Below are 144,179 nucleotides of genomic sequence, written 5' to 3' on the forward strand. Positions count from 1 at the left end.
GCCATTATACTAGCAAACACTCAGTGTACCTAGTGGCATCCTATACGTGGCTATTGGACTTTGCTATAGTCCCACTAGTGCCAAGACATTTGCAGAGCGCATCTGCCTGCGTTGCACACTCCAACTAATTATAACGAAGCCATTATACTAGCACACACTCAGTGTACCTAGTGGCATCCTATACGTGGCTATTGGACTTTGCTATAGTCCCACTAGTGCTAAGACATTTGCAGAGCACATCTGCCTGCATTGCACACTCCAAGTTTTTTAAACTCAGCCATTATACTAGCAAACAGTCAGTGTACCTAGTGGCATCCTAAACGTGGCTATTGTACTTTTGTCAATTCACAGTATTGGAACGTTATTTGCAGCACGTCTGCCTGCATTGCACACTCTAACTTTTTTAAACTCAGCCATTATACTAGCAAACACTCACTGTACCTAGTGGCATCCTAAACGTGGCTATTGTACTTTTGTCAATTCACAGTATTGGAATGTTATTTGCAGCACGTCTGCCTGCATTGCACACTCTAACTTTTTTAAACTCAGCCATTATACTAGCAAACACTCACTGTACCTAGTTGTATCCTAAACGTGGCTATTGTACTTTTGTCAATTCACAGTATTGGAACGTTATTTGCAGCACGTCTGCCTGCATTGCACACTCTAACTTTTTTAAACTCAGCCATTATACTAGCAAACACTCACTGTACCTAGTGGCATCCTAAACGTGGCTATTGTACTTTTGTCAATTCACAGTATTGGAACGTTATTTGCAGCACGTCTGCCTGCATTGCACACTCTAACTTTTTTAAACTCAGCCATTATACTAGCAAACACTCACTGTACCTAGTTGTATCCTAAACGTGGCTATTGTACTTTTGTCAATTCACAGTATTGGAACGTTATTTGCAGCACGTCTGCCTGCATTGCACACTCTAACTTTTTTAAACTCAGCCATTATACTAGCAAACACTCACTGTACCTAGTTGTATCCTAAACGTGGCTATTGTACTTTTGTCAATTCACAGTATTGGAACGTTATTTGCAGCACGTCTGCCTGCATTGCACACTCTAACTTTTTTAAACTCAGCCATTATACTAGCAAACACTCACTGTACCTAGTTGTATCCTAAACGTGGCTATTGTACTTTTGTCAATTCACAGTATTGGAACGTTATTTGCAGCACGTCTGCCTGCATTGCACACTCTAACTTTTTTAAACTCAGCCATTATACTACCAAAAAGTCAGTGTACCTAGTGGCATCCTAAACGTGGCTATTGTACTTTTGTCAATTCACAGTATTGGAACGTTATTTGCAGCACGTCTGCCTGCATTGCACACTCTAACTTTTTTAAACTCAGCCATTATACTACCAAACAGTCAGTGTACCTAGTGGCATCCTAAACGTGGCTATTGTACTTTTGTCAATTCACAGTATTGGAACGTTATTTGCAGCACGTCTGCCTGCATTGCACACTCTAACTTTTTTAAACTCAGCCATTATACTAGCAAACAGTCAGTGTACCTAGTGGCATCCTAAACGTGGCTATTGTACTTTTGTCAATTCACAGTATTGGAACGTTATTTGCAGCACGTCTGCCTGCATTGCACACTCTAACTTTTTTAAACTCAGCCATTATACTAGCAAACAGTCAGTGTACCTAGTGGCATCCTATACGTGGCTATTGTACTTTTGTCAATTCACAGTATTGGAACGTTATTTGCAGCACGTCTGCCTGCATTGCACACTCTAACTTTTTTAAACTCAGCCATTATACTAGCAAACAGTCAGTGTACCTAGTGGCATCCTATACGTGGCTATTGTACTTTTGTCAATTCACAGTATTGGAACGTTATTTGCAGCACGTCTGCCTGCATTGCACACTCTAACTTTTTTAAACTCAGCCATTATACTAGCAAACAGTCAGTGTACCTAGTGGCATCCTATACGTGGCTATTGGACTTTGCTATAGTCCCACTAGTGCCAAGACATTTGCAGAGCGCATCTGCCTGCGTTGCACACTCCAACAAATTATAACGAAGCCATTATACTAGCACACACTCAGTGTACCTAGTGGCATCCTATACGTGGCTATTGGACTTTGCTATAGTCCCACTAGTGCAAAGACATTTGCATAGCACGTCTGCCTGCATTGCACACTACAACTTTTTTAAACTAAGCAATTTTACTAGCAAACACTCACTGTACCTAGTTGTATCCTAAACGTGGCTATTGTACTTTTGTCAATTCACACTACTGCAAATCTATGTGCAGCACCTCTGCATGACAACCTCGTGCTCTGTTTTTAATAAGCTATAATGATAGCACAAAATACTGCCATTTTGTGGCATCATAGAACTGGCTGTTGTATTCCATTAGTGCCCCACTGGTGACAAGCTATTTCTAGCACCTCTACATCACACCCTCATGCACATTTTGCTACGCTAATGTTATAGCAAACTCATGGAATTCATTGCTGCATTTCATAATTCGGAGGGATAGAAAGTCAGGCTTCCTTTAGCTTTTCCTTCTGTTCATAGACAGCATCTCCAAGACAAATTTCCCCTCCACGTCTAAGTGTGGAGAGGCAGCTAGTGCGCATGCGTGTGCCGATGTACCCCAGCTGCAGCATAATTACAGTGTTTCGCCTAGTGAGTATGCTCAGCCTGACTGTGCCATTCCTGACGCTAAGTTTTCATTTCGGGATACAGCGCATGCTCCCACACTAAGTGTGAAAAGCCTCTTTGCACAGGTGCTTGCATTCCGTGCCGGGTCTAAGTCCTGTTTTGGGCATAGACACCATGCTAAAGCTGATAGTCTTTTTTCAGAGACTGTATTTCATGCTACTGAGCATGCTCAGGCACTTCCTGCATCAGAGACTAGGTCCGGTAATGAACTCTTTGGCCCTGGCCCTGATGTGGGGGTCCCATATAGACCACAGGGCATCAGGTGTCCTCCCAAATGGCTTGCAGAGGCCCACACCTATGACTTGTCACCGCATTATTGATGCTCAGACGATGACTGGTGAGGTGTTTGGGTCATGGCAGCCATGAGGTCATCATTGAAGTTGCGTTTCCAAATAGGACGCTAGTTATGCCACTCATGACGTGTCACTCTACTTTTGTCTCCAGGAGGTGCATTGTGGTTCACCCTGGTTTGGGGCGGACCCAGGTTATAAAAGGGGCTGGAGCCAACAAGGAGGTGCGCAGTCTTCTATTATGCTCCGAAAGAGCACACCTCCATGTGTTGAACCCATTGCGGCTTTAGGCCAGAGGTAGGCAGGGATCGGGTGGTGGATGCAGGCCACCACCACAGTTGGTAACGCAGAACGGTTAAGACCAGCTCCTGTCCTAACAGTCCTGCTTGTGCAGCCCAGTGGCATTAACAGGCCTGCTGCTGCTGATGCGCCTGCTGTCCACAGGTGTGGCCCCTACGCACACGGTCAGCGTACTCAATGGCCCCTGTGTTGTTAACAGGGAGTTCCTGGGCTGGGTGGGCATGTGGACCCTGTGACGCTAACAGGGCTCACAGTCTCCAGATCCGAATGGCGTCTAACTCGGTTCAGGCTACTATTAGTTTCATAGCCACACAGCTCTGTATCCTCCACCAAACCTTCAAGTTGCCAACCTCTCCTTTTCCAACTGGGAGCACGGTGGACACTGACTGCTGATGGGGATATATACCTTTCTCTTTCTTTTCTTATTAATTTTCGTTATATAGCGGTCACAGATTATATACCACTTTATCCAAATCTGCCAGTCCCACTGTAACAGATGTTGTTTCTTCAGCAAATGTTACAGTTGCTTAACCACCAAATCCACGGACCAAAACTTTTTTCCCCTTTCCAACACACCTGTTCCCCTTTCCAACAGCATCTGTCCTTTTTCAACTCATTTTGGGATATGACCAAAAGTGCAACTGTGCAGGGACACCGTACTCAACGCCATCTCAGCACAGCAGCCATCCCTCGGTCCCTCCGATGTGGACAAGTAAAAGACCATTTCCTCCTATCCATGACAAAGCGTTGAGATTCACTCTGTGCAGCACTGGTGTTTAGTGGACAAGTAGATCTAAGATTGCGTACCACATTCTGCAGATACTCCTGTATACGTGCGTCTATTTCTATGGCAGGAATTAGTTCGCCAAATTTTGTCTTGTACCGGGGATCTAACAGTGTGGCAACCCAGTATTCAGGATTAGTTCAAATTCATACAATCCGAGGGTCATGTAGGTAGTGCAGCAAGAAGGCGCTCATGTGTCTTGTGCATCCAGGAGGACCAAGTCCTTGGTGTGTTGGTGGCAGAGAGGTGAGAATCGTGCATCCTTCCTCTGCCCTCTACCCACAACCTCGCACAACCGAAATGTGAGCAAGCTCTCACTCATCTGCTGAGTCTTCCATGCCCATCGCCAGTTCGTCCTCCATTTCTTCATGGGCTCCTGCACTTTCATCAACACTTTTTGCTGATACTATGCGCCCTTGTTAATCCCTCTCCCTCACCATGAATGCCGCATAGGTGCCGCTGACCATCTGGACCTCGTAGATCTTGTTATCCCTTCCGCATATGACTCCTCCTGTACTTCCTCCCCTTCCTCTTGTCCCAACACCTGACTCAGAATAATAATTACAGTGTGCTCCATCATGTAGATGACCAAAATTGTCACGCTGAGAATGACATTGCCAGTGCTAAACATCTTCGTCGACATTTCAAAACTGTGTAGCAGGGTGCATAGGTCCTTGATCTGACACCACTCCAGCAGCGTGATCTGCACCACCTCTGGATCAAGTTATCCCAGGCTATATGTCTTACCGTATTTCAGCAGGGCTCTGCGGTGCTGCCACACACGCTGCAACATGTGCAGATTCCAATTCCTGCGTGTCGAAACATCGCATTTACGGCGTTTAACTGCCAGACCCTAAGACTTCCGGAGTGATGAAAGTTGTTGAGCTGCTGTGTGCGCACGATGGAAGTGAGCACATAGCGAGCGTGCCCACTGCACAAGGCCATGTAGGCTGTGATGGTGTTTTAAAAATTGCTGGCGAATTCGGTTCAACACGTGAGCCCTAAAAGGCACGTGTGTCACATTGCCCTGAGGATGGCCCGCAGCCAGGTTTGCATCATTGCCGCACACGGCTGTTAAGTCACCAACGTAGTCCGCTCCGTCAATTTGTACTCCGGTTGCCAGGTGACAACGTGTTCCTTTCATGAATAGTGCTGATGATGTGAGAGTAGTCGATGCCAGCGGCGCAGGTGGACGCAGGTTATGCTCACCCACTGGGCTGCATTACCTTGACAGATGCAGAATCTCTGGCTGAATGTAGCTGGTGGGTATCTCACAGATGAAATACCATCATTCAGCTACAACCAATGGGAAGACACCACACCCTTTTTTATGCCCATCCTGTCTGCAGACCACTGCCAGACATAGCTATGAACCTCTGGTTAATTTTACCCCCAGTTCAGTTTTATGATTTTGTGTGCTTGTTACCTGACTACTTTTCCTGCTTGCTGTTTATGTACCTTGTTGGCCGATACGCATTTCAACTCTGCTTGTTTTCTGATTCTTTCCTGGCCGTCCCATTCTGTTCCTGTTCCTCAATTAATGTTTTGACCCTGCCTGACTACTATTCTCTGTAATAGCGGTGTGACTCACATTTCCCATACATTTCAAAGTAAAGCTTTGACCGCCTGATGGCATTGAGCTCTGCTGCCAGCATAGTAAGGAGGTGTGTGGTAGTCCTTGTGCGCAGTTGCAAGGAAGGGTGGCCTGACCACACAGGGTTTGCGCCAAGGTAGAGGACCCACACGAGGTTGAAGAGGCAGAAGCAGTGTATTAACTTCTACATACAGAACAAGGATTGAAACAACTCGTGGGGACGGCAAGACTTGTACAGCAGACCCTTCTCCATCTCTCACCATAGTTTGCCAGTGCCCAGTCAGTGACATGTAATGACCCTGTCTATGCTTACTGGTCCAAGTATCTGTGTTGAAATGCACCCTGTCGCACACAGATTTTCTCAAGGAAGTGGTGATGTTGTGTGCGACATGCTGGTGTAGCGCGGGCATGCTTTTCTTGGAGAAGCAGTGGTGATTGGGCATGTGGTACTGGGGCACAGCGACAGACATAAGGTCTGTAAAATCCTGTGTGTCCACTACGCGTAAAGGCAGCATTTCGGTAGCCAACAGCTTACAGAGGGATAGAGTCAACCACTTAGCTTTGTCATGGGTCGCAGTAAGTGGCCTTTTATTTGACCACATCTGAGGGAAAGAGATCTGGCTGCTGTCTGTAGACGGTGTTGAGTAGGGTGTCCCTGGAAAAATGCAGGTTTGTGAGAAAAGTGCAGGCGGAGACATGATGTTGCCTTCATCTTGCCTTCAGATCTGTTCATCTTGTATCATTTTTAAAAAACACATCAAGCAAGGGTTACTCCAAGCGGAGTCTACCTTTTTTCCCAACATTGGGCACACAGACACCCCATCAGTGGCAGCACTTGTGCCCTAGTTGCAAACAGGATGTTTTGATTTGCATCAAGCACATTCCAAATCCACAAGCATTTACTCTCCCCAGGCTGACACAGGGGTAGTAAATTCCTTCTGGATCCATGACTTGTTCATTTTGATGAACGTCAGTGTGTCCACATTGTCACTGGACAGACGCGTGCGCTTATCTGTCAGCACACACCCAGCAGCACTGAAGAAGACACGTTCAGAGACAACGCTGGCAGCTGCACACGACAAAATCTCCAAGGCGTAACTGGAGAGCTCTGTCAATTTTTCTAGATTTGAAGCCCAAAAGGAGCAAGGCTCCATTTGCAAAGTCATTGCATCGATGTTCATTTGGAGATACTCCTGTATCATCCTCTCCATCCGTTGACTATGTGTCAGACTTGTTGTCTCTGGTGGCCTTGCAAAGGAGGGTCTAAAAAAATTATGAAAATATTCCATAAAATTGCTGTTACCAGCACCAGATACGGTCCTACTGGTACGGGTAGACTGTTGAAGATGACGATGCCGTCCCATGTTTGTCAAGTTACAACTGGGAGAATCACTCCCTTCACCTGCACGGTTGTTTGGTGTAAAAGCCGAGGTAAGATCGAGTAACAGCTTATGCTGATACTCCAGCATACGTGCGTCCCTTTCTATGGGTGGAATTATGTCACAAAATTTGGACTTGTCCCGGGGATCTAATAGTGTGGCAAGCCAGTAGTCATCATCACTTCTAATTTTGACAATCCGAGGGTCATGTTGGAGGTAGTGCAACAAGAAGGCACTCATGTGTCTTGCGCAGCCATGCGGACCAAGTCCACGCTGTGTTTGTGGCATAGAGGTGCTAACCGTTCTTTCTTCCTCTGACATCTCCCCCCAACCTCTTTCAACTGAATTTTGACCAAGGTCTCCCTCATCCGCTGAGTCTTCCATGTCCATGGACAGTTCGTCCTCCATATCTTCATGTCCTCCTGCACCTTCCTCAACATCTCGCCTGCTACCATGCGCCCTTGTTGATCCCTGTCCCCCATGGTCCCATGCCTGCCGCGTTGGTGATGATGAACGTCTGGACCTTGGTGATGTTGTTGTGTCTTGCGCATATGAATCCTCCTGTAGTTCCTCCCCTTCCTGTTGTCCCACCCCCTGACTCCGAATAGTGTTTAGCGTGTGCTCCAGCATGTAAATGACTGTAATCGTCATGCTGATAATGGCATTGTCAGCGCTAAACATATTCGTCGCCATGTCGAAACTGTGCAAAACGGTGCATAGGTCCTTGATCTGAGATCACTCCATCAGGGTGATCTGCCCCACTTCTGCATCTCGTTGGCCCAGGCTATACATCATGACGTATTGCACCAGGGCTCGCCGGTGCTGCCACAGTCGCTGTAACATGTGGAGAGTTGAATTCCAGCGTGTCGCCACATCGCATTTCAGGCGATGAACCGGCAGGCCGAAAGACTTCTGGAGCGATGCAAGTCGCTCAGCTGCGGCGGTTGAACGGCGGAAGTGAGCACTGCAGACAGTTTACGTGCCCTGGTCAGAAGGCCATCTAGGCCGGGATAGTGTGTTAAAAATTGCTGGACAACAAGGTTCAACACGTGAGCCATACAAGGCACGTGTGTCACCTTGCCCAGGCGAAGGGCCGCACCCAGGTTTGCAGCATTGTCGCACACGGCCTTACCAGGCTGCAGGTTGAGTGGAGACAACCATTTATTAAACTCGGACCGCAGAGCTGACCACAACTCCTCAGCTGTGTGACTCTTATTCCCAAGACATGTCAAGCTAAAGACCGCCTGATGCCGTTGCGCTCTGCTGCCAGCATAGTAATGAGGGGTGCGTGATTCCTTCTGCGCAGTGAGAACGCTGGTGGCCTGACCAGGCAGGCTTGGGGCGGAGGTGGAGGACCCAGATGAGGTGGAGGATGCAGAAGCAGTGGCGGAACTTGGACAGACAGAGGATTGACACACAAGTCGTGGGGACGGCAAGACTTGTGCAGCAGACCCTTCACCATCTATCAACATAGTTACCCAGTGCCCAGTCAGCGACATGTAACGTCCCTGTCCATGCTTACTGGTCCAAGTATCGGTGGTGAAATGCACCCGTTCACACACAGAGTTTCTCAAGGAAGCGGTGATGTTGTGTGCGACATGCTGGTGTAGCGCGGGCACACCTTTCTTAGAGAAGTAGTGGCGACTAGGCATCTGGTACTGGGGCACAGCGACAGACATAAGGTCTCTAAAATCCTGTGTGTCCACTAGGCGGAAAGGCAGCATTTCGGTAGCCAACAGCTTACAGAGGGATAGAGTCAACCTCTTAGCTTTGTCATGGGTCGGAGGAAGTGGCCTTTTATTTGACCACATCTGAGGGACAGAGATCTGGCTGCTGTGTGTAGACGGTGTTGAGTAGGGTGTCCCTGGAAAAATGCAGGTTTGTGAGGAAAGTGCAGGCGGAGACATGATGTTGCCTTCATCCAACGTAGGTGCTATCGATGTCTGAGAGAGCTGTACACACTCACTTGTTTCCCCTTCCAAACCAACTGACGACCTACCAAGCAAACTGCCTGTTGCGGTTACAGTGGTGGAAGTTTTGCGTGGAAAAACAGGTGTGACAGCTGTCCCCACAGTCCTAGAAGATGAAGAGCGCGCGGATGCACTGGAAGGGGCGGGCGGTGGATGGTTCGCTCCGCTAGGCCGCATTGCAGCACAGTGAGCTTCCCACCGGGACCTATGATATTTATTCATGTGACGATTCATGGAAGAAGTTGTCAAACTGCTGAGGTTTTGACCTCTACTAAGAGAATCATGACAAATTTTACATATCACATGATTTGGGCGATCTTTTTCTATGTCAAAAAAGGAACAGGCTAGGCAAGGCTTAGAGGCCATGCGACCTGTTGATGCACCCCGAATAATGCTCATAGGCAGAGTGGTGGCTGAGGATGCAGTTGTAGACGTGCTACCAGTGCTCCGACTCTGTCCAGGAAGGCGCAAGGTAATTTCGTCGTCGGTTGCATCCTCCTCCACCGCCTCTGTTGACCTCCTCGAGTGCCTGACTGGGGGTTGACAGTAGGTGGGATCTAGAACTTCATCATCAATTGTTGTGTTTGCACTCCCCTCCCCCTCAGACCGAGCCTCTTCTTGCCCTGACCGAATATCTAAGTTGTCATCCCAATCGGGTATCTGCGTCTCATCTTCATCAGTATGTTCCTCATTGCCTATAACCACAGTTGTTGGAAAGGCAGCATTTTGGTAGCCAACAGTTTGCATTTTATGAAAGTCAACCTCCAAGCCATGTCATGCCCTTCTAAAAGCATGTATAACACAGCGAGGGGACTCCAACCACAGTCTCCCTCGTTTCCACTCACTGGGCCACACACACCCCACTTGACTGGCATCGGTTGAGCTCCCTTTTGAAAAAGAAAAAGATGCTTTGCATGAAGCACTCTCAAAAATACGCGTGCCTTTCCCGTCCCCTGGCTGACCCAGGGGAAGAAAAGTCCTCTGAGAGCCATGACTTGTTCATCTTGGTTCTTTTAGAGACACAGCGAGGGGACTCCAACCACAGTCTCCCTGGTTGCCACTCACTGGGCCACACACACCCCACTTGACTGGCATCGGTTGAGCTCCCTTTTGAAAAAGAAAAAGATGCTTTGCATGAAGCACTCTCAAAAATACGCGTGCCTTTCCCGTCCCCTGGCTGACCCAGGGGAAGAAAAGTCCTCTGAGAGCCATGACTTGTTCATCTTGGTTCTTTTAGAGACACAGCGAGGGGACTCCAACCACAGTCTCCCTGGTTGCCACTCACTGGGCCACACACACCCCACTTGACTGGCATCGGTTGAGCTCCCTTTTGAAAAAGAAAAAGATGCTTTGCATGAAGCACTCTCAAAAATACGCGTGCCTTTCCCGTCCCCTGGCTGACCCAGGGGAAGAAAAGTCCTCTGAGAGCCATGACTTGTTCATCTTGGTTCTTTTAGAGACACAGCGAGGGGACTCCAACCACAGTCTCCCTGGTTGCCACTCACTGGGCCACACACACCCCACTTGACTGGCATCGGTTGAGCTCCCTTTTGAAAAAGAAAAAGATGCTTTGCATGAAGCACTCTCAAAAATACGCGTGCCTTTCCCGTCCCCTGGCTGACCCAGGGGAAGAAAAGTCCTCTGAGAGCCATGACTTGTTCATCTTGGTTCTTTTAGAGACACAGCGAGGGGACTCCAACCACAGTCTCCCTCGTTTCCACTCACTGGGCCACACACACCCCACTTGACTGGCATCGGTTGAGCTCCCTTTTGAAAAAGAAAAAGATGCTTTGCATGAAGCACTCTCAAAAATACGCGTGCCTTTCCCGTCCCCTGGCTGACCCAGGGGAAGAAAAGTCCTCTGAGAGCCATGACTTGTTCATCTTGGTTCTTTTAGAGACACAGCGAGGGGACTCCAACCACAGTCTCCCTCGTTTCCACTAACTGGGCCACACACACCCCACTTGACTGGCATCGGTTGAGCCCCCTTTTGAAAAAGAAAAAGATGCTTTGCATGAAGCACTCTCAAAAATACGCGTGCCTTTCCCGTCCCCTGGCTGACCCAGGGGAAGAAAAGTCCTCTGAGAGCCATGACTTGTTCATCTTGGTTCTTTTAGAGACACAGCGAGGGGACTCCAACCACAGTCTCCCTGGTTGCCACTCACTGGGCCACACACACCCCACTTGACTGGCATCGGTTGAGCTCCCTTTTGAAAAAGAAAAAGATGCTTTGCATGAAGCACTCTCAAAAATACGCGTGCCTTTCCCGTCCCCTGGCTGACCCAGGGGAAGAAAAGTCCTCTGAGAGCCATGTCCACATTGTCAGTGGACAGACACGTGTGCTTATCTGCCAGCAGACCCACAGCAGCACTGAAGACAGGTTCCGAGAGAACGCTGGCTGCAGGACACGACAAGATCCCCAAGACGTACGTGGCGAGCTCAGGCAATTTATCAAGATTGGAAGCCAAGAATGAGCAGGGCTCAAGTTGCACATTAATGGAATCGATGTTTCCTTGCATATACTCATATATCTGTGTGTCCTCCTCTTTTTCCTTGTCCAGCTCTTTTGTTTTCGCATGAGTATATGTCCTTGTCACTTTCCCATGTGTTGTGAGTTGTTTGTGACCTTTTGGACACCTTTGAGGGTGTTTTCTAGGTGTTTTTCTGTGTTTGTGATTGCCTGCCATTGTTTCCTATGCAGTTCGAGTTCGGTTCGTCGAACGTTCGACGAACCGAACTCGAACGGGAGGTCCGTTCGGCGAACCAACCTCGAGCCGAACCGCGACCGGTTCGCTCATCTCTATACATTACCCCCTCTTTTTTTTTTTTCTTTTTTTACATATATAAACCACTTCCAAACCGCCAGACCACCTGTACCTAGACCAAAGTTACCATAATGCTACAACAGCTGCGGCCTCACGTACCGCCGAAAACAAGAAGATTCCCATCTACCAATACGCTTTACCACCTCATCTCCAAGCCCCCAACCAGCGGCCTCCGTAGCTGCCCCTAAACACTGAGTGAAAGTCCGGCTCACTGATTGAGGTGCTCAGGGGAAACGACACGTATAAAAATATATAGAAAACCCCGGCACACAAATGAAACTTGGAATGAACTTTTATTCAGTTTTTATTTAGTTTTTTTGTTGACGTTTCGGCAAAAAATTGCCTTTTTCAAAACTAAAGAAATAAACATATATACATATATATTAGTACCATAAATACATAGAATATTATTAATCATATCCATATAAATCATGATAACATCATATATACCTAATGAAATCCTGGAAACATGTATATCTTGTGAAGAATATCATTAGACTTGATAGGAATATTGATCTAAAATAAAGGCCCATATATTAGAAACAAAAAAATTTTTTTCATATATATATATACACATATCAATATCATATACATCTCAAGATCTCCCCATTATGGGACAACAGTAAGACAAGAAACATCAAAAAAACAGATCCATATATAGCAATAAAGCATATAGATTACCTTAATTGGCATAAATGAAAAATCCTAGTGAGGATATAGGAAGCGAATGCCACAATAAAGGTAAACTGAAAAGTAGAGGCATAGTGGTCAGACAAGTAAAACAGAAAGCAATTCACATAGAGAGACAATTCCCATAGAAAGACCAAGCGCCAAACCATTACCTGTACCCTGGGAGATCAGTGGTGGAGTGGAAAGAAACAGAGCCGCAGTGAGGTTTAAATACCTAGTGAGGGCGGGCCTACCTAATTGATTGATCCAAGGAGGAACGCATGATGACACGCAAGCCAGCGCATGCGCGGTAAATGCGGAAGTACGCGCATGCGCAGTAGCAAAAGAACCAGTGAAATGTAGCGCACAATGAGACACAAGCAACACGGAAGTGCGCGCATGCGTGAAACAGAAAAAGGAGCGGTGAAACGGGGTGACCCGGATAGAAGCTCCATGTTAACTGAAGAAACCTCATCGTGTCTAAAAAGAAACAAAGAAAAGAAATATGAATAACAGTAACAATATAATTACTGGTTGGAAGACTTCTAATAACATTGGCAAGATTACTCCAAACATTAGAGCGAACATAAGTTATGAATAATTAATATCTAAACAATTTAATTTAAATAAACCAAAAAATAGGACGGACCCCATATCTCCTGCTCAATAATCATACTCCCTATTCAAACCATTAGGGGAAAGAGTATTAAGCATATGAATCCAATAGGATTCTCTGTTCTTCAATTTACGGACCCTGTCACCTCCTCGTCTCAATGGAGAAACATGCTCCAATACTTGAAAACGAAGTTGGGACACTGTGTGTCCACATTGTTGAAAATGATGAGGAATTGGTAACATAGTCATTCCACATCGAATGGTGGATTTATGTTTCCCTATGCGGTCTCGGACATGCTGGGTGGTCTCCCCAACATATCCGAGACCGCACGGACACTTTATTAAATAAATAACAAATGATGTGTCACAAGTGAAAAAATCTTTTATGTGAAAAACCTTCCCAGTTCGGGGATGTGTAAATTGACTACCCTTAGTCATATTTGAGCAATGGGGACAATGAAGACACGGATAATTACCCTTCTTGGGTGTCGAAAGAAAGGTCTGTCGAGACCGAAGAATCGAAGATCCGATGTCCGCTTTGACCAAAAGGTCACGGAGATTAGGGGAACGTTTATAACTAAATAATGGGGGAGTTGAAAACTCAGTAATTTTCGGATAAGATCTCTGCAATACTTGCCAATGTCTAAGTATAATATTCTTAATAAGAGGATGGTATGGGTGAAATGTATTAACAAAGGAAATTAGAGGACCTAATCTCCTAGGTTTACGAGTAGAATGTAAACTCTCCTGAAATGCGGACTCAACTATTGACGCGGGATAACCGCGCTGAAGAAATTTCAATGACATCTCTTCATGCCTCCGTGAACGCTGATTCGCCATAGTAACATTACGTGATACCCTTTTATGCTGTGAAATTGGCAGGGAATTTTTCAAATGCCGTGGATGATTACTCGTGTAATGTAACAAACTATTACGATCTGTGGGTTTCACATACATGTCAGAAAGAATTCTGCCTCCTTGGTCCAAATGAATCAATGTATCAAGAAAATTGATACAAGATGCATTCACATGTTGAGTAAAAGAAAGACCAGTTACCCTGGTATTTAAGTACTGAAAGAATTCATCAAAAAGCAACTGAGATCCAGTAAAGACAATGAAAATGTCATCTATGTATCGTTTATAAAACGCTACATGATTGCGAAACAACTGATGGGTATACACAAACAAAGACTCAAAATGAGTCATATATATGTTTGCGTACGGTGGGGCGACATTCGAGCCCATCGCTGTGCCTTTAATCTGAAAATAAAATTGATCCTGAAAAAGAAAATAATTTTTATGAAGAACGATGGACAAAAGATCAAGGCAAAAATCTTTCTGAACTGAGGAAAAATCACTATATTGATTCAAAAACCAAGAAACCGCTGAGATACCTAAAGAGTGATCAATACTTGTATACAGGGAATTGACATCCAAAGTGATAAGGAGTGAGCCAGGTGGGAATGGACTAAGAGTCTGTAGCTGATGTAAAAAATCCCCCGTATCACGTAAATACGAAGGAGTTTTGGAAACTAAAGGTGATAAGATACGATCCAACGTTATTGCTAAAGGTGATAGCAAAGAGTCAACAGCAGCCACTATAGGTCGTCCAGGGGGATGCCACAAATCTTTGTGTATTTTTGGCAAAGTATACAAGACTGGAGTGACAGGATTGACTTTGTTCAAATAAGTTGCCAATTTGGAATCAATAATTCCTAGACTAGAATAACGCTGGATCATATCTGAAATATCTTTCTTAATGTTTCCAGATGGATCATGTGATAATGGTAAATATGTAGATTCATCAGCTAATTGAGTTTTAATCTCAGATACATAATAGCTCTTGTCCATCACCACCAAAGATCCACCCTTATCTGCTGGTTTTATTATGATTGTGGAGTTATTCTGAAGAGACCGTAATGCTTGGGTTTCCCCAGGAGTAAGATTTTTCTTAATCCGCAACTCCCCATTTCTTACAGTATTCACAAGTTGATCCACATCCGATTTAACAAGAGAAATAAAGGTCTCAGCGGGATGGTAGGTTCTCGGAGGCATGAAGCTGCTGGGCATTGTTAAGTTAAGTTTGCTAAAGGAGAATTGAGTATCAAGCTGAGTATCTGGCACTACAGGATTCTGATCTAAGGGTCCTTGATTGAAATGAACCTTAAGTCTTACCGATCTATAAAATTTATTTAATTCCTGTTCAAGTAGAAAAGAATCAAAATGAGGAGTTGGACAAAAGGATAAACCTTTTTGTAAAACCTGGGACTCTAGGGGGGACAGGGTATAGGAGGAGATATTAAAAATGAGGTCCGTCCTACCTGTGATCTCGTTGTCATACGATCCCCCAACAGTGGATCTCCTCTGCCCCCTCCTCGTCTTCTTTGTGGAATGGCGCGACGTGGTCCTAAAAAAGGTACCTGATGTGATTCCATATCACTACCAGAACTTGCAGAGGAAGAGAAACCAGTCCTGGGCTGGAAACGTCTGCGCAGAGGAGGCTCACCGCACCGCCACCTGTATACTTGACCACGTTTATAATCCTCCTCATCACGTATAAACTTATTCCGCTTACGTTCTTGAAGAATTTTCTTGTAATCCGAAATGGTTGAGTCCATTTTGGACTTCATACTTGATAGATCGGTAGGAGAAAATGTATTTGATAACTGTCCTTCAATAGATGATATTTGATTTGAAATTGTGGCCAATTCTTTATGCAAATAATCAATTGTAAGAGTCATTAAATCATATGAACATTTGTTCAAAATATGCTCAAATGTTGTACAGAAATCCTGGTTGTCAGAAAACAATGTGGGTCGCAATGATACACGCAAACCACGTGGTATCCTTCTAACTTTATAATATTCAGCTAATGTGACAAGATGGAGCTCCAGGGCTACCTGGCGTCTCAACTCACGCTCATATTCTTTAGTCCTGGATTCTTCACTTGGAATAGACAAAAATTGACCAGAAGTAGTAACTCTTGAATGAATAGCAGATAGTTCTTCTTCATTATAAGAAAAAATATTTGAAGCCATAGTAGATATGGTACGTCAGGAGCTCAGGCTAAAAAATATACAATAACACTGAGTGAAAGTCCGGCTCACTGATTGAGGTGCTCAGGGGAAACGACACGTATAAAAATATATAGAAAACCCCGGCACACAAATGAAACTTGGAATGAACTTTTATTCAGTTTTTATTTAGTTTTTTTGTTGACGTTTCGGCAAAAAATTGCCTTTTTCAAAACTAAAGAAATAAACATATATACATATATATTAGTACCATAAATACATAGAATATTATTAATCATATCCATATAAATCATGATAACATCATATATACCTAATGAAATCCTGGAAACATGTATATCTTGTGAAGAATATCATTAGACTTGATAGGAATATTGATCTAAAATAAAGGCCCATATATTAGAAACAAAAAAAAAAAAAATTTTTTTCATATATATATATACACATATCAATATCATATACATCTCAAGATCTCCCCATTATGGGACAACAGTAAGACAAGAAACATCAAAAAAACAGATCCATATATAGCAATAAAGCATATAGATTACCTTAATTGGCATAAATGAAAAATCCTAGTGAGGATATAGGAAGCGAATGCCACAATAAAGGTAAACTGAAAAGTGGTGATGGACAAGAGCTATTATGTATCTGAGATTAAAACTCAATTAGCTGATGAATCTACATATTTACCATTATCACATGATCCATCTGGAAACATTAAGAAAGATATTTCAGATATGATCCAGCGTTATTCTAGTCTAGGAATTATTGATTCCAAATTGGCAACTTATTTGAACGAAGTCAATCCTGTCACTCCAGTCTTGTATACTTTGCCAAAAATACACAAAGATTTGTGGCATCCCCCTGGACGACCTATAGTGGCTGCTGTTGACTCTTTGCTATCACCTTTAGCAATAACGTTGGATCGTATCTTATCACCTTTAGTTTCCAAAACTCCTTCGTATTTACGTGATACGGGGGATTTTTTACATCAGCTACAGACTCTTAGTCCATTCCCACCTGGCTCACTCCTTATCACTTTGGATGTCAATTCCCTGTATACAAGTATTGATCACTCTTTAGGTATCTCAGCGGTTTCTTGGTTTTTGAATCAATATAGTGATTTTTCCTCAGTTCAGAAAGATTTTTGCCTTGATCTTTTGTCCATCGTTCTTCATAAAAATTATTTTCTTTTTCAGGATCAATTTTATTTTCAGATTAAAGGCACAGCGATGGGCTCGAATGTCGCCCCACCGTACGCAAACATATATATGACTCATTTTGAGTCTTTGTTTGTGTATACCCATCAGTTGTTTCGCAATCATGTAGCGTTTTATAAACGATACATAGATGACATTTTCATTGTCTTTACTGGATCTCAGTTGCTTTTTGATGAATTCTTTCAGTACTTAAATACCAGGGTAACTGGTCTTTCTTTTACTCAACATGTGAATGCATCTTGTATCAATTTTCTTGATACATTGATTCATTTGGACCAAGGAGGCAGAATTCTTTCTGACATGTATGTGAAACCCACAGATCGTAATAGTTTGTTACATTACACGAGTAATCATCCACGGCATTTGAAAAATTCCCTGCCAATTTCACAGCATAAAAGGGTATCACGTAATGTTACTATGGCGAATCAGCGTTCACGGAGGCATGAAGAGATGTCATTGAAATTTCTTCAGCGCGGTTATCCCGCGTCAATAGTTGAGTCCGCATTTCAGGAGAGTTTACATTCTACTCGTAAACCTAGGAGATTAGGTCCTCTAATTTCCTTTGTTAATACATTTCACCCATACCATCCTCTTATTAAGAATATTATACTTAGACATTGGCAAGTATTGCAGAGATCTTATCCGAAAATTACTGAGTTTTCAACTCCCCCATTATTTAGTTATAAACGTTCCCCTAATCTCCGTGACCTTTTGGTCAAAGCGGACATCGGATCTTCGATTCTTCGGTCTCGACAGACCTTTCTTTCGACACCCAAGAAGGGTAATTATCCGTGTCTTCATTGTCCCCATTGCTCAAATATGACTAAGGGTAGTCAATTTACACATCCCCGAACTGGGAAGGTTTTTCACATAAAAGATTTTTTCACTTGTGACACATCATTTGTTATTTATTTAATAAAGTGTCCGTGCGGTCTCGGATATGTTGGGGAGACCACCCAGCATGTCCGAGACCGCATAGGGAAACATAAATCCACCATTCGATGTGGAATGACTATGTTACCAATTCCTCATCATTTTCAACAATGTGGACACACAGTGTCCCAACTTCGTTTTCAAGTATTGGAGCATGTTTCTCCATTGAGACGAGGAGGTGACAGGGTCCGTAAATTGAAGAACAGAGAATCCTATTGGATTCATATGCTTAATACTCTTTCCCCTAATGGTTTGAATAGGGAGTATGATTATTGAGCAGGAGATATGGGGTCCGTCCTATTTTTTGGTTTATTTAAATTAAATTGTTTAGATATTAATTATTCATAACTTATGTTCGCTCTAATGTTTGGAGTAATCTTGCCAATGTTATTAGAAGTCTTCCAACCAGTAATTATATTGTTACTGTTATTCATATTTCTTTTCTTTGTTTCTTTTTAGACACGATGAGGTTTCTTCAGTTAACATGGAGCTTCTATCCGGGTCACCCCGTTTCACCGCTCCTTTTTCTGTTTCACGCATGCGCGCACTTCCGTGTTGCTTGTGTCTCATTGTGCGCTACATTTCACTGGTTCTTTTGCTACTGCGCATGCGCGTACTTCCGCATTTACCGCGCATGCGCTGGCTTGCGTGTCATCATGCGTTCCTCCTTGGATCAATCAATTAGGTAGGCCCGCCCTCACTAGGTATTTAAACCTCACTGCGGCTCTGTTTCTTTCCACTCCACCACTGATCTCCCAGGGTACAGGTAATGGTTTGGCGCTTGGTCTTTCTATGGGAATTGTCTCTCTATGTGAATTGCTTTCTGTTTTACTTGTCTGACCACTATGCCTCTACTTTTCAGTTTACCTTTATTGTGGCATTCGCTTCCTATATCCTCACTAGGATTTTTCATTTATGCCAATTAAGGTAATCTATATGCTTTATTGCTATATATGGATCTGTTTTTTTGATGTTTCTTGTCTTACTGTTGTCCCATAATGGGGAGATCTTGAGATGTATATGATATTGATATGTGTATATATATATATGAAAAAAATTTTTTTGTTTCTAATATATGGGCCTTTATTTTAGATCAATATTCCTATCAAGTCTAATGATATTCTTCACAAGATATACATGTTTCCAGGATTTCATTAGGTATATATGATGTTATCATGATTTATATGGATATGATTAATAATATTCTATGTATTTATGGTACTAATATATATGTATATATGTTTATTTCTTTAGTTTTGAAAAAGGCAATTTTTTGCCGAAACGTCAACAAAAAAACTAAATAAAAACTGAATAAAAGTTCATTCCGTAGCTGCCCCTATCCGAAAGGAATGCGACCCGAAATCCTCCGGGCGCTCCCCCACATTCCGCAAACTTTGCCGCAGAACCGCTACAAACTGGAACCTTGATAAAAAGGACCCATCCACGTGCCGCAAAAATGGGCCCGGTAAACCCCCCCTCACGGCCATGAATTGCTCCACCAAACGTACTGGGCACAACTCCTCCCCCGGGACCGCGTATAACACCACCAACCTACCCCAGCCCAGCTGATCCGTTTTCGACCGACTAATCCGGCACTCCACCTGATCACCGCCCACTCGCACATCCTCAAGCAGCAACCCGCCGCCTGTCACCCTGGACGGGCTTACCAACTCACCGATCCGGAAAGCCCCATAAAAAGCAAGACCGAAAGCTGTTGTAAACAAAACAGTCTCGTAAACCGACTCACAAATGCCGCTCAGGCCCCCCACCAACCGCCTCAACAAACCAAACGATACGGGACGCCTCTTGTCCCTCTCCCGCACACCGCGGCGGAACCCCCGCAAGGCCCGTCGAACCCGAAAATCCTGCGAAACATCTTGTTCCCCTCTCATTTTTAACCAAAACGCCACCGCCGCCACCCGATGCGCCACGGTCGACGCCGATCGCCCGGCCGAGAAATCCACACTCACCAACGCCAGTAATGCCACCAAGTAATCCACGCTTACCCCATCAAACATCCGACCCAGCAACTCCTCCCATTCAGCCCACACCTTAGCATATCGGCACCAAGTCACCTCAGTCACCGAATTCCGAATCAATTCTGAAATCACCGCCTCACCAGATTCCATAAATCCACAGGACACTCCACTCCGACTTCGTCCGCCCAAGGCAGTAGCGCCCGAAACCTGCTGAACTGAAAACGAGACAAAGCGTCAGCCACCCCATTGTCAACTCCCGGAACGTGCTTTGCCACCACCTGTACATTCAGCTGCAGACATTCCAACACTAAATGCCGCAAAAACACCACCACTGGCTCCGACTTAGCCGACAAGTTGTTAATAGCAAACACCACCGCCTGGTTATCACAATGGAAGCAAACCTTCCTCCCGGCAAAACGCGACCCCCACAGCTCCACTGCTACCACGATAGGAAATAGCTCCAACAGAGCCAAATTCCTGACCAAACCGCTCTCCCGCCACGCCGGTGGCCACCGACCCACACACCAGTGACCTCGAAACACGGCCCCAAACCCTGCCGACCCAGCCGCATCGGTGAACAGCTGTAACGCCCCGTTAGACGCCACCTTCTCCATCACCAGGGCCCGGCCATTGAAACACTGCAAAAATTGATCCCATACCAAAAGATCGTCCTTGATCGCCTTCGTGATTCGCACGAAATGTGTCGGCGACCGCACACCTGCCGTCGCCGTTGCCAAACGTCTCGCAAAAACTCTCCCCATCGGCATAATCCTGCAAGCGAAATTCAATTTCCCAAGCAAGGACTGCACCACCTTAAGCCGCACCTTCTTTGCCGCCTTCACCCCTGCCACCGCGGCCCTCAAATCACGAACCTTCTCCTCCGGCAACCTACATTCCATGGCAATAGAATCAATCTCAATCCCCAAAAAACGCATCACAGGCGCCGGGCCTTCCGTCTTATCGGAGCCAAGGGAATTCCGAAGCTGTCTGCGACTTTCTGCAACGCAAATAACAACCCCGCACAAACCATTGAACCCGCCGGCCCAACACAAAGAAAATCGTCCAAATAGTGAATAATGGACGTAAGCCCAGACACATCCTGAACCACCCACTCTACAAAGGAACTAAACGCCTCAAAATACGAACACGAAATTGAACAACCCATTGGCAAACAGCGATCAACATAATAACTGTCATCCCACCAGCAACCTAACAAATGCTGACTATCTGGATGAACCGGTAACAACCGAAACGCCGCTTCCACATCAGCCTTTGCCATCAACGCCCCCCGACCCGCAGCCCTGACCAGGTCCAACGCCTTGTCGAACGACACATAATATACCGCCGCTAACTCCGGTGCAATGCCATCATTCACCGATAACCCCTCTGGGTAAGACAAATGATGGATAAGCCGAAATTTGTTCAGCTCTTTCTTCGGCACAACCCCCAACGGCGAAACCACCAACTTCGAACACGGCGGGGCGTCATAAGGACCGCCCATTCTGCCCAAAACCACCTCCTTTCTCAGCTTCTCATCCACCACATCCGCATGATCCCGAGCAGAACGTAAATTACGGTACGGCGGGGGCGATGGACTAACAGCCGACGGGATACAGAAACCGTCAGAAAAACCAAACCATAACAACGCCGCTGCCTCGCCGTCCGGATACCTATTTAAAAAGGGGGCCATCGCTTCTACCTTCACCGGCGTCATCCCTTTTTCCAACCCTGTCACCCGCTTTTCCTTTCCCCTTTTTAAAGCACTTGGACAGGCTATGTCCTCCCCAAACAACCTGAGCATTCATGCTTAAAGCGGCATGCCGCTCCAAACCTGCACTGCCCCTCATTATATTGCCAACAGAAACCTTTTTTCTGACTTGCCGGGGACCCGGCCCCCGATCCCCCGGCACCCCCCCGAAAGGGCTGAGTCGGTGCCGACATCAGTCGCATCCATAAGGAAATATCCTTATGGTCCCATCGCATATCCGGCCGCAACGCCTTCCGCTGCCGGAATTGCTCGTCGTAACGCAGCCACGCCAGCCCGCCATAAACCCGATAAGCCTCCCCTATCGCATCCATGTAACCAAACAAGGCCGAACAATGCTCCGACTCCTTTTCCCCGACCACGCTCGCCAAAATCGCAAACGCTTGCAACCAGTTTGCAAAAGTCCGAGGAATAAGCCTATAACGGCGCTTTTCCTCCTCGTCCTTCTCCTTTTTGGAGTCGCTCGGCTTAACCCTATCCAAATTAAATTTCTCCAGGGGAAGCAGAGAAAAAATCTCCACATATTCCCCTTTCCAAATTTTTTCCCGCACCTCCTTCTTTAAATGAGCCCCCAGCGGGCCCTCAAAACAAACATAAACTTCGCTTTTAGCCCTATCATCTAGGCGCACCACCTCATCCTCCTTCTCCTTTTCTTTTTCCTTTGCCGCCTCCGCCGCACTCCCCCCTGCGCCCCCCCTTCCGCCGCGCCCGCTCCGTCCCCCCTCCCACCGCCGCTGCCCCCCGACCTGTCGTCCCCACCCACGCCGCCGCCGGCGCCTGCGCTGCCCCCCCCCCAGCCCCGGCAACCGCCGCCAACCCCTGCAACAGCCCCAACAACTGGCTCCACACTGCTACTCCGCCGGGCGCTGCCGTGTCCACAGCCGCCCTCCCGCCCCCGTCACTCCCCGCCAGCGCAGCCCCTGCCGCCCCCGCTGCCGTCTCACCCAACCGCGGCTCAGCGTCCCCCGATACCGCTGCCTCGCTGTCCTCCGTCTGCCGACCATCCGACTCTTCCGACATTACGACCTCCTCATCCTCGCCGCTGACATCTTCTTCCATCCGACATCCGGGGGGCGCCGCCGCGGCACCCCCCCACCACGGCCGCCAAACCGGGCCGCCGCGTGGGCAGTGCCGTCCCCGCTCCGTCTCTTGCCCTGGGGCGACAGCCCAGGAGACCGTCCTGTCCCCCGCGCCGGCACCCCAGGCCTTGACCTCTTGCGCCCGCGCCCACCCCCTCGCCGACTGCCAGGGGACTCAGCACGCGGACTGATGGACGCCCGGCTCTGGATCCCAGCCGTCGCCGCCTCTGGCCCTCCTGGGCCGCTGCAGGCCTCCTGCCGCTGGGTCCTCCCGCTCCCACGGGATACCGCCACATCCGGGGGCTGCACAGCGGTCCTGAGTTACCGGGCGGTCGCCGTATGGCTCACGCCGTCATCCCTGCTCACTGCCGCGCCAGGGTCAGGCACCACAGACCTCCCCCTGGCGCTGGACCTACCGCCGCCTGCAGCCCCTCGGTCCCCCCGCCGACTGCAGGCCTCCATCCCTCGCCGAGCGCGCTCCCGACCTGGAGCCGCTGCTGTCACTGGAAATCCAGCCCGGAGGCCGGGAACGGAAGTAGGCCCCGCGCTGGCCACTCCCACCTCCCGACCACCGCGGCTGGAACGCAGATTCCTCCCGCTGCTGCTGGGAGCAGCAGCCGGACTGTGCTGCTGCTCGGCCCGCTGCGGAGGGTCCCTGGAGGGGCTCTGGCATCTCCTCCTCGCCCCCCCCCGCACCCGGGGAATACCTGCGGGGGGGCCGCGACTGGCGCACACCACGGCTGGGGGAGCGAGGGGCAAGCGCCGATGGGTTAACCCCGGCAGCCCTGATGTGGGTCTGCACTGCCAGGGGCCCGTGCGCTGCAATGGCTGCCGCAATCAGGCGCTGAAGTTCCTGAAGATCAGCCATGGTGGTCCTCGTGCTGCTGATCTCTTGGCGTCCGGAAGAAGAAGAGGAGGTAACCCCCTCCTCTCCCAGACTAACCCTTTCCCTACTCCTCCTCTTCCTCCCAAGCTAAAACCACCCCTTAATGCCATATTAGGCCTGCCTACCAAACTGTCCCAATTAACCCCATCACTCCCTAACTCCCCCTTGGTCATGTCGCCCCTCCTCCCCAAGGGGGGATCCATGGCTGTCTTGGTTGTTTACAGTGTTTGTTCCCTATACATTCGTTGTTATATCATGGATCTTACATCATATTAATTGTTCAAGGTTATCTGTCTGACATTTTCCTTTAAATTGATTTAAGCAAGAATAAACATTATCTGTATGATTTCTGTGCAAGTTAAATATCACAACTAGCGACAGGTAATAATAAATAAACATAAAGCACATAAGTAGCAACAAATATATAGTATAAAAAATATTTCTGCAGATCTAAATAGATTGCATAACTGGCCCCTTAATTAGATCCGGATGATTAGTCAAAATCTGAAAGACTAGACAATTCCCTAATACTCTAATGGAAAATCTAGAAATATTCTCATATCCTGAACAATGAGAAGAAGTTTAGAGGTGTGAAACTATATGAAAAGCAACCACAAACAAGTCCAGTGGGCATAATAGGATGTAACCACATCAAAGTGTTATACAGTGGAAGGTAAAGCCGCTGATAAAGTTACACAGAAAGGACTGTAAGAGAATTTATCTTATAAGGAGCATTGTTCATGGGCTATCACTTTTTGTGGTACATCTATATGTTAATTTTTATGCTAAAATATAAAGATCCCATTAACACAGAACTTGAAAAACAAACTGTAGTATGTAAGGCTTCAGTCAGATGGCATTAGATTTTGTCATGCGAGAGAATCAGGCTGATTATGCTAGTGACTAGTGATGGGCACACCTGAATTGAAAAGCTCAGAATCTGTACCAAACACCTATTCTCCGTGCACGGACCCAAAACACATACTTCTCAGGGAAGTCTGTGTTGCTGTTTGGGTTCGGCCACTCAGAGTTTAAAAAAAACAAAAAAAACAATGGCAAAATAATGGGGATTAAAGCAGGATAGTTATACTTACCAAGTCTCCACGAAGCTGTCACACTGCTTCCTGGTCAGCTCATTAAAGCTTGTGAATATTCACTGCTTCCCCCGACCACTCTTGGTGACAACTACTGTGATTGGTTGCAGTCAGACTGCCAGCGTGCTAGCATCTGTGATTGGTTGCGTCAAAGAACCTGTCTAGGTCTCGGAAGTGGAGTGTAAAAATAACTAAATAATTGGAAAAAAATAGCATTGTACATTTGTACATGATCTTGGCTGTGTATAGAATATGAGGGACCCTTTACTGTTTTTTTAAAATTATTTAAATAAATAATTTAAAACAAATGGTATAGGTCCATCTCAATTTTGATACCCAGCCAAGTTCAAGCAGACAGCTGGGGTCTGGTATTCTCAGGCTGGGGAGGCCCATGGTTATTGTGGCATACCAAGTCTAAAAATAGTAACCTGCAGTTACCCCAAAATTGGTGCATCCATTAGATACTTTGATCCTGGCGTTTGCCCGGCTCATCCCGATTGCCCTGGTACAGTGGTAATTGGGGTAAAATAAAGGGTTAATGACAGCTGTGATTTGTCAAAATTCACAGCTGACATTAATCCCGAGGTTAGTAATGGGAAGGGGTCTATACATTACTAATTGTGTACGTAAAAAAAATACCCTAGAAACAGGGAAAGATAAAAAGAGAAAAACGCGGCACTAATCTGAGTGTAGTGAGTTTTTTACATATAAAAGTGTTGAAATAGTGGAACTCTCACCTGGTTCAGAGGTTGCAAAGCCTGGAATAATCCAAAAGGAACTGATCTACTTTCCAATAGGTTTATGGTGCAGTATGCAGCAATCGCACTGGATACTATAGAGGAGCCCTCCAGCAGGTCCACTTAGTGAAAGAAGTTCCAAAGGCAATTACCAGTCTTGCGGCGCTCCTGCTACCAATGGTGGAACATATTGGATGATTTTCGGTCATATGAGTAGACCAATATACAAATAAGTAAAGAGATATTTTATTTTATTTTATTTGTACATTAAAATATGGTTAAATATACAACGCGTTTTGTCTCGGATGTTTTATCTTTCAGCCTTCTTCAGGTATGATTGAGAGAAAAAAGATGTACATCTAGTCATATGACCGAAAATCATCCAATATGTTCCAGCATTGGTAGCAGGAGCACCGCAAGACTGGTAATTGCCTCTGGAACTTATTGTGTAAGTAAAAATAATTAAACAAAAAACAGAGAAAAATCCTTTATTTATTAAAAAAAAACACCCACTTTCTCCAATTTAGTAACTCCCAAAACACTTGTGCAGGTCCAACATAAGCCACCGATACGACAATCCCATAACGATCCCAGCTCTGCTACATCCTAAGGTCGTAGTGAAAGGACACATTAGAAAACATGACTGAGCACTGCAGCGTCAGGAACACACTGATGGAACCGCACCTGTGAGCAGTGAAGTCAATGAGTTCATCTGTGGTCACAGCTGGTGGTTCTCCTTGTACCCCAGCTGTGACCTTAGTTGAAGCCTTTGAACTTAATGCCAGATTACCGGATTAGGCTATTTGCACACATTGATTATTTGGTTGCAGACATTTCTGCACTAAATCTACATCTCCTGGCACAAAAATGCACCGAAATGGCATTAAAAACGCATGCAGTTTTGGTGCGTTTTATTGCCATGAGATGCAGTTTGGTGCAGAAATGTTTGCAACCGAATAGACAACGTGTGCACATAGCCTAATCCTGTAATCTGGCATTGCGTTCAATGACTTCACCTGACACTGAGTTCGATGTCACTGAGTTCGATGAGTTCACCTCCGGTCACTTCACCTGAGGTCACAGTACCATGGAAACCCTAGCTGTGACCTCAGGTGAAGTAATTGAACTCAATGCCGAATTACGAGATTAGGTTATATGCGCAATATTTGAAACACACACACAATCCGCATAAAAAACCTGTGCAGTTTTGGTGCATTTTTTTGCCAGGAGATGCAGATTTGGTGCAGAAATATCTGCAACCAAATACTCAATGTGTGCACATCGCCTAATTTGGTAATCCGCATTGAGTTCAATTAATTCACCTGAGGTGAGGTCACTGAGAGTTCATCACAGGTCAGTTCACCCATGGGAACCACCAGCTGTGTCCTCAGGGGATCCCACTGACGTCACTGCTCTCACAGCTGTGGCTCCATCAATGAGTCGCTGATGGAGCAGTGATTAGTTGCATTTTCTAATGTAACCACACACTGCAACCTCAGGATATAGCAGAGCCGGTATTGTCGTGGGGCCTCGTGTGGATTATGTCGGATCTACAGGGGTGTTTTGGTGGTTAATAAATTAGAGAAAAAGGGAGTTTGTTTGTTTTAAACAAGGGATTTTTCTCTGTGTTTTGTGTTTATTTGTTTTTACTTACACAATTAGTGATGGGGGGGTCTCATAGACCCCTCCCCACTACTATTCTTGGTTTGATAACAGCTGTTATATTACCACAATTGCTAACACTCCAATGCAATCAGGATTAGAGTTGAGCGCGGTTCGCGGTTCGTGGTTCTCCAGTTCGCGGCTCGAGTGATTTTGGGGGCTGTTCTAGATCGAACTAGAACTCGAGCTTTTTTGCAAAAGCTCGATAGTTCTAGATACGTTCGAGAACGGTTCTAGCAGCAAAAAACCCAGCTAATTCCTAGCTGGCTTTCCGCTGTAATAGTGTAAGTCACTCTGTGACTCACACTATTATGACATTTCAGTGTATAGTGTGCGGGAACAGCGCGTTCAGATCACTGCTGTATGGATAATGGCGATCGCCATTTTTTTTTTCCTTGTCTTCCTTCCCTAAGCGCACGCATGTACTGGGGAGGGCCAGCATGTCAGCCAATCCCAGACACACACACAGCTAAGTGGACTTTTAGCCAGAGAAGCAACGGCATGTGTGATAGGATGTCCATGTCACATGTCCCTGCATTATAAAAACGGACATTTTCCTCCAGCACGCCATTATCTGCCTTCTGAGTCCTTGGTGTCAGACATCACTGGCGCAGCTCCTATCGCCGATACAGCTGTATACGCTCCATACACAGCGCTGGACAGCTTAGGGAGAGCACTTTCTATCAGTCCTTTTAAGGGCTCATACCGGCAGGGTCAGAGCCATAGGTGACAGGTCCTGAAAACAGAGTTTAACAGCTACACAAGATGACAGCGTCTGTGTAGCTAAGGTCAGGGATTTCCTCGCTGCATTTCCCCATTAGGAGGGATAGAAAGGCAGGCTTCCTTTCCTCTACCCAGAGACCCACAACCCTGCCACTGTACCCTCCTGCCCTTTGCACACTCCAACTCATTGTTACTAAGCCATTATACTAGCAAACACTGAGTGAACCTAGTGGCATCCTAAACGTGGCTATTGGACTTCTGTATAGTCCCACTAGTGCAAAGATATTTGCAGCACGTCTGCCTGCATTGCACACTCAAACTCATTGTTACTAAGCCATTATACTAGCAAACACTGAGTGAACTTAGTGGCATCCTAAACGTGGCTATTGGACTTCTGTATAGTCCCACTAGTGCAAAGATATTTGCAGCACGTCTGCCTGCATTGCACACTCAAACTCATTGTAGCTAAGCCATTATACTAGCAAACACTGAGGAAACTTAGTGGCATCCTAAATGTGGCTATTGGACTTCTGTATAGTCCCACTAGTGCAAAGATATTTGCAGCACGTCTGCCTGCATTGCATACTCAAACTCATTGTTACTAAGCCATTATACTAGCAAACACCGAGTGAACTTAGTGGCATCCTAAACGTGGCTATTGGACTTCTGTATAGTCCCAGTAGTGCACAGATATTTGCAGCACGTCTGCCTGCATTGCACACTCAAACTCATTGTTACTTAATAAGTTGTTCATGGCAGTAATGCAGATTCCATTTTTCACATTTTCACTCTTGCATATAGCTATTGGATTTTTCAAGTCAGTATTCACACAGCAGTTTCTGCTATTTCATGTATTCCCCTTACATAGTCACTGGTGTGCATACCTTATCTCCCCATAGTGATGTTTTTTTAGGTTTTTGCACCCAGTTCAGACTTAGAATGGTGTTCCAAACGTTATTCGTTATTGTTAGTAGTTTTTGGTTTGTGAACCCTCCCCAACCACACCTATTGCCAATCCATATCATACGCATAAATAGCCTGGGTTTCAGCTTCCCATACACGGTAAGTTTTTTTAACTGCATGAGGACACACACAAGCTAGGGACCCCAACGTAGAGAAATACTTTGGCGTAGTGTTGGGGCTCTATTGCATTGATCAATTCAGTAGCTAAATTTCTCTTGATTCATATGTTCATGGCAGTAATGCAGATTCCATTTTTCACATTTTCACTCTTACATATAGCTATTGGATTTTTCAAGTCAGTATTCACACAGCAGTTTCTGCTATTTCATGTATTCCCCTTACATTATACTAGCAAACACTGAGTGAACCTAGTGGCATCCTAAACGTGGCTATTGGACTGCTGTATAGTCCCACTAGTGCAAAGATATTTGCAGCACGTCTGCCTGCATTGCACACTCAAACTCATTGTTACTAAGCCATTATACTAGCAAACACTGAGTGTACTTAGTGGCATCCTAAACGTGGCTATTGGACTTCTGTATAGTCCCACTAGTGCAAAGATATTTGCAGCACGTCTGCCTGCATTGCACACTCAAACTCATTGTTACTAAGCCATTATACTAGCAAACACTGAGTGAACTTAGTGGCATCCTAAACGTGGCTATTGGACTTCTGTATAGTCCCACTAGTGCAAAGATTTTTTCAGCACGTCTGCCTGCATTGCACACTCAAACTCATTGTTACTAAGCCATTATACTAGCAAACACTGAGTGTACTTAGTGGCATCCTAAACGTGGCTATTGGACTTCTGTATAGTCCCACTAGTGCAAAGATATTTGCAGCACGTCTGCCTGCATTGCACACTCAAACTCATTGTTACTAAGCCATTATACTAGCAAACACTGAGTGAACTTAGTGGCATCCTAAACGTGGCTATTGGACTTCTGTATAGTCCCAGTAGTGCACAGATATTTGCAGCACCTCTGCCTGCATTGCACACTCAAACTCATTGTTACTTACTAAGACATTATAATACCAAAAATTGAGTAAACTTAGTGGCATACAAGAAGTGGCTGTTGTACTCCATTATTGTCCCACTGGTGCCAAGCTATTTCTAGCACCTGTGCAGGACACCCTCCTGCTCTGTTTTTAATAAGCCATAATGATAGCAAAAAATACTGCCATTTAGTGGCATCATAGAACTGGATGTTGTATTCCATTATTGTCCCACTGGTGCCAAGCTATTTCTAGCACCTGTGCAGGACACCCTCATGCACATTTTGCTACGCTAATGTTATAGCAAACTCAGGGAATTCATTGCTGCATTTGATAATTCGGAGGGATAGAAAGTGAGGCTTCCTTTAGCTTTTCCTTCTGTTCATAGACAGCATCTCCAAGTCCACACCCGAAGAGCAATTTCTCCTCCACGTGTAAGTGTGGAGAGGCAGCTAGTGCGCATGCGTGTGCCGATTTACCCCAGCTGCAGCCTAACTACAGTGTTTCGCCTAGTGAGTATGCTCAGCCTGACTGTGCCATTGCTGACGCTAAGTCTTCATTTCGGGATACAGCGCATGCTCCCACACTTAGTGCGAAAAGCCTCTTTGCACAGGTGCTTGCATTCCGTGCCGGGTCTAAGTCCTGTTTTGTGCTGAGACACCATGCTAAAGCTGATAGTCTTTTTTCAGAGACTCTATTTCATGCAACTGACCATGCTCAGGCACTTACTGCATCAGAAACTAGGTCCGGTAATGAACTCTTTGGCCCTGCCCCTGATGTGGGGGGGCCATATAGACCACAGGGCATCAGGTGTCCTGACGATGTGGCCAGGCCACTCCCAAATGGCTTGCATAGGCCCGCCCCTATGACTTGTCACCTCATTATTGATGGTCAGACGATGACTGGTGAGGTGTTTGTGTCATGGCAGCCATGAGGTCATTATTGAAGTTGCGGTTCCAAATAGGATGCTAGTTATGCCACTCATGACGTGTCACTCTGCTTTTGTCTCCAGGAGGTGTATTGTGGTCCACCCTGGTTTGGGGCGGACCCAGGTTATAAAACGGGCTGGAGCCAACAAGGAGGTGCGCAGTCTTCTATTATGCTCCGAAACAGCACACCTCCATGTGTTGAACCCATTGCGGCTTTAGGCCAGAGGTAGGCAGGGATAGGGTGTCGATGCAGGCCGCCACCACAGTTGGTAACGCAGAACGGTTAAGACCAGCTCCTGTCCTACAAGTCCTGCTTGTGCAGCCCAGTGGCATTAACAGGCCTGCTGCTGCTGATGCGCCTGCTGTCCACAGGTGTGGCCCCAATGCACACGGTCAGCGTACTGAATGGCCCCTGTGATGTTAACAGGGAGTTCCTGGGCTGGGTGGGCATGTGGATCCTGTGACGCTAACAGGGCTCCCAGTCTCCAGATCCGAATGGCGTTTAACTCGGTTCAGGCTACTATTAGTTTCATAGCCACACAGCTCTGTATCCTCCACCAAACCTTCCAGTTGCCAACCTCTCCTTTTCCATCTGGGAGCACGGTGGACACTGACTGCTGATGGGGATATATACCTTTCTCTTTCTTTTCTTATTAATTTTCGTTATATAGCGGTAACATAGTATATACCACCTTATCCAAATCTGCCAGTCCCACCGTAACAGATGGTGTTTCTTCATCAAATGTTACTTTTGCTTAACCATCAAACCCACGGACAAAAACTTTTTTCCCCTTTCCAACACACCTGTTCCCCTTTCCACCAGCATTTGTCCTTTTTCAACTCATTTGGTATATGACCAAAAGTGCAACTCTGCAGGGACACCGTACTCAATGCTATCTCAGCCCAGCAGCCAGCCCTCGGTCCCTCAGATGTGGACAAGTAAAAGCCCATTTCCTCCTATCCATGACAAAGCATTGAGATTCACTCTGTGCAGCACTGGTGTTTACTGGAAAAGCAGATCTAAGAATCCGTACCACCTTCTGCAGATACTCCTGTATACGTGCGTCCCTTTCTATGGCTGGAATTATTTCGCCAAATTTTGTCTTGTACCGGGGATCTAACAGTGTGGCAACCCAGTAGTTAGCATTACTTCGAATTCGTACAATCCGAGGGTCATGTTGTAGGTAGTGCAGCAAGAAGGCGCTCATGTGTCTTGTGCATCCAGGAGGACCAAGTCCTTGGTTTGTTGGTGGCAGAGAGGTGAGAATCGTGCCTCCTTCCTCTGCCCTCTCCCTCCAAACTCGCACAACCGAAATGTGAGCAAGCTCTCACTCATCTGCTGAGTCTTCCATGCCCATCGCAAGTTCGTCCTCCATTTCTTCATGGGCTCCTGCACCTTCCTGCGTGTCGGAACATCGCATTTCCAGCGTTTAACCGCCAGACCCTAAGACTTCAGGAGCGATGAAAGTTGTTGAGCTGCTGGGTGCGAAGGATGAAAGTGAGCACATAGCAGCATGCCCGCTGCACAAGGCCATGTAGGCCGGGATGGTATTTTAAAAATTGCTGGAGAATCAGATTCAACACGTGAGCCATACAAGGCACGTGTGTCACATTGCCCTGACGAAGGGCCGCAGACAGGTTTGCATCATTGCCGCACACGGCTGTTAAGTCACCAACGTAGTCCACTCAATCAATTTGTACTCCGGTCGCCAGGTGACAACGTGTTCCTTTCGTGCATAGTGCTGATGATGGGAAAGGAGTCGATGCCTGCGGCGCAGGTGGACGCAGGTTATGGTCACCCACTGGGTTGTGTTACCTTGACAGATACAGAACCACAGGCTGAATGTAGGTGGTGGGTGTCTCACAGATGAAGTACCATCATTCAGCTACAACCAATGGGAAGACACCACACCCTTTTTTAGGCCCCTCCTGTCTGCAGACCACTGCCAGACAAAGCTATGAACCTTTTGTTACTGTTACCCCCAGTTCAGTTTTATGAGTTTGTGTGCTTGTTACCTGACTACTTTTCCTGCTTGCTGTTTATGTACCTCGTTGGCCGATCCGCATTTCACCTCTGCTTGTTTTCTGATTACGTCCTGGCCATCCCATTCTGTTCCTCTTCCTCAATTAATGTTTTTGACCCTGCATAACTACTATTCTCTGGAACTGCAGCCTTCCACAGGTATTGATCAACTTGGGCCCTGTGTAATTCCAAATCACTGTATAGGGGTTAAAGGGTTTCAGGGTTCTGGGTGTCCAGCTTGGTGAGTGGCTTGCCTCTAGCCTATCCTTTACAGCCCATCTGAGTGTGTCGATCCAGGCAGGCGTTACACCGTGCCCTCTGCAGAAGGCCATGTAGGCCGGGATAGTGTTTTAAAAATTGCTGGACAACCAGGTTCAACACGTGAGCCATACAAGGCACGTGTGTCACAATGCCCTGAAGAAGGGTCGCAGACTGGTTTGCATCATTGTCGCACCCGACCTTCACTGACTGCTGGTTGAGTGTAGACAACCATTGATGAAACTCGGTCTCACTCTCCAGAGCTAACCGTCCACAATTCCTCAGTGGTGTCTCACATTTCCCCTACATTTCAAAGTAAACATTTGACCGCCTGATGGCCTTGAGCTCTGTTGCCAGCATAGTAAGGAGGTGTGTGGGATTCCTTGGGCACAGTTACAACGCGGGTGGCCTGACCACACAGGGTTTGGGCCGAGGTGGAGGACCCACACGAGGTTGAGGAGGCAGAAGCAGTGGAGGAACTTGTACATACAGATGAAGGATTGACACACAAGTCGTGTGGACGGCAAGACTTGTACAGCAAACCCTTCTCCATCTCTCACCATAGTTACCCAGTGCCCAGTCAGCAACATGTAACTCTCCTGTCCATGCTTACTGGTCCAAGTATCTGTGGTGAAATGCACCAGGTCACACACAGAGCTTCTCAAGGAATCGGTGAGGTTGTGTGCGACCTGCTGTGGTAGCGCGGGCACGCCTTTCTTGGAGAAGGAGTGACGACTGGCCATCGGCTCTTGGGGCACTGCAATGGGCATAAGGTCTCTAAAATCCTCGATCTCAAAAGGGTGTAAAGGCAGCCTTTCTCTTGCCAACAAGTTGCAGATGATGAAACTCAACCTTTTAGGCATGTCATGCCCTTCAAAAATCATGTAAAACACAGCGAGGGGACTCCAACCACAGTCTCCCTCGTTGCCACTAATTGGGCCACACACACCCCACTTGACTGGCATCACTTGACCCCCCTATTCAAAATGAAAAAGATGCTTTGCATGAAGCACTCTCAAAAAAACGTGTGCCTTTCGCCTCCCCTGGCTGACCCAGGGGAAGAAAAGTCCTCTGAGAGCCATGACTTGTTCATCTTGGTTCTTTTAGAAACACAGCGAGGGGACTCCAACCACAGTCTCCCTTGTTGCCACTAATTGGGCCACACACACCCCACTTGACTGGCATCACTTGACCCCCCTATTCAAAATGAAAAAGATGCTTTGCATGAAGCACTCTCAAAAATACGCGTGCCTTTCCCGTCCCCTGGATTACCCAGGGGAAGAAAAGTCCTCTGAGAGCCATGACTTGTTCATCTTGGTTCTTTTAGAAACACAGCGAGGGGACTCCAACCACAGTCTCCCTCATTGCCACTAATTGGGCCACACACACCCCACTTGACTGGCATCACTTGACCCCCCTTTTCAAAATGAAAAAGATGCTTTGAATGAAGCACTCTCAAAAATACGCGTGCCTTTCCCGTCCCCTGGCTGACCCAGGGGAACAAAAGTCCTCTGAGAGCCATGTCCACATTGTCAGTGGACAGACACGTGTGCTTATCTGCCAGCAGACCCCCAGCAGCACTGAAGACAGGTTCTGAGAGAACGCTGGCTGCAGGACACGACAAGATCCCCAAGGCGTGCGTGGCAAGCTCAGGCAATTTATCCAGATTGGAAGCCTAAAATGAGCAGGGCTCAAGTTGCACAGTAATGGCATCGATGTTTCCTTGCATATACTCATATATTTGTGTCTCCTCCTCTTTTTCCTTGTCCAGCTCTTTTGTTTTCGCATGAGTATATGTCCTTGTCACTTTCCCATGTGTTTGTGTTGTGTTGTGAGTTGTTTATCACCTTTTGGACACCTTTGAGGGTGTTTTTTTAGGTGTTTTTATGTGTTTGTGATTGCCTGCCATTGTTTCCTATGCAGTTCGAGTTCGGTTCGTCGAACGTTCGACGAACCGAACTCGAACGGGAGCTCCGTTCGGCGAACCGACCTCAAGCCGAACCGCGACCGGTTTGCTCATCTCTAATCAGGATGAACCGAGTAATAGTCAGTATCACTGCATCTAGTGTGTGTGTCAATTCTGGGGCGGCTGCGGGCTGCTATTTTTAGACTGGGGAGGGCCCAAAAACCATGAGCCTCCCAAGCCTGAGATTACCAGCCCCCAGTTGTCTGCTTTATCTTGGCTGAGTATGAAAATTGGGTGGTGGGGGGGCCTCATGCCATTTTTCAAAATTATTTATTTCAATAATTAAAAAAACGACATGGGGTCCCTCATATATTGATACACAACCATAGCTGGGGGATGCAGTGAATACTCATGAGATCTAATGAGCGGACCCGGAAGCAATGTGACAGCTGGGTTGAGATTCGGTAAGTTTAATTGTCCTGCTCTAATCCCCATTTTGCGTACTTTTACAGCCCGCTAGCCCTTACTACCACCATTTTATAACATTTAAGTTCAGGTCCCTTAGACTTATATGGGCTTTGGCATCCGGAGTCCATTTTTTTTTTAAGTCTGACCAGACCCATCGAACCTGAACATACGAGGGTTTGCCTATCTCTACTAGTGACAGATCAAACTGTAATCAAACACTTTCAGAAGTAGAATAAAAGTTCTCCATCTTCTCTAGTATTTGAGTGCTTGGATATCGAACTGCACTTCGATGATATCTGAGTGCATTCCAATGATTTCCATACACCCATAGAATTTTATGGGTGCACGTCATCCGAGTTGTGCTGCCACTAGCAGCATACTGCATTTTTTTTCTGATGCTGAATTGGCAGAACTAGTATAACATTGGAGTGAGTGCTACCTGACAAAATATCAGAGAGCACTTGGCTGAGTTATAAGGAGCCTAAGACTTACAAATTTCAGGGCTTTACACTTTCTAAAATGTGCAGTTCATGATTCCTGCGCAGACTGTGTGGGATACACAGTAGAGGGCCTCCATGCAGAAATAGTATATGCACCCCTTGCTGTTTTATAAAGAATGATGGGCTCATTTATGAAGCTTGGTCATAGAAAGAAATGGGGGCTCAGCTGAGTGCTCCTGTGTATGGGGGACTTGGGACAGATATCTGTCATCTGTATGATCTGACAGCTATTTAGTGAGTATGAGAGGTATATCACACCAATAATTCACTTACTAATGGTAATGATCAAACTCATGGCGCTAGGGTAATTCAAGTTCTATGAAATTAGGCCGAGGCTGTTTATGGTATGTGCCTAAGATTTGAGACCTAGACTGATGTGAGTGAAGAAAATCTTAAGAATGCGGTGGAATATGTGTGTTCTATAAGGCACAGAAAAAAATTATGAGTTTTTTTACATTTCTGGTCGCAATCACATATATAGAGAGAAACTGGGACATTTCTGAGAGGTATGACACTGCAATAGTGCTGATTTACTAGTGATTTACTATTGATCACTGTTCTCTGTTCACATCAATATAAGCTTACGTTGCAGTAATCTGACTACACTTTAGGCCTCCTTCACACATCTGTGTCTCCAGTACATGTGATGTTCGTTTTCACACATACCAGAGACACGGAAACACCTAGATCCATTAAAATCAATGTGCTTGTGTAACACCCCGGGGTCGAGGGGTTTTCACCCGACACATCGTTGGGCCGGAGGTGCAGGTCCTCTGCGCCATCATGGGCTGGCCTGACCCGGTTTCGTGACCTCGACATGTACAGGAAGGAGGGATGGCGGTGTATGAGAGGAAGGATGGAGAATAGGGGTGGTAGTGACGGTGAGGAAAGTCTTTTTAGATCATGACGCTACTTTTGGTTAGCGGCGTTAAGCACTTGGGGATCCCGGTGTCAGTAAAGTGTCCCATTATGTATGCTGATAGCACGGTTCCAATGTGGGGCTGGTCGAGAACCGCAGCACCAGATCCTATATGTTGTTTGGCTGCAGACTCGGTGAGACAAGTCTGGTGACTTTTCTAGCCGTTCCCGCGACCCTTGCAGAGTTGGTAGACAACGTAAAGTATATCTGCCCTAGGGTTCTGCACCATGACAGCGCCGGTCCTGTGGAAGTAGCCGATTCTCCAAAGCGACCGTGTGGAACGCCTTGGCCCACAGAGCTGCCCACGGAACGTCCACTCTGCTCTGTGTCTGTAGCTGTTCTCCCTTTGTTGTAGTTGTGTTGTGTGTTCCAAGCTGTTGCCCTCAGCTGCTGCCACCTGCCGATTCACTACTCTCACTAGGTCAACCTGCTCTTCCCACGGCGTGCTCCTGACTCCCCCTGGTGGTTGCTTCTCCCTGACCCTGAGTCCCTGGTTCCAGTGGATCGGAGAGCTCCTGGTGCAGTAGCGTCCTGTAAACCCAACCGCTGTAGTGACCCCCTACTGTGATCCAACCCTGGCCCGGTCCCCATTGGGGAGGGCAACCTACTGTGACTGTGTGTGTATGTTGGTGGAACCGGCATCGACCTTCCCTGGACCCAGGATAAGTACTACACCCTAATGGAGGTGCAGTCCCCTGTGGTGCCTGAAGCCTCAGGGGCGCCACACTTGCGCACACGTCCATGTTTTGATACGGACCGTGTGTTTGTGTGGACCACATGCATATCAATATGCTCCATACGGCAACATATCTGTGTTCTGGTGGCAGCACGGATGTCACATGAACTGCACACTGATGTGATCTGTGTGACATCAGTGTGATACATACCGGAGGAAACAAGTCAATGAGAAATAAATTTATATTTATACTTACCTCTCTCCGGCACTGCTGTTGCTTCCGGGTTCTCTCATTATGCTCATGAATATTCACTACACTGACTGCGGAAGTGTGACAGCAGTGCCAGAGACCGAAGCACCAGAGTGCTGACTCAAAGAATCTGACTCAATTTTTGAATGAAATGAAAATATGGGGGAAAAAACAATGAAATAACCTAAAATATATAAAAAAAAGTATTGTGTTATATACTGTATGTAGTTACAAGTTTCTAGTGATAAACCCATACCTCCCAACCGTCCCGGATAGAGCGGGACAGTCCCTCTTTTGAGCCTTTGCTCCTGAGTCCCGGCCATGAGCTATCTATCCCGTGGCTCCACCCACCCACTGTAGCCCCGCCTCGCTGTTTCTCCCTTCAATCCAGTGACCAGAGCTTGCGCGCACTACATGAAACTCCTGTACTGCTGATAAGGTATGAATCACCCCCGCCACCAGAGCTGACATCCCCAGCCCCGGAGCCTGTGCACTTCTCTGCAGCTGTTTTCTCTGACTCCCCGTGTGTTTGCTTCTCACTGCTGCAGACACACAGGAAATCAGGAAGCTGAGGAGAAGACCGTGCAATCAGCACTTGTTTCCTCTCCTGCAGCAATGACCAGTAATATGCAGAGTTAGCATCTGCCGAGGCTTCTATTAGCTTACCGATCACATGGTCTCCTGCCTGAAGAGCTGCTGGGTCCTAGCTGCCCAACAGGTTCAACTCTGCTTTATGCTGGCTGCCCTACCAGTTAAAGGGAACCTGTCAGGTGCAATATGCACTCAGAGCCAGGAGCAGTTCTGGGTGGATATTTCTAATCCTTGCCTAACCGTCCCTGTATACACTAGCATAGATAAAGATCTTTAGAAAAAGTATTTTTAAATATCTTATATCTTATGCTAATGAGCGAGGGGACTAGTCCCAAGGGCGTTACTTTGCTTCGCTAGTCAGCTCACATAGCATGTTAGCATGTTATTACACCCCTGTATGAGTACTAACATGCTATGTGAGCCGCATAGCCAAAGCAAAGTAACGCCCTTGGGACTAGTCCCCACACTCATTAGCATAAGATATAAGATCTTTAAAAATACTTTTTCTAAAGACCTCTTTATCTATGCGAGTGTATATAGGGACGGTTAGGCAGGGATCAGCAATATGCACCCAGAACTGCTCCTGGCTCTGAGTGAATATTGCACCTGTCAGGTTCCCTTTAAAAGGAAGATTTGGTGACTATAAGCTCCAGCCACCACCAGTGGGCTCTTATATACAGCATTCTAACATGCTGTATATAAGAGCCCAGGCTGTTGTGTACAAAGTAAAAAATCACTTTGTAATACTCACCTAAGGGACAGTGCAGTGCAGACTGGTCGGATGGGTGACAGGTTCCCTTTAATCTCTGTTGGACGGGCTGCCCAACTGGTTTGACTCTGCTGGATCTTGCCTGCCCAATCGGTTCTTCTCTGCTGGATTCTGGCTGGCCAACCGCTTCGGCTCTGTTGCGTCCTGGCTGCCCAACCGCTTCGGCTCTGATGCGTCCTGCCTGCCTAACCTCTTTGGCTCTGCTGTGTCCTGACTGCCCAACTGCTTCAGGTCTGTTGCATCCTGGCTGCCCAACTGCTTTGACTCTGTTGCATACTGGCTGCCTAACCGCTTCGGCTCTGCTGCGTCCTGGCTGCCCAACCGCTTTGGCTCTGCTGCGTCCTGGCTGCCCAACTGGTTTAGCTCTGCTGCGTCCTGGCTGTCCAACTGGTTAAGCTCTGCTGCGTCCAGGCTGCCCAACCGGTTTAGCTCTGCTGCGTCCAGGCTGCCCAATGTGTTTAGTTCTGCTGCGTCCAGGCTGCCCAACCGTTTAGCTCTGCTGGATCCTGGCTGCCCAACCAGTTCTGCTCTGCTGGATCCTGGCTGCCCAACCAGTTCTGCTCTACTCCATACTGGCTGCCCAACCACTTCCTCTCTGCTCCTTACTGGCTGCCCAACCAGTTCAGTTCTGCTTAGTCCTGGCTCCCCAACCAGTTCAGCTCTGCTCTCTCCTGGGTGCCCAACCAGTTCAGCTCTGCTGGGTCTGCCTTATTAAAGTCAATAGTCACTTCACAGGTTGTGCTAAAATCCTATTTTTTTAGGGCTTCACACAGAAGGCCCTGACGGAGCAATTGATGTTTGGCGAAAACACAACGTGAACATAGCCTTAAAGTGACAGGTATTATCTCCCCAATAATAGCACAAATAATAATGTGACGTTGGTTAATTGGGGTTATCAGCCCATGACTTTTGGATTTTTTTTCTTAAGGGGCTAAGAATTCACAGACAAGTAGTTGTCATCTACCTGCCTGTTCTGCGCAGCGCTGATGTGTGCCGACTCAGAGTGATCACAGACCATTCCTGGTGGTGATTCTGCAGCTTCATTTGACCTCACTGTGGAGAGGTGATGGTAACGCTTCCCATGATTACAGCAGAAAAATAAACAATAAGTCTTCTCTAATTGCTTCTATTAACCCCTTCACCCCGGGAGATTTTTCATTTTTTCCTCTCCTTCTTCCAAGAGCCGTACTTTTCTATTTTTCCATCAATTTTGCCATATGGGGGCTTGTTTTTTGCGAGACGAGTTGTTCTTTTGCATGAAACCATTAGTTTTACCATATAGTCTACTGGAAAACGGCAAAAAAAAATCCAAATGCGGTGAAATCGCAAAAAAAAGTGTTGTTTTTGGGATATCTTATTCACCGTGTTAAATATATGGTGAGGCTGACAAGTCAGTAGGACGCCTCAGGTCAGTATGAGTTCATAGATAACAAACTTATACTTTTACTTTTATCTAAGGGGTTAAAAAAAAATAAGAAGTTTGTCCCTCAAAAAATTGGTCTTTTTGCGCTATTTTCCAAGACCCATAGCGTTCTCATTTTTCAGGATCTGGGGCTCAGTGATGGCTTATTTTTTGCATCTTAAGCTAGCGTTTTTAGGGATACAATTTTTGCGCACATGCTAAGTTTTGATCGCCTGTTATTGCATTTTAAATAATTTTTGCGGCAACCAAAAACCATAATTTTGGAGTATGGAATTTTTTTCTCACCACACCACGTACCGATCAGATTATTTGATTTTATATTTTGATCGGCCATTTCTGAACACGGCGATACCAAATATGTGTATATTTTTTAAACAGTTTTATTTTCAGTGGGGCGAATGGGTCTGATTTGAACATTTAGGTTTTTTATTCTTTCATATGTTTAAAAACTTTTTTTTTACTTTTTTTATTTATTTTATTAGTCCCACTAGGGAACTATAAGGATCAGAAGTCTAATCATGCTTCTTTCCTGTCAGTGCCAGCGCTCTGTCAGGTCTCACAGGAAATACGTCATGGTAGCAACAGGAGTCATCACACGACTCCGAGCTACCATGGCAACCATCATGTCCCAGTGATTGCGTCACAGGGCTCCGATGGCTTTGGGGAATGGCGTGGCCATTTAAATCACGTTGTCACATTTTGACAGCATGATCTAAGTGAAAAGCAGGCACGGGTGGATCGCAGATCCACCTGCGCCTGTTAGCCCCATATTTCTGTTGTTCAAATCAGAAGATGTGTGGGGGGTCACAACCGATTCACCGCAGCAGCCGGTGGTAATTACCTCGACATTACCAAGGACAAACTGGGGTCGTAAAGGGATTAACCAAAAGCACAATGTTATTAAAGATAATTTATCTAATAGAGTAGACCTTACAGTATATGTAATGTGCAGCTTTTACATAGTGTAGATTAAGGTGTCAGATCTGCTTTAAAATAAAATTTTGTAGTTTTAAAATATTCTAATTTAAAATAAATACTACCAAGTTTACATTAAGAATTTTTTTTATATTTTTTCTGTTTATAATTATTGTTTATAAAACAATGTGATCGGCAGTGCTGAATGGGTGTGGATGGGGAGTGGTTATGGGTGTGACTAGTTGTGAAATGGGTGTGGTTAGGGGCATGGACTAAAATCTCTGCGGCGCACGTTGCGCGCCGCACAGTTTGTCCCTCTTTCCTTTCTTTGAAAGTTGGGAGGTATGGTAAACCTGCACATGAATTGTGCACATTAATGAACAATGGCGAAGTCCCATCCACTTTTTGGCACACTGCATGATTTCCATATGTTTTTTGTATTTACTCCAGAAAACTGGTACCAATATATTAATAAATTGTCCTTCTAAGAAGCAGTAATTTATTCTTTTCTTCAGTATACAATCTACCTCTGGACTTGGCTTTAAGGCATGTAAAAACTGTTAAGGCCACAGATTGCATTTGTGATACAATTTTGGTTGCTGAATTCAGAATGTACAAAAAAAGTCACAGTCAGAGTAAAAAACTGTTACAGATTTGTGTTTTTTTTTAATGCTTGTTTTGCATTTAGAAACAATAAGACCAAAGAAAATGAGGATTTTATAACTGTTTTTCTCATTCGGTTCTTTTATGGATCATAGCAGAAATCAATATATTATTTCTGTTTTGCTCCAAATGATAAATTTCCTATTGATTGGTGGAACTGATCTCAATAGTACACACTCTTTACTGGCAGCAGGCAGACAGCTATGATGTTACATTATCTATAGCACTAATTTTAGTCTTGTCATATTATTTGCAAATCTGACATTATTCCTAGAATTTTTGTCTGATTCCTCCAATACATTGCTGAAGACAGAGCTCATACAATAACAATACTGCCCAAATTAGTTCCACATACATAAAGGCCCAAAAGTTGTGCTAACCATGGAGTGTAATAACGCAGTGTCCCCCTATAACAGTGCCAGCCAAAGAGCAAAGTAATATTGACAATATTAGGATGAGTTCACGTCCTGTAATCATATTAGAATGGATCCGTTGGCAAAATTATGTCGGATGTTTTTTTTAACATGGGAGTCTATGGAGAACAGATCTATTAATGGATTGCTATTTATCTTCCATTGAAAACAGATACTGTAAGAAAAAAACGTATCCGCTACAAATGCAAGAAAAATGGATGGCTAAATAGCAATCCATTAACAGATCCATTTTCCATGGGCTCCAATGTTAAAAAAAACCTCATCCAACAGACATCAGTTATTCAACAACGGACAAAAAAGTTGTGTTTGCAGAAGTGTTTTCCCAACGGATCTGGGCAGGATTTTTTCTAACGGATGATTACCGAACATAGAATCATAGAATGGTAGAGTTGGAAGGGACCTCAAGGGCCATCGGGCCCAACCCTCTGCGAGTGCCGGGTTTCCTAATTCACCCCAGCTATATGTTTATCCAGCTTCCGCTTGACGATTTCCATTGATGGAGAGCTCACCACGTCCTGTGGTCAACTGGTCCACTCTCTGACTGCCCTTACTGTCAAAGTTTTTGCTAATGTCTAATCTGAATCTCCTTCATTTTAGTTTCATCCCATTGTTTCTTGTACGTCCTTTTAATAATGAGAATAGGGTGGTTTCCTCTGTACTGTGACTTCCTTTCAGATATTTGTAGACCACTATGAAGCTATGTGCGCACGTTGCGTACAGTCACTGCAGAAATTTCTGCATCGATCTGAAGAGCACATGTTCGCTTTAAATCGCTGCAGAAATGTCCGTAGTGAAAAAAAAAAAAGCCGATTCCATGCGCTCTGCCTGCAGCTCCTGCCATAGACAGAGCAGGAGCTGCCGGCAAAGCGCACGGAAGAAGTGACATTTCACTTCTTAGAACACAGCGCTTCGGCAGTAGCCGAAGCGCTGCGCTCTAAAACGCCACGTGCGCACGGCCCCTGCACAATCTCCATAGATTATGCAGGGGACGCAGGACGCATGCAGTTACGCTGCGCTACAAAGCGCAGCGTAACTGCATGAATTATGCACACGTGCGCACATAGCCTTAAGGCTACTTTACACACTGCGATATCGGTCCCGATATCGCTAGTGTGCGTACCCGCCCCCATCTGTTGCGCAACACGGGCATATCGCTGCCCGTGCCGCACAACATCGCCCAGAGCCGTCACACATACTTACCTGTCCGGCGACGTCGCTGTGACCGGCGAACCGCCTCCTTTCTAAGGGGGCGGTCCGTGCGGCGTCACAGCGACGTCACTGAACCGCCGCCCAATCGCAGCGGAGGGGTGGAGATGAGCGGGACGTAACATCCCGCCCACCTCCTTCCTTCCGCATAGCGGCCGGGAGGCAGGTAGGGAGACGTTCCTCGCTCCTGCGGCGTCACACGCAGCGATGTGTGATGCCGCAGGAACGAGGAACAACCTCGTTACTGCTGAAGTAACGATAATTGGGAATGGACCCCCGTGTCGCCGATTAGCGATTTTTCACTGTTTTGCAACGATGCAAAATCGCTAATCGATGTCACACGCAACGGCATCGCTAATGCGGCCGGATGTGCGTCACGAATTCCGTGACCCCAACGACTCCGCATTAGCGATGTCGTAGCGTGTAAAGCCCGCTTTAGTCTCTTCTCAGTCTTCTCTTTTGCAAACTAAATATCCCTAGTTCATTTAACCGTTCTTCATATGACATGGTTTGCCGACCTCCTACCATATTGGTTGCTCTTCTATGGACTTGCTCCAATATATCAATGTCTTTCTTCAATTGGGGCGCCCAGGATTGTACACAGTATTCCAGGTGGGGTCTGACCAGGGCAGAGTATAGGGGAATAATTACCTCTCTTGATCTAGATTCAATGCTTATCTTGATAAATTCCAGAATTTTGTTGGCCTTTTTAGCTGCAGCTCTGCACTATTGGCTCATGTTTAATCTGAGATCCACTATTATGCCCAAGTCCTTTTCCCCGGTGCTATTACCTAGTTCTATTCCTCCCATGCTATATATGTTTTTTACATTGCTTTTACCCAGATGTAGGACTTTGCATTTGTCCCTGTTAAACACCGTTCTGTTCTCCTCGGCCCATTGTTCGAGTGTGTCTAGATCCTTTTGAATACGCTCTCTTTCCTCTCTAGTGTTGGCTACTCCTCCTATCTTAGTATCATCTGCGAATTTTATGAGTTCTCCAGTAAGTCTGTGGTGCCCTGGACAAGCCAGGACGTCACAGGTACTGCAACAACACACCCCACACCCCGGTTAGGCACATCAGTCACACACACAAATCCTTGTTGCCTCCCTCCAGGGGCTGATGGCCACACCAGGTGGGGTGGAGCCAGGCGGTTGTCCCCACCCACTGAGGAGTTCACAGTCCTGGAGGCAGGAAAAGGGAAGTGAGAACGGTGAGGGAAAGTGAAAGGAGAGGAGTGAAGTGGTAGTGGAGCAGACTGACCGTGTCCGGGTACGTGGCCCGGGTACCCAAGAGCAAGGTTGGCAGACAGTGGTGACCGTCTGCAGGCGAGGCCGATTGACGGTGGCCCGCCGGTACCGAACCGGGGAGCGAAGAGAAGCCAGCACCATTCGGCAGGGCCTACGGACCCCGACCAGGCTTGGAGTCGCCGTTAAACCAGTCAAATCTATCAGCGACGGGAACCTCCGGGGTTTCCCAGCACCAAAGACCCGACTGAAGGCAACCGCTCAACCATGAAGGGAAATACAGCTACCGCCACAGCTAGAGTTCCCAGGGCCAGAGCCTGCGGGCAAAAAGGGGCTCCTCTGGCAAATACACCGCTGGGGAGCGGGTTACCGGTGGGAAGCCATCGGAGCCGACAACACATCACAGGTGCAGGGAGAGACAGTCACCGCCAACCTACCAGGAGTGACCATCGCAGCCGGCTGCGGGACTCATCCATCCAGCCGTTTGTTTTACCAGAGACTCTGTCTACGTCATTGGCTGAGTGAGTACCACCGTGCCGCCTGGCACTGCGCTGCCGCCCCCGCGACCCTGCACCTCGCCAAACCCCGCCATCCACCTTACAGTCACCATCACCAGGCCCCGGGACCACCAAAACCCCCTACCCACGGAGGGGAGAGAAACATCTCGGCTGCTCCCTGTCATCGCTCCCGGGATCCCCGTCCAGAGCAGCGGTGGTGCCCCCAACCTCACCACAAACCATGGGTGGCGTCACGGACTAAATCCCCAAACCAAGTCACCCCTTTCACTCACGGGCGAGGAGCGGCGCTCGAGGCCCCAGATCCGGCCCACCGCCACCGAGCAGCAGCAGCAGCGCTGGACCCGAGCGTTAGCGAGCGCAGCACCCTGCCGCCCGCGACAAGTCCATTATCCAGATCATTTATAAAGATATTACACAGCATCGAGCCCAGGACAGAGCCTTGCCAGGACATGTGAACTCAGCCTGGACCCAGGACATGTGAACTCAGTCTTATTCTGACCTATCAGTCATCCATGTATTGCAAAGATTAAAATCTGCAGTGAAAATATTCAGTATAAATTGACATTCTGCAGATAAACATCAGCACCACAGGTGGATTTCAGGGTGGATTCTATGCAGATATGATGTATGTGTGACGCCCTGGCCTATCAGGTCGTCACAAGGGTGCCATGCAATCTGCCCTTCTGCATGGTACCCGCTGCTCCTTGGTTACGGGTCCTGTCAGTTTGGTGTTGCTACCAACAGGTGTACATAAATCCTGAGGAACACTCTGCACCACACCCACCAACCACCCATTGGGCAGCCTGAGGGGAATAGGGCCACCCAGATGGAGGGATGGAAGAGGGAGGGCAGAGATGTCAGTAGTTGAATAGAGTTGAGCAGTGAGACAGCGGTGACAGGACAGGTTACGCTGTGGAACTGGGCTCCTGTACCGGTCCCAGGTGCCAGACGTTGGCCTGGCCAGAAGGAGCTGGAACCCCGGTCGCAGGGGGTAGTAACAGGGGGTATGGTGCTGCTACAGAGAACAGGCCGGCTGCCTTGTGCTACAATCGGGCAGGGGCCAGGGCATGATGGGGTACGCGGACCCTAGGCTGGGAAGTAGCTTCACGCAGCCCAGTAATTCACCAGACGGGAACGGAGTCTTCAGGAACCGTTCCCCACCCGCTCCAGAATCAGGGTGCTAGCGCAACGAGGGGGATAGGACTTCCCAAAATCGTCCAGAAAATCCCAAGCGTGAACCCTGAGAGCAGGCTCACTTTGCTAGCCATGCAGGTGATCGGGACCCGAGTAGTCTTAGGCGAAAGGGATCCACCAAGTTACACGCAGTGCCAAGGGACAAGGCTTCAGACCAACCAGCAACACCAAAGGGGCACGGACCCAGCATGCTCAACTAAGAGAAGCAGAGCATTCAAGAGTTTGGTTTACCTGGTGTCAGCGTCAGTGACTTTGGACTGTGTGAGTACCCGATATCCCTTCACCCCCGACGGGTTCCCCACTCCATCCCATTACCGGGCCCCGGGACATCAAACCCCCTACTCACAGAGGGGTTAAACATCCTGCTGCTTCAACACCGTCACCAGGCTCCCCAACAGCAGTGGTGGTCTTTCCCATTACCACGCACCGCGGGTGGCGTCACGAACATTATTCCATTCACCACCCCAAAACGCAAATCCCCCCTTTTTATTTCCGAGGTAGCCGCGCGACCCCGCCTCGGATCCGGAGACCCCTCGAGCCACTGTGGATCCGGGTCCGAGCAGCCCGTCGGCTGTCGTGGCGGCGGCACATATGGACTTGAAGAAATCTTGTCCACTTTGCTGGTACTTTGAAATGTTGCGAATTTCCTGCCCAGAAAATTTGCATTGTTTCCATCCTATGTAAGGCTACGTTCCCAGGATGAGCTTTTGGTACGTTTTTAATGCTGCAGTATTTCTACATCGATTTTTTTTAAGTTAGGTTTTTTTCATTGCATTTTTATCAAGTTATTGATGCTGCTTTTTTGGCTGTTTTTGGTTTGTCATGTTTTAAATAAAGCTGTTTTTGATACCTCCTGGTATATGACTTTGACAAAACTTTATTGATAACTTAGGAGCAGATTCGATGGCTTTAAACCACTGAAATGCACATGCGTTTTTTACCTGCGGATTTTCTGCATCGAATGCAGGTCTATAGGGAAAATATGCACAGAAAACTCAGCATACCTGCAAGAGAAATTGACATGCTGCTGATTTGAAATATATGCTGTAGGTCGACAGAGCAAAAATGAAGCGCAGTGGGCAGGAGATTTCTATAAATCCCATCCACTTTGCCGGAACTGTAAGATGCTGCATTTTTGGGGCAGCAACAATATGGAGAGTCAAAAACTCACCAAACGCTCATAGTGGGAACTTAGAATACCCCTATTCTGCTGATTTCCATAATGAATTGCCATCTCTGGTACATGGGAAGGATGGATGAAATTCCCTCTTGGACACATTACACGCTGTAAGAATTATCCACTCGGGATCACATTCAGCCTGTTTTGCAATGTCGCATTACAATAGATATGAAATCACTTATGTCAGTCAAAATCCAGTAACGTCCCAGGCATGTCCACAGCAGGTAAACTAGATTAGCACGCTCTTCTAGCTGCTATTTACAGTAACAGGCTTTTAACTCACAAAGTTTATTAATACAGTAATTATGTTACGTCTCCAGCATGTTGGTAACCGATCCTTATACACTAGCGCTCTTCATTTATTGTCAGGTCCGGGTTTCAGTTGCCGTTTTGCAATCTGATATCTTTGTCTATAGAAAGCATTCATTATCTGGGCACGGCCCATTGCACACTGAAGTGAGAGTCAACTCTTTATGTTAGTAAATAAATGGTAGCTCGAAATTAGTAAAGCAACATTAGGATACAATGTAAAGGAAGGAGGCATGATAGTATTTAGATTCTTATTCTAATATTTCTTTTTCTATGAGAAGTTTATGAGAATAAAAATAATGCCATTGCAGCTTGGTCCAATTAAAGTGATTGGGGCGGAGCTGTAAAATTATACACAACCTTACTGCATAGACTCTGGATTTAAGGACTTAACCCTTTCACATGTAGTAGCTCCACTAAGACTAGTGGATTAATATGGCATCACACCCACAAATAAAATAAATATAAATACAAATAAATAAAAATAAATAAATAAAAAAAATGGTGTATGGTCCCCTCATATTATAATACCAGCAAAAGGAAAGCATACAGCTACAGACTGCAGCCCCCAGCCATGCACTTATCTTGGCTGTGTATCAAACTGAGAGGAACTGCATGCGGCTTGTTTTTTTTTTAATTATTTAAATAAATTTAAAAAACAGCCTACGGTCCCCTTCCCCCCAATGTTGATATCCAGCAGCCATGATAAAGCCCAACAGCTGGGGGCTGCTATTCTCAGGCTGGGGAAACCCATGGTTATTGGGAGCCCCCCAGCCTAAAACTAGCAGCCTGCAGCCGCCCAGGATTGTCACATCCATTAGATGTGACAATCCCAGCACTTTACCTGACTCTTCCTGAGTACCCTGGTGTGGAGGCAATCGAGGTAATAAGGGGTTAATGACAGCTCACAGCTGCCACTAAGCCCTAGATTAGTAATGGTGAGGGTCTCTGAGACCCCCTCCATTAATTGATCTGTAAGTGAAAGTAAATAAACACAAACACTGAAAAAATCCTTTATTTAGAATAAAAGACAAAAAAAACTTTCACCACTTGATTAACCCCCAAAACACCCCTGTATTGCTACAGTCACATTTGTAATAACTTCTCTATATGGTAACAATAAATATTTCTTAAATGTGATGTATTTACCATTCACAGAATACTATATCGATTTGATATAAGAACGTAAAATGTGTTTGGATTAATTTTCATTCATGGTTAAGAATATAACTATTTGCCTTAAACAGAATTGAAAGCCACCACGCAGAAGAGGCTGGATGCTGTACCAGATATTATTCTGCATATTGATAAAATAATATCAGATGCTGACATGAGGCTCCGCTCACTATGGAGTGAATTGCTGCCCTGATTGGGTGGATATCAATATCTGTAATAACAAACATATGTCTAAACTTTGAGGGAATGATCGCCATTGGTCTTTCTTTAGCTAAGGTCATTGACAAGCACAGCATTTGTGTGCTATTGATGAAGGTAGAGGAATTTATTGGCAGAAGGCATAAGTATCTTTGACTTCTAATCTAATGAGTCATTGATAACTGATCACTTCTGTCCTCTTGTAGTTGGTCTTCGGTTAGTAGAGTCAGCCTGGCCATGATCCACATGCATAGATTCAAATTACAAAGGAAACAGGATTGGGGGAAAAGTTAAACATATTATGCAAGGAGCTATAACAAAGCCAGCAGAGATTAGTGTATGAACAGTATAAAGTCGCAAGAAATATTTTCCATATTCCATTGATAGAGAGGGGAGCCAGCACAATCTGAAAATGGCATGCATCATATAAAAAGTGCAAATTCACAGATTTATTCCAACTGTACTGTAATATAAATGGGATTTTTAGCAAATAATTGATCAATTCTTTGAGCCACCCCTGCCAACATCACGGCAAATCTCAATAGGGGAGTCCTACACTATATTCTGTATTTCATGTGCCATGCGGCCTCCTAGATAAAGTTAAAAGCAGAACCATAATGGAGCACACATACCTGTAACCTGTATATATAACCGCTTCTATGTTGCAAAAGAGGCAATTGTGGATAGAGGCCAGCCCAGGTCCCAGCATGTGGAGATGTACGGAGGGGAAAGATTATGCACAGCTTTGTAGGTCAGTGTTAGAAGTTTGAATTGGATACGGTGGAAGATTGGAAGCCAGTGGAGGGACATGCAGAGAGGAGAAGCGGGGTGGTATTGAGGAGAGAGGTGGATAAGTCGGGCAGCAGAGTTAAGGATGGACTGGAGAGGGGCAAGCGTGTTGGCAGGGAGGCCACAGAGGAGGATGTTACAGTAGTCGAGGCGGGAGATTATGAGGGCATGCACTAGCATTTTAGTAGATTGCAAATTGAGGAAAGGGCGGATTCTGGAAATATTTTTGAGTTGAAGACGGCAGGAGGTGGTGAGGGATTGGATGTGTGGTATGAAGGATAAGGCAGAGTCAAAGGTCACTCCGAGGCAGCGAACTTTGGGTACTGGCGAGAGCGTGGTGTTATTTATTGTAATAGATAGATCAGGTAGAGAGTGTAGGTGAGACGGAGGAAAGATGATTAGTTCAGTTTTGGCCACATTGAGCTTTAGGAAGCGAGAGGAGAAGAAGGAGGATATAGCAGATAGACATTTCGGGATTTTGGACAGCAGAGATGTGGCATCTGGGCCAGAGAGGTAGATCTGGGTGTCGTCGGCATATAGGTGGTATTGGAAGCCATGGGACTTTATGAGTTGTCCCAGGCCAAATGTGTAGATAGAGAAAAGTAGGGGTCCTAGGACAGAGCCTTGAGGGACGCCAACAGAGAGATGGTGGGATGAAGAGGTTGTGTGGGAGTGGGAGACACTAAAAGTGCGATTTGAGAGGTATGAAGAGATCCAAGAGAGGGCGAGGTCTCTGACACCAAGGGAAGAGAGGATCTGTAGTAGGAGGGAGTGGTCAACGGTATCGAAGGCTGAGGACAGGTCTAGGAGTAGGAGTATAGAGAAGTGCTTGTTCGCTTTGGCAGTAAGCAAGTCATTTGTGATTTTAGTCAGGGCAGTTTCGGTGGAGTGATGTGGACGGAAGCCGGACTGTAGGTTGTCAAAGAGAGCGTTAGAGGAGAGGTGGGAGGAAAGTTCAGCATGGACATGCTGTTCCAGGAGTTTTGAGGCAAGTGGGAGTAGTGATATGGGGCGGTAGCTGGTAGTAGAGGTTGGATCGAGGGAAGGTTTCTTTAGGATAGGTGTGACTGTTGCATGTTTAAAGGCAGAGGGGAAGGTTCCAGTCGTTAAAGATAGGTTGAAGAGATGGGTTAAGGCTGGAATAAGGATGGTGGTGAGGTTGGGAAGGAGGTGGGATGGCATGGGGTCAAGTGCGCAGGTGGTGAGGTGCGTTTTTGAGAGCAGACGTGCAAGCTCTCCTTCGGTGATGGTGGGGAGGAAGTTTATGGGGGAGGGGCAGTGGTCAGCTACATGAAGGGGTTGTGGTGGCTGAGCAGAGAAGACTTGCCTTATTAGGTCGATTTTTTCTTGGAAATAGGTGGCAAATTCTTCTGCAGAGATGAGGGAGGTTGGAGGGGGCAGTGGTGGGCGAAGGAGGGAGTTGAAAGTGTTGAATAACTGTTTGGGGTTGCGTGTTAGAGAGGATATGAGGTTTCTGAAGTAATCGTGTTTAGCGGAGGTGAGGACTGAACGAAATGTGTGAATTGCATTTTTGAATGTGGTGAAGTCTTCCTGGGAGTGCGTTTTCTTCCACCGCCGCTCTGCAGCCCTAGACCTTTGCCGCAGTTTTTTAGTGAGGCTGTTGTGCCAGGGTTGTCTATTGATTCGTCTCACTCTGCCATGCACAAGGGGAGCGACTGAATCAATAGCTGATGTGAGGGTGGTGTTGTAGAAAGTAGTGGCGCTGTCTGTGTCGTGGAGGGACGATATGGAGGACAGTGGGAGGATAGAGTCGGCGAGGGTGTGCATGTTGAGGTGTGCAAGGTTTCTGCGGGGATGTGCTAGGTGCTGGACAGGGGGGGTAGGTGAGGAGGACAGGGCTGAAAAGGTCAGAAGATGGTGGTCAGATAGGGGGAGGGGGGAAGTTGTGAAGTCAGAAAGGGGACAGAGGCGGGTGAAGATAAGGTCTAGTGTGTGTCCATCTTTGTGGGTGGCAGAGGTGGACCACTGAGTTAAGCCAAAAGACGAAGCAAGGGAGAGGAGTTTGGAAGCAGCTTGTTGGCGAGTGTCAGTGGGGATGTTGAAGTCACCCATGATGATGGTGGGAATGTCAGCATAGAGAAAGTGTAGAAGCCAGGCAGAGAAGTGGTCGAGGAAGGCAGTGGTGGCGCCCGGGGGTCTGTATATGACAGCCACTTGGAGGTTGGAGGGAGAATAGATTCGGACAGAGTGCACTTCAAAGGAAGGCAGGTTGAGGGAGGGTAGAGGTGGGATTGTGGTGAAGTTGTAGTTGTTAGAAAGAAGGAGGCCCACTCCTCCACCTTGTCTATTGCCAGGGCGAGGAGTGTGGGAGAAGTGCAGGCCACCGTAGCATAGTGCAGCTGGGGAGGCAGAGTTGGATGGTGTCAGCCATGTTTCGGTGATGCCTAGAAAGGATAGATTGCTAGAGGTAAAGAGATCATGAATGATGTGCAGTTTATTACACACTGAACGGGCATTCCAGAGCGCTCCTGAGAGAGGGGGCGGCAGAGTGGGTGAGAGGGGAATAGTTTTTATGTTGGATAGATTGCGGTAGTTACTATTATGTGGAGAGTGGTGGGTGGGTGATAAAGAGGGGTGTACCATCCACGGGGGGGCCAGGATTGGGGGCTATGTCGCCAGCAGTGAGAAGGAGTAGAGAAAGGGAGAGCAGGTGGGAGAAGGAACCCCTTTCCACAGGCAATGCTAATTAAGCACCATACTTGGATCTGGTCCGCCTTTATCAATGGTTGCTGTCTGGCACTGGGAGGGTCAGTTCTGATATAGTCCTGGTAGGTGTAGAGCTTGCTCCACATACTGGGACCTGGGCTGGCCTCTATCCATAATTGCCTCTTTTGCAATATGGAAGCAGCTATATACAGGTTACAGGTATGTGTGCTCCATTATGGTTCTGCTTTTAACTTTATCAAGGAGGCTGCATGGCACATGAAATACATAATATAGGTTAGGACCCCCCTATGGAGATTTGCCGTGATGTTGGCAGGGGTGGCTCAAAGAATTGATCAATTATTTGCTAAAAATCTCATTTTTTTTTATTATAGTACAGTTGGAATAAATCTGTGAATTTGCACTTTTTAGATGATGCATGCCAATTTCAGATTGTGCTGGCTCCTTTTTCTCTTCCATATTCCATTGATGACAAGGGTGACAAAGGTGACAAGGGGAAAAGTAATCAATATTTCACCCCAATGGTGGCTCTTGCTCCATGATCACAGAGTGCCAGTGTTCAATGTTTTTTATGCTAAAAATCTGCAGTCCATTGTAGGACAAAAAAAATGAAAAATAAAGTTAAAACAGTTTTGCTATTTAAAAAAATATTGAGTAAATGTGCTTAAACATAAAGATTATAAATATTTGGCATCACTATAATTGTAACACCAAGTCCAAAAAATGTAAAGGTGTGGCCTAGGTCCTAAAATTTATTTTCTAAATATCTACGTAACACCCTTATCACTTCTTCTAATTAACGTTATTATACAATAGCCTACACTTCACTCTATCCTGATAACACTAAAGGTGTTTTTTTACTTTACTTCCTGTGGCATTTTATTTGAAAGGAATCTCAAAGAGGATGTCACAGAAAGTTGGAACCGCACTATCTTCTCTTGAGTGGCTATCGCCCCTCCTGGAACAGAACATCATCAGAGGGTGGCACTTCAGTTACTTTCTACAGTTTCTTTCATTATTGCCCTCTGAAGATGTCTTGGTTTCACAGTGCTGATAGAAGCTGTGGGAGAGGTGAGTGCAGCACCAGCACTCTGCTTATGTCCTCAGTACCACAGCTTTTAACTGTGAAACAAAATATCATCATGTGGCGGATATAGAAGCATTGAGTAACAAAAGCATCGCCCCACAGCTTTTAGCAAACAGATTGTCGTCAAGGGACTTGCAGAAATCCTTCCACAGGCGGCAAAAACAAGCCAGTAAAACTTCAGACATTTATGCAACAAGTCTGTGTGTGAACTAAAAATGAATTGGAGAGACAGGAAAAAACCTTCACCATTCTTAAAAATAAGGGAGACATTAAAGGTGAAAATACCATACTCAAGGAATGGTCTATACCTTAATTGCATGTTTGGAGCAAGTGACAGTCAGCATGAATATGTCACTGATGCTGCCGCTGGTTTCCTCATTCCCACTTATATTGTGGTCACATGGCGTCCGACAACCTCTGCTGTCTGGTTCCTCTATTGAATCCTCTCGGACATTCTTGTAGGTTTCTGGTCTCTAAAAATAACCAGTGCACACCCTAGTCCATTTTCTCCAGCTCTGCTGACCCAGGGACCTGATTAAGCAGTAACGTTCTATAGACCCAGCTTATGCTCTGACTCTTTCTCCTGTTTAGCTAATTTTGTTGTGTCTGGAACATCTTATAGTGTAGGACATCATTGATCAGTGATTAAAGGGTAAATATGACTGGTCGCAGGGTTCCTCATTCCTTAGTTTAGCCTAATCCAAGTTTGTTGCAACCCAAAGGGTGCACTACTTCCAAAGTAGACCTCAAGTCATCCCATCACACCACTGTATAACAATCTGTAATCAAAACCAGACTCTTGACAATCTGGCAGCGAATACACTGAGAGACTAGTACTGACATGTGCCAGATTTGTTGCAAAAATTTCTGTGACTGTCCAATTTATGTGACTGGTTCTTACAAGAACCCTCCGTGTGCTTTATGCCAAAACAACCCCATTTAAATAGAACTGATTTTCATGAACAAAAATTTCTGCAACAAATATATGACTTGTATATTTGCCACTGTTAGGGTGAACACTCGGAAAGTTCACTAGTTGCCTGCTCATGACCTAATTGGTGTGGATCAAGTGCACGGACGAAAGAATTAACACCGGACAAAGGGTCAGATGTGAAATCTCTCCTTGATCAGAGATTGGTACCAAGAGAGCTTTATTCCAACAGAAACATGGACTTATATAAACTAGGAAAAAGAGCGTGGTTGGCTCTACAGTAGGCATGCATGGATGTGGCCATTGGCCAGTGGGTTGGTCAAGGAGCTAGCCCATGGGCTGATCCGTGGGCTGGTCAGTTGGTAGGTCCATGAGGTCATCAATGGGGTTGTTCCATGAGGTCATCAGTGGGGTGGACCTCTAGGTTGGCTAGTGGGTCCTTATATGATGATCTTCTTACATCTGGACATTCCCTGCATACCAGGGCAGGGTGTGGAGAACAAGAAGTGGTGGCCATCTTAAATGTGTGTCACATGATGATATATCTGAACTGACTATGTAAGGTTAAATAATATGTTTCATCAGTGATTTCCCACAACACCCTATGCCTCAAGGTTAATTAAGTATTTGATCCAATGGCCCTCCTCAACAGCTCTAAATCTTAGTCTGGATAAATCTACAGAATGCTCCTGATGAGACATGAGGAATAAGTAAGCAAACTTTTATTATACTCGCCCAATTTAATTTATAACAAAAATAATGCTAGGATTGAAATTGGATGTACAGTATTCTCCATGGATCAACAGTAGAGAGTTAGTGATGAGCGAGCATGCTTGTCACTACTCGGTACTCGCACGAGTATCACTGTACTCGGGCTGCTCGGCGGGGACCGAGTAATCTCGCGATACTCGTGCTTTACTCGTGGTCTTCATTTCTGCATGTTGGCGCTCTTTTGAGAGCCAGCCCTCATGCAGGGATTGGCTGGCAGACCACTGCAATGCCACAGCCCTGTTAGTTGTGGAATTGCAGTGATTGGCCGGCCTGCACAGCGTCACCGAGCCTTTATATCGGCCGGCGCGCTGTGCTCTGCTCACAGCTATTCTGACAGTGAGTGTAGGGAGAGTGTCGCTGATTCAGGGAAAGCTTTGCGGCCCTTTATAGCTTTTTCAGTTGCAGGGCTGCAAACAGTGTGACCAAAAGTCCTTCTCAGGACTATTCTAGTTGTATACAGGCAGGCAGGGTATAGCCAGGTCGGAGTACAGTAGCAGAGTCCTTCTCAGGACTATTGTTGCTATATACAGGCAGGGTATAGCCAGGTCTGAATACAGGCTAGTGACCAAAAGAGTCCTTGTCAGGACTATTGTAGCAGTATACAGGCAGGCAGGCAGGCAGGGTAGTGGTGACCGTATACCAGCCTTCATATCTGGGGCTGGTGTACACAGTGTAAAACAGTCCAGATAGTGTCTGACTTGTCTGTACTGTAATTGTCGCTCCCCAAAAAAACCTGTTAGTAGGTTATTATTGCGTCCGTGCTTGGTTTTTAAAACCGCACGTGTGTGCCTGTTGGTGGCAGCGTACAGGTGCACTGGTGTGCGTTTACCAAACTATTATATAACGCACAAGTGTAGTGTATAATACACGTCAGTCAGCAGTGGCTGATAGTGTCAGAGTTCTTAATTTTTGCTCCTAAAACCTGTGTTAGGTTATTATTGCGTCCGTGCTTGGTTTTTAAAACCGCACGTGTGTGCCTGTTGGTGGCAGCGTACAGGTGCACTGGTGTGCGTTTACCAAACTATTATATAACGCACAAGTGTAGTGTATAATACACGTCAGTCAGCAGTGGCTGATAGTGTCAGAGTTCTTAATTTTTGCTCCTAAAACCTGTGTTAGGTTATTATTGCGTCCGTGCTTGGTTTTTAAAACCGCACGTGTGTGCCTGTTGGTGGCAGCGTACAGGTGCACTGGTGTGCGTTTACCAAACTATTATATAACGCACAAGTGTAGTGTATAATACACGTCAGTCAGCAGTGGCTGATAGTGTCAGAGTTCTTAATTTTTGCTCCTAAAACCTGTGTTAGGTTATTATTGCGTCCGTGCTTGGTTTTTAAAACCGCACGTGTGTGCCTGTTGGTGGCAGCGTACAGGTGCACTGGTGTGCGTTTACCAAACTATTATATAACGCACAAGTGTAGTGTATAATACACGTCAGTCAGCAGTGGCTGATAGTGTCAGAGTTCTTAATTTTTGCTCCTAAAACCTGTGTTAGGTTATTATTGCGTCCGTGCTTGGTTTTTAAAACCGCACGTGTGTGCCTGTTGGTGGCAGCGTACAGGTGCACTGGTGTGCGTTTACCAAACTATTATATAACGCACAAGTGTAGTGTATAATACACGTCAGTCAGCAGTGGCTGATAGTGTCAGAGTTCTTAATTTTTGCTCCTAAAACCTGTGTTAGGTTATTATTGCGTCCGTGCTTGGTTTTTAAAACCGCACGTGTGTGCCTGTTGGTGGCAGCGTACAGGTGCACTGGTGTGCGTTTACCAAACTATTATATAACGCACAAGTGTAGTGTATAATACACGTCAGTCAGCAGTGGCTGATAGTGTCAGAGTTCTTAATTTTTGCTCCTAAAACCTGTGTTAGGTTATTATTGCGTCCGTGCTTGGTTTTTAAAACCGCACGTGTGTGCCTGTTGGTGGCAGCGTACAGGTGCACTGGTGTGCGTTTACCAAACTATTATATAACGCACAAGTGTAGTGTATAATACACGTCAGTCAGCAGTGGCTGATAGTGTCAGAGTTCTTAATTTTTGCTCCTAAAACCTGTGTTAGGTTATTATTGCGTCCGTGCTTGGTTTTTAAAACCGCACGTGTGTGCCTGTTGGTGGCAGCGTACAGGTGCACTGGTGTGCGTTTACCAAACTATTATATAACGCACAAGTGTAGTGTATAATACACGTCAGTCAGCAGTGGCTGATAGTGTCAGAGTTCTTAATTTTTGCTCCTAAAACCTGTGTTAGGTTATTATTGCGTCCGTGCTTGGTTTTTAAAACCGCACGTGTGTGCCTGTTGGTGGCAGCGTACAGGTGCACTGGTGTGCAATTTCCAGAAACTTTGATATAACGCACAAGTAGTGAATATACACGTCAGCAGTGCACAGCATTGCAAAATGCGCAAGGGCATTGGCAAGGAACAAGGAAGTGGACGTGATGGTGGTGCAGGCAGAGGCCGAGGTCGTGGGCAAGCTCTAATTTCGCCACAACAAAGGGCCACATCTAGTCGCTCGCACGTCCTGTCCCAAATTCTTGGGGACCGCAGCAGTACACCGCTCTTGAACCAAGACCAGTGTCAACAGGTTGTTAGTTGGATAGCGGATAATGCTTCCAGTCAGATTGGCACCACCACAAACACTCTGTCTTCCACACGGTCAAGTGTCAGTAGCCGTGATACTGCACCGCACATTTCTGAACCTGATCCTCCTTCCTACCACCAGGCTGAGTACACGTCCTCCTCGGACATTAATGATCCCACACTTGGACACTCGGAAGAGCTGTTCACGTTTCCATTCACACATTCTGGCCTCTCGCCAGCTCATATTGAAGTGGGTCATGAGGAGATCGTCTGTACAGATAGCCAAATATTTGAGCAGCCACGTTCTCACGAAGTTGGCAACGTGTCTCAACAAGTGGTGGACGATGATGAGACACAATTGTCAGCAAGTCAGGAGGAGGAGCAGGGTGCGGAAGAGGAAGACGACGTGGTGGATGATCCAGTAACTGACCCAACCTGGCAGGAGGATATGCAGAGCGAGGACAGCAGTGCACAGGGGGAGGGAGGCGTAGCATCACAACAGGCAGTAAGAAGCAGGGTGGTGGTCCCAGGCAGAAGTCAGGCAACCGTTCCCCGTAACAACACGACGACACAAGGTGCCTGTACAAATGTTAGGTCTTCACGAGTCTGGCAGTTTTTTAAGTTGGATCCAGATGATTCAAAAAAGGCCATTTGCAACACCTGCCGTGCCAGCATCAGCAGGGGTACCAAAACTAGCAGCCTGACCACCACCAGCATGATCAGGCACATGTCAGCCAAGCACCCGACTTTGTGGGAAGTACAACAGAGTCGAGGAGCAGTGCTTGCTGATGTCACTGCTACGTCTTCGCTGGTTGTGCATGCGAGCCAATCCTCTGTCCATGCTGCCTGCGAACAAGCCTCCTCCACTCCTGCACCTGCAGTTGCCTACGCAGAAAGAACACCATCATCAAGCACGTCCTTGTCCCAGCGCAGCGTTCAGTTATCCATTCAGCAAACCTTTGAACGCAGGCGCAAATACACTGCCAACACCCCACATGCCACAGTTCTAAATGCTAACATTTCGCGACTGCTTGCGCTGGAAATGTTGCCTTTTAGGCTGGTGGAGACAGAAGCATTCCGTGACCTGATGGCGGCAGCTGTCCCACGTTACTCGGTCCCCAGCCGCCACTATTTCTCCCGGTGTGCCGTCCCCGCGTTGCATAACCACGTGTCACAAAACATCACACGTGCCCTGAACAACGCTGTTTCACCCAAAGTCCACCTAACCACAGACACGTGGACAAGTGCTTGTGGGCAAGGCCGCTACATCTCGTTGACGGCACACTGGGTTAATATTGTGGAAGCTGGGACCCAGTCTGAGCGAGGGACGGAACACGTCCTTCCCACACCAAGGTTTGCAGGCCCTACCTCAGTCAGTGTTTCACCCACACTCTACAGCTCCGGAATGTCATGCTCTTCAGCCTCCTCCTCCTCCTGCGCATCCTCATCCACTGTGCCCTCCACACCAGTCACAAGCTGGAAGCACTGCAGCACTGCCTCGGCGAAGCGGCAACAGGCTGTGCTGAAGCTAATCTGCATAGGTGACAAACCCCACAATGCAGAAGAGCTGTGGACAGCTCTGAAACAGCAGGCAGATCACTGGCTCACACCTCTGAACCTAAAGCCAGGAAAGGTCGTTTGTGACAATGGCCGGAACCTGGTGGCGGCTTTGAGGCGAGGCCAGCTGACACATGTTCCATGCGTGGCCCATGTGCTCAACCTCGTGGTTCAGCGGTTTATAAAGTCATACCCAGAGCTGTCTGATCTGCTGGTAAAAGTTCGCCGCCTGTCTGCACATTTTCGAAAGTCACCTACTGCTTCAGCCGGCCTTGCCGGCTTTCAGCGCCGTTTGCATCTTCCGGCTCACAGACTGGTGTGTGATGTCCCCACGCGTTGGAATTCAACTCTGCACATGTTGGTCAGGATATGTGAGCAGAAGAGGGCAGTTGTTGAGTACCTGCATCACCTAAGCCGTCGGGAAATGGGTCAAACTCCACACATAACACCTGAGGAGTGGAGATGGATGTCAGACCTATGTACCATCCTCCAAAACTTTGAGGACTCCACCAAGATGGTGAGTGGTGATGACGCCATTATTAGCGTCACCATACCGCTACTCTGCCTTCTAAAACGGTCCCTTTTGAAAAACAAACATGATGCATTGCAGGCGGAGCGCGATGAGTTGCAGCAAGAAACAGTAGTGGGTGTGGGTGATAACACACAGCCCAGCCTCGTCTCATCACAACGTGCAGTGGAGGACTATGACGAGGAGGAGGATGAAGACATGGAGCAACTCTCCGGCCAAATTGAGGATATGACATGCACACCAGTCATATCCTCGATTCAGCGTGGCTGGCCAGAGGACAGGGTAGATGAGGAGGAGGAGGAGGAGGAGGAGGACAGCATGTTCAGTCATCTTGTTGGTCAGGCTACTGAAGTCCTGGCTGTTAAGAGTCTGGCGCACATGGCTGACTTTATGGTAAGCTGCCTGTCTCGTGACCCTCGCGTTAAGAACATCTTGGCCGACAATCATTACTGGTTGGTAACACTGTTAGACCCACGCTACAAGGAGAACTTTTTGTCTCTTATTCCCGTGGATGAGAGGTCAACCAAAATGCAGCAGTTTCGGAAGGCCATACTCACGGAAGTAGGCAAAGCATTCCCCTCACAAAACGCTAGCGGCATAGGTCAGGAATCAGTGGACAACCGAGGCGTACAGCCGAGAGAGGCACAAGTCCAATCCGCCAGAGGTAGGGGAACAGTCTTTAAGATGTGGGACAGTTTTCTCAGCCCCTCACGTACCACAGCCCCTGAGGTGCGGGGTAGTGCCACAAGAAATCCTAAGTTTGCCCAGATGCTGAAGGAGTACCTTGCAGATCGAACAACTGTACTCCGACATTCCTCTGTGCCTTACAATTATTGGGTATCCAAGCTGGACACGTGGCATGAATTGGCTCTCTACGCCTTGGAAGTCCTGGCCTGCCCTGCTGCTAGCGTTTTGTCAGAGCGTGTTTTTAGTGCCGCAGGTGGAATCATTACAGATAAACGCACCCGCCTGTCAACTGAAAATGCTGACAGGCTGACTCTGATAAAGATGAACAAGGGTTGGATTGGGCCAGACTTCACCACACCACCAGCAAATGAGAGCGGAATTTAAAGTTTGCCATGTACCTCCACTCACCCATGGGTACACTTCTCGACTTTGGATAATCGCTGGACTGCTCCTCCTTCTCCTCATGCGCCATCATGATGACCGTTACAATAGTTAGGTCTTTGTTTCAGGTATACCCCCAGTGGTAAATTTTTTCGCCCATTCTTTGCAGAATGGACATTACAACGACAGGAGACCCGCTCCTTTGCAATGGGAACAATGTTTTGAGGCCCTCATGCACGTCTCTACCCAGGGACAACGTGTAGCCTCCCAATTTTTGGCTGCCCTGCCTAAGGGCTATACTGAAATACACCCACTTCCTTAAAATGGACACTTAATGTTTTGAGGCCCTCATGCACGTCTCTACCCAGGGACAATGTGGAGCCTCCCAATTTTTGGCTGCCCTGGCAAAGGGCTATACTGAAATAGACCCACTTCCTTACAATGGGCACTTCAGGTTTAAAGGCCATCATGCACGTCTCTACCCAGGGACAATGTGGAGCCTCCCAATTTTTGGCTGCCCTGCCTAAGGGCTATACTATAATACACCCACTTCCTGACAATGGACACTTAATGTTTTGAGGCCCTCATGCACGTCTCTACCCAGGGACAATGTGGAGCCTCCCAATTTTTGGCTGCCCTGGCAAAGGGCTATACTGAAATAGACCCACTTCCTTACAATGGGCACTTCAGGTTTAAAGGCCATCATGCACGTCTCTACCCAGGGACAATGTGGAGCCTCCCAATTTTTGGCTGCCCTGCCTAAGGGCTATACTATAATACACCCACTTCCTGACAATGGACACTTAATGTTTTGAGGCCCTCATGCACGTCTCTACCCAGGGACAATGTGGAGCCTCCCAATTTTTGGCTGCCCTGGCAAAGGGCTATACTGAAATAGACCCACTTCCTTACAATGGGCACTTCAGGTTTAAAGGCCATCATGCACGTCTCTACCCAGGGACAATGTGGAGCCTCCCAATTTTTGGCTGCCCTGCCTAAGGGCTATACTGAAATACACCCACTTCCTTAAAATGGACACTTAATGTTTTGAGGCCCTCATGCACGTCTCTACCCAGGGACAACGTGTAGCCTCCCAATTTTTGGCTGCCCTGCCTAAGGGCTATACTGAAATACACCCACTTCCTTAAAATGGACACTTAATGTTTTGAGGCCCTCATGCACGTCTCTACCCAGGGACAATGTGGAGCCTCCCAATTTTTGGCTGCCCTGGCAAAGGGCTATACTGAAATAGACCCACTTCCTTACAATGGGCACTTCAGGTTTAAAGGCCATCATGCACGTCTCTACCCAGGGACAATGTGGAGCCTCCCAATTTTTGGCTGCCCTGCCTAAGGGCTATACTATAATACACCCACTTCCTGACAATGGACACTTAATGTTTTGAGGCCCTCATGCACGTCTCTACCCAGGGACAATGTGGAGCCTCCCAATTTTTGGCTGCCCTGGCAAAGGGCTATACTGAAATAGACCCACTTCCTTACAATGGGCACTTCAGGTTTAAAGGCCATCATGCACGTCTCTATCCAGGGACAATGTGGAGCCTCCCAATTTTTGGCTGCCCTGCCTAAGGGCTATACTGAAATACACCCACTTCCTTAAAATGGACACTTAATGTTTTGAGGCCCTCATGCACGTCTCTACCCAGGGACAATGTGGAGCCTCCCAATTTTTGGCTGCCCTGGCAAAGGGCTATACTGAAATAGACCCACTTCCTTACAATGGGCACTTCAGGTTTAAAGGCCATCATGCACGTCTCTACCCAGGGACAATGTGGAGCCTCCCAATTTTTGGCTGCCCTGCCTAAGGGCTATACTATAATACACCCACTTCCTGACAATGGACACTTAATGTTTTGAGGCCCTCATGCACGTCTGTATGCAGGGGCATTGGTGAACCTCACAATTTAGGACTGCCCTGGCAAAGGAAAATACTACAAAGACTCACTTCCTCAAAATGGGCACATTAGACTCAAGAGGCCTTCATGTACGTCTCTTCTCAGGGACATCGGAGTGCCACACAATGTTTTCACGTAAAATCTTTCATGTATTGATCTCAAAAAGTAACATACACCAGATCTATCTCACTATTGGGTATGTGCCCTTAACATTTCCGCCATGAAAAATCATTTTGGGGTCATTTTGGAAGGTTTTCTGGTGAGTCCGTAAAAATGGCGTAAAACGCGGACAAAATTGTTCACAGCTGTGACTTTTGAGTGATAAATGCTTCAAGGGGTCTTCCCCATGCTGTTGCCATGTCATTTGAGCACTCTTCTGAGACTTTTGTGACATTTTTAGGGTTTCTCCATGCTGCCGGGAGGTCATTTCACAAAAATACTCGGGTCTCCCATAGGATAACATTGGGCTCGTTGCTCGGGCCGAGTACACGAGTATCTTGGGAGGCTCGGCCCGAGCTTCGAGCACCCGAGCTTTTTAGTACTCGCTCATCACTATAGAGAGTACATTGGAAAATGTCATTAATGATAAATTTCCTATCACCTTGGGAGAACAAAGTCCATCAATGCTGCTCATCATATAGCACATTTAATGTTTGGGGATTATTTAGAAAAATACACATTATCTTCTACTCCCAGGATATAATCTGCAGATATGAAAAATTACGGTACATTGCGTTATGCAGCTCTTCCCGTTTCCAGAGTTAATTTCTGAATTGACCTGAAATGCTTTATTGTACATACAGTACATCCATCCTATTGTTCGGAGCAGTAAGACTTCACAATAAGTATAATATGGAGTAGTAATCTATTTCATATTTTTCTTCTTCCGTCATTGCGTGGGAAGGTAAGGTTCACTATTTTATTCTAGCTCAGACCATAAATATATTCCTCACCTTTAATGTTCTCTAGCACTTTCTCAGCGAAGTCCTTTCTGATCAATGACTAGTTGCTGACAGTTGTCACCACATGATGAATGGGCAGGAAAATGGAATTGATTTTAAATCATGTTTCAAAGAAGGAATACATTGACAATATGTGTTTTACCATATTGTTTTTGGATCAATGCAGAACAATGACTCCTTCAGCTTGGCATAGCTTGCTCATGTAAGAAACGGTAATAATAACCTATGGTGATTTCGGCACTAGGTTAAAGAGGAAATCCAGTTAAAATGAACTTTCCATATGTTATAGATACAAGTGAGAGCACATTGGGGAAGTCTGTGATCTCGGATGTATTGATTTCTAGAGTGAAAAGGCTCTACAGAGAGCTTAAACCTGTTTGACCCAATTTTCTGACCACACCGCAATTATTATTACTGCCCTCTATCTGGTGAGATTGTAACACAGCTAAAAAGATCCATTATAATATTTGGGCTATAGCCACTACTAGGAGGAGCAAACTTTGTTTGTATTTCATTTTTTGTGAACTTTAACGGTCAGATGTTCTTAAATGTTTTTTGCAAATACTTGTGTGCTATATAATATAACAATTCAGAAATCTGTTCTCATATTTCTGTGTTGTACCATTCCAATTAGGCCTCCTTTACACATCTGTGTCTCTGGTACGTGTGACGTCCGTTTCCGCACATACCAGAGACACGGACACATAGACCTACTAAATTCAATGGGTTAGCACATACATCCGTGCTTTCACACTGACCTTGTGGAGCACACGCATGTTCGTGTGCTTCACACGGCGACATGTCCGTTCTCTGCCAGCAGCAGCAGCAAAGGTGTCACACGTACAGCACACTGATGTGATCCATGTGACATCAGTGTGACACACACTGGAGAAAATACATACCACTTAAAAAAAAAATAATAATTTTAATACTTACCTATCTCCAGCGCTCCTGTAACACTTGCTTCTAGGCCCCCTCATTATGCTCATGGATAGTCATTGCACTGACAACAGACCCGGAAACAAGTGTGACAGCAGTGTGGGAGACAGGTAAGTATAGAAGTTCATGCTGTCCATGTGCTATTCAGATGTCACACAGATAGCACATGCAGGACATACACACGGACACATAGACAAACATACTGACCTGCACCACGGACTGTCACACACATGCATTAAATGCACGGACGTGTTAAAGAGGCCTTATGTTCATCCTAGAAATGTCTGAATAATTTAACAACTGGGCGTTACCATTCACCTTGGCATTGGGGGATATGCCTACATAGTGTGAAACTGGTAGCATTGATTGGACAAAGTCTATGCAGGGACATACCATCAACTGACAACACTTTCTTTTGAAATTATATAATGCTACGACTGAACCATTCCACTCACACAGGGATGAACAAACTAGGTAAGATGTTAACCACAGGTTCCTGTCAGGGCCTGCATCAGCACCCTGGACTGCCGAGGGGGCTCACTCACAGATGGCAGGGTGGCATATTTCAATGGCGGCAGGCCACGAGGCTGCTTTGGAGCCTGTGAGTCAGAGAGGCACGGTGTCAGTGCTGCACCGCCCCCCCCCCTCCCATCCCCTCCTGTGGGCCCCCCCTCTCCCCGCTGAAGATTGCACTTTCAGTTGTATCGGCATCACAGATGCCGATACAATTGAAAGCAATGATGATAGAGGGAATGGCACGCTACCTCTCTCATCATTCTCCTGTAGCGTCTGTCTGCACTCTGCCTCTGACAGCTCAGTACAGCAGAGCACGATAACGTCATTACTGTGCGCGCCTGTATCCTGAGCTGTTAGAGTGGTGGAACAGTGAACACGCTGAGGTGACCGGAGCAGCGTGGAACGAGGAGAAGTGAGTATGTATGGGGCCAGACGACTATGGGGCTGCATTAAACGATACGGGGGCTGCATAATTCTGCTACATGGGGCTGCATAATGCTGCTACATGAGGGCTATATAATGCTGCTACATGGAGGATGCATAATGCTGCTACATTGGGGCTGCATAATGCTTGGGTATACAGCTGCTGAATTTGTAATGGTCCAGCAGGACCATAATAATGACTGCTATTTTTGTTCCGTCGAGATTAAAGGTTTCAATAGTCAAAATAAAAAAGGATTAACTTACCCTAACCTAAAATTAGCTATCCACTCCCTAAATTGGATGATATCAAGTTAGATGAAGAAGAAGAAGATGCAGGACCAGAACAGGAAGATTCTGGCTCTGAAGTTTCTATGGATGAGGGATCTGAACTTTTTTCTAAGAACAAGTTAAATGAACTGGCTTGCAAAGTCTCCTTAAGGAGAATAGTGTTCCCCCGTGGAATTTTAGGGGCATTGCAGCTATAAGTCCCCTTACCTGGCAGCCAGACTGGCTTGCAAAGTCTCCTTAAGGAGAATAGTGTTCCCCCGTGGTCCCCACATAGCTTTCTCATGAGCCAGATCAGACACCCCCATACTTTGCACTGACGAGGGGCAAGCACCCCGAAACACCGTGTCTGCAAATTGGGATTCTGATCTGGCTTATATATCCTGAGTCATATTGCAAAGGATTGTCGAAAATCCACTTGTGACTTTTAGGATCGCTACTTCCAATAGGTGGCGCTGTGCTAGAGTTTGTCTCCTTTACTGGAGAGACAATATGATCTTGGTAGCGATTTGGGCCTTTCCAAAGATGTTGCTGAATTGTTGGGAACAAGACTCAAGAATGAACACCTTTTGTCACCCGGAATATCAATTTCATGGTACAACCATAGAGAGGGTGAATTCTTCCAAAACAAGCCTAAAATCAATCTTGCTGCATAATTGAAAATAATTTGCATCACTTCCTTTTGGACACTCGGTGCATGTGCAGGAAAGTCATGAAAATTTGTCTCCAGTGCTTGACATAATGATGAAGACCATCGCTGGAGGATTTGTGGAGACTTCAAAATAGCAAGAATACTATTAGGCCAACAGTCAGGTTATAGGCTCTGCTGTGTGTTCTAATACCTGGTATGTCAATTCATGCACTCTACTTTTGCACTATATCTGACCTGTTCTTTCTTTGCTTCAATATCTTCCTGACATTCTCCAGCATCTCACTGTGATCTTTCTTCCCCTGTTTTGCACCCTCCTTTTATGGCCTTTGTTTATTTTGCCTATGTGAAGCTGCATCTGGTTTTTTTGATTGAGTGATCAAGGGGTTATTCTCGTACCCCAACCCTTCACAGCTGAGTGCACTTGTATGTGTATATACTGGGGCAACTAAAAGTCTGCCCCAGACTGTCTGCACCATGACAAGTATGCACCATATAAGTATGATGCATTGAATTAGGCCAGAATTGGGCCGGAAGTGACCGGAAGGTAACTGCATACATAGTCACTGTAAACAATGTTTGTGTTTCTATTCACTTTCAGCTCTATAATACTTCACTTTTTACTGCACCCTCTGATCCCTAAACCCAGTAATGAACTATTCATCTCTCCCTCCATCCTCCCCACCCATCTTACCTTCCCCTCAGATATTTTCCTCCACATTACACCCAGTGTCTCCAGACACACATGTCCATCTCATGGCCTCTCCTGCTCCCACCTACTAACACTCTCATTGCTTCTCCTCACTGCTGGGGATATTGCTCCAAATCCTGGACCTCCTCACCACATCCCTATTGTCACTTCAAACCCTCTTCAACAACCTAACACAAATTTCCGCAACCTCGCAAACCTCATACCCATTCACCCAGCCCCCACTCCCAGTCCCACTAACAGGAGCTCTATGGAACGCTTGCTCTGTCTGCAACAAACTATCCTACATTCATGATCTTTTCATCACTAATAAACTCTCCTTCCTCGCCATCACAGAAACCTGGCTCACCCCCTCTGACACAGCCTCTCCTGCTGCACTCTCTTATGGCGGTCTCCAACTGTCTCACATCCCCCGCCCCAGTAACAAGCATGGTGGAGGAGTTGGTTTGCTCCTGTCCGACCAATGCTCCTTTACCCCAATTCCACTACCACCCTCTGTTACTCTTCCCTCTTTTGAGGTGCACTCCGTACGCATCTACGCCCCCTCCAACCTTCAACTGGCTGTCATTTACCGCCCTCCAGGGCCAGCCACTGCCTTTTTTGACCATTTCACCACCTGGCTACTACACTTCCTTTCCACCGACATCCCCGCCATCATCATGGGTGATTTCAACATCCCCATTGACACTTCCCACTCATCTGTCTCCAAACTTCTAACACTCACTTCCTCCTTCGGCCTCACCCAATGGTCTTCTGCAGTTACTCACAAAGATGGCCAAACGCTGGACCTCATCTTCACTCGCCTCTGTTCCTTATCTAACCTCTCTAACTCACCTCTCCCCCTGTCTGACCACAACCTACTCACATTCTCTTCCCTCTCTTCTCCAAGTATGCAACCCCCCCTCCATAAACTTCCACACCCTCGCAGAAATATCAAACACATTGATTTACACGCCCTTTCTCAATCTCTTCTCCCCCTCACAGACATTACATTTCTACATGATGCAGATGCCGCTGCAACTTTATACAACACTACAATCTCTGCAGCTCTCGAATCAGCTGCCCCCCCTCACACACACCAAAACCCGCACAATCAACAGGCAACCCTGGCACACGAGGCAGACTAAAGAACGAAGACGGGCTTCCAGAATTGCTGAGCGCAGATGGAAGAGGTCTCATTCCACTGAGCACTTCATTGCCTATAAAGAGTCCCTCACCACTTTCAAGTCCACACTCACTGCTGCAAAACAAACCTACTTCTCATCCCTCATATCTTCTCTCTCTCACAACCCTAAACAGCTATTCAACACTTTCAATTCTCTCCTCCGTCCTCCGGCACCACCTCCCTCTCCTCTTCTCTCAGCTGAAGACTTTGCCTCTTTCTTCAAGCAAAAGATTGACAACATCAGAGCAAGCTTTGGCCCACAATCACCACAGCCCCTCATCATAGCTACTCATCCCTCTTCCTCCAAATCCAGCTTCTCCACCATGACAGAAAACAATCTTTCCACTCTACTCTCAAGATCACATCTAACCACCTGTGCACTGGACCCGCTCCCATCGCACCTCATCCCCAACATCACCGCAGTCCTCATCCCAGCCTTAACCCATCTCTTCAACCTATAACTAACAACTGGTGTATTCCCTTAATGCTTTAAACATGCCTCTATTACACCCATGCTCAAAAAGCCCTCCCTTGACCCATCCTCTGTGTCAAACTATCGCCCCATATCCCTTCTCCCCTATGCCTCAAAACTACTGGAACAGCATGTCCATCTTGAATTGTCCTTACACCTCTCCTCCTGCTCCCTCTTTGACCAGCTACAATCTGGCTTCCGACTGCATCATTCCACTGAAACTGCCCTAACTAAAGTCACTAATGATCTACTAACCGCCAAAGCCAAGCGACACTACTCTATCCTCCTCCTCCTGGACCTGTCCTCTGCCTTCGACACAGTAGACCATTCCCTCCTACTACAGATTCTCTCATCTCTGGGCATCACAGACTTGGCCCTATCTTGGATCTCCTCATACCTAACCGACCGAACTTTCAGCGTCTCCCATTCTCACACCACTTCCTCATCTCACCCCCTATCTGTCGGTGTCCCCCAAGGCTCAGTTCTTGGACCCCTGCTGTTCTCCATCTACACCTTCGGCCTGGGACAGCTCATAGAGTCCCACGGCTTCCAGTATCATCTCTATGCCGATGACACACAGATCTACCTCTCTGGACCTGACGTTACCTCTCTACTAACCAAAATTCCACAATGTCTGTCTGCTATTTCATCCTTCTTCTCTGCGCGATTCCTAAAGCTTAACATGGACAAAACAGAGTTCATTGTCTTTCCTCCTCCTCACTCATCTCCTGCAACAAGCCTTTCCATCAAACTTGATGGTTGCTCACTCTCCCCAGTCTCACAAGCTCATTGCCTTGGAGTAACCCTCGACTCTACTCTATCCTTCAAGCCACACATCCAAGCCCTCTTCACCTCATGCCGATTACAACTCAAAAACATCTCCCGGATCCGTGCTTTCCTTAACCAAGAATCAGCAAAAACATTAGTGCATGCGCTCATCATCTCCCGCCTCGACTACTGCAACCTCCTGCTCTCTGGCCTCCCTTCCAACACTCTTGCACCCCTCCAATCTATCCTAAACTCTGCGGCCCGCTTAATCCACCTCTCCCCTCGCTACTCCCCAGCCTCGCCACTCTGCCAATCCCTTCACTGGCTTCCCATCGCCCAATGACTCCAGTACAAAACATTAACCATGACATACAAAGCCATGCACAACCTGTCTCCTCCCTACATCTGTGACCTAGTCTCCCGGTACCTACCTGCACGCAACCTCAGATCATCACAAGATCTCCTTCTCTACTCCTCTCTTATCTCCTCTTCCCACAATCGCGTACAAGATTTCTCCCGTGCATCCCCCATACTCTGGAACGCTCTACCTCAGCACATCAGACTCTCCACTACCGTGGAAAGCTTCAAGAGGAACCTCAAGACCCACCTCTTCCAACAAGCTTACAACCTACAATAGCCCTCAGTCCAGTAGACCACTGTGCAACCAGCTCTGTCCTCACCTATTGTACCATCACCCATTCCCTGTAGACTGTGAGCCCTCGCGGGCAGGGTCCTCTCTCCTCCTATACCAGTCTGTCTTGTACTGTTAATGATTGTTGCACATATACCCTCTCTCACTTGTAAAGCGCCATGGAATAAATGGCGCTATAATAATAAATAATAATGATAATAATAATACAAAGTATCCCTGCTTTATGTGTTACGAGGTTGGCGGCTTAGGCATGAAGGAATAACCCTAAGCGCTATCTGGGGTTAACTGTGCTATAGATGGTATATAGCTGCTAAGAGCCCTGAGCGTAGGACGGACAACAGTAGAAGAAAATAAGGCTGGGTACTAATGAGCGCACTGGTTTCTGTGCTAAGTTTGCACAGACATAAAACAGTAACAGAAAAGTAACACAAGATTCAAGCAACCTGCCTATATGCGGTGCGCAGCACACTTAACCAGCACATACACCGATACTATAGATACAATTCAAGCAACCTGCCTATATGCGGTGCACAGCATGCTTAAGCAACACATACACCGATACTATAGATGCAATTCAAGCGAGCTGCCTGACTTCCTCATGTCATAAGGCTGTAAAAGATTTAGAGCATTTGGCGTCGGCGGCGGCCCTATATATCCTAAGCACCGCCCATACTAAGGACATTCAGTCAACGTGGGTGTAACCCACCGGCCAATCCAGGAATGCCACGTCATCAGGGCAGGTGACGCCCAAGAGCCAATCAGAAGATGCCACATCAAGCGCATGCTCAGTGGCCTGTTTTCTGCACTAAGTCTGTGGCAGAGCAGATTCAGCCCGCACATGCTCAGTGGCCTGTTGTCTGCACTTAGGCGGGCTTTGCACACTACGACATCGCAGGTGCGATGTCGGTGGGGTCAAATTGAAAATGACGCACATCCGGCATCGCAGGCAACATCGTAGTGTGTAAAGCCTAGATGATACGATTAACGAGCGCAAAAGCGTCGTAATCGTATCATCGGTGCAGCGTCGGCGTAATCCATAATTACGCTGACGCGACGGTCCGATGTTGTTCCTCGCTCCTGCGGCAGTACACATCGCTGTGTGTGAAGTCGCAGGAGAGAGGAACATCTCCTACCGGCGTCACCGCGGCTTCCGTAGAATATGCGGAAGGAAGGAGGTGGGCGGGATGTTTACATTTCACTCATCTCCGCCCCTCCGCTCCTATTGGCCGCCTGCCGTGTGACGTCGCAGTGACGCCGCACGACCCGCCCCCTTAATAAGGAGGCGGGTCGCCGGCCAGAGCGATGGTCGCAGGGCAGGTGAGTGCTTGTGAAGCTGGCGTAGCGATAATTTTCGCTATGCCAGCTTTCACAAGATATTGTACCTGCGACGGGGGCGGGGACTATCGCGTGCAACATCGCAGCATCGGCTTGCGATGTCGCAACGTGCAAAGTACCCCTTAGTCTCTGGCAGAGCAGATTCAGCCAGCAGAATGTTACGACATTGAGCCAGACATTGAGAAGGGCGCGTAGGTGGAGCAGTGGCCGCAGAGGAAATCCCGAACAAAGGAGAGACAGAAGGTGCCCGGAGTCCGACCCACAAGGCAGGCTGCCTCCGACGCAGAACAATGTGGTTCTGCGATAGTTGAGCCAAAGATTGGAAAAAACTGACTGGCCAATTTGAGATGCCGTAACTCCTGCTTAAAAGAACGTCCTCAATAAAAGCCTGGTTCCTTGTGAAAGCGTGTTCTTACCACTTTTTCACATCAAATTGGGTCTTATGAAACAGTTTGTTAAATGTCTACCACAGAATGGGGCATTGCTTCAAACACCTGTGTTCCAAGTTCCCAAACCTGTCTGAGGCCCAGCTGGGTTAATAATGGAATGTCTAATAGACGCCTATCCATTTCTAACCCCTGGGCTTGATGCCAGGTGTCAATTCATAACTAAAACCAACCCCAAAAGTATTACCCCTACTTCTACTGCACCAGGAAAATCAGAAAGAAACAGGCAAAGTACCAGAAATGCCGCATCTAACGAATGTGCCACTTCTGGGGTGGCTATGCACTGCTATTTTCAGGCTGGGAAGGGCCAAATAACAATGGGCCTTCCCTCCCTGATAATACCAGCTCCCAGCTGTATGCTTCACCTTGGTTGGTTACCAAACATAGGGTGGAGCCCACTCAATTTTTTTTAATTATTTATTTAAATAATTTAAAAAAACGGCATGGAGTTCCGTCTATTTTTGATAACCAACCAAGGTAAAGTTGACAGCTGAGGGTTGCAGCCGACAGCTGCTGCTTTACTTACTCAAAAATAAGTGGGAGCCCACACCATTTTTTACTTATTTACTCTCTATCCACAGATGTTTGCAGGGCAATTGCCCCTCTTTTGCTTAATTCTGAAGTCCCCTAGCCCTTACTATGACCATTATAAAGCCATTTTATAGTACATAAATTCGGGTCTCCATTAACTTACATGGGATTTGGCGTCTGGGTTCAAGTTTGGGTTAAGTTTGGCTTCCAAACCAAACTAATTTTTAAACTCCACCTGAACCTAGAAAACCCAAACTGGGTCTGCTCATCGCTAGTTATGTACAGCACAGGGATTCAGCTTGCACAGGGGCATTGCTCTTGCAAGCCACAGCAGGAATGGGATGTTATATATGGCTGGGCTCCCATTTCAACTATGTGTGATCCTGGCTGTCTACTCGTCATGTGCCACAGTCACACTGACATACATGTAGAGACTATGACGGAGTGAGATTGCTCCCCCTGTCTGCCCATCGATACCATCACAGTGCGATCGTAGTGCGCCGATGAGTTGCCATAGCAACCAGAAGCCTACCAAAAGCTTTTGTGTCTGCCATATACAGCAGCCTATCAGATCCTGCCAGAATGGGTTCTGATGGCTACCTGTCCATCACTTAGTAATACGTAGGTTGCACAGTGTATTATCAATCCGAGTAAAGGATCAGAATATAAAGTATGTACAAGTAAAACAAAAAAAGAAGAAAAGGGAAAAGGAAATGAAAACAATGCCATAAATGCTTTTTTATTACTCTTTGTAAATAAAGTAAAAAGTGATCAAAAGTTTCATACAACCCAAAATGGTACAAAAAAGCACAACTTATTACACAGAAAATAATCTCTCATACAGCTCTTTAAATAAAGAACGAGTAAGTTATAGCTCTCAGAATATGTAAAAAAAAGTGATTTTTCTGTGCCAAAGAAGTAAAAAATAAAAATGACATGAATTGTGTTTTATGATAGTCGTATTGACTTGCATAATAAAGATTATATGTCAACTATTCAGAAGGGTGATGGGTGTTTAAATATGATTGTTTATGTATATTATGTATAATTGAGAATTAATGTTTTTTTGTTCATTACACTTGCCAAAAAGCAAATTAAAAATGATCAAAAAGTCATACCACAAAATGGTAGTAATGAAAGCTACATCTTACCTTGAAAAAAATTAGCCCTCACATAGCTCTTTTGATGGAAAAATATTACTTTTAAACCTACCAGAATATCCTGACACAAAAACATTTTTTTAAAAACAGTATATTTATTGTGCAAAATAATAAAACATAAATTACATTATGGAAAAATTTAGAATAACCATAAATGTAATGACTCGCATTATGAAGATATCGCTTCATTTATATAACATTGTGAATGGTGTAAAATTACAAATGTAAAAAATAATTATAGAATTTTCTATTCTTTCCCATAAAGTATTAATACAAATTTGGTTAAAAGGAATCTGTCAGCAGGTTTCTGCTACCTCATCTGAAAGCAGCATAATGTGGAGACAGAAACCATGAATCAAAAAATGTATCACTTAGATTACTGGGTGCAGCCGTTCTGACACAATCAGAATTTAGCAGAGTCCAGAAAGTTCTTCCTGCCCACACTAGACTCTCTATAGAGATTGTATATAGACAGTGAGGTGTCAGAGGAGGGGGCGTGCCGGACTGCTGTGCGGGTGACATTATAGTCCGAGTATTGATAGGTCCTGCTGGTTAGACATAGCAAATAAGCAACAGATGGGACCTTGACAACACAGGCATCCCTGAATTCTCCGTGTTAACCCTTGCAGCATGCTGGCTTCAGTTAACATAGCAAAAATCTGCTGATAGATTCCCTTTAATAAGTTATATGACCCACAAAATGGTGCAACAGATAAATACAATTTATTCCGCAGAGTGGTTACACCAAAGGTAAAGTAAAAATGGTATGGCTCTTTGAATACAATATTGGAAAAAATAAAGAAAACACAAAAAAACAAAAAATACTTCTGACCTCAAGATCCTAAGTAGGTTAGTCTTGGAGGGGATACAAATAATAATAATAATAATAATAATAATAATAATAATAGTTTAGCTCATTTTCCACCAGTAATACATTGTACCTGGCTGTGAATTGTGAATTAGAAGGTTTTTTCACTGTCTAGTCCTAGAATGGATTCTCCAGATTTCGCGGCAGAATATACAAGATGTTAATTTGTAATCGTGTCTATATTATCGCCGCATCAAAGGAATCATATTAAATTCTGTTTAACATTTCTATCATTTAATAACATAATTGTTCTGCAAATATTGAGGCAGTGACACCGCCAGCATTTACCTACGCCTCTGTACTCTTTCTTTCTAAATTAGCTCATAGAAACATCAAAAGATGAAAAATAACACATTGATTTCATTATTATAATTGAAAGAAGAACTGGTTTCTTCTTAAAAGGTTTAAATTAATTTGACAACCAAGTCAAACCACATTCCTCGAGAGACGTTCAGAAATAATAGGTGCCTTTACTTGTTACTTGGCTCTCATAGCTATGGGCAGAGCCTGGGAATAATTAGCCTTAAAAACCAAAAGACCTCTGAATAGCACAAAATCATAGGATGTCAGAGCAAAGAAGAGAATCTTCAGATGTTCAATGTTCTATTTCAGATGTCAGCTGCAATCAAATCATTTACTGATAGATAAACTTTCTGCTCGGTTTCTTCTTGACGTCCCTATCATGGAGAGCAGCACTTTATAATTATACTGATTACTTAATGGAATGTTTCATTTCTCGGGTTTGCCAGGACTCATTGTCGTACAGCTCTACAGATCTTTTGCTTGCGTTGATTTTTAAATAGGTCCTGTCACTTGCCATAAATACGTCTTTTTTCTACCTGATGTAAATGCCCCTGTTCTCCTGGATCTGGTATTGTTTATCATTAGGTCCTGCGTCTCTCAATTCTTGAGATATGCCTCCCCTTTCTTGTTTATAGGTCTAGTGTTTTTAACCAACTGAGCGTGGTGCTCAAGAAGAGTCCCACAAAGAAGAAAGAGAAGAGCTGGAGCGGGGGGCGCAGCCATAGCGGAAGAACGGACATGAGAGGGGTTTGTAAGGACAGGCGTATATGGGGTTAATAAGGAGTTTGAGCAGGAAAGGTTTAAGTGATTTTGACGAGTTCGCTGGGCAGGATATGGGGGGGAGTTATAGGATTTGAGTGAGTCACATGGTTGGGGACGGCTATGGGATTGGTGGGAAGTTTGTAGGAAGGGGTGTGGAAAGGAAGAAAGATTACCTTTATATCTTTTCTTCTCTTTCACCCCTATATTACTTCACATTCTACTGTCCCCTCTGATCCCTAAACCAAGTAATAAACTATTCATCTCTCCCTCCATCCTCCCCACCCATCTTACCTTCCCCTCACATATTTTCCTCCACATTTCCCCCAGTGTCTCCAGAGACACACAACCATCTCATGGCCTCTCCTGCTCCCACCTACTAACACTCTCTCTGCTTCTCCTCACTGCTGGAGATATCTCTCCTAATCCAGGTTCTCCTCACCACATCCCTATTGTCACTTCAAACCCTCATCCACAACCTATCACAAATTTCCGCAACCTCTCTAACGTCATACCCATCCACCCAGCCCCCACTCCCCCAGACCCACTAACAGGAGCACTATGGAACGCTCGCTCTGTCTGCAACAAACTTTCCTACATTCATGATCTTTTCATCACTAATAAACTTTCCATTCTCGCCATCACAGAAACCTGGCTCCCCCCCTCTGACACAGCCTCTCCTGCTGCACTTTCTTATGGTGGTCTCCAACTCTCTCACACCCCCCGCCCCAGTAACCAGCATGGTGGAGGAGTTGGTTTGCTCCTGCCCGATCAATGCTCCTTTACACCAATTCCACTCCCACCCTCTGTTACTCTTCCCTCTTTTGAGGTGCACTCCGTACGCATCTACACCCCCGCCAACCTTCAACTGGCTGTCATTTACCACCCTCCAGGGCCAGCCACTGCCTTTTTTGATCATTTCACCACCACCTGGCTACTACACTTCCTTTCCACCGACATCCCCACCATCATCATGGGTGATTTCAACATCCCCATTGACACTTCCCACTCATCTGTCTCCAAACTTCTAATACTCACTTCCTCCTTCGGTCTCATCCAATGGTCCTCTGCAGCTACTCACAAAGATGGCCACACGCTGGACCTCATCTTCACTCTCCTATGTTCCCTATCTAACCTCTCTAACTCACCTCTCCCCCTGTCTGACCACAACCTACGCACATTCTCCTCCCTCTCTTCTCCAAGTAGGCAACTCCCCCTCCACAAACTTTCACACCCTCGCAGAAATATCAAACTCCTTGATTTACACGCACTTTCTCAGTCCCTTCTCCCTCTCACAGACATTGCATTTTTACACGATGCAGATGCTGCTGCAACTTTATACAACACTACAATCTCTGCAGCTCTCAAATCAGCTGCCCGCCTCACACACACCAAAACCCGCACAATGAACAGGCAACCCTGGCACACAAGTCAGACTAAACAACTGAGACAGGCTTCCAGAATTGCTGAGCGCAGATGGAAGAGGTCTCATTCCACTGAGCACTTCATTGAATATAAAGAGTCCCTCACCACCTTCAAGTCAACACTCACTGCTGCAAAACAAACCTACTTCTCATCCCTAATATCTTCTCTCTCTCACAACCCTAAACAGCTATTCAACACTTTCAATTCTCTCCTCCGTCCCCCAGCACCACCTCCCTCTCCTCTCATCTCAGCTGAAGACTTTGCCTCGTTCTTCAAGCAGAAGATTGACAACATCAGAGTAAGCTTTGGCCCACAATCACCACAGCCCTTTATCATAGCTACTCAGCCCTCTTCCTCCAAATCCAGCTTCTCCACCATGAGAGAAAACAATCTTTCCACTCTACTCTCAAGATCACATCTAACCACCTGTGCACTTGACCCGCTCCCATCGAATCTCATCCCCCAACATCACCGCAGTCCTCATCCCAGCCCTAACCCATCTCTTCAACCTATCACTAACAAGTGGTGTATTCCCCTCATGCTTTAAACATGCCTCCATTACACCCATCCTCAAAAAGCCCTCCCTTGACCCATCCTCTGTGTCAAACTATCGCCTCATATCCCTTCTCCCCTATGCCTCAAAACTACTGGAACAGCATGTCCATCTTGAATTGTCCTCATACGTCTCCTCCTGCTCCCTCTTTGACCGGCTACAATCTGGCTTCCGACCACATCACTTTACTGAAACTGCCTTAACCAAAGTCACCAATGGTCTACTAACCGCCAAAGCCAAGCGACACTACTCTATCCTCCTCCTCCTGGACCTGTCCTCTGCCTTCGACACAGTAGACCATTCCCTCCTACTACAGATTCTCTCATCTCTGAGCATCACAGACTTGGCCCTATCTTGGATATCCTCATACCTAACCGACCGAACTTTCCCATTCTCACACCACTTCCTCATCTCGCCCCCTATCTGTCGGTGACCCCAAGGCTCAGTTCTTGGATCTCTGCTGTTCTCCATCTACACCTTCGGCCTGGGACAGCTCATAGAGTCCCACAGCTTTCAGTATCATCTCTATGCCGATGACACACAGATCTACCTCTCTGGACCTGAGATTACCTCTCTACTAACCAAAATTCCACAAGGTCTGTCTGCTATTTCATCCTTCTTCTCTGCGCGATTCCTAAAGCTTACCATAGACAAAACAGAGTTCATTGTCTTTCCTCCTCCTCACTCATCTCCTCCAACAAGCCTTTCCATCAAACTTGATGGTTGCTCCCCAGTCTCACAAGCTCGTTGCCTTGGAGTAACCCTCGAGTCTGCTCTATCCTTCAAGCCACACATCCAAGCCCTCTTCACCTCATGCAGACTACAACTCAAAAATATCTCCCGGATCCGGGCTTTCCTTAACCAAGAATCAGCAAAAACATTAGTGCATACCCTCATCATCTCCCGCCTCGATTACTGCAACCTCCTGCTCTCTGGCCTCCCTTCCAACATTCTTGCACCCCTCCAATCTATCCTAACCTCTGCGGCCCGCTTAATCCACCTCTCCCCCCGCTATTCCCCAGCCTCGCCACTCTGCCAATCCCTTCACTGGCTTCCCATCGCGCAATGACTCCAGTTCAAAACATTAACCATGACATACACAGCCATCCACAACCTGTCTCCTCCTTACATCTGTGACCTAGTCTCCCAGTACCTACCTGCACGCAACCTCCGATCCTCACAAGATCACCTTCTCTACTCCTCTCTTATCTCCTCTTCCCACAATCGCGTACAAGATTTCTCCCGTGCCTCCCCCATACTCTGGAACGCTCTACCTTAGCATATCAGACTGTCCCCTAACGTGGAAAGCTTCAAGAGGAACCTCAAGACCCATCTCTTCCAACAAGCCTACAACCTACAATAACACTCAGTCCAGTACACCACAGTGCAACCAGCTCTGTCCCTACCTATTGTACCATCACCCATTCCCTGTAGACTGTGAGCCCTCGCGGGCAGGGTCCTCTCTCCTCCTATACCAGTCTGATTTGTACTGTTAATGATTGTTGTACGTATACCCTCTTTCACTTGTAAAGCGCCATGGAATAAATGGCGCTATAATAATAAATAATAATAATAATAATAATTAGGGGACCTCCTGTCTCATGGATCCAGGATCAGTGAACCATCCATCCACCCGCCCTTATTTAATGTTGTTTAAAAAAAAATGATACTTCAAAATTAATATGGCAGTAGGATGGTGGTTTGTTTGCTATATTGAGGTAATGTCATGGCAGCTGAGGTGAGAAGGTCAGGGATGGCCTTGGTTAATGGAGTAAGTTGGTTATGGTTAAGTTCCGGCTGGGACGGTTCCCGGGGAACAGGTTAAAATTTGGAGGGGACAGTACTGTGACATTGGTCAGCTCCGTGTCAGAGCGGTGCGACTGGTGATGGTTTCTGGTGCTTTTCGGTGGTTCAAGAACTCCTCCAAGTAAAGGTTACAGTTATGATGGTTATCAGTTTGAGTATGTTCTTAATTGTAATTAATAAAGGCTGCTGTGGCCGTATATTTCCATCGTCACTCAGTGTTTTGTGGTTATTGTGCGTGGGACACTTTACAATACCTAAAGCGGGCTTTACACACTGCGATATCGGTCCCGATATCGCTAGTGTGGGTACCTGCCCCCATCTGTTGCGCGACACGGGCAAATCGCTGCCCGTGCCGCACAACATCGCCCAGACCCTTCACGGATACTTACCTGCCCGGCGACGTCACTGTGACCGGCGAACCGCCTCCTTTCTAAGGGGGCGGTCCGTGCGGCGTCACAGCGACGTCACTGAGTGGCCGCCCAATAGCAGCGGAGGGGCGGAGCTGAGCGGGACGTAACATCCTGCCCACCTCCTTCCTTCCGCATAGCGGCCGGGAGGCAGGTAAGTAGAGCTTCCTCGTTCCTGCGGCGTCACACGGAGCGATGTGTGCTGCCGCAGGAACGAGGGACAAGCTCGTTACTGCTGCAGTAACGATTTTTAAGTATGGACCCCCATGTCACTGATGAGCGATTTTGCACGTTTTTGCAACGATGCAAAATCGCTCATCGGTGTCACACGCAACGACATCGCTAATGCGGCCGGATGTGCGTCACCAATTCCGTGACACCAACGAGTTCGCATTAGCGATGTCGTAGCGTGTAAAGCCCCCTTTTTTTTTTTTAAATTCTTTATTTTAAAGACCGACTCGAGAACATACAAAATAACAACTGCGCCACAAAGAGCAGAATAACAGATTTCAAATATTTAACATTGACATGTAGCCCACCCTTCCTCTCCCCTGTACATATCCAGTTACTGCAACTGCTCGAGTCAGGCCCAGTTTAATCCTTTTATGAACCAACCCAACAAGGGTAGAATACAGAACATACATAGAAAGAGAAAGCAAAGCCCAAAAGAATTTAGAACAGGATAAGAGAAAGAGGAAGAAAGGGAAATGCAGGGGAGGGGAGAATAGGAGAAGATAGGGGACAAAGAAGTGAGAGGAAGGGAAAGCGAGAGAAGAGAGGAGAAAGAGAAGAGAAGAGAAGAAAAAAAAAAAAAAAAAGGGGGGGGGGAGAGTGCTCCTCCTCACAGCAGCCGTGGAGCAGCGAGTAATCTGGCGTAATCTGCCGAGTAAGTGAACTCCAACCATGGGAACCAGGTCCTACGAAAACCTTCCTGACTGTCATTGAGAGAGGATGTCAGGTCCTCCATGTGCCTTAGGTCGTTAACCCTTGAAACCCACTGTGCCAATGTGGGGGGGGTAGAGGACTTCCAGCCCAGCGGGATGCACGACCTGGCGGCCATTACCAGAAATCTAAGCAAAGAACGCTTGTATCTATGAGCCGGGAGTTCCGAAAGCTGTAAAATAAACAGTTCCGGACCCAGTGTCTCAGCCGTGCCGGTCACCAGTCTAATTACCTCCCTCACTCCTGACCAAAACCGTTGCAAGGAAGGGCAAGACCAAAAGATGTGCACGTAATCACCCTCCCCCGAGCCACACCTCCAGCAAACGGGATCGACTGAGGGGAATATCCTATGAAGTCTGGTCGGGACTCTATACCACCTAGTCAACAGTTTGAAGTTGGCCTCCAACATTCTGGAACTGATCGAAGTTTTATGTGCCATCATTAGGACGTTGTTTCGTTGCGTGTCTGATAGGGCCGTCCCAAGGTCCCTTTCCCACTGCCGCAAATAAACCGGGGTGGGCAAATCTCCCGGGTCTGATAGCAAATTGTATGCCAGGGAAAGTGAGTGCCGCAGGGCCCCCTCTCCCAAGCACAATTTTTCGAATCTTGTGAGAGGCCCAGCATACCGGGCGAAGCAGGGAAGGGAGCTCAAGAAATGCCTCAACTGCATGGCCCTCCATCTCCCCAGGGGGTCCGGAGGCAGGAGACCACATATATCCGAAAAAGATAGCCAGTCACCCTCCTCTCCCATCTGGTAAGCTCTGAATCTGCCCCCCTGTACCCAACTCCGAAAAACTGGGTCCGAGAGGCCAGGACGGAAATCCGGATCTCCTATAATTGGTGACATGGGGGAAGGCAACGGCAGGAGGAGGCGCCGAACCTCTCCCCTCGAACAGCATTCCAGAGTAGCGCCAATGGTGGGGTGAGATCTCAGAGAGGCCGGGGAAAAACTCCCGACCCAAGGCATGGCCGGTAAATGCACCTCCGAGAAGCTCTGTTCCAGGGCGACCCATGGTTTCATCCTAGAGTGACGGCACCAGTCCAGAACCCTAACCATATGTGTGGCCCAGTAATATTTTTTCATATCAGGTATTCCCAGCCCTCCCCTACGCTTAGGTCTGCACAATAGGGAACGGGAAAGTCTCGCCGGCTTATTCGCCCAGATAAATTTAGTATATAGTGAGGCCAATTCCTTGAAAAAAGAGCTCGGGATCTTAATTGGCAGGGCCTGGAAGAGGTAAAGAAGTCGTGGTAATATGTTCATCTTCAATATTGCACACCTCCCAAACCATGTGAAAAGACCCCTCGCCCAGTTTGCGCAGTCTGTTCTAATGGACTGCAGGAGAGGAAGATAGTTCAGCTTATATAGTTGGCTGTTATCCGCTGCCAGCTGGACCCCCAGGTACCTCAGAGAGTGATTAGCCCACTTAAACCCGAACGCCGATTGAAGCGAAATAACATGATCTTGGGGGAGAGATACATTCATAGCCTCCGATTTTGACATGTTAATTCTAAAATTAGAAAGAGAGGAGTATGTTTCCAGTTCTCTCAGTAAATTGGGCAGGGAGACCCGAGGATGTAAAGCCCCCTTTAGTCTTGGCGTGTCACACTCACTTGGCTAAAATGACAGAAGGTACATACAGGGAAGAAGGGGCCACATCTCAGGAATAGAGGGGTGCGAGAACAGACAATATACAAGATTCAGGGGAACAGCACTATTTACACCATGTAAAGAAAATTACATATTTACAGCAAGTGACAGATCCTCTTTAATTGGCACGGTATTAAAAAATGTAAATGTTTGAGTGCAAAGCCTTTTGATATAATTAATGTACCAAACACTGACCCCACCATGCACAATTTTTTTTAACTTCTCAAGTTCAATCCGTTTAAGTTTTTATCATGCAGTAAGTCAATTATATCAGCGTAAAGTCATTGAATCACCACCATACATACATAATTGAAAAATACTGCTATACAGAGACTGAATAAAACCACAACATAGAAAACAAATTATACCCCCATACAGTGACTGAATAACACTATAATATAGGAAATAAATAACATTGCCTTATAGTGACTGAATAATACCACAATATAGAAAACAAGCAATACTGTCATACAGCGACTGAATAACATCACAATATAAGTGAGGGGAGCCAGCTCTATCTGAGAGTGGCATGCACCAAATAAAAGTGTAAATTCACGGATATATTCCAACTGTACTAAAATAAAAAATGAGAATTTTAGCAAACAATTGAATCATCACCATACATACATAATTGAAAAATACTGCTATACAGTGACTGAATAACACAATATTATAAAAAACAAATAATACTGCCATACAGTGACTGCATTTAACTACAATATAGAAAATAAATTATACTGCCATACAGTGGCTGAATAACACCATAATATAGGAAATAAATAATATTGCCTTACAGTGACTGAATAATACCACAATATAGAAAACAAGCATACTGTCATACAACGACTGAATAACACCACAATATAGAAAACAAATAATACTGCAATACAGTGACGGAATAACACCATAATATAGAAAGCAAATAATACTGCCATACAGTAACGTAATAACACCACAATATAGAAAACAAATAAAGTTGCTATATAGTGACTAAATAACACCACAGTATAGAAAACAAACAATACTGCCATACAGTGATTGATTTTCTCCACCATACAATACAAGAATAATAGTGTCATACAGAGACTGAAGGCCACAATAAAGTATTTGAAAAATACTATGTAGAGACTGAATAATACTATTATCAAAATAAATAAATACTTCTGCCCTGCAGTGATTGAAATATACCACCATATAGTAATTGAAGAGTACTGATACACTATGTCTGGATAATACCATCGTACAGGTTTTTTTTTATACTGCCATAAACTAATTAAATACTTCCAAACAGAGTTGATTCTAGCTATCCTGCTGCATTAGGTGAAAATTTAAATGTCTCCCCTGTCCTGCTGTGCGGTATAAATCTGCACTAAATAAACGCAATTCAAACTTTGTTTTAGGGCTTTGCTTGTAATAAAAATTCTAACGTTTCTAAAAAAAAATATAAAATGTTTGAATTGTGTCACTATTTTCTGTCCATGGAGCTGTGTGAGGCTTTGTTTTCTTAGTGGTGAGGTGACATTTTTAGTAAAGTGGTTTTCCAACAAACAAAGTTAATTTTAAAGTTAATTCTAATCCATAGATCTTTGAATAATAATAATTTCCACAATTGGATGTGTGCCGCCCTAGCAGCAGTCGAACTGCTCGGATCCGGGTTTGCTGTGGCTCGAGGGTCTCAGGACCCGGGGGCTTGCGGCCACTTCAGATGTAAGGGGATATTTACAGGGGATGAATGTTCATGACGCCACCTGCGGATTGCGGTAAAATGGAGAACCGCCGCTGCCGAAGGGAGTACCGGGGCAGATGGTGTGGGGCAGCCAGGTGTCAGTCCCTCCGCAGGTAGGGAAGGCCCCAGATAGTGAGGATTTGGTGAACGGGTGGCTTGGCTGTCACGATGGCTGGGGGCAGACTGGATTCCGCGGCCGGGTAGGTCGGATCAACCGGAACTGGGTTACTGCTTACCCGCTCCACACGCAGGACATTCGCTTCACGGACCCGCACTGCCGCAGCCACACTCCTCATCTCGATCCAGACAGCCGTCTCAGGAACAGCACTCTCAGGTGACCAGTTGTGTTGCTTCGACATCTTGCTGCTTCTCCGGAGTCCAGAGCCCTGTCTCCGTGCACAAATTGATTAACCGTTGTGGCCCCTTGGCTTGAAGCTTTCGGGCCCCCGCTACCCGTGTGTATGGCAGCTGTGCTCTTGGTGGCTGGCACTTGGTATTTTAGTGGGTTGTGTATTTCGGAGAACCATATCCCCCGCGTTGTGCTGATGCCTCCAATCTCTGAGCTCTTGGGGAAAGTTCATAAAGAGACTATCCTCCACAGGTTAATTACCAAGGCACTTGAAGCTCTTCCCTGATCTAGGGTCCTGTACCCTGCTAAGGTGGGTGGGCTTTCTGGTGCCAACAGTCCTCCTAGACTGCGTCTGCTACACTCCTGTCCAGTGTTCCTTTTACCGGTCACTGACTCCTGTGGTCCCTTACCACCGTCTGCGACCCAACCTGTTGCCTCCCTGGGAGCTCCAACTCCCCTGCTCCTCACTCTCTGAGGGATACCACTCAAAAACCCTGTCTCCCCTCCCACCAGTCTGCCTGCTCCTAGGTGGGCGGCCATGCTTCAACTTGAGCAACCCACTGGTGTGTCTGTCCAGCCCTGGTGTGAGGGGTGGTTGGGATTTGTAGTGCGGATGTCAGTGACCCTGTTGATGGGAACTTGGAACCACGGGGGGTAGGCCCTTCAGTGCACCCTGGAGTACAGGATGCAGTTCCCTGTAGCACCCTGATGTAGTCAGGGGCGCTACAGATGTATTTAAAATCATGTTCCTGTGCAGAGATAATTTTGTAAATGTGCCCCTGTTATGTATTTGTAATGGCCATGTCTAACCATACAGGGACATGGTTTAATTATACTACAGCTCCTGGGCAGGGGAGGATGCAAAACAGTATAAAGACACTAGAGTGGGGGATCATTGATGCAGTTTTGGTACAGTAATGTCTGCAACAAAAAATTAAATGTGCCCACATTGTCTAATCTGGTAATACAGCATTAAGGCCATGACTTCACCTGAGGTGAGGTCACTGCGTTCAATGAGTTCACCAGAGGTCAGTTCACCTGAGGTCACAGCCAGGGTACCATGGGAACCTTCAGCTGTGACATCAGGTTAACTCAGTGACATCACCACTCACAGCTGCTGCTCTGTCAGTGTGTCTCTGTAGCCGCAGTGAGTGGTCATGTTTTCTAATGTGACCGTCTTCTGCATCTTCAGATGTAGCAGAGCCGGAATTGTTATGGGATCTTGTGTGGATTACGTCGGACCTGCAGGGGTATTTTGGGGTTAATAAATTGGAGAAAGAGGGTGTTTTGTTTGCTTTTTTTTAAATAAAGGATTTTTCTCTGTGTTTATTTCTTTTTACATACAGTGTTAGTAATGGGGGGGATCTCATAGACTCCTCCCCATTGCTAAACTTGTACTTGATGACAGCTGTGGTTTTCTGACAAATCACAATTGTCATTAACCCCTATATTACCCCAATTGCCACCAGACCAGAGCAATTGGGATGAGCAGAGTAAAGTGCCGAAGTGGTCGCATCTAATAGATGCAACAATTCTGGAGTGCCTACAGGGTGCTATTTTTAGGCTGGGGGGCCCAATAACGATGGGTTTCCCCAGCCTGAGAATACCAGCCCCAAGCTGTCCACTTTATCTTGGATGAGTGTTAAAATTGGGGGGACCATACGTTGTTTTTTAAAATTATTTATTTAAATAATTCAAAACAAGCTGCATAAGGTCCCTCGTGTTTTGATACACAACCAAGATAACGCACAGCTCTAGACTGCAGCCTGTAGTCATCTGCTTTATCTGTGCTTGGTATCAATATACGGGGGACCTTGCATAATTTTTTTCAAGTATTTCTTTCTCTACTCCACAACCAATCTTAGACACCGGCATGGCGGTAGTCTGACTGCAATCAATTACAGACGCTATCACAGAGGGTCGGAGGAAGAAGCAGGGAATAAGCATGAGAGCTGATGAGCGAACCCGGAGGCAGTGTGACAGCTGCACAGGAGACTCAGTACAGTAACAGTAACCCAATCTCAACAGTAACATAGACTTTCCTGACAAGTCTGTGTTCGGAGTCTGTGCATGGACACTAGGTGTCCGGTACGGACCCTGAACTTTACAGTGGGTTCGCCCATCACTAGTAATGACCAAAACTATTAAACTGTACCATAACCCATACAATGAATTGCATAAAAAATGATAATACACAAGTGAAAATGTTCTAAAAAGTGATGAATAGGTGTAGAGAAAAAAATATGGTATCACTAAAAATGTCACTTTGTCCTGCAAAGAATGCGACCTCCAAATTATTTGTTTTTCTATGTGCGGCCCATATACCCAGACAAGTTTGAGACTCCTGTAATAGTGATTACAGAAAAAAAAAAGAAAACAATTTTCTTTTTTTTTGTTTAATATTGCCTTTCCATAGATATTAGCAATCAAAGCATTTTGCACCTAATGGGTGTTATTAGATAGTTTTCACTTGTAGTGAATACTTCTTCCACTTGTAGGATGCAGCAACACTCAAAGTTAAAACGATCCTCACCATTGCTTAGCAGGTTTCTCAGTGTGTGAGATATAATGATAAAGCTCTAAACTCTGGTAAGATCTATGTGTGTGGAGAGGCAGCACAGCTGAGTTTAGCTTTGTCACATTACCATCAGCTCTCCTCCTCTCCTAGCATTGTCAGGTCTGTTATATTGCCCTTCCTCGGCACTGCCTGTCTGGAGATGAGAGCTCAAAGTGTCAGTTTCAGATATGTTTTATTCTAGTTGTAGTTGCTCTGCAGTGAGATCAGAGCAGGATGTCATTACAAATCACATAGGAGTAGTCCAGAACAGGTAAGTTACCCCTTTGTGAGATGTGGCAAACTTCCTAATCTCACTGCACAGCAAGTAGAAGTTGCTTGAGCACAGCAGAAATAAAAGTGATTACTACAAATTCAGTAATCACAAGAGCTCTTAGATGGGTGTTATGATCCGGAACCATGGAAGACCACCACAAATCATTGGCAAAAGGTGACAAGAGCATTGGCAACTAATCTGGCCGCCATCCCCTTACTAACCATCACAACTAGAAGGAGCCGAGGGGTGAACTAAGATCCTGTGCACCGCGAACCCAGCCGGAGAACTAACTATCCTAAAGGTAGGAAAGATGAATAACTCTCTGCCTCAGAAAATAGACAAGAATAGCTAGCCGCCCACATTCAAAGACTGCGGTGATATAGGAAAAACACAATACACAGGTAGATGACAGGATTAGCAAAAGGTGAGGCCCCCGCTGACTAAAATAGGAAAGGACAGGAAAGGGACTGATGGTGGCCAGAGAAAAACCCTGCAAAATACCAACTTCTTGATAGTACAAAAAGGCCCTCAGATCGCACGATCTGAACTCCGTCCTATACCAGGTGCCCTTGTCATACCAATGAACAGAAAACAAGAATCATAACAAAGTCAACAAGCCACAAACACATGACCCAAAGGAGCTATACTCCACAGAGAACTGCAGGGAATTCCTCAACAATCCACTAAGGAGGAAGATCCCTGCAAGCAAATAAACTGAAACCAACCACAGCAAATGACAAACCCAGATAAACAAAAGAACCAGACAATAAATAAAGAGCAAGCACTTATCTGGGGAAGATGTGGTGTAGAGCAGGATTAAGCAGGCTGGAGATACAAAGAACAACTGACATCCGGCAACAGCCTGCAATCAGACCAGGATTTAAATAAGCAGAGAGTTAGCAAAGGAAACACCCACTGCACAACACACCTGGTCCAAGTCCAAACCATTCCTGGCCACTAGAGGGAGCCTCCCAGCAGCCAAAACATAACTAACATTCACAACAGATGGGTTTGTGATGTGACAACCTAAACTCAGCTGTACTGCCAATCCTTCACACTGACTGCAGCAGGTTAGATCAGATCAGGGCTGTATCATTACATCTCACACACCAAGAAACCTGCTCCAAACTATGGTAGAGGAGTGTTCTTCTTTCCTTTGAGTGTTGCTGACTGCTGAGTCCAGTCCAACGTGAATAATTTGGTGAAAGTCCTATATAAAGCAGTTTATTAAAATGAATGATTTCTTTACAAATTTTTGAATAACTTACAAAAGTAACTTAATTTTAATAAACTGGTAAGGGTCATGTACACAAAGTAATATACTGGATATTTATTCTATTTAAAACTATAATTTAGTAACATGAGCAGAACATCTCTTGCTATCACATAACATGTAGCCTTACATTAACCTAATAAAGTACAGTAACAATCCCATTGATTTCTTCGCACGATGTACTGTCTGTCATTACCCTTGACACAATTACTTCATTCAGATGACATTACCAAGGAACTGATTTAATATTCATGTTTCCGATTTGCATAAATGTTTGGCAGCATAGAAATCTTGGGTGATCGATCAAACCCCTGACTTGCAAAACGCATCTGCTTGATGTCATTACACTTGACACTGTTTTCTTTCCAAATGGCTTTAAGATGGTTTCATGGGAATATTTATTCAGGGTAAGCCTCTTGGCCTTGTGTGAAGCAATGTGAAGGAGAAAACAGTGCAATGCTGACTGGCAAATTGACATCATTATGCTATTAGTGTCAACTCTGATGCTTAACATTCACAACATTATTGTCAATGTACCAGAAGATACTGGAGTTTGCTTTGTAGAAAACTATCATCCCTGACGGCTGCAGGCTCACAATGTATTAGGAATTACAATGTCCCTTAATCAGTATAATCAATGAGAGTTCACATTCCATCCCTGCATTCATTCAGGCATTGCTGAAACAAAATCTGCTTACCGACATACTACAAAAGCCTTAGAGTGCATTTACAATGGATGATTATCTAACGAGGGGTCCTAAAAATGTTTTTCTGACTATCTGTTTAAAAAGTCTGCCAATCACTCTAGGGAAAAGTAAAACACTTTGGTTATCAGGTCAAATGATTTTTCACCTGGCTTAAAAAAAACATGGCCATGTCCAAATAAAATGAGTTTATTACATTGCCGAAATCCCTGTTCTGCCCTGAATCTGCCGCTGCTTATAGTTTTTAATTTCACCCCTCCATTGCATAGATATATCCTTTTTCTATATCAGTGGTTAGCAGTGCAGTCTTGCAGCGCTGGGGTTCTGGGTTCAAATCCCATCAAGGACAACATCTGTAAGGAGTTTGTATGTTCTCCCCATGTTTGCGTGGGTTTCCTCCGGGTTCTCCGGTTTTCTCCCACACTACAAAGACCATACTGATATGGAATTTAGATTTTGAGCCCCCATGGGGACAGTGTTGCCAATGTATGTAAAGAGCTGTGGAATTAATAGCGCTAAATAAATGAATAGATATTATTATTATTATTATTTTCTTGTTGAGTATGCTTGTGGTGCAAGAGGGTATGTCAAGAAGTTTTCTCTTGGGGCTTGTAGTCTTCCACCTCTAATGCGCAGCCCAATCACCACTCGGAAGTACCTGAAACTCATTGTACAGATACACACAAATTAAGCCAATTAAAAACATGCACAAAATCAAGGTGCCACAATAAGAATAACAATTTAAGCTCAAAAATCTAATAACAATCTGAGCTCATAGGAGATATAAATGCAAACACGAGAAAAATAAATACAATATATGTGAATGAATTGCTGCTCCAGAGTAACAATAACTGGAGAACGTACTGCTGTTTCTTAGTATAACAATGTGCCAGTAACAATGAACCGAAACCTGATAATCTGAATCTAGACTTAAGTCTTAGCCCATCAGTATTTAAAGGGGTTGTCCACTACTTTAAAATTGAAGGTGTGTCGCCCACCTGAAGCGGTCGCCCCGGGGACTTCACTCCACCTTCAGGGACACCACAGGGTCTCCACTTGTTGGTGTCTCTGGCCACAGGTATGTCAGGTTTATTTACATGGGAGTCGTGACGCCACTCACAGTTTGCAGTCAGGGTTATGGGTGACCGCCACTGCAGGTTTAACGAGCGTCTGGAAATATTTCAAAAGACTGACCTGCACATCCTACAAGTGTGTATAGGTGCCAGCTGAAAAAACCTAGCAAATACAAAATGGATACAGCCGCACACTAAATGCCATCAATGTATAAGGGAACTCTGGTACTGCATTACTGCTATATGAAAAAATGAGATTTTTAGTTTATGAATTGGCCAATGCATGTAAGCCCGGAAACCAAACGGCAAGGTAAATCTCAATATTCCGGGTCCCTAACTAAAATGCCACTATCTAGGTTAAAAACATCCTTGTCTGGGCAGCTAGACTAAAAATCTAACTTGAAATGCCACTATCTGGACTAACCTCCATGTCTGGGCAGCTAGGACTCCTGGTATAAGGATTGTGAACACAGCCTGGTTTATAGGGCGGAGTGCTCAGTCAGAAAAAATCTCACTGCAAATATTTCAAAAGACTGACCTGCACATCCTACAAGTGTGTTTGTGTTTGCTAGGTTTTTTCAGCTGGCACCTATACACACTTGTAGGATGTGCAGGTCTGTCTTTTGAAATATTTGCAGTGAGTTTTTTTCTGACTGAGCACTCCGCCCTATAAACCAGGCTGTGTTCACAATCCTTATACCAGGAGTCCTAGCTGCCCAGACATGGAGGTTAGTCCAGATAGTGGCATTTCAAGTTAGATTTTTAGTCTAGCTGCCCAGACAAGGATGTTTTTAACCTAGATAGTGGCATTTTAGTTAGGGACCCGGAATATTGAGATTTACCTTGCCGTTTGGTTTCCGGGCTTACATGCATTGGCCAATTCATAAACTAAAAATCTCATTTTTTCATATAGCAGTAATGCAGAACCAGAGTTCCCTTATACATTGATGGCATTTAGTGTGCGGCTGTATCCATTTTGTATTTGCTAGGTTTTTTCAGCTGGCACCTATACACACTTGTAGGATGTGCAGGTCAGTCTTTTGAAATATTTGCAGTGAGTTTTTTTCTGACTGAGCACTCCGCCCTATAAACCAGGCTGTGTTCACAATCCTTATACCAGGAGTCCTAGCTGCCCAGACATGGAGGTTAGTCCAGATAGTGGCATTTCAAGTTAGATTTTTAGTCTAGCTGCCCAGACAAGGATGTTTTTAACCTAGATAGTGGCATTTTAGTTAGGGACCCGGAATATTGAGATTTACCTTGCCGTTTGGTTTCCGGGCTTACATGCATTGGCCAATTCATAAACTAAAAATCTCATTTTTTCATATAGCAGTAATGCAGTACCAGAGTTCCCTTATACATTGATGGCATTTAGTGTGCGGCTGTATCCATTTTGTATTAACGAGCGTCTGGGGCTGATGGAGTCTACAGTCAGATGGTATGGCCTCCCGTGAGCGAGGCTGGCCCCAAGGGCTCGGGTGTGTAGAACAACAGGTCCCAGAATAACTCAGTCTCAGTCCAAGATGTCTTTCAACTGTTCTTTACTCACTTTCAGATGTTGTGTGAGGAACCCGGGCGATGCTAAGATAAACCAGGAGGAACCAGGTATCCTTTAGGCTGGTCTAATTGTAACCATTAACTCGCCTTCCTAGCACTTCTTGTTTCAGATAACCCCTGACTTGAAGTACCGTGGGATTCATCCAGGGAAGTCGCTACTGCCTTTTCTCTCCTTTTTGTACCGTTTGCCGGCAGCGTGGACCAAGGGAGATTGCTCCAGGCTCGATCCCCTTTATGGGCCCCCTTGTTGCTGCTCAGGCTCGGACTCTAGTTGGTTGGTGTGGGACTTGTGGTTCCCCTCAGCGGCAGGTTTAGCAGATCAATAAATGGATGTCTACTCTAGGGACCTGTTCCCCGTGCGTTTGTAGTCACCAGGAGTCTCCATACTCGACCAACTGACTTCCTCAGCGTCTTTCTGACCGACTTGCTGGTAACCGTTCTCCCCCGCTAACGGCTACTACATGTGCAGGGTCTGACTAGAGTAGCAGCACTCATCTCTTCTCCAGCAACCCTCTTTTTGCGCTTTCCGCTACCAGACTGGCTAGCTCCTCCTACTTTCCTTACAGCTGCTGCAACCTAGCTTCCAGCCCCCCCCTACACCCCTAGATGAGATGTGGAGAAAAGCCCCCTCTTGGGTGGTCTGCCCAAGGGTCCCCTCTAAGGTGTGGGAGACCTGGTTGCTATGTGTCTGTGTGTACACACCCCTTTCCCGCCTTTGGATTTACCTGGAAGCACTGTCCCAGCATGGGTGCAGTACTCAGTGGTGCCTGACCAGGTCAGGGGCGCCACAAAGGCCTATCCTTACGATAGGTCATCAATGTCTGATTGGCTGGGGTCCGACACCAAGCACCCCCACTGATCATTTGTTCTTGGTCCTGGTGGCAGCAGCAGGTAACCGGAAGTGCTCAGTTCCAGAGCTGCCCCGTCTTCTGATAGTGGCCGCAGGCGGGTGCTGCACATCCGCCTCCTATTGATCTGAATAGGAGGTGGATGTGCAGTACTTGGCAGCAGCCACTATCAGAAGACAGAACAGGTCGGGAATGGATCATTTCCAGCTGCCTGCTTCCACTGCTGGCACCGAGAACAGCTGATCGACGGAGATGTCGGGTATTGCACCCCAGCCAATCAGACATTGATATGGGGAGATAAGGTATGCACACCAGTGACTATGTAAGGGGAATACATGAAATAGCAGAAACTGCTGTGTGAATACTGACTTGAAAAATCCAATAGCTATATATAAGAGTGAAAACTACGCCAAAGTATTTCTCTACGTTGGGGTCCCTAGCTTGTGTGTGTCCTCTCATGCAGTTAAAATTTATTGTTAGTAGTTTTTCGTTTGTGAACCCTCCCCAACCACACCTATTGCCAATCCATATCATACGCATAAATAGCCTGGGTCTCAGCTTCCCATACACGGTAAGTTTTTTAACTGCATGAGAGGACACACACAAGCTAGGGACCCCAACGTAGAGAAATACTTTGGCGTAGTGTTGGGGCTCTATTGCATTGATCAATTCAGTAGCTAAATTTCTCTTGATTCATATGTTCATGGCAGTAATGCAGATTCCATTTTTCACATTTTCACTCTTACATATAGCTATTGGATTTTTCAAGTCAGTATTCACACAGCAGTTTCTGCTATTCCATGTATTCCCCTTACATAGTCACTGGTGTGCATACCTTATCTCCCCATAGTGATGTTTTTTTAGGTTTTTGCACCCAGTTCAGACTTAGAATGGTGTTCCAAACGTTATTCCTTATAATCAGACATTGATGACTTATCCTAAAGAAGGCCCATCAATGTAAAAATAGGGGACAACCCCTTTAATGAAGCATTCACAACAAAAATTACATTTCCTAGATCAGTGTTCCCCAACTCCAGCCCAAGAGACACCAACAGATCATGCTTTCAGGATTACATAGATGATAATTCAACCATCCACACAGGTGATGATTCTAACACCTGTGCAATGCTAAGAAAATCCTGAAAACGTGATCTGTGGGGGCTCTTGAGGCCTATAGTTGGGAAACACTGCCCTAGACCTTTCAAAATATGTACATTGTATGCAATGTACTGTCATTTTAAGAAAATACATATGGATTGTTGTTCCCGGTTTCCAGCACCGTTCCAGGCCTCTTCTCATTCAGATGACATCTGGATCACACAAGAGCTCAAGGACTCAAGAGCCACCAACAAAGCAAGTTTTCCTTACCATTGCGCAGGCATTGGAATCGTCACCTGTGCAGGTGATTAAATTATCATCTGTATAATACTAAGGAAATCATGAAAACTTGCTCTGTTGGTGGCTCTTGAGGACTGGAGTTGGGGAACTCTGGTCTAGGGAATACATATTTTGTTGGGAATTATTATTATTATTATTTATTATTATAGCGCCATTTATTCCATGGCGCTTTACAAGTGAAAGAGGGTATACGTACAACAATCATTAACAGTACAAGACAGACTGGTATAGGAGGAGAGAGGACCCTGCCCGCGAGGGCTCACAGTCTACAGGGAATGGGTGATGGTACAATAGGTGAGGACAGAGCTGGTTGCGCAGTGGTCTACTGGGCTGAGGGCTATTGTAGGTTGTAGGCTTGTTGGAAGAGGTGGGTCTTGAGGTTCCTCTTGAAGCTTTCCACGGTAGGGGAGAGTCTGATGTGCTGAGGTAGAGCGTTCCAGAGTATGGGGGATGCACGGGAGAAATCTTGTACACGATTGTGGGAAGAGGAAATAAGAGAGGAGCAGAGAAGGAGATCTTGTGAGGATCTAAGGTTGCGTGCAGGTAGCTACTGGGAGACTAGGTCACAGATGTAGGGAGGAGACAGGTTGTGCATGGCTTTGTATGTCATGGTTAATGTTTTGAACTGGAGTCATTGGGCGATGGGAAACCAGTGAAGGGATTGGCAGAGTGGCGAGGCTGGGGAGTAGCGAGGGGAGAGGTGGATTAAGCGGGCTGCAGAGTTTAGGATAGATTGGAGGGGTGCAAGAGTGTTGGAAGGGAGGCCAGAGAGCAGGAGGTTGCAGTAGTCGAGGCGGGAGATGATGAGGGCATGCACTAATGTTTTTGAAGATTCTTGGTTAAGAAAAGCACGGATCCGGGAGATATTTTTGAGTTGTAATCGGCATGAGTTGAAGAGGGCTTGGATGTGTGGCTTGAAGGATAGAGCAGAGTCGAGGGTTACTCCAAGGCAACGAGCTTGTGAGACTGGGGTGAGTGAGCAACCATCAAGTTTGATGGAAAGGCTTGTTGGAGGAGGTGAGTGAGGAGGAGGAAAGACAATAAACTCTGTTTTGTCCATGTTAAGTTTTAGGAATCGTGCTTCATTACTGTAAATACTGATGGGCCAAGACTTAAGTCTAGATTCAGATGATCAGGTTTTGGTTCATTGTTGCTGGCAAGTTTTTATACTAAGACACAGTACCTTCTCCAGTTATTGTTACTCCTGAGGAACACTTTTCTGTGCATCTTGGGTTCAGGAGAGAGAATAACTGTTTTCTTGTAGAACAGTGTTCCTTTAGAAACCCCAATTTCTTTTCATTACATTCTGTGTGCTCTGACCTGAATATAAAGCAAATCAAACAGAGTAGGGGAGCAGCTGACAGACCCCCTTAAAATATGTAGCATGAAGCTTTCTGTAAGATTTTAGCATAGCAATATACAGATTCAGATGTCAGTAACAATCCATTGTCGTTGATTAGCGGCATTGTGAACCTGCATAGTCTTCATTTTAATCACAATGGTTGATTTATGACATTAAACAATCCATTTCAATTAAACTGCTGTTCCAGGAATGACCTTTCTGAATAAAATTGGTTTCCATGTTCTTTACTCCCGCCTGCTGAGTTTACTCATTACCATACTTGTATAATCACTGCTCGTTTGATTATTCACTATAAATTAAGTTGATTGCTACAGATTCATGTCATTTGTGAATGTAAGTAGGCTCACGTGACTGGCAACTGCAGTCGCTAAAAACCTATACTGTATAGTGAGTGAGCCCCCAACTTTTTATTAGTCTATAAAAGATCCTGTTATCGTTGTTATATTCTATACTATATCTGCTCAAAATTGCTTATATAGCACCAACATATGGTGCTGTACATAGGTTTTGATGGCGCAAATGAGTTCCTGTGTTCAACGGGGCTAAAGCCACCAAATACATTATAGTACAGGTGGCTGAACTCACCAATATCAGTGGGATCAGCCAACGGTTCATTGAGTATAAAGACCTCGCAACTGTTCCTTGACCGATCATATCAGGAGAGAGAAGATCTAACACATCTTATTTCTCCTTTTGTACTCCAGAAGAGAAGCTGCTGGCAAAGATGTCTGGCACCGGATTTCTCATTAACAATGAAGGAGTCCTATAACGTCTGCCTGGGACCACAGTCTCAGGATGGCTGTCATGGACAGGTTAGAGGCTAGCCGCTCATTAAGCAGGTTCCGGAGAACCCCAAAATCCTTTAGCCCTTATACAGGAATTTTGAATTACTACAGGCCACGAAGATCACTACCTGTGGATGGTTGCAATTCCAAGAAGAGTAGTCATCAGGCAGGGTCAAACTAGGAGATACAAAAAAGGGACAAAATCGGCAGACAAGAGTGTAATCAGGAAATCAGGCTAAGGTCAAAACTGGAGATGGCAGCGGGGTACAAAAACGGCAGGCAGGAGAGTAGGCAGAGGTCAAAACACAGGGATCAATATACAGAGCAGGGCGAGAACCAGAGACAAAAAGGATAAACTAGACTCCATATCTGGCAGCGACCAGCAGACAGGAGGAGGAATAAGAAGGGTGTGGTGCCTTCCCATTGGCTGTGGCTGAAATGTGGTAAGTTCAGCTGGAAGGCACATGCAACCACAGTCAGCCACTGGTACTGCAGGTCCCAGGGAAACCAAGCTTAATAGATGGGCAGAGCCTGCACCCACCAAAGCTACTGGTACTGACTCCTCCCCACAGCGGGAATACAGTGACCAAAGCAAAAGTTGCAGGAGCGGACTCCGGTGGGGACGTGTCAAGCACTTGGTTGAGCTGAACATACTTGTGTGTGTAGGAGTCGGTAGAGAGAGCTATAGGCGGCATGAAAGTTGGGCCAACAGTTACCTAATGTTAATGGGGAACTTGATAATTCAATTTGTCTATCTCAGACCAAAGTAGGGCCACTTACACTTACAAGGAAAAGGGTAACAATGTTTTGAACTTTTGACTTTCAAGCTCCATATCTCTCCATCCACTATAGTTTTCAGTGTGAAACTTTTATTCTACAGATAATTATCTTGGCTATCTCACACATAAGTTTGACTTGCAACTATTTAGCATTAATTAATTATGCAGATTATTGTCATGTCATTGCATTGTTACTGTTTTGCTCCTGGCGGTGGAAAAATCTTTTTCTTCCTGTATATTACAACCTGTATTTACATTCCCTAATAGCTCAGTGTGCTATTAGGTTGATTCTCAAGAGAGAAGTCACTGATTCAAATCAAGAAGCCATGATGCTGATTTCCCAAAAAAAGAGAAACAGCATCATCCAATTCTTCGATAGCGGTCTCTCGTGCAACAAAATTGCCAAACCGCATCATATGAGTGCCATAACAGTTGGAAGAACACTAGATGAAGTCCATCCATCTATTGAAAAGCCAAAAAAGGTGGTGAATATTTGAAAAAAGCCCTAATATATAACTTTTAATAAGTTCAACAATAAAAAATTACCTAGGTCTATTTATAAAAAAACACACAATAAACGAACATGAAGCATCACATCTGGACCACCAAACTCAAAAGGGTCCAAATGTGTGCTGTGGCACATTAAAAAGAAATGACCACAATAAGCTGTACTAGACCCAATACAATCCGTCCTCTTTTTGGACTACAGTTTACTGATAAGTTAAATAATAATATATACATAAGGTTTTATAAACCCACGGGAACCGCCGGTCAGGTAAATGCTACCACCTAATATAGGGTAAAACAGAAGGAAGAGCCGTCGTTGAGTGAGGGCACCATGGGCGGGGCAATTTTTAGGGTGCCGACCTCCGCTTGATAGTTAGGGTCAGCATACCCCTTAGTTTTAGGGATAGTTCAGTTTTCATTGGAGAGTTGTTTCATTAGTGTCCAACATCTGATTCCATTTTTTTATTTATGACTATGCACTATCCCTGTAGTATGACAATGGGTATGGGCTATTGTCCTTTTAAAAAAATTCCCCCCTTCAAATTTACAGTACCTTTATGTCAGTTTGGTCCTACCTCCTTATTTAGTGTTTTTGTGGGTTGGCATTTTGATGAGGGGCGGAGCTCGATTGATTTTGGATATGTGATTTATATGGGACAAGAGTATGTTAAACTAAGCTCCTGTTTTTGTCTAAATCATTCTGTAGTAATAGCTATTTGTATATATTTCTACTGTTTTTCCTCAAATCAGTATTAATGTCACATGGTTTGAGATGATATCTTTCTTCCCCTTGTTTAGTATTGTAAATAGGACAGTGAACAGTGAACAGTGGCTCTGCTGTCTGTGTAGTGCAGTGTTTCTCAACTCCAGTCCTCAAGACCCATCAACAGATCATGTTTTCAGGTTTTCTTCAATATTAGACAACGAATAATTCCATCACTTGTGGAATATTAATGAAAGCCTGAAAACCTGATAGAGGAAAACCTGAAAACATGATCTGTTGGTGGGTCTTGAGGACTGGAGTTGAGAAATACTGGTGTAGTGAGAGGCGGTCCCGTGGGCATGTTAATGCTGATGTCACACCGACGGGAAGTAAGCTGAGGGTGGAGCGCATGCTGTGCGTTCCACAACAGCATGGGAATATTCTGAAGGATGACGCTATATAGGTAGGCGGACCCGGAAATGATTAGTTTCCCCTGCTATCACACTGCTCCTGCTGTCCATATAAGCGGTGTTTTTTTGAATGGTGAGCAGGGATGGCACACCACAGATGAACTGGGGAATGTTGGAAGTGGTAAGAGATCATGTTGATCCTTTTAATGTGTTAATATGTGTAATGGTTTGGTTGATGTGGCCTCAATGAGCCTTTTTTGTGGCATATGTCTTTACAGCCCGATAAGCGCTAACCATGTTGAATGGTGAAAATTGGCAGCAATATAAGCGCACAAGGGCTTTGTGCTCCCGTGATGAATCTGCCCAGAAGAAACGCGTCGGGGGCGTTTTAGTAATCTCTATGTTGTACCTGACTGTGATTCTTTGAATCAGAGGAATCCTACTAGGTGTACTGCTACATACTTGGGTGAGAGCATTCCTTTATTATGATTGATGTTGGTGATTGAAAAACATCCTTTCTAGAAAGACTGGGCTCCTCAGGGTGTTAATATCTTGTACTCACCCCTTCTTTGGTTATACATTTACCTGACGGGCGGTTCCCATGGGTTTATGAAACCTTATGTACAGTATATATTATTATTATTTAACTTATCAGTAAACTGTAGTCCATGAAGGGGATGTATTATATTGGGTCTAGTACAGATTATTGTGGTAATTTCTTTTTAGGTCAATTTGTATTGCTGAATTTATTAAAAGTTACATTTTAGGGCTTTTTTCTTGTTCTACACCTTTCGCTATTTGATATATCACTCTATTTAGGTGTAAAGGAATTTTTCCACGTTTTGGTATCTTGTAATCTAGTTTGGATACTTGACCATGTGGTCTCAATTTTGAGCTATATGTGAGTATTCTACAAGTTGAGTTATTTCGTACACTCAAGTACTATGGGTATAAAAAGGACAACACAGTGTTCAAGCAGGACAATGGCACAAAGCATGTGTTGATATTGGCAAAGAAATGGTTCAATGACAATGAAGTAGTGGTGCTGGATTGGCACCTACAGTCCAAAGACCTCAAACCAATTGAGAAATTGTGGGTAGAATGAAGAAAAAACTGTATATATTGTATACCCAAGTGATTTGACCAGTATGTACCAACATTGGGAACATGTAGAAGAGACCTGGGATCAGATTTTGGTCGAAACAGCTTGAATCTGATTGACAGCATGCCCAGAAGAATAGAGGGAGTGCTAAAAGCCAAAGGTGGGTTTACAAAATAATAACAAACATCGATACAAAGCTCCAAAAAACCATTTTATAATATTGGCAGAAGGGTACCATAACAAGGTCCCTTAAAGACCAATGCAAACTCCATATAAAACATTCAAAACACAGGAGAAAAAGGAGTTTTAAATGCAAAATATATTTATTGTAGACAAGGAGGGGTTAAGGCAGGAGATTTAAAACAAGTATGCAGGGCAGAAGTGGCAAAAAGATTATAGATGTCAAATACAAAGTTGTATATATACTAACAAGCAGGCATAAATAATATATATTAATAATATATGTATGCAGAAAACCCGTTTAGGAGATACAGTGATCTCTTGCAGATCGAGTGTGAGATGAACTCTCCAAAGGACATAAAGTGCTATAGTGCAGATTGATTCATAAATAGAAGTTCATCCAAAAACACACACGAGCGGGTGTTCTGCATAGACTCACCCCATATGTAGAAAACTAAAATGCCTGCCCTGAAAAATTTCACAAGTGAAAAACATACCTATATTAGGAAAAAGACAAGGGATCGCCAATGCCACATAGATGCCCCGAATAAAGAGGTAACCCCCCGGCCCAACGACACGTGTTTCGCCAGGAGGGGGCAAGTGCACCCCACCTCACGGCTTCATCAGGAGGGAAGAATCATCCACCAGCTATACCGTAAAGCATTTAAATAGGCCGCCGAAAAGTACGTTCGGCAAATGCTGAATTTCCGGTTGCGTCATCCCCTTGAATGACGCATGCGCGTTCCGCCAAAGACCGCGCCGCGGGCAGACCGGCCGCAAAGCAACAGGCGGCGCATGCGCAAGAGCCAGGACGCGTCATCCAGCTCCCCGCGCACGCGCCGCCGCCACAATAGCGGCCGAACAGCCGGCAGCAAGGCCGAGCGGAACGCGCATGCGTGCGGAGGACAACGCAATCTGACAATACTACAAAGATACCCCAGTGATTACAAATAGGTGTATTTAAAAACATAAGCACAAAGAGACAACAGTAAATTATTACAAGAGAATCACAACAAAATTTCTACATCATATCCAGATAAGGAAGCCTCCATGGTATGAGATATTGGACATGTCTTCATGTGATTCACTGTTTCGTGAGTCCAATCGATAACGTGCATGAATAGTTTAGATGGAAGTTCCATAAATGTAGGGTCAACACACGCTAGAGATCCGAATCTGAGTATAAAGAAACAGGAAAATCAGAATCCATGTGACAAAAGCGACCAAAAAATAAAAAATATAAAATAAAAATAAAAAATAATAATAAAAATAAAAAACGGGAAAAGAAAAAAAGGATGGACAATAAACAACCAGGAGGTAAAAAAACACAAAAAATTCAAGAAAGTTAAAAAATGCACAAAAGTGCATTCAAAAGTGGTGATGACGGAATAATTCATAGGAAGGATGCGAAGGAGATGGTCTCATTCAGACCCCTAGGGACCAGGGTGTCTAAAGTACTGATCCATCTCGCTTCGCACTGCGCTAGTTTTTTCTTTAAATCCCCCCCCCTGGATCCGCCACTTACTGAATCAATGCCCCGAATCACTAACAGGGACGAGTCGCAATTGTGATGCGCCCTGAAGTGTCTGGGCAGTGTTTTCAGGAGTGTGATGTCCTCCACTGATCTGGCTGCTTCAATATCACGCACATGCTCCCTGATCCTAACTCGGAGTTCACGGGAAGTGAGTCCCACATAGACCAGGGAGCATGGGCATGTAGCATGATACACCACGTGTGTGGTAGCACACGTGATATAACGTCTGATGTCATACGATCTCAGACCATCTGAGGAGGTGAAAGTTTTTGTACGGATCAGATTTTTACAAGCCAGACAATGGCCACACCTATAACACCCAAGGAGTGGGCCTTTAGAACCAAAGGGGTTCTGGACAGGGGGGACGTAATGGCTAACAACCAGCATATCCCTCAAATTCCGGGAACGTCGTGCAGTCATGAGTGGGGCACCAGTCAGGAGTCCCGATAGTATGGGGTCAGATAATAAGATAGGCCAGTGCCTGGCTTAAATACTCCTCATGGTGTCCCACTCATGATTGAACGTCCCGATAAATCTTAATTCAGGCTCATTGGGCTCGATCCTAGGAGCATAGGAGAGAAGCCGAGAACGAGGTGTCTTCTTGGCCCTCACATAGCCCTTCTTGATAACCCGGTTGCTATAACCACGGTCCCTAAAACGGCGCTTGAGGTCTGAGGCCTGTGACTCAAAAGAATGGTCCGACGAGCAGATCCTCCTCATCCTCAGGAATTGGCCAGTCGGTATGGCACGGATGGTAGATGGGGTATGGGCTGATGACGCATGCAGCAGAGCGTTGACTGAAGTGTTCTTCCGATGGACATCTGTCTGTATGAGGCGGTCAGGGCCTACCTCAATCTTGATGTCCAAAAAATCAACGCTGCTGCTGCTGTACTTATATGTAAGTTTTATATTGAAATCATTACGATTTAGATAGCCCATAAAGTTCTCGAGCTGCTCCACCGAGCCCTTCCAAAAAAATAAAATATCATCAATGTATCTCAGCCAGCACTGCACATGGGCGCTGGCACCCGCGCCATCGTCACCAAAAACCAACCTCTCCCAGAAACCCAGAAAAAAATTATGTGTGAGGGCAAAGTGGAGCAGCTCAAGAACTAAATTCCCCATTTTGCCACACCGACTGTCCATCCCAAGGAAGAAGCGGACCGCCGCCAGACCATCTTCATGTCTAATGCTTGTGTATAGGCTTTCAACATCAGATGTTACTATCAAAACGTCCTCTTCCACAGAGATGCCGTCAATCCTGTTGAGAACGTCCGTAGTGTCCTTGACATAAGAGGGGAGTGTCTCGACGATAGGCTTCAAAAGATGGTCAATGAAGCGACATATCGGTTTTTTTTTTTTCTTTTCAAAGATCAATTTTATCTCCAGAGGCGCGGCACTGCGATGGGCGCGGCATGCGCGCCTTCGTACGCCAACCTCTTCCTGGGTTTCTGGGAGAGGTTGGTTTTTGGTGACGATGGCGCGGGTGCCAGCGCCCATGTGCAGTGCTGGCTGAGATACATTGATGATATTTTATTTTTTTGGAAGGGCTCGGTGGAGCAGCTCGAGAACTTTATGGGCTATCTAAATCGTAATGATTTCAATATAAAACTTACATATAAGTACAGCAGCAGCAGCGTTGATTTTTTGGACATCAAGATTGAGGTAGGCCCTGACCGCCTCATACAGACAGATGTCCATCGGAAGAACACTTCAGTCAACGCTCTGCTGCATGCGTCATCAGCCCATACCCCATCTACCATCCGTGCCATACCGACTGGCCAATTCCTGAGGATGAGGAGGATCTGCTCGTCGGACCATTCTTTTGAGTCACAGGCCTCAGACCTCAAGCGCCGTTTTAGGGACCGTGGTTATAGCAACCGGGTTATCAAGAAGGGCTATGTGAGGGCCAAGAAGACACCTCGTTCTCGGCTTCTCTCCTATGCTCCTAGGATCGAGCCCAATGAGCCTGAATTAAGATTTATCGGGACGTTCAATCATGAGTGGGACACCATGAGGAGTATTTAAGCCAGGCACTGGCCTATCTTATTATCTGACCCCATACTATCGGGACTCCTGACTGGTGCCCCACTCATGACTGCACGACGTTCCCGGAATTTGAGGGATATGCTGGTTGTTAGCCATTACGTCCCCCCTGTCCAGAACCCCTTTGGTTCTAAAGGCCCACTCCTTGGGTGTTATAGGTGTGGCCATTGTCTGGCTTGTAAAAATCTGATCCGTACAAAAACTTTCACCTCCTCAGATGGTCTGAGATCGTATGACATCAGACGTTATATCACGTGTGCTACCACACACGTGGTGTATCATGCTACATGCCCATGCTCCCTGGTCTATGTGGGACTCACTTCCCGTGAACTCCGAGTTAGGATCAGGGAGCATGTGCGTGATATTGAAGCAGCCAGATCAGTGGAGGACATCACACTCCTGAAAACACTGCCCAGACACTTCAGGGCGCATCACAATTGCGACTCGTCCCTGTTAGTGATTCGGGGCATTGATTCAGTAAGTGGCGGATCCAGGGGGGGGATTTAAAGAAAAAACTAGCGCAGTGCGAAGCGAGATGGATCAGTACTTTAGACACCCTGGTCCCTAGGGGTCTGAATGAGACCATCTCCTTCGCATCCTTCCTATGAATTATTCCGTCATCACCACTTTTGAATGCACTTTTGTGCATTTTTTAACTTTCTTGAATTTTTTGTGTTTTTTTACCTCCTGGTTGTTTATTGTCCATCCTTTTTTTCTTTTCCCGTTTTTTATTTTTATTATTATTTTTTATTTTTATTTTATATTTTTTATTTTTTGGTCGCTTTTGTCACATGGATTCTGATTTTCCTGTTTCTTTATACTCAGATTCGGATCTCTAGCGTGTGTTGACCCTACATTTATGGAACTTCCATCTAAACTATTCATGCACGTTATCGATTGGACTCACGAAACAGTGAATCACATGAAGACATGTCCAATATCTCATACCATGGAGGCTTCCTTATCTGGATATGATGTAGAAATTTTGTTGTGATTCTCTTGTAATAATTTACTGTTGTCTCTTTGTGCTTATGTTTTTAAATACACCTATTTGTAATCACCGGGGTATCTTTGTAGTATTGTCAGATTGCGTTGTCCTCCGCACGCATGCGCGTTCCGCTCGGCCTTGCTGCCGGCTGTTCGGCTGCTATTGTGGCGGCGGCGCGTGCGCGGGAGCTGGATGACGCGTCCTGGCTCTTGCGCATGCGCCGCCTGTTGCTTTGCGGCCGGTCTGCCCGCGGGCGCGGTCTTTGGCGGAACGCGCATGCGTCATTCAAGGGGATGACGCAACCGGAAATTCAGCATTTGCCGAACGTACTTTTCGGCGGCCTATTTAAATGCTTTACGGTATAGCTGGTGGATGATTCTTCCCTCCTGATGAAGCCGTGAGGTGGGGTGCACTTGCCCCCTCCTGGCGAAACACGTGTCGTTGGGCCGGGGGGTTACCTCTTTATTCGGGGCATCTATGTGGCATTGGCGATCCCTTGTCTTTTTCCTAATATAGGTATGTTTTTCACTTGTGAAATTTTTCAGGGCAGGCATTTTAGTTTTCTACATATGGGGTGAGTCTATGCAGAACACCCGCTCGTGTGTGTTTTTGGATGAACTTCTATTTATGAATCAATCTGCACTATAGCACTTTATGTCCTTTGGAGAGTTCATCTCACACTCGATCTGCAAGAGATCACTGTATCTCCTAAACGGGTTTTCTGCATACATATATTATTAATATATATTATTTATGCCTGCTTGTTAGTATATATACAACTTTGTATTTGACATCTATAATCTTTTTGCCACTTCTGCCCTGCATACTTGTTTTAAATCTCCTGCCTTAACCCCTCCTTGTCTACAATAAATATATTTTGCATTTTAAAACTCCTTTTTCTCCTGTGTTTTGAAAATTTTAAAATAATAACAAAATATAACATAAACAATAAAACATTTATTTAGATTTTTAGGAGCAAAACAGTAAGAATGCAATGACATAACAAGAATCTGCATAACCACCGTATTTTCTGGCGTATAAGACGACTTTTTAACCACTGAAAATCTTTTCAAAAGTCAGGGGGTCATCTTATACACTGGGTGTCGTCTTATTCGGTGGTACACGGTGCTGCTGTCTGCCGTCATGGCTTTACTGCAGTTGAATGCTTTATGGCGACGGTGCAAAGCATTCAACTTCAGTAAAGCGCTGACAGCAGTGGCGGCCCTGTATATTGGACGTGATCATGGAGGAGTCTATGTGCCTGCGGTCCGCAAAAAGCACTTCTCCATGATCGCGTCCCATACACAGGGCCGCTGTCAGCGCTTTACTGCAGTTGAATGCTTTATGGTGCTGCAAAGCATTCTACTGCAGTAAAGCCATGACGGCAGCCTGCAGCGGCGGCTCCATGCACTGGACAAGATCACTGAGGAGGGTGGCATGGTGGCTCAGTGGTTAGCACTGCAGTCTTATAGCGCTGGGGTCCTGGGTTCAAATCCCACCAAGGACAATATCTGCAAGGAGTTTGTATGTTCTCCCCATGTTTCCGTGGGTTTCCTCCAGTTTCCTCCCACACTCCATAAAACATACAGATAGGGAATTTAGATTGTGAGCCCCAATGGAGACAGTGTTCCTGATGTTATATAAAGCGCTGTGGAATATGTTAGCGCTATATAAAAATAAAGATTTATTTATTTTATTTTATGTGTCTGCGGTCTGCCAGAAGAAGCTGAGCACACCGTGGGAACGGAGGAGAGATGAGAATATTTTTTATCCTGTGTAAACAACAGCATAATAGGGGACAAGAAGGGAACCAGTAGGAGGACATTACTAAGGATGGGCACATTACTAGAGGACACATTACTAAACAATGAGGACATTACTGCAGGGGACATTACTAAACAATTGGCACATTACTCGGGTCGGCTTATACTCGAGTATATACGGTATATCCCAAACTATTTTTAACTGAAAAGTTGGGGGTTGTCTTATACGCCCAGTCGTCTTACACGCCGGAAAATACAGTAACATTTGCTAAATAGTTGCTAGTCAAATTTATGTATGAGATGGCCAAGATGATTGTCTATATTATTAAGGTAGTCTCACACTCAAGGCTTTAGTAGATGGTGAGATTTGGGGTCTTAAAGTCAAAAGTTCAAACCATTGTTACCCTTTTGCTCATCAGTGTATATAGAAAGGTAATTAATTGATTGGTATGTTTTTGGAGGATGGGAGTAATTTATCGCCCTGACTGGCAGATTTTTTTTGTTTTTGTGTTTTTATTTTATCCTCCCCTTCTTCTAAAAGCCATAGCTTTTTTATTTTCTTTTCAAAATAACTGTATGAGGCTTTATTTCTTGTAGGACAGGCCTTCCAATTTTATATATATTATATATATTATATATATATATATATATATAATATATATATAATATATATATATAATATATAATATATATAATATATATATATATATGCCGCCCCACCAGCGGATCCATGGGTCTCCGGACCCGGGGGGTTAGGGACCACATTCAAATGTAAAAGGGAGTATTTACAGGAGATTTGGAATAGTCATGTGATGCCACCCGTCATGTGCAGTAGTTGTGAGTACCGCCGCTGCCATTAGGAGTACCCGGGGTGATGGAGTAGGGCAGCTAGGTGACGTTGCCCTCCACGGGTAGGGGTAGGCACCGGGGACTCTGGATAGTGATGCAGGGATGCAGTGCAGGGGTCGGTCGGGTACTCACTCAGCAACGAAGCAAACGCTGACAACAGGGTAAACCAAGTCTCTGAACACCACTGCCTCTCAAGGGGAGCTCGTCCGGGTCCCCGTCCCCTGCAGTGCTGCTGGCGGTCTGTAACCTGCCACCTGGCACTAAGTTTTAGATTGTCCACTGTGGTCCGGTAGCTTGGAGCTATCCGTGCCCCGCTCCCCACTATGGCTAAGTGAAGGAGCCTGCTCTCAGGAGCTCATGCTTGGGATTTCAGTGGGCTGCTTGCTAGGAAAGCCCTATCCCCCTCGTTACGCTAGTGCCCCCGATCTCTGCGCTGGTGGGAACAGTCCATAAAGGCCCAGTTCTCCTCTTGTTAATTGCCGGGTTGCCTGAAGCTTCTCCTCGACCTAGGGTCCGTGTACCCCATCGTGCCTTCGGTACCAGACCGGTGATAGGACCGGGCTGCCGGCCGTCCTCCTCGATGGGTTCCAGGCACCTAGCGTCCATCCCCTGCAACTGGAGGTTCGACTCCTCTAGGTCCAGACCACCGTCTGCGACCTAGTTTTCCTCTCCCCTGGGAGCTCCAAATCCCAGCTTTCTCAGAGCTCCTCACAGCTCGAGGGTCATTACTCAACTAACTGACCTTGACACCTCCCACCTCCCTGTCTGACCCCTAGGTGGTCGGCCCTATTTCTGCTTAAGCAGCCCACTGGTGTGCCTGACAGGTGTGGTGCAAAGTGTATCTAGGATTTGTGAATGCTGATGGAGGCAGCACTGCAGGATAGAGACCCAGAACCATGGGGGGGTTGAATACTGCACATGTAGGGCAGTTTGTGCAGTACCCTGTGACAACCTGAATAGACCAGGGGCGTCACATATACATATATCTATACATACAGTATAGAAAGAGAGAGAGAATTAACCACAGCAAGTCTTATTAAGTGTGAAAATAACTTATTCTGCAAACAGGATTACGGTAATTTAATCAGTCTTTAAAGAATCTCCACAAGACAAGTACAATACTTGAAATCGGCCCTCCCAGACCTTTTTCACTCTGTATTAATAATGAAGACATATGTAAGAAAGGTGAGCTTTTAAAGAAAAGAAAAATTAATAATAACAACTGGCACATAAAGTAGTACAAAGAGAGTATTACTCTGTAATAGATGATCACAAATTAAGTATATCGCATTAATATCCCGTAAAAATGACAAGACAGTAAGTTAAATAGTTATATGTCACATTAGTCCTTCTAGTCAATACCTTGATTTATCTGGTTAGAGAATTTCCAGTCTTGATATCTGTTCAATAGGACCTGATCGGCAGTACCCAGGAGCAGCAGCTACATTGCCTACGGAGCTGTGGTGTTCTACTCTGCCGCCGGTTTTGGTAACGGCTAATCTTTGAGGGTGATGAATGTTGGATTCCAATTGATCTTATATTGGTCTTTATATCCTAATGATAGGTTTTCAATATATAAGTGAACCCCTTTCATACAACCTTGTGTTGTAAGGTAAATTTTGTGATTTAGACATTATCCTGATTTCCATTCAATCTCGATTTTCCCTAGGTTTGTGACTGCCAACTAACGTATACAATGATAATGATGATGTATACATCCAACAGACGCCCATGACAGATGCCGAACAGTACATCCATTACCTATAGAGTCCCCTTGTACTATAAAAAAAACAACAAGCTCACCCTATGTGTAGGAAAGGTGTTCACAGTCTTCAAGTGTTCAAGGTGATATCCATGCAAATGTAACGACTCACAAAAAAATTATTTTTCTTAAGTTTAAAAAATAGCTGAACACAGTATTTTTTTCCTAAGGGTACCTTCACACTTAGCGATGCAGCAGCGATCCGACCAGCGATCTGACCTGGTCAGGATCGCTGCTGCATCGCTACATGGTCGCTGGTGAGCTGTCAAACAGGCAGATCTCACCAGCGACCAGTGAACAGCCCCCAGCCAGCAGCGACGTGCAAGCGACACTGCGCTTGCACGGAGCTGCCGTCTGGAAGCTGCGGAGACTGGTAACTAAGGTAAACATCGGGTATGGTTACCCGATGTTTACATTAGTTACCAGCGCACAGCTGTGTGTGCAGGGAGCAGGGAGCCGCGCACACTGAGCGCTGGCTCCTTGCTCTCCTACCATAGCTACAGTACACATCGGGTTAATTAACCCGATGTGTACAGCAGCTACATGTGCAGAGAGCCGGAGCCGGCAGCACAGGCAGCGTGAGAGCTGCAGAGGCTCGTAACTAAGGTAAATATCGGGTAACCACCTTGGTTACCCGATGTTTATCTTGGATACAGCTTACCTCAGCTGTCAGATGCCGGCTCCTGCTCGCTTCATTTGTCGCTCTCTCGCTGTCACACACAGCGATCTGTGTGTCACAGCGGGAGAGCGGCTTTGAAGAAAACGAACCAGGGCTGTGTGTAACGAGCAGCGATCTCGCAGCAGGGGCCAGATCGCTGCTCAGTGTCACACACAGCGAGATCGCTAATGAGGTCACTGCTGCGTCACAAAAAGCGTGACTCAGCAGCGATCTCGGCAGCGAGCTCGCTGTGTGTGAAGCACCCCTAAATATAATGACTTCACTTCACTAATTTAACTCTCCCCTGTTCCCATTTGTAATTTTCCCGCATAATCTCCTCCCTGCTATTCATCTGTCTACACACCCTCCATGCACCCATTAGCATTTGGTAACTAGTTAGACAGATACTGGCTGATTACGGCTTATACAGCTTTATATCATAACGTCTATTTATGATAATGATGGCTGGACCATATCTAACAAGCATGTTCTACCTATTGTCCCCTTCTCTCACGAGTCTACGGTGTTGCAGGACGGTAGTCATGGGCGAGAGATTGACTCCGAATACTGGGTGTGTGGACTTGCGTAGTGTGAGCCATTCACCTATGCAGGGCAGGATCAAATGACGACACATTACCACAAGGAGCCTACCAGTTCATTTCAAGCAACAGTACTTTACTCAATGGTTTATCTACATCAACAACTTTATACACCAGATAGCGAGCACATATCTTCCAGCACGTTTCATTTTCACAAAGCATGTTCAGACATATTCTCAGTTACCGCTGGGTTGTTTCCAATCTTACTGGTCCTGTGAGTCTCAGCACAATCCAGTCTAATGCTATAGTCCAATTTGTGACAGTCACCTTCCCTTCCAGCAGCTCCACATCCAGTCTCATCATAGAGGAGATGGTCAAGTATTAATTACTATAGCCAAAGTACAGCCTCATGCTCCCAGACGCTTCCATATCCACGTTTCTTCTCTTTGTAGAGGAGGGTTAGCCACTAGAACCACAGTAGAGCCTTGCACTCTCGAACACTTGGGGAGACTCCACCCGGGAAAATAAACTGTACTTGTGAAGCCCCCGATTACCTTCAGGTGCAGGTCGTCGCAGGGTCTCCACGGGTTTGGAAATCTTCTAGTCACAGGTAGGTTGACTTCAATGGGGGATTCATGACGCCACTCTCGGTATTGCGGTCAGGGCGACCGCCACTGCAGATTAGGGGATGCCTGGGGCTGATGTTAGTTGCAGTCAGATGTTGTAGCCTCCCGAAAGTAAGGCTGGCCTCAGGGCCCAGTGTAGGTGTGTACTACCATAGGTTGCAGAAGAACTCACACATCCCGAAAGTGAGGCTGGCCTCAGGGCCCAGTGTAGGTGTGTAGTACCACAGGTTGCAGAAGAACTCACACACAGAGCAGTGATGTCTTTCAGGGTTTTCTACTCACTTCAGGTGGCAGGGGTGAGTTAACCCGGGCGATGCTGTGATGCTCCAAGAGGGGAACGAGGCTCCTTCAGGCTGACTTAGGGGGTGGCTGCAGACTCGCCTTCCTAGCCCTCTTGCTTTTTGTGGTGAACCAGGCTTGAAGTCCTATGGGGTCACCCAGGGAAGTTGCTTCCACCTGTTCTCCCCTTTTCGGCCGGTTTGCTTGCAGCCTGGACCAAGTAACTGTGGTTGCTTGCCTTTTGTCACTATGGGCCCTCTCGTTGCTGCGTGGTTCCGGACTCTGTGTTTGTTTAGTGAAGGGCATGAAGTGCCCTCACCAGCAGGTTGAGCATCCCAATTGAATGGGCCCCTGCTCTGGGAACCTGTAACCCCGTGCGGGCTTGGTTTACCTGGCAGTCCCCGTACTCAGCCACCTCTCGGCACTCCGGCCTCAGGTGGTTTTCGGGCGGCACTGCAAGGTGACCGTTCTCCCCCGCCAGCAGCCACTGCACCTGCGGTGTCTGACTAGTGACAGCCTCCAGATTCCCTCCTTGCGACTGCTCTCTCTCCCTGAGCTTCACTAACTGACTGGCTCACTACTCCCTCCCCTCTGTGTCTGCCTCCGCAACTTAGCAACCAGCCTCTCTACCACACCCCTTGAGTGGAGATGGAGGCCACGCCCCCTCCTGGATTCCCCAAGGGGTCCCTTCAAAGGTCAGTGTGGGAGACCTGGTTACTATGCGCCTGTGTGTCCACACCCCGGTCAGCCTTCTGGATTACCTGTTTTGTACTACCCCCAGCATGGGTGCAGTACTCAGTGGTGCCTGACCAGGTCAGGGGCGCCACATACTCATGTCTCAGTCCGTTCTGACCTTTTTATGCTTGGGGCCTCATTGTTAAAGTCCCATTCTATGGACCCTTCTATCAGGGAGCACTTCATATGGAGGCTGGTCTCTAGCTTCAGCAATCTCTAGCGCTCCATGTCTCAGTTGGTTCTTAAGGATCATGCTATCTCAACTTAATGCTGGGTTCACACATAGCGACAGCAACGACGTCGCTGTTACGTCACCATTTTCTGTGACGCAACAGTGACCTTGTAAGTCGCTGTTATGAACGCTGCTTAGCTGTCAAACACAGCAGACACAGCAGCGATCATAATGACACGCGTCGCTGTGCTACATGTGCAGAGAGCAGAGAGCCGTGCATACTGCTTAGCGCTGGCTCCCTGCACTCCTAGCTACAGTACACATCGGGTTAATTACCCGATGTGTACTGCAGCTACATGTGCAGAGAGCAGGGAGCCGCGCACACTGCTTAGCGCTGGCTCCCTGCACTCCTAGCTACAGTACACATCGGGTTAATTACCCAATGTGTACTGCAGCTACATGTGCAGAGAGCAGGGAGCCGGCACTGGCAGCGAGATTGGCGGACGCTGGTAACGAAGGTAAATATCGGGTAACCAGGGAAAGGTCTTCCCTTGGTTACCCGATGTTTACCCTGGTTACAGCTTACCGCAGCTGCCAGATGCCGGCTCCTGCTCCCTGGTCGCTTCATTTCGTCGCTCTCTCTCGCTGTCACACACAGCGATGTGTGCGTCACAGCGGGAGAGCGACGACCAAAAAATGAAGCAACGAGCAGCGACCTCACAGCAGGGGCCAGCTCGTTGCTGGATATCACACACAGCGACGGGACGTCGCTGCAACGTCACAGAAAATGGTGACGTAGCAGCGACGTCGTTGTCGTCGTCGCTGTGTGTGACACCACAGTAAGTCTCCTTTCTTCTTTCTTTCCGCCATTATTCCACCACAGCATTCGACCTTCACGACCTACAGACTACCTGTCCTTATCTATGTCCCACCAGATCTTCACTACTCTTCTAGAAAGAACTATCTCTTACCTTATAAATTACCCCCTATCATTGTGAGCTACACGCAACACTTAACTATCGCTTACCTACCCTATTGTCTGGTAACTACTTATACAAGTGCTATACCATGTACATTATAACATACTATGCTATAGATGTAATTTTACTGCACATTACACAGGAACACATCACATGATACATTAATTACAAAAGATGCAGAACACAATTCACATTACATCACACGACAATACAATAAGGGCATTGGTGTCTTCAGGCGAAGGACACAACAGCACCCATGTCCCCTTACATTAGCAGGACCCTTACTCCTGTAACTGTTGAACTATGTGTTACTCTGTAATGTCGTTATTGAATCTACATGTCACCCTCAACCACTCAATTGTAAAGTGCAGCGGAATATGTTGACACTATATAAATAAAATTAATATTTATTATTATCGCAGGCTGGTTTTAGACTATTTTTGCCAAAGTATTTTAAAATTTAGGGAACAATACATTTAGTTACCAAGAGAAATAGACATTGTATTGAACAATAGGTTCTGTGTAGTAGAAATGTTCCTTCATGGCTTCGAAAACATCTGAAAGCTGCACTCTTGTCTACTCCAATTATGTCACTATTAATTTGTGAGTTTGGTCTCCAGTACAAGGAATGTCTCTAGGAATGCTATTGTTTCTACTAGGAGGGGGTCCTGGGAATACCTATTCTAAATAATGACCACATTTGTTAAACAGAACTGAAACTAATTGCAATTGTAAGACTGCTGTGGACCCCCTATACTCATCCATCTTGTGTTTGGACCCAATGGAGCTGGTTTTGTTCTCTACACTATTGTTATTTTACTGTTACATTTTCAGTATTTTTCTATTATACGGCGTGAAGATTTCTGCTTGAAATTAGGTCCTCTCAATAAATACAGAATTGATTAAAAATCTACCACATCTATCCCTCACTAAGGTTTTACTACATTTTTTATGCTTCATCATTTTTTAAATACTTCTGAGGTTCCCATAACAGCATGTGCCAGTCTCAGTTAAATGGGCCTATAATTATAAAAAATTGATATTTAAAGGGATCCAGTCAGTTTCGTTTTTTCCTCCAACCAAGTAGCATTCACATGTGTATGCCAAAATTCCCCACCTAACCATTCCTGTATAATGCTATTTATTAAAATCAATGTTTAACCCGATCACAACTGAGGACATACTGGTACGTCCTAAGTCATGAAGGGGTGATCACCACTGGCTGGTATGGTGAGCAGGTGGTGATCCCCACACGTCTGCTGATTTGTACAGCAGACATGTGTGTCTTGCAAGCACAGGTGGATCCGTGATCCAGATGTGCCTATTAAACCCTTATATAAACCCTTACATCAAAATGTGACAGCATGATTTAAAGCACCGCAACAGGTAAGCGCACTTACCCGCCATCATCAGAGGCCCCGTGACATGATCACAAGAAGCCGGTGGTTGCCATGGTAGTACAGGGTCATGTCATGACTCCTGTCGCTATCATAACTCACTTCCTGTTACAGCCGGCAGAGCAGCATCTGTAATAGAGATGAGCGAACCGGTCGCGGTTCAGCTCGAGGTCGGTTCGCCGAACAGAGCTCCCGTTCGAGTTAGGTTCGTCGAACGTTCGACGAACCGTACTCGAACTGCATAGGAAACAATGGCAGGCATTCACAAACACATAAAAACACCTAGAAAACACCCTCAAAGGTGTCCAAAAGGTGACAAACAACTCACAACACAACACAAACACATGGGAAAGTGACAAGGACATATACTCATGCGAAAACAAAAGAGCTGGACAAGGAAAAAGAGGACGAGACACAGATATAGGCATGGCACGCCCTTCTAAAATCATGTAAAACACCGCAAGGTGACTCCAAGCGGAGTCTCCCTTTTTTCCAAAAATTGGGCCACACACACACCCACCCCTTCAGTGGCAGCACTTGTGCCCCAGTTGTACACTTCACAGCTAGATTTGCATCAAGCACATTCAAAAATACGCTATTCTTAACCGTCCCCAGGATGACACCGGGGTAGGTAGCAAAGTCTTTCCTGATCCCAGCTCTGTTCATCTTGGCTTCTTTTAAAAACAATGTAAGCAAGGGTTACTCCAAGCGGAGTCTCCCTTTTTTCCAAAAATTGTGCCCCACACACACCCACCCATGCAGTGGCAGCACTTGTGCCCTAGTTGTACACTTCACAGCTAGATTTGCATCAAGCACATTCAAAAATACGCTATACTTAACCGTCCCCAGGATGACACCGGGGTAGGTAGCAAAGTCCTTGCTGAACCATGACTTGTTCATCTTGGCTTCTTTTAAAAACAATGTAAGCAAGGGTTACTCCAAGCGGAGTCTCCCTTTTTTCCAAAAATTGTGCCCCACACACACCCACCCATTCAGTGGCAGCACTTGTGCCCCAGTTGTACACTTCACAGCTAGATTTGCATCAAGCACATTCAAAAATACGCTATTCTTAACCGTCCCCAGGATGACACCGGGGTAGGTAGCAAAGTCTTTCCTGATCCCAGCTCTGTTCACCTTGGCTTCTTTTAAAAACAATGTAAGCAAGGGTTACTCCAAGCGGAGTCTCCCTTTTTTCCAAAAATTGTGCCCCACACACACCCACCCATTCAGTGGCAGCACTTGTGCCCTAGTTGTACACTTCACAGCTAGATTTGCATCAAGCACATTCAAAAATACGCCATACTTAACCGTCCCCAGGATGACACCGGGGTAGGTAGCAAAGTCTTTGCTGAACCATGACTTGTTCATCTTGGCTTCTTTTAAAAACAACGTAAGCAAGGGTTACTCCAAGCGGAGTCTCCCTTTTTTCCAAAAATTGTGCCACACACACACCCACCCCTTCAGTGGCAGCACTTGTGCCCCAGTTGTACACTTCACAGCTAGATTTGCATCAAGCACATTCAAAAATACGCTATTCTTAACCGTCCCCAGGATGACACCGGGGTAGGTAGCAAAGTCTTTCCTGATCCCAGCTCTGTTCATCTTGGCTTCTTTTAAAAACAATGTAAGCAAGGGTTACTCCAAGCGGAGTCTCCCTTTTTTCCAAAAATTGTGCCCCACACACACCCACCCATTCAGTGGCAGCACTTGTGCCCTAGTTGTGCACTTCACAGCTAGATTTGCATCAAGTACATTCAAAAATACGCTATTCTTAACCGTCCCCAGGATGACACCGGGGTAGGTAGATAAAGTCTTTGCTGATCCCAGCTCTGTTCATCTTGGCTTCTTTTAAAAACAATGTAAGCAAGGGTTACTCCAAGCGGAGTCTCCCTTTTTTCCAAAAATTGTGCCCCACACACACCCACCCATTCAGTGGCAGCACTTGTGCCCTAGTTGTACACTTCACAGCTAAATTTGCATCAAGCACATTCCAAATCCACAAGCATTTACTCTCCCCAGGATGACACAGGGGTAGTAAATTCCTGGTGGATCCATGACTTGTTCATTTTGATGAACGTTAGTATGTCCACATTGTCACTGGACAGACGCGTGCGCTTATCTGTCAGCACACACCCAGCAGCACTGAATACACGTTCAGAGACAACGCTGGCAGCTGGACACGACAAAATCTCCAAGGCGTAACTGGAGAGCTCTGGCCATTTTTCTAGATTTGAAGCCCAAAATGAGCAAGGCTCCATTTGCAAAGTCATGGCATCGATGTTCATTTGGAGATACTCCTGTATCATCCTCTCCAGCCGTTGACTATGTGTCAGACTTGTTGTCTCTGGTGGCCTTGCAAAGGAGGGTCTAAAAAAATTATGAAAAGATTCCATAAAATTGCTGTTACCAGCACCAGATACAGTCCTACTGGTACGGGTAGACTGTTGAAGATGACGAGACCGTCCCATGTTTGTCAAGTTACAACTGGGAGAATCACTCCCTGCACATGCACGGTTGTTTGGTGGAAAAGCCGAGCTAAGATCGAGTAACAGCTTTTGCTGATACTCCTGCATACGTGCGTCCCTTTCTATGGCTGGAATTATGTCACAAAATTTGGACTTGTACCGGGGATCTAATAGTGTGGCAATCCAGTAGTCATCATCACTTCTAATTTTGACAATACGAGGGTCATGTTGGAGGTAGTGCAACAAGAAGGCACTCATGTGTCTTGCGCAGCCATGCGGACCAAGTCCACGCTGTGTTTGTGGCATAGAGGTGCTACCCGTTCTTTCTTCCTCTGACATCTCCCCCCAACCTCTTTCAACTGAAATTTGACCAAGGTCTCCCTCATCTGCTGAGTCTTCCATGTCCATGGACAGTTCGTCCTCCATTTCTTCATGTTCTCCTGCACCTTCCTCAACATTTCGCCTGCTACTATGCGCCCTTGTTGATCCCTGTCCCCCATGGTCCCATGCCTGCTGCGTTGGTGATGATGAACGTCTGGACCTTGGTGATGTTGTTGTCCCTTGCGCATATGAATCCTCCTGTAGTTCCTCCCCTTCCTGTTGTCCCACCCCCTGACTCTGAATAGTGTTTAGCGTGTGCTCCAGCATGTAAATGACTGGAATTGTCATGATGATAATGGCATTGTCAGCGCTAAACATATTCGTCGCCATGTCGAAACTGTGCAGAAGGGTGCTGTTAGGACCAGGTGGACGGGCAGACCCAGGAGGTGGATCAAATAAGGAATAACGTTTAGAACACCATTCTAAGTCTGAACTGGGTGCAAAAACCTAAAAAACATCACTATGGGGAGATAAGGTATGCACACCAGTGACTATGTAAGGGGAATACATGAAATAGCAGAAACTGCTGTGTGAATACTGACTTGAAAAATCCAATAGCTATATGTAAGAGTGAAAATGTGAAAAATGGAATCTGCATTACTGCCATGAACATATGAATCAAGAGAAATTTAGCTACTGAATTGATCAATGCAATAGAGCCCCAACACTACGCCAAAGTATTTCTCTACGTTGGGGTCCCTAGCTTGTGTGTGTCCTCTCATGCAGTTAAAAAACTTACCGTGTATGGGAAGCTGAGACCCAGGCTATTTATGCGTATGATATGGATTGGCAATAGGTGTGGTTGGGGAGGGTTCACAAACGAAAAACTACTAACAAATAAGGAATAACGTTTGGAACACCATTCTAAGTCTGAACTGGGTGCAAAAACCTAAAAAACATCACTATGGGGAGATAAGGTATGCACACCAGTGACTATGTAAGGGAAATACATGAAATAGCAGAAACTGCTGTGTGAATACTGACTTGAAAAATCCAATAGCTATTATAGCAAGTCAGAGTTGCTGGATCAGAGTTGCCGACGGGCGCCGGGAGCGGAGACCGGGTTGCCTGGGGACCGCAGGTGATGGAGCATGGAGGCTGTGGAGCGGGGGACGCGTGGCAGGGGAGCCGGTGAGCAAGGCAGGGGAGCCGGGGAGCATGGCAGGGGAGCCGGGAAGCATGGCCGAGGAGCCGGGGAGCGTGACAGGTGCATAGGTCCTTGATCTGAGACCACTCCATCAGAGTGATCTTCCCCACCTCTGCATCTCGTTGGCCCAGGCTATACGTCATGACGTATTGCACCAGGGCTCGACGGTGCTGCCACAGTCGCTGTAACATGTGGAGAGTCGAATTCCAGCGTGTCGCCACATCGCATTTCAGGCGATGAACCGGCAGGCCGAAAGACTTCTGGAGAGATGCAAGTCGCTCAGCTGCGGCGGTTGAACGGCGGAAGTGAGCAGACAGTTTTCGTGCCCTGGTCAGAAGGCCATCTAGGCCGGGATAGTGTGTTAAGAATTGCTGGACAACAAGGTTCAACACGTGAGCCATACAAGGCACGTGTGTCACCTTGCCCAGGCGAAGGGCCGCACCCAGGTTTGCAGCATTGTCGCACACGGCCTTACCAGGCTGCAGGTTGAGTGGAGACAACCATTTATTAAACTCGGACCGCAGAGCTGACCACAACTCCTCAGCTGTGTGACTCCTATTCCCAAGACATGTCAAGCTAAAGACCGCCTGATGCCGTTGCGCTCTGCTGCCAGCATAGTAATGAGGCGTGCGTGATTCCTTCTGCGCAGTGAGAACGCTGGTGGCCTGACCAGGCAGGCTTGGGGCGGAGGTGGAGGACCCAGATGAGGTGGAGGAGGCAGAAGCAGTGGCGGAACTTGGACAGACAGAGGATTGACACACAAGTCGTGGGGACGGCAAGACTTGTGCAGCAGACCCTTCACCATCTATCACCATAGTTACCCAGTGCCCAGTCAGCGACATGTAACGTCCCTGTCCATGCTTACTGGTCCAAGTATCGGTGGTGAAATGCACCCGTTCACACACAGAGTTTCTCAAGGAAGCGGTGATGTTGTGTGCGACATGCTGGTGTAGTGCGGGCACACCTTTCTTAGAGAAGTAGTGGCGACTAGGCATCTGGTACTGGGGCACAGCGACAGACATAAGGTCTCTAAAATCCTGTGTGTCCACTAGGCGGAAAGGCAGCATTTCGGTAGCCAAGAGCTTACAGAGGGATAGAGTCAACCTCTTAGCTTTGTCATGGGTCACAGGAAATGGCCTTTTATTTGACCACATCTGAGGGACAGAGATCTGGCTGCTGTGTGTAGACAGTGTTGAGTAGGGTGTCCCTGGAAAAATGCAGGTTTGTGAGGAAAGTGCAGGCGGAGACATGATGTTGCCTTCATCCAACGTTGGTGCTATTGATGTCTGAGAGAGCTGTACACACTCACTTGTTTCCCCTTCCAAACCAACTGACGACCTACCAAGCAAACTGCCTGTTGCGGTTACAGTGGTGGAAGTTGTGCGTGGAAAACCAGGTGTGACAGCTGTCCCCACAGTCCTAGAAGATGAAGAGCGCGCAGATGCACTGGAAGGGGCAGGCCGTGGATGGTTCGCTCCGCTAGGCCGCATTGCAGCATGGTGAGCTTCCCACCGGGACCTATGATATTTATTCATGTGACGATTCATGGAAGAAGTTGTCAAACTGCTGAGGTTTTGACCTCTACTAACAGAATCACGACAAATTTTACACATCACATAATTTGGGCGATCTTTTTCTATGTCAAAAAAGGCCCAGGCTAGGCAAGGCTTAGAGGGCATGCGACCTGCTGAGCCCCCCCGACTAGTGGTCAGAGGCAGAGTGGTGGCTGATGATGCAGTTGTAGATGTGCTACCAGTTTCGACTCTGTCCAGGAAGGCGCAAGGTAACTTCGTCGTCGGTTGCATCCTCCTCCACCGCCTCTGTTGACCTCCTCGAGTGCCTGACTGGGGGTTGACAGTAGGTGGGATCTAGAACTTCATCATCAATTGTTGTGTTTGCACTCCCCTCCCCCTCAGACCGAGCCTCTTCTTGCCCTGACCGAATATTTAAGTTGTCATCCCAATCTGGTATCTCTGTCTCATCGTCATCAGTATGTTCCTCATTGTCTATAACCACAGGTGTTACAGTTTGTGACAAAGGGTCAACATTATGCTCAGAAACGTGGTCCTCACGGCCTGAATCAGAGTCACAAAGGTGCTGGGCATCACTGCAGACCATTTCCTGGTCTGTACTCACTGTAGCTTGGGAGCAGACCTCTGATTCCCAGGCTATAGTGTGACTGAACAGCTCTGCAGACTCAGCCATCTCAGTTCCACCATACTGTGCAGGGCTGATGGAGACTTCAGAGCTGGGAGAAAGCAAGTTTGATTGGGATGACAACTCAGAGGACTGGTGTTTTTTGGATGCGGTACTTAAAGTGGCTGAGAGGGCACTTGTTGGACCACTTGAGATCCATTCAAGCATTTTCCTTTTTTGGCCATCATCTAGCTTTGTTCCTGTTGTTCGTGTCCGTAAAAAAGGGAGCACATCGGATTGTCCACGGTAAGTAGTAGACATCTTACTTTTGCTGGTAGATGGTCTATCTTCAGCAGATGATAATGAAGCTTTGCCACCTTCCCCACGGACAAACCCTTTTTTTCCTTTTCCACCACGCCTCTTCCCCTTTCCACCAGCATCTGTCATTTTGCCACTCATGTTGATTGCGACAAGATTGTGCACTGAAAATGTGGTAGTAAAAATTGAGAGGTGGTGTAGATTGCAACGGTGGTCTAGCTTTATTAACAGCAGAATAATAAAGAATAAATATCCCTGACAATTCAACTACGGCCCTTAAACTGGTAGCGTAAATTGCTAGTATAATGGCTTAGTTATAATGAGTTGGAGTGTGCAATGCAGGCAGACGTGCTGCAAATATCTGTGCACTACTGGGACTATACAGAAGTCCAATAGCCACGTTTAGGATGCCACTAAGTTCACTCAGTGTTTGCTAGTATAATGGCTTAGTTATAATGAGTTGGAGTGTGCAATGCAGGCAAAGGTGCTGCAAATATCTTTGCACTAGTGGGACTATACAGAAGTCCAACAGCCACGTTTAGGATGCCACTAAGTTCACTCAGTGTTTGCTAGTATAATGGCTTAGTTATAATGAGTTGGAGTGTGCAATGCAGGCAGACGTGCTGCAAATATCTCTGCACTACTGGGACTATACAGAAGTCCAATAGCCACGTTTAGGATGCCACGAGGTACACTCAGTGTTTGCTAGTATAATGGCTTAGTTATAATTAGTTGGAGTGTGCAATGCAGGCAGACGTGCTGCAAATATCTTTGCACTACTGGGGCAATACAGCAGTCCAACAGCCACGTTTAGGATGCCTCTAAGTTCACTCAGTGTTTGCTAGTATAATGGCTTAGTTATAATGAGTTGGAGTGTGCAATGCAGGCAGACGTGCTGCAAATATCTGTGCACTACTGGGACTATACAGAAGTCCAATAGCCACGTTTAGGATGCCACTAGGTTCACTCAGTGTTTGCTAGTATAATGGCTTAGTAACAATGAGTTGGAGTGTGCAAAGGGCAGGAGGGTACAGTGGCAGGGTTGTGGGTCTCTGGGTAGAGGAAAGGAAGCCTGCCTTTCTATCCCTCCTAATGGGGAAATGCAGCGAGGAAATCCCTGACCTTAGCTACACAGACGCTGTCATCTTGTGTAGCTGTTAAACTCTGTTTTCAGGACCTGTCACCTATGGCTCTGACCCTGCCGGTATGAGCCCTTAAAAGGACTGATAGAAAGTGCTATCCCTAAGCTGTCCAGCGCTGTGTATGGAGCGTAATACAGCTGTATCGGCGATAGGAGCTGCGCCAGTGATGTCTGACACCAAGGACGCAGAAGAGATAATGGCGTCCGGACGGGCAGATACTCGTTTTTATAACGCAGGGACATGTGACATGGACATCCTATCACACATGGCTAAAAGTCCACTTAGCTGTGTGTGTGTCTGGGATTGGCTGACATGCTGGCCCTCCCCACTACACGCGCGCGCTTAGGGAAGGAAGACAAGGAAAAAAAAAAAAATGGCCATTATACATACAGCAGTGATCTGAATGCGCTGTTCCCGCACACTATAAACTGAAATGTCATAATAGTGTGAGTCACAGAGTGACTTACACTATTACAGCGGAAAGCCAGCTAGGAATTAGCTGGTTTTTTTTGCTGCTAGAACCGTTCTCGAACGTATCTAGAACTATCGAGCTTTTGCAAAAAAGCTCGAGTTCTAGTTCGATCTAGAACAGCCCCCAAAATCACTTGAGCCGCGAACTGGAGAACCACGAACCACGAACCGCGCTCAACTCTAATCTGTAACAGAAGACGAGCATTTCTGCTGGTCTGAGCTGTGCAGCTCTGATCAGGAGAAATGAATGAGCAGTCAGACAGTTGATCCTTATAGTCCCCTAGGGGGACTAGTAAAATAAACAAAAAAGTAAACAAAAGTTTTAAAAATTAAAAAAAAAATCATCATATTGTCATGTGATGACTCCTGTAGCTATCATGAGTCACTTCCTGTTTCACCCAGCCAAGTGCTGCCAGTGATAAGAGGTGAGTATTTCTGGTGATCTCAGCTCAGCTGTGTAGCTGTGATCAACATAAATTAATGAGCGTTCAGACTGCTGATCCTTATAGTCCCCTAGAGGGACTAGTAAAATTAAAAAAGAGTAAAGAAAAGTTTTAAAAAACAAAACTAAAAATTTAAATCACCCTCCATTCGCACCATTGAAAACTAAAGGGTTAAAAAAAATATGTATATGCACACATTTCATATCGCCTCATTCAGAAATACCTGATCTATCAAAATGTAAAATCAATTAAGCTGATCGGTAAACGGCATAGCAGTAAAAAAATTCTAAACGTCAAAATTACGTTTTTTGGTCATCGTAACTTTTCCGCAAAATGCAATAATAGGCAATGAAAATGTATCAGCTGAGCAAATGTGGTACCATTAAAAATGTCAGCTTGAGCCACAAAAAACAAGCCATCACTGAGTCCCATATCTCGAAAAGTGAGAACGCTAGTGGTTGTGGAAAATGGCGCAAAAGTGCACCACTTTTTTGGACAAATTTAATTTAACCCCTTAGCTAAAAATAAACCTATACATGTTTGGTGTCTACAAACTTGTACCGAACTGAGGCATCACAAGGATACATTAGTTTTACCATATAGTGAACATGGCGAATAAAATATCGCAAAAAAAATCATGCAATCGCACTTTTTTTGCAATTATTCCCCACTTGGAATTTTTTTGCCATTTTCCAGTACACTACATAGTAAAACCTATGGTTTCATTTAAAAGTACAACTCGTCCTACAAAAAACAAGTCCTCATATGGCAAGATTAATGGAAAACTAAAAAAGTTACGGCTCTTGGAAGAATGGGAGCAAAAAACAAAAATGAAACAACGGAAAAATGCCCGGGGGTTAAGGGGTTAAAGAAAGCATCGGTGGGTAAAAGTGGTGTAAAAACAATAAGTCACAATTTTCTTGTGCAGCCTTGCATTGTAAATAATAATATAACCCTTTAAAAGTCAATTTTGACTTTTAAAGGGTTATATTATTACTTGTTATGCAACACTCCCCTTTGTCATAAAGCAGCCTTGCATTGTGCAAAAACATTTTCAACTTTTCCTAGTTTTTTATACCAGTTTTCTGGTGAAAAGCTTTGTTGAATCTCAGAGTTTAAGGCTATGTGCGCACGTTGCGTTTTTTCATGCATTTCGCAGCATTTTGAACTGCAGCGTTTTAATGCCAAAATGCATGCGTTTGGATTTTCAAGCAAAGTCTATGGAAAATTGGGATTTCTTGTGCGCACAATGCTGTTAAAAACGCAGCGTTTCAGTTGCAGAAAATTTGGCAAAATCTGTGTGTTTGAAGAAGCAGCATGTCAAATGTTTTTGACATTTTGGCAGCGTTTTGCTAACATTAGAGTCAATGAGAAGTTTCAAAACGCAATCCAAATCAAATTCCCAGCGTTTTACATACTTTTTTGACAAAATAAACGCATGCGTTTTTGACATTATATTAAGGGCATGATATGTCCCTTTACACACACATAGTCCGACAATTAAATTAATGAAAATCCATATTTTAACGTTATTTTAAACATAAATGTTAGAATCATTTTAATAAAATAATCTATTTTGTGTGTGATTTTAATCATGATTTTTGTTATCATTTTTTTCCTTTTTTTTCCATAGTGTTTGTATGTTTAAACTTTATTTAGTAGTGTATTTGTATTCAAAACGCATCTGACTTTAAGCAATGAAAAAGCATGTAAATCGCGGTAAAAACACGGCTAAAATGTGGTAAAAACACAAGCGTATTTATAGCATTTTTGTGGACACAACCAAATTTGACAAAGACAATTTCTGCCAGAGGATGCGTTTAGAACTGCAAGTAACTCAACGCAAAGTGCGCACATAGCCTAAATGACAAGAAAACCATGTCTCAGCACGCGGATTATCCCTACATGAAAGGAGTAATCTGAGTGTGACTACCTGCCACCATTTCTGGGGGAAATCTCTTTAAGTGAATTGTCACTTATGGTTTGAAAATTTGCAACTGTATGAAGATTTTCCATTAAAAATGAGTGCAGTTTTCCAAAGGAATTTTCACCCTGAAAAATTGTTGCCAATGTTAGACTGGAGACATGGACGGTTACCATAGGATAGATTATCATTCAGCATGATTGAGAAAGTGAGGTTTTACATTAAAACTTTTAATACCACAAATGCTGCTTGCGTCGGTTGTCTGCAGTAAGCGCTCCCCTTCCCCCTTGAGTGATGCTGTAGCCTTCAAGTCAGAATCTGCTATAGTCATTAGTTTAGAGCAGACAACAGTGGTTGTGAATTGCATACTGCAGAAGGCCAAGGGCACTTCAATGTTGAAGAATGCCCCAAAAGTGCCCACTGGATTAAAACTTCACTGATGTGCTGCACTACGGGTGTGCGTAAAGCACATCTGTCACTAGATTTCACAATACAGATTAAATACATAATTAAGTAAATGTCTTAGACCTGATGAGACTTGTGTCCTTACTTTGATGAACCAATTAACAATCCTGAAATTAAAATGAGCTTTTTATATGTCCAACATTAGATTGAGAGAGCTAATGAGCTCATGTGCATTCAATCTTCTCCCATACGGCCTGACTGACAGCTACAGCTTGTACTGAGCAGTGTGAGATCTCAACATCAGCCAGAGGGATACTGAGGAGCTGTCAATAAGGATAGAGTGATGAAAATTCAGTTTATATGTTAATCCTTTCACAGCCTTGGACACACCTGAATGTCCAAGGCCTTGTCTATCCCTTTAATACAGGCTCGCTTGGTGAGCTCACATTTTTTTTCCGCACATGTTAGCTGATCTAATCAGAAGATATGTGCAGCTCAGATTCATCCTTGCACCTGTTAGCTAGTTAAATCTTGCTGTCATTCTCTGACAGCGGGATTTAATGCGCTCAGGCAGGAATTGCGTTGTTCCCCGCTGCTATCGTCAGCTCTGTGATGCAATCATGGGGTGCCGATGGGTTGTCATGATAGACGGAGATCAGCTGATCATTCCTGTTGCTGTCATGACAAAGTTGCTGTGAATGCTGGCTGATCATCAGCATTAAAGGTAACCCTGTGGGCATGATTCCATGGATTTACATGAGCAACATCCCGACGCTCCTTGAGATCCTGCGCACCACCATTCCCGCAGCCTTGTTTGTCAGCCGGTGCTTGCTTCTCGTCTTCAGACGCACACTGCGCATGACCAGAACCACAGGAGTTTTCTGAGCGTGTGCAGAGCATGTCTGAAGCCGAGATGCAAGCACCCGGTTAACAAGGTTGCGGGAATGTTAAGTGCGCACAAACGGAATCTCAAGGAGCGACGGTATGTTGCTCATGTAAATCCATGGAATCACGCACGCAGGGGCTATGCAAACATGCAAACGCCCACAAGGTGATGCGACGCCCATCGAGCTAGAGCCCCTGATCATTTACATAGGGTACACATAAGTAATAAAACATATTTTTATACATGCACATTACACAATATTACAACACAGGGATGGGTAGGAAGGGGTTACTAGGCCACACATCATCCTGCTACTAGGTTAGAACATATGAATTACTTGACAGGTTCCCTTTAACAGACGATCAGCATTTCTGCTGTTCAGAGCTGAAGCATCTCTGAACAGCAGAAGCGATCGGATAGTGCTGTTATAAACACACTTAAAAGGACTAGTAAAATCAATAAAAAGTTTTAAAAAATATGAAAAAATAAAAAACGCAAAAAGTTCAAATCACTCTCTTTTTGCCCCACTGAAAATAAGACAATTAAAATAAAACAAACAGAACACATATTTGGTATCACCGAGTTCAGAAATGCCTAATCTATCAAAATATAAAAAAAATAATCTGATTAGTAAAGGGCATAGTAAGAAAAAACAAAATACCAGAATTACGTTTTTTTTTATTGCCACAACATTGCAATAAAATGTACTAACAGGAGATCAAAACATCCCATCTACCCAAAATGGTATAATTAAAAATGTCAGCTCAAAATGCAAAAAATAAGCCATCACTGAGCCCCAGATCTCGAAAAATGAGAATGCTACAGGTCTCGGAAAATGGCGACAAAAGAGATATTTTTTTTTTTTTTCACCACTTAAATAAATGTTAAACTATTCATGTTTGGTATCTACGAACCCATACCAACCTGGGGAATCATAATGCCAGGTCAGTTTCACCATACAGTGAACATAGTAAATAAAAAACAATCGTGGTATTACACTTTTTTCCCCATTTTCCAGTACAATATGTGGCATAATGATTGGTGTCATTCAAAAGTACACATCGTCCCGCACAAAATGAGCCCGTATATGGGTACATTGATAGAGAATGTAAAAAAATTATGGTTCTTGGAAGAAAAGGAGGAAAACACTAAAACAAAAAACGGAAAATCGCAGAGTTATGAAGTGGTTAAAAAGGGATTATCCACCCATTTTAACAAGTATTATCAAAGTAAGTACACCAGTCTTATCAGTTCTAAGAGATCAATTAAATTATGTATGCAGTTTGTTTTGTGAAATATTTTTCAGACACTTTTCCAGGTCTCCTAAGGCCATGTGCGCTCGTTGCTTTTTTCCATGCGTTTCCGCAGTGTTTTGAGCTGCAGCGTTTTAATGCAAAATTGCATGCGTTTTGATTTCCAGGCAAAGTCTATGGGAAATAGGGCTTTCTTGTGCGCATGATGCTTTTAAAAACGCAGTGTTTTAGTTGCTTAAAATTTGTCAAAATCTCTGCGTTTGAAGAAGCAGCATGTCAATTGTTTTTGCCATTTTGGCTGCGTTTTGCTAACATTGAAGTCAATGATAATTATCAAAACGCATTCTAAAAGAAAATTCTAGCGTTTTACATGCTTTTTTGATGCTTAACGCATGCATTTTTTACATTATTGTGAGGACAAGCAGTTTCTAATTGCCCTCACATCCATTCCGACATTAAAAAATGAGTGAAACAATACTGTTAGTTTATATTGCACATAATTATTCAATTGCTATAATAATTTTCGGTAAATTATCATTATAGTGTATGAATTATTGTATTATTGTAATGTATTATTATTCTTTTTAGATATTTTTCAATGTTTTCCTACTGTTTGAATGTTCAAACTTTATTTAGTTGTGTATTTGTGTTGAAAACGCATCTCAATTTAAGCACTGAAAATGCATGTAAAACGCGGTCAAAACGCAGCAAAACGCTATAAAAACGCTTGCTTATTTGCTGCGTTTATGTGGTAAAAAACAATTTTGACAATGACAATTTTTGCCTGAGGATGCGTTAATTTCTGCAAGTTACTGAACGCAACGTGCGCACATGGCCTTAAGGCCTGTTTCAGACATCAGTAATTCTGGTACGTATGTGCTAGTTCTTTAAGGCCCCACTCACACTTGCGCTATTTTGACGCAAACGGAATCCGTCACTACTGTATTACAGTTCATTTATTTACAGTGTAAGCGCGACACCATGTGGACACATGCGGGTAGTGCATGAGTCATGCTGTCGTTCTTCCACTGTAAATAAATGAACTGTAAACATTAGTGACGGAGTCCGTTTGCGTTGAAACAACGCAGATGTGAAACCAGCCTTATGTACCAGAATCACTGACATACACAGACCCATTATAATCAATGGGTCTGCGCACACATCAGTAATTTTTCACTGACCGTGTCTCCGTGCGGTGCACATGCGTGTCCGTGATTGCCGCACGGAGACAAGTTTTTTTTTTCTGGCATCATTGATGTCCCATGAACCACACTATGGTGTGCTTCATGAAATACGTACCAGAAAAAAACGTACATTGAAAATAAAAAACATTTTCAACTCACCCGTCTCCAGCAACGCTGTGTGCAGTCTCTGCTCTCTGCTTCTTCCTAGCCGGCTCATTATGGCATGTACATTCATGTATGCAGCCAGAGCTGACCCAGAAGTAGCTGCAGAGGTGAGAGACAGCAGGGGTGGAAACACAGCAGAGCCAAAGACTTGAGCACCATGGACAGCAGGTGAGTATACGTTCATGTGCAATCACAGACCACGGAGCATGGATCACGGATTGCACATGGACAACCCACGTGTGCCGTAAATCACGGCACACGGAGGGACATATACGTTTTTAACACGTCAATGAAAAACATCTGTTTTTCACTGACTTGTGAAACAGGCCTAAGGCTGAATTCACATGTCCTGTAATCATCTGTTAAAATGGATCCTGCAGAGATCCATTGGGAAAAAACAGTTCTGCAAACACAAAGTTTTGTTTGTAGAGTCATAATGAACGCAATTTGAACTTCTAAATTCATTTGATAGTGAGCATGGTACTACCATCTGCAACTACCATGATTAAGTAAATGTAAGAGTCGACCCAGGCCTATAGTAATTGCATGTATCAGTACAGACTGTCAACATTGAAAAAAAGTCAGTTAACTTATATCTGGAGAAATTAAAACTTTACATTTTAAGAGAATAAGTGACATATTAATATACACATAGCCTCCAACCTTCCCGGATTCAGCAAGCTGTCCCAATTTGAGGTTTCAGTCCCGCTGTCCAGGCAGTCATGGCTTTTGTCCGAACTTCCTCTCATCTTTCCTCAACTCTACAGTTCCTCCTCCTGTTCATGGGCAGGACTTGCTTCTCCCTGATCTTACATAAACTAAAATAAATATTTTTGGGACTCAAACTCATGAAATCCTTGTCCATAGCCACTGCTCACACTGAAAGATAGGAGAATTTGGTATACTTTACAAGGAAACTAGAAGCATATTATACAAGTACATAGAAATAAAAAAAACAACGAAAAAGAATTACAAAAATGTTAGTTTTTTTTGTATTAGCCATACCAGGACTCGAACCGCCCACCTTCAACATTGTAGACAGCTGCTAAACATTTGAGCCACAGACACCAGACTATGATGATGTCATTGAGAGGATTTTGTGTATTTGAAGCTGCATTGAAGCTCCACAGGTAAATTATACTTATATTGTACATAACAGTGCCCCTATATTTTACAGGGAGAATAAAATAAAGATTTTATTTTCTTCCTATAAAATAACTAAAAAACAATAAAATAAACAATTACAATAATTACATTTTTAATGTGCTTTTTTTAAAAAATAATAAATATAACAAATCAGCAAATAACATGGTCAGACTTTATGTCCCTGTAGTCATAATGACCCGCACAACACAGTGATAAGATTATTTATGGTGATTAGTCAATGGCATAAAAAATGGTGCGATTGATTATTGTTCTCTCTTAAACCCATAAAAAAATGTAATAAAAATGTAAGGCTAAGGCCATGTTCACATGTAGCATAAATGCAGCATTTTTTCAACTGCTTTTTTCTGCAGCTGTCCGCATCACACAACACAATAACAATCTTCTCTGATTATTGTGTCCTGCATTTCTGTTTTGTGTTTTCCCACTTATTTAATGTGTTTTTGTTGCATATGTGAATCTGTTTTTTTAATGTTTCTTTAATAGTACAGAAAAGCTTTGAATCTGCTTTTAAAAATGGAACAGAATTGATTTTACTTAAGTTTTTTTTTCAGACTCCAGATATAAACTTCTAAAGGGAAAAAAAGCACCAAAACTGCACAATTCAGCAGCCATTATGCCCCTAAAGATGCTGTAGAATTCTGCGGTTTTGGTGGGGTTTTTTTTCTCTAGAGGCTTTTATTTGAAGCCTAAAAAAGCATGTAAAAACTGCAGTTACTTTTTTAAGTGCAGAATCAAAGCTTTTCTGTAATATAAAAACCACTTTAAAAACGCGGCTTCACATCTGCCCCAAAAATGCATCAAACGAGGGGGAAAAGGCATAAAAAAGGCAGCAAAGATGCAATTACCAGAGAAGATTCTTATAGTGTAGTTTGTTGCGGACACCTGCAGAAAACAAAAAACACATTATCTATGCAATGTGTGAACACGGCCTTAACAGAAACAAAAAAGCCAAATATCGTATAATGAAGCTACGTAAAGATGAGAAAGTTAAGGCTGCTACAACTAAGATTTCTCACGAGCTGCTCCAATGCTCTGGAACACACTACCAAGATCAATTTGATTAATTCACAACATCCATACCTTTAAGCAGGCCCTAAAAACGCATTTCTTTAGACTAGCCTATCACCTCACCACACTCATCTAACTAGTCCCTTTCTGCCCTTTACAAAATTTACTTCCAATTCTTGTCCACTTGTCCTTCGGGTTCCTTCCTCTTCATGTACTTTTTTACACTCTGTATGTATAAATTCTGGCTGGTGACCGATCCACGCAGCTGGTTTTGAATCCCCTAAAATATTGATGGCTGGACCATATATGACAAGCTTATTTTTCCCCCCAATTCACATTTTGTGCCTCCCCTATTTCCTCATAGACTGTAAGCTTACAAGCACGGCCCTCACTCCTCCTGGTATCTGAATTTTGTTATTCTGTAATGTCTCATATTGTCTGTACATGTCCCCTCTGAATTGTAAAGCGCTGCGGAATATGTTGGCGCTCTATAAATAAATATTATTCTTATTATTATTTATATTATTAATTATTATTATTATTATTATTATTATTATTATTAATCAATGAACAAAGAAAAAAATCACAAGTTCCAACTAGAGATGAGCATAACGCACTGATGACGTCACTCCAGCCCTGAATAATCAGCTGGAGTGATGTCATCTGTAAGCTGTAATGGGGACATGGGTCTGTCTGGATCCCAGAAACTCACGCTTTTATGCACACACACTGATCACAAGCAAACATGTCACAGGTGAGGATGTTACCTTTATTAGCCAGTCAAACTTCTGTGTATGTTAGCAGGCTAAAATCACCAGGGTATGTGAATTTTTGATCATGGTAAATTGAATGTTTTTGGTTGTCATTATGATTTAAAAAGAGAACGCAGTAGTTTGCCAATAAATGGCTTCACCCAACCACTAACCATGAATGGAAAAAAAAGTTTTTGTGTTATCATTTATATTCTCTGACAAAAGGCCAAGAAAACAAAAAATCTGCTGCGGTATGTAAACTTTTGAGCACAACTGTATGTAGGCATCAGCACCCAGGTGCAACTACAACCCCTGTCTCACATCTACCTATCTCTATACCTATTGTATTTATTATTTACCTATCTACTATCAGTCTGTCTATCCAAAAGAGAAGAACGGCAGCACTGCAATATTAATTAGCAAAAAAAGTCAGACTCTTTACTAACCCATGAAGTGCAGTACAACATTTTGGCTAATACACATCTATACATCTATCTCATTTCATGGCCGATGACATAACCATATGTTTAATGCTTCAGCTCTGCATGTCCAGTGAGTCTGTATTAGCGATGGCAGCAGTAGGGCCTCAGTGTGGAATTTGGCTTAGGTGATGAAGGTTATCAGTTAGAATCCAGATTAACTAAAGTAGTGTGGACAGTTCTGAGACTGAGATCTCCTAAGTACATGAGTGATAAAAAGTTCATCCATTGGGAACATGTGTAATGTTTATGGGTAAGATCAAAGAGCCTACCATGGTTATATAGTAATGTGGAGGCCAGCTTAAGGCCAGGGCATCTGCCTCTCTCCATGGGAATCCCATTAAAAGGAAAGAATGCAGGTCATCATTGGCTAATCGTTTTAACACTTTAAATGCTGATTTAGCTTAGAGGACTTAATTTTATGGTCTTCCGTAACTGAGTTTTTTGGACATGAATAGGTTAAGGGTATAGAGATAACCCTAAACACCACAAATGCAAAAAAAAATATAAAAAAGACCAATATGTGCTAACCAAAACCACATAAAAGTCATAATGTTTGCTTTTGCATATGTTTAACCCCTTTTCTTCCTCATATAAAAATGATGCTTTCATGTTGGAGGCTGGAGGAGCATGGTGTAAACTATTTGATGGCTCTTTGCTTCCCACAGTCCTCCTGACGTCCTTGGGGCAAGCTGTGAGATCCATTATCATCGTTCCAGCTCTAGAGGAAGACAATCTTGACAATGCTTTGTATGAATTCTGCGAGAGAACAAACGACTTGCACCTGTCTGCTAGAAGGGAGGAAGATCTGCTATATGGATATATTCATGGGAATGTAACCCAAGATGTCACCATTAATCGGTGACAGAAGTGTAAAGTGGCATAGCTGAGGCATAAGGTATTTTAGATGATACTTGAAAAATATAGATATTAACGTTAATTTAACCAATAACTTTTACCATTCTTTTTCTTTCAAAATTTTTAAAAAATTCCAAATGTTTTTCCTATTAATTGTATGCTGTAAAAAATACATAATATGTGCATGGAAACCTTAAAGCTTAACCGTCGTTTTAATTTATATTTCTAAAATTAATAGTATATGTGAAAATAAGCAACTTTGTGAGGACTTTCTCATTACTGAGATAGGAGATTGCAGTTGGTGCTGATGAAATTCTATGTAGGTAAAAGAGAGAGGAAGGAGCTAGATGCAGGGGAAGAGCAAGATGAAGTGGGAGGAGCTATATGAAGTAGAGCTAGATGAAAGGGGAGGAGCTACAGGAAGGGCAGGACCTAGATACAGGGAAGGAGCTAAATACAGGGGGAGGAGATAGATGTAGCGCTCCACTCCCTCCTCCCTCTTCGTTCTACATAGAATCTCTTCAGCACCAACTGCCATCTCCTATCTTAGTCCGGTTTGAGAATTTTGATGACTGATCAATTTTGAAAATAAAGAAACAGATTTGTCTGATAAGATATGCTTCAGGGTTGTTTATTTTTATGTGTACTATTAATTTATTAAATAAAAATTAAGACGATGTTCACATTTTAACTCCTCTTTTCCAAACACAAATTTCAATTTCAAATTTCTTCTTTACAGTAAAGAGTTCTGTTCTCCATTCAATATTACACCCCTTAGGGTGTAGGGGTTTTAGCCCCTTAATTCAGGGCTAAAAAGAACAAATATATCCTGCATATTATTACACTACTTCTCCCAAGTATAGCAATACACTATATATGCAAATAAAAGGATACAGCTGCACTCTGTAAGAGCCAAGATATACAGTATGTGAACATTGAACATATGAAATTTGCTTTGCATTACTATTATGGTATGTAAAATATACTTAAAAAAATGAAGGTACTTAGAGCATAAATTCACCAATTCATAAGAACCCATCAGCCGTGGCAAGTTGTCCTTCGTTGCCTCTCACAGGCGGCTGAAAACATAACAAATTATGGACAGGCAGGATCCAGCATTAAAGGGAACCTGTCGCCAGATTTGGTGACTATAAGCTGCGGCCATCACTTGTGGGCTTTTATATACAGCATTCTAACATGCTGTATATAAGAGCCTAGGCCGCTGTGTAGAACAAGATTTTTGTTCATCTCGCATATATGTAATTTCACTTTCGTTTTTTTGCAAAATCCATGATGGTTAAAATTAGAAGTGTTTTTTTTAAATCCGGTGTAAGCGTCAGACAGGAGTAATACTGGGCGAGGTATATATCTCACCCAGAAAGTTAACCTGGGTGAGATTTTACTGCAGTATAGCTGCTGAGCTAACTCAGTTGAGGGAGTTTGCCTAATCACAGCCATATAAAAGGCTGAAGAAAGCCTTCATTCGGAGGCATCCTGAGGAGTAACATGCTGTGTTGTGAGCTGGACATGGACAATGCTGCAAACTAAAGACCACTGACTGGAGACTCAAGCCCCTGGTAGCGTGAGTCAGGCATAACGTATCTTAGGCTGCTTTCACACCTCCGGTTTCTGCAATGCGGTACAATCCGGCACTTTGCAGGAAAATCGCAACCGTTTTTTTTTTGCTGCCGGTTGCGATTTTCCTGCATAGACTTTAATTAGTGCCGCATTGTGCCGCATGGCCTTGCGTTCCGTCCGGTTTTTGCCGCATGCGGCAGATTTAGCCGATGCGGCGGCCGGATGGAACGTTGCCTGGCACGTTTTTTCGTGCGCCAAAAAAACCCGCATCGCGACGCATTCGGCCGATGCGGCGCATTTTTCAATGCATGCCTATGGCGGCCGGATGCGGTGCGATGCGGCAATAACCGCATCCGGCCGCCACAAGCGGCAAAAACCGGACTGGCCGCAAAGGAAAAACTTATGCAAAGGATGCGGTGTTTTCACCGCATCCGTTGCATAGCTTGCACAGCCGGATTGAGCCGCAGAGCTCAAGCCGGATGTGTGAAAGCAGCCTAAGTAAGTGCCCAGGTGGGCAAGTGTTTATTGTTTTCTGTTGCATGTTTGTTTACAAGTCTTTGGCTGAAAATAAAAGCGGCACATTTATTTTATATGGACTGGTTTTCGTCTGTCACTGCCGTACTGCCCTATAATGCCCATAGCATGTCACACAGGAGATAAGAAAACATAAGAAACAGTCATTGGATTTGAAACAATATTAATAAACCCAAATTTTGCCTACCTGTGTTATCTTTGTTTCCTTGCAGCAGTGATGTTATGTCTCCAGTGTATTATTGATACAGCCAGTCACTGGGTTTATTAGTCCTGCCAAGGAAGATGGCACAATACTGCTGTGCCCAGTGATTGGCAGCAGTTACATGTTGTTAACGAGATGTCACTGCAATATTGTAATGAAAATATGGTGGGAAGCAGCAGAAAGAAGGGGCCGGAGTGGCATTGGGTAAATAATGAGGACAATAGTAATAGCTACTCTAATGGAACTAATGAGCTGCACACTTTAAAGTAATGATATAGTAACTATAGCAAACACTCCAAAGATTTACTTTATAGAAGGAGCACCCGCTAATATCCAATCTATATATATAATTGCCTTATTCTGTCTGTCTGTCTGTCTGTCTGTCTGTCTATCTGTCTGTCTGTCATGCTCCGAAATTGTGTCCTTACGGTGACACAAAGCTGATTGGCCGCTGGGCTCGCCATGGCCCCGCCCCCCCACACGGATTGGCCTCTTGCCCCGGCTCTCTGCAGGCCCCGCCCCCCTCACGCAATGCACGCTCGCTCTGGCCCAACTGACACGGAGCCCCGATTCCCAGGTGAGTACACACACACATCAGATCACACTCACTCTCACACTCACTCTCACACACACCTCACACATCACAACATGCTGGGATATCGCTTGCTTCTACACCGGCTCCGTCAGGATCCCAGCAGCGCCACACATAACCTTGCGATGCTGGGATCTTCACGGAGCCCGTGAACGCTGTTAACTATTATACACATCGGGTAACTAAGGTCCCTTAGTTACCCGATGTGTATCATAGTTACCAGTGTACACCGGCTCACACTCACTCTCACACACACCTCACACACACATCACATCGCATCCACACATCAAGGTCCTGCAGCGGCGGAAAATACAGACACATAACAGCACACACATAACAGCACACACATAACAGCACACACACATACACACACACAAATCAGATCACACTCACTCACACACACACATCACATCGCATCCACATACTCACAACATCCTGGGATATCGCTTGCTTCTCGGCGGCGATACTGTGCTGTTGTGATCTTCCAGGACCTGCTGGAGGATCACATGTCCAGAAGCATGTGATATCCCCGGATGTTGTGAGTATAAGCGCGTATGTGCGATATCGTCAGTGTCTGTGTGTGTGAGTGTATGCGATCGGGTGTGTGTGAGTGTATGCGATCGGGTGTGTGTGAGTGTATGCGATCGGGTGTGTGTGAGTGGATGCGATCGGGTGTGTGTGAGTGGATGCGATCGGGTGTGTGTGAGTGGATGCGATCGGGTGTGTGTGAGTGGATGCGATCGGGTGTGTGTGAGTGGATGCGATCGGGTGTGTGAGTGTCGGCAGAGGAGCACGGCGTGCTGGAGAAGGCTGGGAGCAGAGAGGCTGATCATGGGGAAGGCTGGGAGGAGAGAGGCTGATGCTGGGGGAGGCTGGGAGGGAGAGGCTGGGACGAGGGAGGCTGATGCTGGTGGAGGCTGATGCTTGGGGAGGCTGATGCTGGGGGAGGCTGGAAGGAGAGAGGCTAATGCTGGTGGAGGCTGATGCTTGGGGAGGCTGATGCTGGGGGAGACTGGGAGGGGAAGGCTGATGCTGAGGGAGGCTGGGAGGAAGGAGGCTGGGAGGAGAGAGGCTGATCCTGGAGAAGGCTGGGAACGGGAGGCTGATGCTGGGGGAGGCTGGAAGGAGAGAGGCTGATGCTGGGGGAGGCTGGAAGGAGAGAGGCTGATGCTGGTGGAGGCTGATGCTGGTGGAGGCTGATGCTTGGGGAGGCTGATGCTGGGGGAGACTGGGAGCGGAAGGCTGATGCTGAGGGAGGCTGGGAGAGGGAGGCTGGGAGGAAGGAGGCTGGGAGGAGAGAGGCTGATCCTGGGGAAGGCTGGGAAGGGGAGGCTGATGCTGGGGGAGGCTGGAAGGAGAGAGGCTGGAAGGAGAGAGGCTGATGCTGGTGGAGGCTGATGCTGGTGGAGGCTGATGCATGGGGAGGCTGATGCTGGGGGAGACTGGGAGCAGAAGGCTGATGCTGAGGGAGGCTGGGAGGAAGGAGGCTGGGAGGAAGGAGGCTGGGAGGAGAGAGGCTGATCCTGGGGAAGGCTGGGAAGGGGAGGCTGATGCTGAGGGAAGCTGGAAGGAGAGAGGCTGATGCTGGGGGAGGCTGGAAGGAGAGAGGCTGAGGCTGGGAGGAGAGAGGCTGATGCTGGGGAAGGCTGATGCTGAGGGAGGCTGGGAGGGGAAAGCTGATGCTGGGGAAGGCTGGGAGGACAGAGGCTGGGAGGAGAGAGGCTGATCCTGGGGAAGGCTGGGAGAGGGAGGCTGATGCTGGAGGAGGCTGGAAGGAGAGAGGCTGATGCTGGCGGAGGCTGATGCTGGGGAGGCTGGGAGAGGGAGGCTGATGCTGAGGGAGGCTGGGAGGAGGGAGGCTGGGAGAGGTAGGCTGAGAGAAGAGAGGCTGATGCACACACACACACACACACACACACACACACGCGCGCACTGCACAACACACCACACACACACACACTGGGAACCACAAACAACTGCCCTACACAGACACCCACACACACAGACAACGCTGCACACACACAACACCCAACACACAAACACCGCGGCACACACAAATATATGCACATACCGCACAACACACACATTGCACAAAACATACCTCCCCCCAAAACACACCACACACACACAAACTGCGCAACACACACACAACGCTACAGACACACAGCGCTCCACAAACAACGCAACACACGCAACACACATACAACACCGCTCTCACCCCCCGTCACACCCAGACAACACCCAGAACATGTACAGCGCCTACACAAACACTTGGTAACTACAGACAACAACATCTCTCTATATATATATATATATATATATATAACAAAAATCATACATGAACTACACAATACGTAAATTCTAGAATACCCGATGCGTAGAATCGGGCCACCTTCTAGTAGAATTATATTAGTCATTTAGGACTTTGGGTACAGTATATTGTGCCATTTCAACTGGATTGGACTATTTGAAAAAAAATTCTTTAAGTGAGTAACTCAGCAGCTTCATTCCTTTAAATAAATTTTATTGACTGTCAGTACCTGTTGTGAAATAGTGGTGCTGCAGCGCACCAGCGATCAGACATGCAATCAGCAAAGAGAAAATGGATATTGAATGAGGGATCGCTTGAGTGCTTCCCATCTATTGTATAAGGAGCTGCTGCTCATAGCAGCAAAGTAAGGGGCACAGAATAAGCCATTATGGTGCTAAAGGTCAAGATGTGACTCTTTTTGGGATGGATGGGCTGGTCGGCAACACCTTGAGCTAATGATCTTGTTGAACACACACTGAGCAGCTGCACTTTAAGTAATTCATTATACCCTTAAGAGGTGCTCCATAGGTTCTAATGGTCAGTGACAGTCAGTTAAAATGAACAGTTCAGTCTTACTCTAGAAGTAGAGTGACTTCAAACCCTGTCGAAAACGATAGTGCTGAGGTGAGTTATGGACACAGTCACCGAAGTTACCTACGTCATTTATTAGATTTAGGACAATTGTACCAAGGTGCAATATATCGCTCCATACAACCGGCAGGATTCTGTAAGTTCGTTATATAAAAAAAAATGCTAAAGTTATTTATACAAAAAAAGTTTCATAGAAAATTATTGATTTGAAGTATTTAATGTATGTTTACAAACAGATCCAGATCCAGTATGTTCATTTTTAGACAGGACTTTGATAATCATTATCAATTTTTAATGTATGAGTTAATGTATAAAGTACTAATAAAGGGAACCTCACAGGTGCCTCATGACTTCCAACCCCCCAACACTTGTATATTGCTTGCTAAATACCCTGCCTAACCTGCGTTTTATAAAGTTTGACACATAAACAAGTTTCAAAAAATATTTTTTTTAAACTCCTTTTTTATTATGCACAATAGACTTTTGACTAGTCAACGGGGTATTTGTTTCCTTAGAATAGTTGGCCCATCCTTGTGGGCGTGATAAGATTATTTACAAGAGTCAGCATCATCGCCAGCTCTCTTCAAATTTCTCTCATACCTCATTCCTCCTCTAAAGCCGGGAAGCAAACACCCGGCTTCAGATGCCCACTGCATTTGTCTGGAAATGAAGAAGATAACTCGCTTCCATGGAGTAGCCAAAGATCAGCTGCCAGAGCAGATCTTCTACACTTCTGGACATGTGCAGTGCGCCTCTGAAGGTGGGAAGCATACACCTGGCTTCTGAAGCTCTGTGTGAGCTGAGGAGACTGAGTTATCAAAGAGGACGTTCACGTGAGCTGATGTGGCAAAGTTACTAAAGAGGACGACCATGTGAGCTGAGGAAACTGAGTTACCAAAGAGGACAAAGATGTGAGCTAAGGAGATCAAGTAACCGGAGAGTTCAGACTTATGAGTAGACGAGGCCAGGAGGCCAAGTTACTGGAGAGGATGACTGTGAACTGAGGAGGCCAGAAATTCCCTATAACGCTACAGAGTTGAGCTACGCTCCTGAGATATGGCACTACCCATGTGGGTAGAGAACTCTTAGTGAACTGTATAGAAAGGCTTGTAGCTTAATGGTGAACGTGAGCTTACTCCAGTTAGAACCTGTTACGGTGACGTGTGATTGCTACATTGATGAAGTCTTCATTAAGATGGCACCGTAGTCCGTTCATGTGCATACTACAATCTCCAGCACCATTTTACGGAAGATACTGAATGGAAGACTAGGATTGGTAAGGGCGCATGCAAAGATGTAAAAAAAAAAAAATAGATAACTGCATTTGGGAGCCAAATAAACTTTTTGTTGACAATATGACCTAAAAAGCCACCTCTTATAATAATAGTTTAAATACCTTAAAGGAGTTATTCCCATTTCAAAAATATTTTCCTATAAGTTCCCATAGTAGAAAAAAAAACCAAATTGTGCTTTACCTACCCTACCTGGGTCCAGCACTGAGTCTCCTTTACTGCTCCTGGTGTTTGTTGTCTGCAGTGTTGGCATCACGTCAACAGTACTGGAGACAACTGAGCTCAGTAGCTGTGTCCGGGTAGATGGCACAAGTGCTGTCACGGAAGCCAATCAATGATCTCAGAGGTTCATGGCAGAAACGTTACACCACCATGGACTGGAATAGAATTTCTGGCGAGGCACTGTCATGTCTCCACCAGAGTCTGCGGCTGTGATTTCTGCATTCCCACGGTGGGCAGTGATGGTGATAGAGGTGGAGTCAATACCAGTAGCTCTGGTGAGCGCAGTCTTCACCCATCCACCAAGCTTGGAAGGCCTGGGACTTGCAGTACCACTGGCTGACTGTGGTCATGTGTGCCTTCCAGGTGAAGTTATCAGCTTCCAGCTCTAGCCTATGGGAAGGCACCACACCCTTCTTGTACCTTCAGTAGTCTGTGCTCCCTGCCATATATAGTCTAGGTATTACTACTTGTCTCTGGTTCACACCTTGCTCTGTATTATTGATCCTTGTGTTTTGACCTCTGCCTGCTCTCTGATGACTCTCCTGCCTGCCGTTTTTGTACTTCGCTGTACGTTTCTGGTTTGACCTTAGCCTAATTTCCTCACCACGTTCTTAGCTGCCGATTTTGTCCCTTTTTGTATCTCCTGGTTTGACACTGCCTGACGAATACTCTTCTCTGGATTGCAGCCCTTCCATAGGCAGTGACCTCCTGGACATTGTAGTTATTCCAGATCCCTGTACAGGGGTTAAAGGGCTTTAGGGTTCTTGGGATCCTGATGAGTGGACGGCTAGCTTCTAATCTGTGGTCCCAGGCAGATGTTACAATCACATGGAAAAGCATACCACTGAATTCATCTCTTAATGAGTCAGGCAACCCTTCTTTGCCACCACGCCTCTTCATTAAGACTGCCATGTACAATGCCACTCTTAATGAATCGAGCCCTCAATTCTTAATTAGAATCATTTATGTAAAACATCTCTGCAGACTAGTAATATATAATAATAATAATTCTTTGTTGCTTTAAGAAATAGGGATATAGGAGAGGTTCACTTTGCAGTGATGAACATTTTGATGTCTATCTACCTCGTATAAAGGGATATCAGCTTCATTCAGACTTGCCTGGGCTTTTTCAGGTCTCTGTTGCAGAACAAATTAGCAATGCTCGTTTACGGAGGCCTCAATGTATTAATTTAAATGAATCAGCCTTTCAGTGATGTCAGCAACAGAAAGAAAACCCCATAAAGTATATTTATTAGCAAAACGGAGCGAGTAACTCGTCCTAATGTCTGTACATTGTTGTGTAGACTTAAATTATTACTCTCCGTGATTCCTCCCTTGTATTGTACAATAAAGGCTACTTATAAACAGAGTTGTGTCATCCTTCAAGTTAATAGGGCGCCTTCTGAAGAGGAGTGAATACTGTCATAGCCCTGTCAGAATAAATAACATGCATAATAAAGAGATTTTATAGCACTTTCATGTATCATTTACATATTTGGAACACTTTTTCATTATGGGTATAGTGATAAGATTTTAGATTTCAATATGAATATACGGAAACCCATTCATTTCGGACAGTGGCTGCACCCTGTGTCGCATTTCATTGTCATTTATAGCTTTGTGTGGTCTGATCTTACAAATTTGCACCATAAATGTTTAATCTATGTTAACAGGTGATCCTGTCCCATCTCTTTGATGAGCAGAAGTGTGGTATAAGAATTACATATAAAAGAAAAACGTAAAAATTACTACATAATTTTATTAAATCTCTCTGAGAATTAGCTATAATTGCACATGATAATGCATAAACAGAAAATGAGAACTGCTAATCCTCAACAGGGATTGATTGTGTCACAAGGAGATTTTTGCAAACATCGCTATGACAAGATATATGGAAACTACAGATTCTAGCACTCTGCCTGGTAACTTCTCTGATGTCTGTGATCAGTGCAGGGAGACGCGGGTGTCAACTCACAGGCTTAGGCAGTCTAGCAAGAGTTAATCTCTGCTGGGATGCTGGTTAGTCTCTTTGATCACATGTTGTTGGGGAGCCAATCATGTTCGCTCCCCTCCTATATATGCTGGCTGGACTATATCATTAACGTCAGCTATAGTTTATCTATACTTGTCTGGTAAAGTGTTATGATCAGAACTTACTGGTGGTTGTTGTGCATTACTGGTGCTGGTGAAGTCAATTGTACCTCTGAGTGGCACTATTGCGGTCCTATCATCCCAATCACGTGACCCCCTGGGCTGCGTGACCTCAGATCCAGTGATGTCACATCAACGTCCAGATGACCCGAGATCACCAAGGCCGTCCCCAGTCTTCCTAAATGACTGGGCTGTGGGCTCATCTCAGCCCAGCATTTTGCACGCTCTCTTCTTCGCTGTAGAGTGTCACAAGCAAGAGCAATGCTGAGCTGTGATGAGCAGTGAAACTCTGCCCACAGCGCAGTCACTCAGGAAGACTGGGGCCTGCCACGGTGATGTTGGGTCAACTAGAAGTTGACGAGGCATCACCAGATCTTAGAGGTCACGGAACCCGGGGATCATGTGATAGGGATGAGCGGACCGCAATATCACCGCTCACAGGCACAATTGACTACGCAAGGTATTTGAGAAAAGCCTTTTTTATGAGCTTTACATCGATGTGTGGCCACTTTGCTGTGTAGTGGACCACCCTTTAATGTTGATTAATAGCTGCTAAGAAAGAAAACGCATTGTGTAAACTCGTATGACATATGGAATACCAAACGGTCACTCGTCTATCTTTTCTACATG

This window comes from Anomaloglossus baeobatrachus, chromosome 2 (assembly GCF_048569485.1).
Source record: "Anomaloglossus baeobatrachus isolate aAnoBae1 chromosome 2, aAnoBae1.hap1, whole genome shotgun sequence".
Taxonomy (NCBI): domain Eukaryota; kingdom Metazoa; phylum Chordata; class Amphibia; order Anura; family Aromobatidae; genus Anomaloglossus; species Anomaloglossus baeobatrachus.